General features: G+C 42.5%; 6 protein-coding genes across 8 annotated transcripts; 2 read left to right on the top strand and 4 right to left on the bottom strand.

Moving 5' to 3' along the window:
* Positions 1-20042: 20042 nt before the first annotated feature.
* Positions 20043-24351, bottom strand: LOC118784710 (tyrosyl-DNA phosphodiesterase 2). Its single transcript, XM_036539096.1, has 5 exons — positions 23769-24351; positions 23207-23298; positions 21986-22104; positions 21135-21305; positions 20043-20542 (listed from the first exon to the last, which is right to left on the bottom strand). The coding sequence occupies exons 1-5, from the start codon at positions 24014-24016 to the stop codon at positions 20231-20233; spliced, it is 942 nt and encodes a 313-aa protein (XP_036394989.1). The 5' UTR covers positions 24017-24351; the 3' UTR covers positions 20043-20230.
* A 12755-nt stretch (positions 24352-37106) lies between these two features.
* Positions 37107-50060, top strand: kiaa0319 (KIAA0319 ortholog). 2 transcript variants are annotated; one of them, XM_036539884.1, is made up of 22 exons: positions 37107-37326; positions 37887-38106; positions 38964-39089; positions 39817-40556; positions 41295-41463; positions 41806-41904; positions 42394-42491; positions 42626-42713; positions 42812-42904; positions 43480-43612; positions 44239-44467; positions 44888-45011; positions 46009-46141; positions 46525-46673; positions 46871-47022; positions 47118-47256; positions 47701-47860; positions 48132-48268; positions 48535-48657; positions 48762-48852; positions 49652-49743; positions 49872-50060. In XM_036539884.1, the coding sequence occupies exons 3-22, from the start codon at positions 39038-39040 to the stop codon at positions 50042-50044; spliced, it is 3174 nt and encodes a 1057-aa protein (XP_036395777.1). In that variant the 5' UTR covers positions 37107-37326; positions 37887-38106; positions 38964-39037; the 3' UTR covers positions 50045-50060. The 2 variants fall into 2 exon arrangements, with proteins under 2 accessions (XP_036395777.1, XP_036395778.1); XM_036539885.1 differs by lacking the exon at positions 37887-38106.
* A 3524-nt stretch (positions 50061-53584) lies between these two features.
* On the bottom strand, positions 53585-60114 carry aldh5a1 (aldehyde dehydrogenase 5 family, member A1 (succinate-semialdehyde dehydrogenase)). Of its 2 annotated transcripts, XM_036539158.1 has the most exons (11): positions 60076-60114; positions 59385-59627; positions 58199-58282; positions 57257-57427; positions 57045-57161; positions 56381-56524; positions 56128-56271; positions 55807-55965; positions 55356-55519; positions 54675-54733; positions 53585-54119 (listed from the first exon to the last, which is right to left on the bottom strand). In XM_036539158.1, the coding sequence occupies exons 1-11, from the start codon at positions 60094-60096 to the stop codon at positions 53908-53910; spliced, it is 1518 nt and encodes a 505-aa protein (XP_036395051.1). In that variant the 5' UTR covers positions 60097-60114; the 3' UTR covers positions 53585-53907. The 2 variants fall into 2 exon arrangements, with proteins under 2 accessions (XP_036395051.1, XP_036395050.1); XM_036539157.1 differs by having other exon boundaries at positions 59385-60113.
* Positions 60115-62702: 2588 nt separating this feature from the next.
* Positions 62703-72037, bottom strand: dek (DEK proto-oncogene). The gene is made up of 12 exons (XM_036539902.1): positions 71997-72037; positions 70526-70698; positions 70232-70330; positions 69684-69793; positions 69256-69350; positions 67214-67334; positions 66392-66658; positions 65921-66076; positions 64465-64579; positions 64163-64311; positions 63626-63694; positions 62703-62788 (listed from the first exon to the last, which is right to left on the bottom strand). The coding sequence occupies exons 2-12, from the start codon at positions 70665-70667 to the stop codon at positions 62777-62779; spliced, it is 1335 nt and encodes a 444-aa protein (XP_036395795.1). The 5' UTR covers positions 70668-70698; positions 71997-72037; the 3' UTR covers positions 62703-62776.
* A 4017-nt stretch (positions 72038-76054) lies between these two features.
* kcnv1 (potassium voltage-gated channel modifier subfamily V member 1) lies at positions 76055-86560 on the top strand. The gene is made up of 3 exons (XM_036539901.1): positions 76055-76276; positions 78864-79847; positions 85838-86560. The coding sequence occupies exons 2-3, from the start codon at positions 78902-78904 to the stop codon at positions 86347-86349; spliced, it is 1458 nt and encodes a 485-aa protein (XP_036395794.1). The 5' UTR covers positions 76055-76276; positions 78864-78901; the 3' UTR covers positions 86350-86560.
* A 22267-nt stretch (positions 86561-108827) lies between these two features.
* Positions 108828-110298, bottom strand: LOC118784938 (glycogen synthase kinase binding protein). The gene has a single exon (XM_036539431.1). It carries the CDS (start codon positions 110214-110216, stop codon positions 109728-109730), a length of 489 nt encoding a protein of 162 aa, XP_036395324.1. The 5' UTR covers positions 110217-110298; the 3' UTR covers positions 108828-109727.
* Positions 110299-122733: the final 12435 nt, after the last annotated feature.

Raw genomic sequence — 122733 nt, 5'->3', positions numbered from 1 at the left:
CCAGCAAGCACTAATTATTCAATGTTTGACTTCGAGAATCTGACTGTGATCCCTGATTGTCATCGGGGCGTGGGGCGAGCGTGTGATATTTAAGGTGTTCCTATGACAGCGTCTACACTGAATGAAAATGGTGTCACTGTGTGAATAAGCAACTTTTCAGAGATGATGTCTGTACAGGACAAAAAAGTTGCCTCTCTGTATAGTCTAAACAGACTCCCCCGCTTTGCTTAGGAATGTAGTTGATTAGCATCACTGCCAAGACATTTCTTATTTAAACTTTGAAGTGGTGCCTGATATCACACAATGGCTGTTAAATGCTAATACATACATTTAAAGTACAGTAGTTCAGAGCATAAATTCTGAGTGGAATAGAAAAGCAAAATTTGCATTACAGGTTACCTTTATAAATATGCATTAATGAATATATCTTTGTTAGATACAGTGTTAAATGGCACATTGAGATATATCGGGAAAACTTGTGAGTGCTTTCATTAAAATGTGGCATGTTGTTGCTCAGTAATCGCCTGTCATTTACACCTTAATGGTTCCTGTTTGAAAACAGAAAACACTAATTACAAGCCCTGAAATCAACAGCTTATATACTTGCTGTTGTCATTGTTTAGCGCAAATGACTGAGAATGTAAATAGGAGCTAGACTGGTAATTGTGGCCTTCTGCATCCCACGCCTAGTCACACATGGCATGGACACAATGGAAGTCAGTGCAGTCGATGGATCCAGACCTAATTTCTCATGTGTTGAAATGCCTCCTTAAATTGCTAAATAACTTGGCATGCATTCTGTTTTTCTCCTTTCAGCCAACCGACTTCCTCCCGCATTTCACAGCACCCGAAAAAATAGTGCCATCGGGAGGCATAAATCAGACTCCAAGACAATCTGTTGTTCCCGGCATCGGCCTCAATCTTCGCCGCCGCGTCCGTGGCTCGACTCACTCGGGGAGCGTGTCTCGCTGAATTCACAAACCCAGTGTGTGGGCCATGTGTTATTATTTTCCAAAGTGCAAGCCTACACAATGGCGTCCCTATCAGATGCCGCGATTGAAAGACGACTCTCGTTACAGCAAGAAAAAGATTGCGGTTCGAGGCAGAAACTTCACCGGCGGGGAAATGGTTTGTCAGTTTGTGTCTCAGAAATAAATATTATCGTGGAACCACCGCAGTTTCAGTGATTAGGATGGACTTTGAAAAAGCGGAGAATCAGTTCCAAATGCACTGAGAAAGTGTTACAAAATGCTTTTGTGGTAAATAATTAAGCATAATGACTATGCTACTCCATGTTAGTCAATTTTTTCATTTTTTTCAGCATTTTTCAGCATTTGACTTTGAAAATTGTTTTAATGTATTGTTATCATTTGGCAGATACACTTAACCAGAGTGATGCACACGGCTAATATGACACAACACACTAAATACATTTAGTACAGAGCAAAACAAACAAAAACACAAATCAGAACTCACGTTTGGATGGATGCTACGTGTAGGCCTTGTCCACATTCTGGGAACTGTGGTTAGGTCTGGACGGGTGAGCTGATGGGGAGTGATTGTGCGGTTCTGGCAGTCACAGGTAGTACAGAATGCCATGGCAGGCAGGGCCGTGTGGGCCGAATGGCTATGGAGGGGAAGAGCAACCAGATGACCAGAGGTTTCTCAGAGTGATTACATGCAAGGGTATAAGAACTGAAGACTGACCAAAGGAATCATCAACAGTATTACACTTTACACTCCAATTTACTTAATCCCATTAATTCCATTACTGCTATGCCAGAGAACATTCAGATTAGCAGTATGAGTGTAAGATATTATATCATGGATGTCTTTGAGAGGAGAAAACAGTAGCAAGCTGACAAGCTGACAACTCCTTACTCAAAGAATGTTCATAATTCATAATTCATGGGAGCAAGAAAAATAGTCTTGCCACATGGTGAAAAGTTCTTCTGTTTCAAAGCAGGTGCCCTGCACTTCAGAGCATCCAAAGCACTGACAAATCAAAGTACCAACCAGTGTTTTTGTCTGCCATGCTTACCTTGGATGACTCATGATTACAATACTATAGAATGCACAATTTTCGAGAAAGCATGGCAGGATTGATGGGATTTAATGTAGCACTGTTTTACTTTAAAAGAATATCTGTGTATGTATATATAAACAGCATGTAGTAAAAGCCTGTGGTAATATAATAGCCTATGGTAATATATTACATTTGATTAAGGAAATATTGATCAAGCATGCATAGCAGAAATGAAGAGCTTGGAATAGCAATACAAATGTGCTTTGTATGTATTTAACCAGCTTGATGTTGTTTTAAATTTACCTAATGACAGGTCATGTACATACAAGCAAAACCTTGATGAAAGATAAAAGTACTCAGTGGTACCTTACAAGCCATGAGAGAACCAACTCTCATTCTTCGTCCCAAGAATGTTTAATGTACAGTGTCCATGTTATTTCACCTCATCTGCAGCAATGAAAAGTTATATGGTGAAATAATGACTGACTGCTGCATTGCAGAGACACCATTATTTAAAATTCTGAAAGAAACTTTTGCATAATTCATCTAAATCAAGATTAATATGAGCAAAATTCAATCAATGCATTAGCTTGTGGAATCATAGGTAGGCCTAATGGTGTATCTCAATGGCATATTTGACAAAACATGTTGCCCCCTCTCTTGAACCATGACTTCAGAGGATACACGGACTCTCGCAGCTCAATGAATATAAGTTTGTCATCTTCCGCAAAGCATCATTTCGCTACATGTACAATTGTTGGGGGCAACAAGGTTTTCTGTTTCTTCCTCTCCGACATTGGTATTACTGTTTTTTTAGTCGGTCTGTTTTAACGCAGGTTCAGCAAGCTTTTCTGCCCGCAGCATTCAAATGTCACCAGGACCGATCGCAAGGAAAATCTATTACTTTGCTCTCAGCTTTTCCAGTGTCAAGATCTTTATTTAGAATATAAATTACCTAGAGAATTTAAGGCTAAAGGGCAGAAGAGATTTCTGTTCCGACATAAGCGCTGGAAATCAGAGATAGAGAGAGCAGCAGTCAAGGGCTCGGGAATTCATTGGGGCAGATGTACAAGATGGCTTTGAAAGAGAGAGACATGCTGTGACATAAAGCCTTTGGGCAAGAGCTTATAAAGATCTGATACTCTAAGAGTGAATTACACTAGTCAAATATCTCTAACAAAATGATAAATTGTGTGAAGAGCTGGAGAAAGCTGGAATATGAATTTTGGTTCTCAACAGAGGCTCAATATTTTGAAATGTTTAAAACAAGTCTATGAAGTTACTGAAAATACAGATTTTTTTTCTTCAGACATATTTGTGTTTTTGGAGTGGATTATGCACTATGTATTAACCGTTTTACATAAAAATACTAGATATTTATATTAATTCACTGAATTTTATGTAGAAGATAGCCACACTTCTGTGTATGTATTACCCCTCATTGCACATGTTTGTGATTGCACGGATTCAGGCGTGGTGCTTCCTAACGACCTCCTCAGGGATGATTTGCACCGCTTGCTAAACTGAGCATTTTACCGCTCAGTGCAGGTGATGTCATACCGAGGAAGCTAGTCATGTGACCGTTTTTTGAGATGCAAGAGGCAGCGCCTCTACAGTTGCAGGGATAAAGCTGTGTGATTTGCAAATACGAACGCATAGATCACTTTTTTTTCTTCCCTGAGCAGCTCTCGTGTTTATTACTTCTAAAGAAAGTGAAAACTTTGTGTGGATTTGTGGTCTCTGTAATAACTCAGAGGCACATTTTATGCCCGGACTGCCCCATAGGTCAGCTCACATAACAGACCCGTTTCTTGTGTGCTGCGGCATAAATTCCGCACCGCGTCATTAGGCCTGGGACGGAGAACGAGTGACGCATTGCATCACAATGTCATATCTCATTAATCGCATCTCCTCTTAATCCAGACGATATTCTGTATCTTTGACGTTGCACTTCTGTAGCGTGTTGACTTTTGTATTTCACAAACAATCTGCAGGTGTAAACATGAAGCGGGGAGACAGCGGGTGAAGGCAGCAGTAAGCAGCAGGCAAGGCGGTGACAGGTAGGTGTCACAGGAGCAGACATGACAGAGCTCGCTGCAGGAGGTGAGAGACCGGAAGAACCTCGGCCCTCGGACGCTGAGGGCGTCCTTTTGTCCAGCTGTTGACCCCATCTGCTGTTGTGAGGCTTCGCTCCTGCATTTGGCTGAAACTGGAGAGATTCTGGAATTTGTCCAGGTCCATATTGCATATTGCATGAAGAGGTCACCATAACAAGCATTATTGTGTCTGTTAGTTTGTCACATAGTAAGCACATGGGTTTCTTCATGTGTGGTTAACAGTGTGGAATAGTGGTTAAGGAAATGCACTGCTACAGATTTGAATCCAGAGTGGGTTGCTGTTGTACAACTCAGCTTGTACAAGGCATTTTGTACGGAAATGCATGTCAGCCCTTTTTGGGGACAAATGGGTGGGTGTGAGAGTGTTTTCTTGCGCTTGTGTGTTTCATACGGAGTTCTGATGAGCGAGTAGCTGCATTAAATTTTGCAGTGGCATCTCAATACCGGAGGCTGATATTCCTCTACTCTCTGATTTTTTAACAAAAGGGTCCAGCTTCTTCTTGTGTGTTGCCCACATGAGGCAGACACAATTGGTGCCAGTGCCAGCACCTCTTTTCAGCCCGTCACTGCACACTGACCCTGGTGACAGGGGCCTGCGGTTACCTGGGGGATGGAGATCGGGGGAGTGGGGGGGGCATCTCTGATGTCTGACGGGTCCGCGGGCAATGGCTGTCATCCCAAACACCTGCGATGAAGCTCTCCCTGCCTGGTATCACCAGGAGCCAAAGCTATCACCATTGGTAGCAAGCAGGGGGATCAATGGTCAGATTTGAAGCGCAATCGCCCTCCTCCTGGGAACCTAATGAAGGGAGCGCTCCATGTGCTTGTGCCAGGTCGCTCTCCAGAAAGCTTGCTGGAATTGTATCATCACTCAGGAGAGGCTGTTCCACAGAAAGACAGGTGTTCCTTTTTGTGTAGGTTGTTTATGCTCTGTACCTCTGACTGCGGCTCCTGTGTGATAGAGGTGACTACTCAGCTGACCCCTGAAAGCGCCATTGCTGGGTCTGTTGTGCCAGCAGTAGGGATCAGGAATTGTGTTCCATTCTGACTCACCTTTCGTGAGGTTGGGGAACTGGCCATCTCAGCTGCTTCCTTTGGGCCACCGTAGTTGTGCAGTTATACAGACATACAGGGATTCAGGGAAGTTTGTCCAGTAGACAAAATCTTCCTACATCTTTGAAGTAACTGCTTGGAAGATGTAGCTGTGAATGCTACTATTGCTTTGTTGTTATTTCTATGGCCATAACAAGAACAATAGTAGTACCAGCAACAGTAATACTGTACTAGCAGTAGTAATAGTGTCAGTATCAGCAGTTGTAGTAGTAGTAATAGGTGTTTAATATTTCAGATCCTGTGCAGTGATTGTATTTTCATAATAAAGGTGAATCAACTGCAGATATTTTCCAGGAAATAGTAAACAATAGGAGGTAACTTAAAAATCCAAATAATCAAATGAGCGTAATGTCCCACCGGGGGTGTAATCACAGACACAAATCATGTAAATGTAATTTTGTGCAGATTTGGGGGAATAGATTGGGGATAGATTGAGATAATGATGATAATAATAACGGGATGCATTCCACAGCTGGCCTCCCGAGCCGCAGCAATGCCTGCTCTAATCTAGCCTTCATGCCTGGTGTGTGGGTCATAAATCATGCCACACATTACCTTGGGGTAGAAAGACTTTGATTTCACCAGCAATGCTGCAGATGACTGGTGTGAAAACTAAGTGCGTGTAGGTGCGGGTTATGAATGTTCAAGATTCCTCAAATATTCCATTAACGAAATGAGAAAAGTCACACAGTCGAGCAGAAATTACGACCTATCAGCGCGTGGCCATTCCATTTTAGCAACACCGGCTTGAAATATATCTAATGGCTCTGTATTAGTACCATCGGCTGGTTAGTATGCAGTGGGTCTGGGAAAAAAAACCAGCTGACCTATTTATTGCATTTGTAACCTTCCAGGTTTGCATAAACACGCTGAACATGTTGCGGAGATTAATATCAGACGGCTCATGCGAAGCTCTGACACGGTGCTCCGTGGCGCACGCCGGGGAGAGGGCGTCTGGTGAGCGTTCCACGCCGTGCCGCTGGCAGCTGGCGAGAGCAGAGTCAACAGCCTACACAGGACCCCTGCCCGGAGGCCCAGGTATGTCAGACGCCATGGAGACAGTGCTCATGGCAACCGAGACCAAATGAGGCGCCTGGTGCCAAGCCGCACGCTGCGAGTTGGACCCGGGTGAGGAGGCAGTACCAGTTCTGTTTTCAACCTGCGTAGACGTCCTGTTATTTGAAAGAAAAGGCCCTTCCCAGGGGAAGCTCCATGTCTCTATGTTTTGAGACAGAGCCGGCGCAGCACATGAATAAAAACAGACAGCCAGAATGGAATTGATGAGGGACTGGCGGTAGAAAACATGAAATCGCAGCTAATTACAGACACCCAACCACGGGAAGGGTAAAATAACAAACACATTGAGTCAACAAGTTGCTCTAAAATCAGCGCTAAATATTTGCAAGTCAAGCCACTCCAAGAGGGGATTACTCTGCCCAATATACTGAATTGTTGCCATGCCAAACTTTACCCAAAGTCTTTTCGATCAACAGCCACTTTACCCGACAGTGTAACTAATGATACATAAGAAAGTGGGCTCCATTTTGTTGCCTCCTTGCAGTCTCCATCATGACTGAGTGGCTGAATAGCTGGTCTTGAAAAAGAGTGAATGAAAACCCATTCTCTTGCTGGTGTAATTAGAGAGGGACAAAACAATCTCGAAAGGCTCAATGAAAGAAAGTTCCACTGGTGCCTCCATGGCTGGCCTCTCTCCATTGTAGGCCGCCGCTTAACAAATACATCAGGCTAAATGTCCTGGCTTATAAACCTTGATGAACATTTCCTTTGCGTAAAGGGAACATTCTTTTTAAAGAGCCATGCAGCATCAATATAATAGCCAACTGATGTACACATGCTGAAGGATATGTTTATGTTATCAAGCCAGAGTGTATCCAGCAGGGCGTCACCATTCAGCATAAGCAAAGCGCACTCTTAGAGGTAGGACCCTGGCTGCATTGATGGAGGTGCTCATGTCATGGTGAAGTGTGCGGATGGGAGGTCTCCATGCCGTCGTTTATTTCCCTAACTCTGCATTACAGAGACGAATTGAGACCTTGCGATACACTGGCGTGCTAGTGGGGAGGGGGAGGGCATGGGGGAACTCAGCTGTGGTTCCAAGGGCTGTCTGTGGGGCTTGTGCTCCAGGCCTGTAGGGTGCTGTGAGACTCTGATTAGGAGGACAGGGTTTCTGTGAGCTCATTACTGCTTCATTTCATTTCTCTTCTCTGAGGTTCTAATCTGGCTCCACTCTCTGTCTCTTTAGTGATTCTATTTTGAATCACTTCCTTTATGCCTTCTCCACACCTGTCACTCCTGATGACCCAAATGTGGGAGGACTGAAGAGCCCCAGGGCACCCAGGCGGCCTCATCCTGTGCTGGTGATAGTGCGGGACTCAATCATTAGAGGGGGTGGATAGCATAGTGTGTTCACATGACAAGGAGTCTCGCATGGTCTGTTGCCTGCCTGGTGCCCAGGTTGGAGACCTCCTGGAGTGTGCGGACAAGCTCCTGGCCAGAGCGGGGGAGGATCCATTGGTCATGGTCCATGTTGGAGCCAATGACATAGGAAGGGGTAGGTTCGGGGTTCTGCAGGACAAATTTATTGCACTAGCGGGGAAGATTAAGAGCAGAACCTCCGCAGTAGTCTTCTTTGGAATTCTACTGGTACCACGTGCAAGCAAAGGGAAGCAAGCCTTTATATGGAGGTTTAACACATGGCTACAAACCTGGTGTAGGAAAGAGGGGTACAGGTTTACGGGACACTGGGACTCCCTTTGGAACAGGGGTGACCTGTACAAGTGGGACAGGTTACACCTGAACCAGAGGGGTGCAGCTGCACTGGGCCAGCATATGCTTAGGGTAGCAGAGGGTTATTTAAACTAGGGTCTGGGGGGGGGGGGGGGGGGGGGCAGGGAGGTTGTACAGTGAGATGGGTAGGGACAGACAGACTGCCAGAATAGAACACACCATGGCTAAGTATTTTATTAGTAGTGAGGGAACCATGATTGCAAATCAGTCAGAGCAGCATTGTAATAAAGGTGGTTTTGAACAGCTGGGAGTGGAGAGGAAAGACAGGAAATGCACACGCAGTACCCTTATCCTCTGTTTAAATGCTAGAAGCATAAAAAAATAAAATTTTGGAACTAGAAACTGTTATGAGTAATAGTAATTATGATGTTGTTGGGATCACAGAGACGTGGCTTGGTGCAGGGGATGGGGATGTGTATAATGTAGAGGGATACAAGCTGCTAAGAAAGGACCAATGTTATGGGCCACCAGCCTCAGACAGCAGTGTTAACAGTATGCTCTTTGATAATATTAAGCTTCAATTAAATATTAAGAATTCAATTAATTGGGAAGCTGTGTCAGGTCAAGGTAAATGTGAGGAAGAGTTTTTAGATGTTGTAAATGACTGCTTTTTGATACAGTCTGTTACTCAACCTACAAGAAAGAACACAATTCTAGATCTGGTTCTGTGTAATAATCCTGATAGAACTGGCAGTACTGAGGCAGGGGAACCACTCGGAACAAGTGACCATAGTGCAGTTACATTTGAAGTTTTTTGGCAAGTGAAGTCTGCATTCTCCAATGCTAGAGTTTTCAACTTTAGACGAGCTGACTTTATTAAGATGCGCGATTATACAAGGAGTATAAACTGGGTACCTCTTGGCAAAACTGTGAAAGAAATATGGTGCATATTTAAAACGATTATTCTGGATGTACAGCGTAAATTCATTCCGCAAATGAGAAAAGGGAAGCTGAAAAAGAAGCATCCACAGTGGATGAATAAGTGATTAAGGGACAGTTTGAAACAAAAAAGTTATTAGAAAATTAGAATTAGAATTAGAAAATTATTTATAAAATACAAGTTGGACAGCTCAGAGAGTAATAACATTGAATACAGTAATATGCGAGCTCAAGTTAAGAAAAAAATGAGGGAAGCTAAAAGGCGTTTTGAAAGACAGATTTCACTAGACACAAAGAGCAACTCTAAATGCTTTTTTCAATACTACAGTCGTAAAAGGATAGTTAAGGATGAGATAAGGATTAAAAATAAGGATGGAGTTATGGTTTATGATAACAAAGCTATTGCCGATACCCTAAATAGTTACTTTGTGGAGAGTTTCACTAGTGAAATGTTTTCACATATGCCTTCAGGTGCATTCAATTCTCAGAGTCTTATGGAGGAAATTGATTTAAATGATGCAGAAGTATTAGATAAACTTCAAAAACTTAAAACAAATATGGCAGCAGGCCCCAATGGAATATATCCAAGCGTTCTCAGGGATCTAGCGGAAGTGGTTTACAAGCCTCTGACAGTTTGTTTTAAACAATCTCTCAAAACTGGAGAAATACCAGATGACTGGAAACATGGCAGTGTAGTACCTATCTACAAAAAAGCTGACCGGGCTGATCCAAGAAATTATAAGCCCATCAATTTAACTTGTATCACAAGTAAATTACTGGAATCCATCATTAGGGACAATTTGGAATTATTCCTGGAACAAAATGGTATCTTAAATGATAGTCAGCATGGCTTTCACAAAGGGAGATCATGCTTAACAAACCTCCTGGACTTTTTTGAGGAAGCTACAGTTTGTTTAGACTCAAACCAAGCTTTTTATATAATCTATCTGGACTTTCAAAAGGCATTTGACAAAGTACCACATGAGAGGCTCATAGTGAAAATGAAATCTGCAGGAATTACAGGAGCTATCACTGAGTGGGTTCAAAGCTGGTTGTCTAATAGCAGACTGTAACTGTGGGAGGTATTGTATCAGAGCAGGGTCCTGTACGAAGTGGGGTCCCGCAGAGATCAGTGTTGGGGCCTTTGCTATTCCTTATATACATAAATGATCTTGATGCGGTTAGTAGTAAAATAGTAAAATTTGCAGATGATACAAAACTAGGGGGGTCTAACCAACAGTATAGAATCAACTCAGGTAATACAGGAAGACCTAAACAACATCCAAAAATGGGCAGATACCTGGCAGATGACATTCAATTTAGCTAAATGTAAAGTCTTGCATGTGGGAAATAAGAACCTTAGACAAGACTCTACTTCATGGGGGGAAAAAACTAGAATGTGCTCAATCTGAAAAAGACTTGGGAGTCATAGTTGACCCAAGCTTAACAGGATGTAGGCAGTGTGCTGTAGCAGTAAAAAAGGCTAACAGGATGTTGGGACATATAGCCAAAAGTATTGAAATCTAAAGAGGTTATATTGAAATTATACAATGCTTTAGTCAGACCTCAATTGACATATTGTGTGCAGTTCTGGGCACCACACTATAAGAAAAATATTGAGGCTCTTGAAAAAGTTCAAAGAAGGACAAAGAAGGTAACTAAATTAGTTCCTGGCATGAAATATAAAAGCTACGAGGAAAAACTCAAGTCACTTAACCTATTTAGACTTAACGAGAGGAGACTTAGGGGTGATCTAATAGAGGATTTTAAATGTATAAAAGGACTCAATAAGGTTAACTATAATACATTTTTAAGGTGAGCTCAGTCTGTAGAACAAGGGAACATAAATCAAAACTAGTGAAGAGTAAGTTCCGCACTGATATATGGAGGTAGTATTTTACACAAAGACATGGAATAGATTGCCAGGTTATGTAGTTGACGCAGAGACCCTTGCTGTGTTCAAGTCCAGACTTGATGCAGTTTTGGATTATCTTTAATTGTAATGGCGAGCTTAGTTGGGCCGAATATATACATATATATACACACACTTTTAAAGTGCCCTTGTGCTTCTTCTAGGACTTCTGTTTGAACATGTTGACCTTTGTCTTCTCTCAGGACCATCAAATATGGTGACAAACCCCAAACAAAAGAAAATATTCTGTATGTCATGCACAGTTAACATGTATTATTTTATATTGTATGTATTTGTAGCTATTCACTTCTATAGTTATAAAAGATGTGTATTAATATGTGAATTTAAACATAGGATCTCACAGTGAACCATTCACTTGCGGCGCTCAATCTGGGCCATTTGCATTTAATCTTAGGAACATTTGCATTTATTTCCACCATCAAGAGCAGAGAATTATTGCTTTGGAAACATGGTGAAGTAGTTACTAATGTCTCCTGTTCTTCAAATCAAGTGATTGCTTTTGAAACATTACCAGTTAAAGGCTTTCCATTACCATCATGTGATTGGTTATTCCTGGATGTAATTGCATGGTTTATGCATGGTTTGTCCTTTTGTTCTGATTCTATATATTGAAAGTCTGATTAATTCTGTTTCAGTGTGATCAGGAGAAAAGGTCAAGGACATGCGTCAAAGTGACCCAAGCCCATTCTCTGATGTGCGTTTGGTAAAATACAGTAAGCAACAGGCCATTGCACATCTCAGCACAACACTGAGATTAAAAAGGAAAATACATTACTATTATGCAAATATGTGAGATGACTGGGATGGCTATTTTTTCATATAACATCAGGTAAAAGATCGCCCAAGAGATGAATCACCCACTTGAAACGTTTGGTTCCTCTCTTCCCCCTGCACCGTACCCCCTCCTCTCCGCTGTGCTCCTGATTGTCTCTGTCCGTGGTGCTGAAGTTAGTTCTCCCTTCTTCTCATAACTGTCACTGCTGCTTTAAACCTGCAGGTGAAAACCTCCATCTTGTCTCCTGAAATGGCCACAGGGTCCCGTTTACCATTAGTTTTCATTGCCATTACCTTCGCTATGTGTGGATGTCATCTTTGCAGACTGGCCAACCCATCTTTTTGTCCTCTCATTAATTAATGTGCATATGGGAAAATACCAGTCAGACTGCCTCAGAGGAAAGGAAGTAAACCCCAGTATGTGCTCTCGGGTTACCCATCCCGTCAGTGTCTCTCCGCAGTGCGGTGCAGTGCTGTGGGGGTGAAGTCATGCTCTCCGCCCTGGTGCAGTCTGCAGTCTCCTTCCCTCCCTCCGAAGCCATGCATAACAGTGTGGCACAGTGTCTATGGAACTGGGCCTGTAACCAGAAGGTTGCAGTTCTGAATCATGTGGTTGTGTGTGTGTGTGTGGGAAGGGGGGGCTATTGCTTTTGTAACCTGACCAGCATCTGCAAATACACAGCTCTTTGTGAAATATGAAGAAATACTATGCAAGTTGCTCTGATTAAGGGCTGCTGGCACCTGGTATCTACATATGATAATGTACCACCTTTGAAGACAACACTTAACGGAAGGCCTGTGCTCCCACATTTCTCTGTCAATACAAGGGAAATATTCTATTCCCTGAAAAAAGAACAAGGCAAATTTAAATGTCAACACACACAACCTGTAGTGTACTCTTTTGAATAAGAAGCACCTTCAGTTAAGAGGTAAACATTTCAAGTGTAAATACATATCCTTAATTATATCTGTCAGCATCATTTTGATAATATTCAAAAAGCAAATGGAATGATAAGCAAATAACACATTATAATACTACTGGTTTGATGGACACCAAATCAAAACTGAAAGTCACCAAATCTGTCACCTCCTGACAGCACTTGACCTCAGCTGAAATCAATAAAAAAATCTTTTTCCAATCCATTCTTTTTGCGTGTTGCAGCATGTTATTTCACTCATGATTTAAGATAAGACCCACTTTCTGATAATTTCAGTGTTCATTTTTACCTTTGGTGGAAAACAGAAATACGGATCATAAACAGAAATTGTTGTAATGTAGACTGTATTGTAATTTTAATATACTGCATATTGTAACACATTTTTTAAAAGGGCTGAAACATGTAATTAGCCTGCCCCACTGATCTGTGTAAAGACAATTCATTCTGGAAAGGAAGCTGTTAACATTTGGCCCTCTACACTCCATGCTTATATTGTATGTGAGGTGTCTGATTCGTTATCTTCTCAGTCACACATGCCTCTGGGTAATGATGGGGAAAAACGGCATAGCTGCGACTGGTTGGAAACGTCTTCCTATCATGGGTAGGCAACACCCTAAGGCTGAACCATGAATATCTAATTCATGACATGGTAGACCGCAGCAAAAACATGACCCTTTCCAGACTGATAAGCAAGCATCCCATACAATGAATCTGTCTACTGGGCAGGCTAACATGTGAACATTGTATTAACCCTTCACTGAGTGGACACCCACCTTGGTCTGAGTTATGAACGCCTATTACCATGATTTAAAAAATAACCTACAGTATCCATTTTTCATCTCTTTAAGTCTCATCTCTAATAAAGGCTAAGTATAAAATTATTTCAATGGAGATTAATCTTGAGAAGCAGTCTTAAAATGATGGCAATTTAAAAATGGCAGGTGTTCCAACACTTGTCATGCCAAAACAATCATACTTTTCAAGTGATTTCCTTTCTGCATGTTATGTTTATGTTATGAAATATGGAAACCAATATTGTTTCTGTGTTTATCTATTGCTAAAAAGCCAGAGTCAACATTTCAAATATAAGCTTTTTATAGGCTTCTCTATTTCAGATATAGAGGCTTTGCTTTTGGAGTAAAGATGCTCATAATCCGTTGTGTAAACAAATCCACTCTGGTAGCCAAATAAAAAAAAGACCTTCAGGAAAACCCAAGTAGGGATGTATCGCATCCACAGCTGAATAAAAGCTAACTAGCTTTTCAGTACTTTTATCAGATTGGATGTGTGAGAGTAGAATTGTCTTAAAAAGGTCAAAGATGAATGTTTTCTCTCAGAAAGTGTGATTTGTATCTTAACCAAATGCTAAAAATACATTTAAAAAAATAATATCAGAGGCGCCTTCAATTTTCATGGCTCTAAAGCCGTTTCCCCATTCTGACTTTGACAAAAAGCTTCTCTGTGATTGATTGCGGCCTGGGAAAGAAGATCCGGCAGCTTCGGTGCAGCCACTCCGCCTGTGAAAAGGTCCCGGCTAATTGCTTCCCGTGTCTGCTGTGAGAGGCAGAATCACAGCATGGCCCATCTCCTTCCCCCCAGGGTTTCACTACGAACAATCTATGCCTGCCACTCATGGTGAAAAAGAAAATACTTTTACCAGAGGACATGCATGGCTGAACCCTGAAATTTTGGACATGTTGCTTGGGTCCTTTTTCACCCTGGTAGATAACCTTGAGAAGTGCTCATCCCTGAGTCTTTCCTCCAGCACTTTCCAATTTCACTCATTCTGGCAATTTTAACTTTTCCTCTCTTTCTTAATGCTCTCCATCTCTCAGTCTGCCCTCACCCATTTTTTTTCCATGTTATCTTGGTACCTCACACTCATCCGTATTGGCAGCTCTGTCTTATCAAATCCCAAATATGTCCACAGGAGGATAAAACCAGCTTTCGACAGCAGGGGTAATTATCTGCTGTGTTAATCTGCGTTCGCCCAGGTGGGCTGGGCAGTGCCGTGCCATCAGTTAATCGCCATGCCAACGGGATGGCGGGCAAGGCATGGGGTGCACAGCACGTTCCCTGTCTGCGATGACAACCGCCGTGCTTGGCCTTGCCTCCTCTTCGGCTCCTCGTCGACCTCGACGAAGCATCAGGGCTCCCATCCGGCACAGGATTAAGCAGTGAGGAACCCGAGTGGCGGGTGTCTTATCGGTCGGGGGGAGATTTCGAACAGCCCCTCCCCCAGCAGGAAACCCACCGAGGCCAAAAGCCAGCCTGACATTCGTGTGACACCCATAACCTGCAGATGGACATATTTTACATGATTACCCTCAGATCATCGACCAAAGGGTGCGTGAAGGGGGACATGTTTAAGACAAATGACATGAAAGCACATAAAGCAGGGCTCCTTGAAGATGGATACCCTTTTCCTCAGCATCAAGTAATGTATGTCTGTCAAGGTTTAAAGCCCTGAGAGATTCATCTTTCATTTCTATGAGGTCTGTGGATGGTTCTACAGCAGACCCCACACAGGCGGTCAGTCCATCTCAGCCTCAGCCTCTCTGAGCAGTCTGTCCAGCATTTGTGCTCTGCACTTCTGTAATGCTGTCAGTCATTGCAAATCAAACAGCCAACACACACATGGTTTTGATGGAACCACAACACAAACACATCATTTTTGTAACCAGACAAAGTCCAAACAACTTCTGATGTGGATCAGCTGCTGAACGGTGGGATAGAGCTTTGTGGAGGGTTAAGCTCTCTGCCATGTATCTGCTGACATTCTTGAAAAAAGGAGTTTTATCCTCTAGGCTCTGAGATGTACCTGCTTTTAAGTGTGTTGTATAAAATAACCAAGTACTCACGCTTCTCTGTGGAGTCCATATGATGACTTGGTTCAAGGGCCGATGGGCCCCTTGCACCGAGCATGCATGGCTGCCTAATTCTGCAGTTGTGAATTGGCTGCTGCACAGACAACATGCACCCTTAGCACATCCTCAAAAAGAAGACTGTGGGAGGGAGGAAGGAGGGAGAACATGGCAGGAACACAGAGCTAAATCAAGACCACAGAGAACAGGGAGTCTTCTAATTGTAGCTCCTAGCCAAGTCCCTCAATAGGAGACTTCATGTTCCTGTCCCTCTCTATTGGCCAAGCTCAAAGGGTTTCTCCATTCAGTGAGGGAGATGTTATCACTGCTCCCTTCTGGCAAATGAGAGAGATGACTGTCACCCCATCAGCATGACCAGAGGGGGCCCAGGGAGTCTGAGATGACCCCTATACCGGAGGCACATCACCGGTGGAATACTAAACAACTTTATATCGGTTTAACACAATCATGTAAGCTTTTGAATGTGCTATAGCGAGAAAAGCTCTTTGTTGTGTCAGCTTTGCAGCAGGATGTCAGATATAGCTTATGTCCCAATGGCTATTCAAGTTGTAACTGAAAGTAATGAATACTTATAGTGCAGTCCAGTCAGGTCTAGGTCTTGTACCTGAAAGTTACTGGTTTGATTCCAGTGCTGCCATACCATTTAGCAAACTACCTATTTGCTTCAGTAAAGAACCTGCTGTATAGCTCGATACCATGTGAGCTTTGAATATGCTAAGTTGCTCTGGATAATGCTATCAGGTAGGCAAAGGTAATGATAACGGATTACTAGATTGCTACTCTCTTATCAGCTCCTCCCAATGGTCTTGCATGATGTACAGGAAGAGCTGTCTTTTGTCATACAATTCTGTCTCAGAGACAGGTTTACTGAAAGCGCCCGTACGGAGTGGTAAGAAATGGTGGCCTATGATAGTGACATTACCAGAGAGTCAAAAGTGCCATCACTTCAAGAACTGAGAGCAGGCAAGGGTCTCACATACTGGATTCTGTGAAGCATGCTCTGAATAGCTCCAGAGAGTCTTTTGATTGTGTTATCACTGTCAAAGCCCTGGGGACAACATTTGCAGTTGATACACATCCCACTCCACATATATCAGAGCTCTGTTCACCTAATGTACTAACACCAATTGTCCATATATTGACCAGACAGTCAGCTGGTGTGCTTCATACTGAATTCTTTGTCTCTGCCTTTGTTTAAGCTGCACATTTTTTGATTTGTTGGATCCTTATGAACATTCTTGAAGGAGCTAAAAGAGCCTAAAACAGAGCATCCACAGCTAGCATAGCAAGGCAGAGAGCACCACAGCCTCTTGTTACCCTCTTATTAGACTGGAGGATGGAAGAAAGAAAGGAGCTGAATATCTGGTCGTGATGTAGAATATCTGTGGCAGTGCTGTGTGCTGCCAGTCCACCGTCCCAGGACAGAGAGCGCAACCTCTCCCTTGCCTCATTTCCCTAATTTCCAACAGCTAAGCTTTCTGGGACAAGCGGGGCCAAAGTGAAGAAACGCTTACACAGGCACAGAGAAACACCCTTCTGAAATATCCACCCTGACTTGGCTACCCCTCACCTTCTAGAGGTTGTGCCACAGTGAGAGCCAATAATCCAGAGCTGCTGATGCAGGAGCTTTTATAAATAAACCGAGTTTGACGTGAACATTTCGGAACCGCATTTACTGTTTGGCGGAGGATCGATTATGCAGATAAGGAGGCGGCCAAGGTGGAGAAAATAAGGCTTGAGTAGAAAGGACAGCCATTTGCTTTGGCTTTGGCCTCTATTCAGTCATACCGCAATGCGTTTTGTGCTTAAATGGGAATTTTTTTCCTCAAGGAATTTTTTTTCTCAAGAAGCGCACATTTTTCATTTATTCCAGTGATCGAGTTTCATAATGCTATGTAAATAATGAGAAAAGTAATGTATTCTGAATGCAAAGCTAAGGACGCAGTGCATTGTGGTTAGGCTGAATAGATCCTTTGGATGCTGAAGTGTGCTCTGACAATTTTGTAGCCCACCTGGCACAAAAATGCAAACCAAGCCCAAACCAAGACAGTACTTGTAAGTACTTCTACTGCTTCCATATATTTCCCTTAACTGAGAAGCTATGGCTTGTTTAACTTGATTGTGTTGATAGCAGTACCACAAAGCTTAATGCACTCAGCTCAACACCAGGTGAAAGATATCCTCTCATCACGTCAAGCTCTAGCTCCATTTTCAGTGTTTGAATTGTAACATATTCCATTAAAATTAGAGTGTGGTAATTGATCGATATTTTAATTAGGTTCACTGTTATCTTTGAAAAGCCGCCAAATGGATGAGACTGAACGCTGATCATCTTAATTGTTTAATAATGTATGATATAGTATGATGTATCGCAGTGTCATGACCATTTTATTCACTGATTATCAAACGTCTATTGTGTGTTGCTTTTTTTCAATGGTGCACACGTTTAACCTTGAAAAATGAATACGGCGACACCGTTGTCATCATTAGCTTTAATGACATTTGCTTGCAAGGTTGCGTCACAAGTCAGCTTGTGCCTAATCGCGACGTGAAAGAAATGACATCTCAGAGCATCTGAAAACATCTTCCGTAACACCTCCACCAGCGTTTGCATTAGTGAATTGCTGACAGGTCTCATCTTAGACCGTAATAGAGGGGTACACGTTTGCATTGCATACACTTGCTCTAACCCAAATTTGAAGACATGCCAATGACAAATAATTATTCTTGTCGACAGCACGCCATTTCTCCTAATTTCCAGCTGCCTGTACTGTCATATTTTCATTTTGTTTAAATTAAACAGTTGGGAACATGAGCCCTAAATCAATTTTCCAGATAAAAATGCCGGGCAAGGCTCGGATTCTTCCCAGGAGAAGGTATTCGCATCCATCTATTTAGACAAGATTGCTCACTGTTCCTTGCGGAGATAACTAAACCATCCTCTCCGTGAAGAAAAAAAGAACCATAAGAGAAAACATAAAGGGCTGTGTGGACTATGTGATCTGAAACATAAACAAACGTCATTTACGGCTGCATAGGCAGATTCGCTGTCTTGTGCTAGGAAAGAACAAGGCCAGAGTTAAGTTGGCCTTTCAGTCAACGTTAGCTTTGATGCGTCGACGCGCAGCCATGCGAAAACCCATTTCTGGTACGAGGCATCTTTTGATGTCGGTAAGGAAGGCCCGCCATGCTCTCGGACGCGTTTCCATCACCTTGTCGGTTTGTTTTAAACCCCCCCGCGAGAATTCCAGAGACAGAACAGTGAAAGCAGGAGCAACCTTAATGGAATAATTCACATTAAATAACATCTGGGACACCCTCTCAATCTCGCTGTCTACCGCAGTTAAGCTGGAGTGTACAACTACAGAAATAGGCAGAAACTGGGTATTCCAGCCATTTAAAACAATGTAAAAGGGGTTAAGCCTGTCTTTCAGAGTGTCCGTGCAGGTTTCCTGAAGAAAATACGTCTTGTCAGGGTCTGTCACAAAGATGCGGCACCTGAGCACCTGACTCCTGGGGCAGAGAGGCGCAAGAGAGACATTTCTCAGACGCGATTTTTTGTCTAAAAGTAAGTATGTGAGCAAATCACCACAAAAGCTACGGTCTCACTGTTGTCAGAAATTATGCACAGTGCTATCTTTATCTATCGACGGACGTGCACGCTTTTTAGAGGTCATCGTTTGCTCTTATGCTCATTGACTGCAACTAGCGTTGGAGCCAACACTAGGGTGTGCTCAGAGCTCCCTCTAGTGGATGAAATTGAATGGCAAAATACGCCAGTTAGAAACTGTACGCCTTAAATCGGAAGGGGCAGCATGTGTGTTGCTCATTCCTAAAGGAGTAATAGCCTACCTATTGCCAATGCTGCTATGTTTATTCCATGCTATATGCATTCACACTTTCCTTATTGCGTTTTATTTTCGAGGACAATGCTTCTGCTTTTTCAAAGTGTTTCACTGTACTTGAGATAAGGAGTGGGGAGAGTATGCCTTCTACCTGCGAATCAGTTGATGTAGGCTATTGTTCACATAAAATAAAATAATGTGCGATGTACAACATCCTCAGAGGGAAGCCCAGGTAACTGCTGTTGCTAAATGCAGCAGTGTTATTGCATTTCTGCCATTGTACTCACCTGTGAAGTTCAACCAAAATAGTGTTTTATACGGTGGCTCTGCAGTGCAAAACACAAAAACAAAAAATTTTGGCCCTGAGGTGCAGATGCAACATACAAAAACAAAAACGTGCAGCCCTGGAGTGCAAAAATGCACCTCATTCTATATACGCTTCGCTAACTCATCCTGACCACTAGGGGCAGTATGATGCCATCTCATCTGGTCTGAGGACTATGGGGGCTGGAGGGCTCCCAGGACAGACAAAACAGAATAACTTATGTCTGTATGTTATAGATGGAACAAAATGTACAGCCATTTTGCACCAAGATTGGTGAATTTATTGAATCTGTTATAGTATCTCTTAGTGAAACATAGTTTGATTTAAATCAATATCAACCTTAAGTATATGACAAAATATAGTGTATTGTCAGACTGAGCAAACCTGTCAATTAAATAAACATGCACAACAATACAACAATAAGTTGAGACAAAGAATGAGAGCCACTGCATCTCAAACTGAAGCTTTGCTTAAAATACTGTATCTGAAATTTAGGATTATAGTAGTGGTGTGTCCTCTAACTGTGCCATTGCAGGCCATTACATAGAGAAAAATCTACCAGGTGTTTTTTTAAAAATTTCTATCTGTTAAGAGCTGTTTTGGGGAGGCCCGTCGTGTCCCTCCGTGATGGAGAAGGTGCAGAGGATTGCCCAGTGATCGCTGGTGAATCTCCCGCAGCTCAGCCGCTCCTGCCCCACCAGCACCATGGTCTCGGGGACCACCTGCGCTCCCTCCTTGGCAGCCCGGATGAAAACGCGGTCGAACCGCAGCCGCGCAGGGAACGGCAGGTCCTTGTTGTTGTTGGTGGTGGTGTCCCAGGTGTACCTGCAGTCCTCCGGCTGGCCCAGAAGCTCCCAGACATCAGAGATGCCCTCAGGCAGACCTCCCAGCTTTTTCACCTGTCCATGGAGATACACACAAGCACACACACGCACACACGTACATGCGTGCATGCACAAACACACACGCACAAAAACACACAGGTATGATAAAACATGCACACAACACACACAGACATGCACACAGACAACCGCGCACATAAAGAGGAAACAATCAAACAATCAAGACAACTTGATTCAGATTTTCAGGAAAACTGAAAATTTCTTTCTTGATTTGGTTGAATCCTTGTACTGTAGATATAATTAAGAAATGAGGTTATTATATACAAACTATATATATCAACAATTTATGTTAACAGCAAATGAGCTGTATTTTCAAATATTGCAACAATGGTCCTTTATTTACATCACAAGCCTAAGACATTTCATCCCAAATAACCACCTGTACCCAATGACTAAAAGTTAGTTATTTCAAACAATAGGTACATTGTCTGTGACCAAAGGAGCTTAGTTAAATTTTAGGGGAAATTGATATGATTTTGTTTCATGATAAAGAAGTAGTTATTGTAGCTGGACCCTTTTCACTGCCAGTGTGACTTTTCACTGAAGTGTGACCCAGGAAGTGAAAAAAGTCAGGCTTTTATTCTCTGACCTCCCAGTCCCTCAGGTTGGTGTCCCCGCCGAATATGACAGTGAGGCTTTCGTCGGCCTCCCTCATCCTCTTCCACACCCTTCTCAGCTGGTTGAGGCGCTCCTGCGAGCTCTCCTTGCAGCTCTCCAGGTGCGACGTCATCACGCACAGATTGTGGTCGAAGAATTTGACCTTCCACACAGCAAAGAGCAATATTCAGGCAAAGCAGGCAGAACGGACATGGATCGTGCCCTCAGAGGCATCAGCAGCTCGATTTTGCATTTGTTGTGCTTTCTTTGGTAAATGGACTGCATTTATATAGCGCTTTTCTACTCATTTGAGTACTCAAAGCACTTTACAGTTATATGCCTCACATCTACCTACCAGTGGCAGAGGCTGCTATACAGGCTTACCAACTGGCCACTGGGAGCTGTTGGGGGTACAGTGTCTTGCTCAAAGACACTTCGACACTCTGCCAGGATGAGCCAGATTCAAACCAGGGACCTTCCAATCCCCAGTCGACTGCTCTACCTCCTGAGCCACTGTCGCCCCCAATGGTATGTTGGTATGTTTTTTTGAAAGACTGTGACAAAGGGCAAAACTCAAGAGCCCAAACTGAGTTTGCAAATTCTCTGCCTTTGATACTTTTTCTCAGCTATACATACAAAAAGCAAAGATCTTAATCCCATACCACTGTTCTACACAAGACCCTGCTTCAAAGGCAAATATATGAAAATATAAAATACATTTTAGCTAACACCTATAAAATAACACTTAACACTTAGAAAATAAGTGTGGATGTCTTTTACATTGGTCTTATGAGTCATCAGGTGTCAATAACTGCAGTCATGACAGGGCTGGTCTCATCTTACCTGTGCCATTAGCAGGTTCCTGCCCATTTCGGTGGTGGGATAATTCACTATGTCTTTCTGCAGGAGCTGCACCCGTGACTTTCTCAGCATTATGCCAGTGAAGTAACCACTTTCTTTCCCTGAAATGGGAATTTAAAGTTACGATACGGAATAGATGTAAACACCTAGGATGTAAGGTTTAACTGATCAACAGGTTCATTTTGTAGGATAACCAATTAAAGCTTTGAGTCATTGTCCTTTTAGAAATCAATCAAACTTTTCAAATGTAGTATTTTGAACGTTGTTTCATTCGAAAATGTACATACAGTTCATTTAATTGTCATACTAAGCAATTTTTAAAATTATCTAGATAGTCAAATCAAAAAGTGAATGGAGTCGTTATCAACCACTTCAACCAGTTTTTTTTTTTGATGATGCACAGTCTAGAATGTTTTCAAAACTCTTCATTCATATAATCACTCCAAAATCCAAGTTTTGCAAAACTCTTAAGAGTTTCAGTAGCTGACATCAGAAATATAATTTTTAAGACTCCCTTTCAATTTTGAAAATGACAGTCCTTAAGTTAAAAGAACATTCCACATTGTATTTTCCTTATGGCAAAGCTTCTGATTAGTATTTCTTTTAGAAATGTCTGTACTCTTCACTAAGATTTGCCTTATCTGTGTGTGTCAAATAGAGGACACCACTATGATATGGTCATATCAGCACTGTTTTAAAAGCTGAAAGTGCAAAACAGAAGTAGTGTGAAAATACGGAGCAGGTAGTTCGACAAACAAGGTTGTGGTTGAGGTTGTGTGTGTAGTAGTGCTTGTAATGGTGGTCACGGTTATGGTTGAAGCTGGAGTCAAGAACATGCGGTCAGACCTGGGCTGTCTGCTGATCCTAATGTAGTAAGGGAAATAATAGGTGACCACATCGTAAACAGAGGTTTGACCTATAGAAGATCAGGGTTACTGGTTCAACCACAACTGAAAGGGTAGACTGTGGAAAACCTCATTTAAGTGTTTGGCACAAATAACCAGTGCATAAGTGTATTATCCATTATACATGTACTATACAACATGTGTATTCAGTGTGTACTTACTGGTCAATGCTTTGTCATATGCTGTCCATTGAGCTACTGCATGTTCTGTTTTCAGATTTGAGAGGGAAAAAAAGCAGTAGTTTTAACTGCAGTAGTCTCAGCAGTTAAAACTAACAATGTTACTACACAGCCCATACCTCTGAGAAAGTCATATGTCTTCAAGCACTTCAGCAAGGTTGGTACAATCGGTGGGATAAGTTCTTGCAACAGTATGACATCTGGACAGTACCTTTTGAGGGAAAAGACAGATGGTGACAATGGCAGCGCATGCCATTTTAGGCAGTCCTCTACATAAACAGCATCAAAGTGTCACAATCGTATTTACAGCACAATTGATTTCAAGATACAAACTAGCAGATTTATAGTTCAAACTAAGTTTATTCATTGAGAGAAAACAGGTTTCTGAAGTATGGCTAGCCCAGAAAAATTACATTAGCATGTGATAATTCTGGCCGTAGAGCTTTGAGTAACAGTAGACCTCAACAGCAATGATCGATGTTCAACAACAGACCTCTGAGGCTAATGGGTAATGACAATTTCTGAAGAAATGTGAGTGTAACCCTGGTCAATCAGTTACATGTCATTGCCATGAGCCCCTGCAAAATGAATGTATCATCTAGCTTGAAAGCAGTGGTGAGATGAGCACCTGCTGCCCTGACGTGGCTAGCCTCAATGTGTGAAGGATAGTGCAACTCTTACTTTTGCAGGGTGGAGATAAGTTCCTTGAGACGCTCCAAGATATCCTCTGGGTCCAGCCCGTCGATGTTCCAAGTCAGAACCGTGAGCCTACCCTTGTCCTTCACGTCACCCTGGAAGGACTGAGCCTGGTCAGATTGATCCTGGCGAGGCTGTTCTTTTGGTGGCTGTTCCTGGTGAGGCTGTTGCTTTGACAGCTGTTCCTGTGGAGCTTCTTCCTTCAGTGGCTGTTCCTGTGGAGCCTGTTCCATTGCTGACTGTTCCTGGTGATGCTGTTCCTTTGGTGACTGTTCCTGGTGAGGCTGCTCCTTAGGTAGTTGTTTCCGGTGTGACTGTGTCAGGGTAGACTGATCCTGCTGAGGCTGATTGTAACAAAGGTGCTCCTGGGGAGACCGTTCCAGTGGTGACTGTTCCTGGAGAGACAGACCTTGGGAAAATGTACTCACATCTTTGCCCTGGTGAAATGTGTCCTCCACCACCTGGTGCTGCTTGTTCTCCACCCTCTTCCCCTTGGCATCTTGCTCCTCTTTCACCTCCACCCTCTTTGCCTCTCCTCCCTGGTTTTCCTCCACCTTCTCCTCCTTCTCCTCCACCTCATCTTTCCTCTTCTCTACTTTCTTTACTCCATCCTTCTGCTCATCCTTCTCCTTCTTTTTTACCTCTTTCTCCACATTTTCCACCTCCTCCTCCTGTTGGTTCTGGGGATGTGTGGTCCTTTCCATTGTCAGCCTCTTAGAGAGCTTGCTTCAGTCTCTGCCACCCCCTTCTGGTTCTCTGGTAATATCATAGTGTGATTCTGAAAATAGGTGCCAAACCCCTCCCCTCTCACAGAGAAGTACAAGCTAACACTGAGTTTGTTACACCGACACTCCTGCACGCTGAATATAAAAATGTAATTGCTAAATCAATACTACTCATTATATTGCATCATTTAGCTGACGTTCTTACCCTTACAAATAAGTGCATCACTATGCTAAGAGTAGACATCGTAAGGTTTTACAAGAGGTCAGTAAGATACAAGTTAAAATGCTACGCTAGTGTGGAGTTTATTTGTTTTGTTTTTGAATACACAGCAAACATAACAATCGATGGGATGACATACATTGGGGGAGTACTGAGGGTGCTGCTGTGGGCACAACACCGTACTCCTCTGAGAAAACTATTTGAAACTTTTATTTAACATTTTGACTCTTCACATCATTTTAATTTGAAGTTGTATCCTTGCTACCCGCGTATGCTAGTATTGCTTCTGTTTGTGTCAGTGCTCCGCCTCCTTAGCTGTTGTGTTTTTGTTTTTTCCTTTGCCCATGTGCTTTTGTTTTCCTTGTGTTTTAGTCCTGCCCCGCTCCCCGCCCGGTCTCCGCCCGCCTGATTGCCTGCACACCTGCTTCCCATTCCCTCGTCTGCCCTGCCCTATATCTTCCCTGCTTTTCCCTGTCCTGTTGCTAGTTCGTCACAGTGTTTTTCGCCTGTTTCGTCCCCGCCGTTTGCGTTTTGCTTCTGTCTGCCGGTTTCTCGTTTTTTGACCCTGCTTTTTCCCAGACCTCGTTTTTTGCCTGCCTCCTTGTCTCGTTCGCCTGATCGCCTGCCTGTCCGGTTCCCGACCTTGCCTGCTCCCGTTTCCCGATCCTCGCTCTGTCCACGGACTGCCTTCCGGTTTTCGACCCTGCCCGTTTTCTGATTAACGATTCTGCCTCACGATTCTATCAAAGACGCTTGGAACCCGAAGCTCCCGTGGTCCGCGCCTGAGTCCCTGCCTGAGCCCTGACAGCTTGTTTGACTTTCACTGTTTGTTTTCTGATCGCTGTATGTGAAGTGCCATGAAAATATTTTATTCTAGTTAGTTAATTATTACAGTACAGTATTACTACAGTGAGTGACAGTATTTATAATATCTGTATTTATAAGTATAAGTCATTCCTGAAACTTACCTTTTCACAGCGTCTAGCTTCTCCATCTGCCACTGTGCCGCTTGTGGGAAACAAAGTCTGTACTGTTGTTCACCTTATCAGAAATGGTTCCTGTTGTAAATTTGCACAACCTAGAGCTTCTGTTTCTCCAGAAATTAAACCCGGATATAATTTCCGGGGGGTGACTGCGTCATTATCAAAAAACACACAAGCACGATCAACCTGAACCTAAGCCTCAAACATCCACCCGCTCCTCGGGAAAAGATAAAAAAAAAACAGGCATTAGATCGTTAAAGACTAAGTATGGTAGATGATAGTGATAGGCGTGTGTGGATTTATTTAGCGACCAGTTTCACGTTAGTCATTTTTTGAATAATTTGACAACAGCGATTATAGCCTATAGGCTAGCTAGCTAGTTTCTGTACTGTTTAAACTACTGTGCGTTAAATAAAATTTGATTTCAGGATACGTTGAACTCATGTTAAAAGACGACCGCATGCACAGTAAACCCATTAAACAGGTAACTCAGGGCTCCCACTCGTTGACACAGTGGATTGACTGGGGCGACACGGCTAGCTACAACAGTCGTTTAAAGAGCACTGGGCTAAAACGACATTGAGTTCATGAGGAAACCGCCTTTGCAAATCAAGGACGTGCCCAGCTAACACACGACGTTGCAGCAACGTCGCCAGTAAGTGCTCATTTGGTCACCGCGACATTACCTTATGGCGACGTTCTTGTGACGTCGCAGCAATGTTTTTAAGAGAATGTAGCCATTTGGTCGCGTGGATAACGTTGTCGCGACGTAGTGCATTAGTCGGTTGCAGACGTTATTTCACGGTACCTGGATTACGTTGCCGCGACGTCGTCCCTTGGTCACTTGCAAACGTTATCATATAAGGTTGCCGCGACGTCGTACCCTGGTCGGAGATCGTATTTCCGGAAATGACCGCGGTCAGCTTTGTTTTTTAAACAACCCTATTGCAGGTGACATCTGTACATGTGAGCTACATGAATTTCAATCTATAGATGTTTGATTTTATAGCTCTTATATTAAATGTTGCATCCCAGCACTTATACACAGGAAATATGTCGTTCATTTGCAACTCAGGCACGTCATACGTGTCTAAATGGCTGTTTTATTGGAATTATGAACAGGTAGTGTACAACTCAACAAAAATCTTAACAGGAAAATGCAATGAATATCTGTAGTATTAGTATTTCAAAACTGGGCTACAGCTCATGCCTCCCAGTGTCTGCAGGCTTTTCAGATGTCACGGCTACATCTAGATAAAAGTAGTCTGCAGACAGCACTTTATTCCCAATCCCTTGTGTACTAATAAAAGTCAAAACTGCATTACACTGTAAAAATAGAAAATCATGAACTGCAATCTGCAGGACAATGCTTTAACAGAACAATTTATTTAAACCGCGAGACATTTTATTTAGGTTAACAACATTGCATTTCTCCTAGCCATACAATGCAATGAGATTGCTACAAACTATATAAACAACATATCAATTTAGAAATATAAATATATATCTGCTGATACCGTTACCATACTGATACGATACCAAATATGAGATCAGGACTTTTCAACCCCACCTCACTTAAGAGATGAGTGTGACCAAAAAGCTCTTGGTGGTAAAAGAGGGTGGAAAGCCAGTAGGCCGCTCAAAGTTGTCTCTGAGAAATAGTTTATTTACAGTGTTCAAAAGTGCAGTATACAAAAAATAGCAAACAAAAGACTTACAAAAAGAAAACAAAGCAAACAAATAGTATGCAATGCAAACTCACAACAGAACCCTCTAATTCAAGATCAGCCTCACAGCAAGCTCTCACCTCCTTCTCTCTCCCTTTCACCCTTAAAGCCATGAATTACTGGCTAATAAGGAGAGCCCACTTGGATAGGGAACAATGCCCACTGAATAACACATCAACAGTTACAGCCCCATATAGAACACATAATATAGTGCACAGAATTACACCAAAGTACATACAAATAACCATACACATTTTCTCCCATACAATCATGAAATTACATACAGCATATACAACAAATCAATAATACATACACAAACTCACCAACCCCATTCCAAACAATCCTCTTCCACTGTCCTGGGAGAGTGAATAAGGTACTAGCCCTAATGCAGCGCGTGCTTCCACACGGTACAAGAATGCTGATGGACCAGGAAGGGAGCTGGTAAACAGAATGTGTGAGTGCCGTGTATGTTTAACTAGTGATTCTATTGCTAACTGCGGCATTGGGATGTGAAGCTGAATCAACGGCCGGGTACCTCACTGTTCGCTAGGATGGTTGGTAAATAAATGAAGTTGACTGTAAGCTGTCATCTACTGTGGTTGTTAGAACTTAAATAAATAAATACATATACACATAATTTTACCTGAGTCTGATATCCGATGAGTGAATTATGTCAGTATCAGCACCTGATGCTGATATGGGATCAGACTGGTCCCAACTCTAATATATACAATGCATATTGGAAATAAAAACAAACAATACATATAGGAGGTGTAATGACATAAACAACGGTAAAAGAACACAAATATAAATAGAATCTTAACAGAAACAATGTGAACAATATTTAAAGAAACATGAAAACAAAAAATGAATGAAGACGAACTTGACGCAAAGCATCAATTGGTATGCCTCCACCTGCTGTAACCTCGTATGCCCTAGATGGAATTTACCTTGACCTTTGCCCCCATGACCTTGAGTACCTAATCCTGTCATGTACTGTTTATGATGGCTGAATTTGTGGATGTTGGTCAAAATCCCTCAACATGTGTAGGAGATATCGCACAAACAGGGGGATTCCGAGTACGTGGTTTAAGTGACAAACCTGGGTTAAGCTGAGTCAGAGAAAGTGGTGAACCTCCTAATAGAAGAGCTCAATGCGGTGACTATCAATACAGGTTATGCAAGCAACATTTCAAACACATTTTTGATCTCAGCACAATGGCTCGATTGACCAGGCATGAGAGCAACAGCTTTTCACTGTTTAACAAGGAACGCTAAGAATCAGACATTTACCAGAAACTAGATCAGTTGTATCCAAAGCACAATCAGGCAGACCAAAAGTGACCACAACATCAGAAGATCAATACATAAAGCTTTGTTCACAGAGATAGAAAAACAAATTCATCATAGATACAGAATTTATTAAATACAGAACGCAACACTCCAATCAGCAAAAGTACTATCAAAAGAAGGCTGTGTAATAGTGGTCTCATAGGATGCGTAGCAGTCCCAAACACTTCTTAGAAAGGGAAACTAGGCCAAATGCTTGGGGTGGGCCAAGACATACAGCATTTTGTAGTGGATAACTGGGAAAAAAAAGCCTCCTGGCCATGAATTTCTCCTGCCAGCTTTCCTCATCTTCCAGCAAGAGTGCTCTCCCCTTGCTGCTCAAAGAGAAGACCAGGTAAAAGTATGAGAGATACCAATGATCATTTGCAGCCAATTCTAAATATGGTGTTCATTCTTTGCATTCTAATTCAAGTTCATTTGCCATAGGTTTACTTTATGCAGCAATTACATCTGGTCCCTGTTTCAACAACTTGTCTAAAGGAGAGAGTATACGAACAAGTGAGTAATTCTAGTAGCTTGCTCCCTTAATACAATACCCAAACATGAAATACATAGGTAATCACTTTCCTCTTGGAGTGTTCACTGCCCCCTGACAGAGGCTGAAAGAAGCTGTGTGGCATTGAGAGTTGCAGCACCATCATGGGACAAGGTAACTCAGTGTGCTGGCCTAACATAAAGCAGCAATCACACACAGGTATCAACACAGAGCTTCACTCACTATGTTGTGCTACATGAACCTGAATCTCCCTTAAGAAGACTGCAGGTGTATGCACTGATACAAACAGAAGGATTCCTGAGGTCAAAGGTTACTTTGGCTTTATTAGTATAAATTATTTTCAGTGTCCAAGACAGTATAGCATTTTCAAATACCTTTGGTGAGGCGGGGAGGAACTGATTGAAATTGACTTGCCTGATGAACACCTGTCCTACAGAAGAGACATGATACATGAGGGCCATTACACACATGGCAATCCTTTAGAAAACATGAATGGACAATCATCCACATACATAGAATGAGGATGGGAAAAGGAGCAAAGCCATAAGAAACACAGTAGACTACAGAAAATCTATGTGATCATTTGAAAATGTATGCTAGTGATACCTACATCATACACAGAACAGCACTGAGAATAACTGGGGAGACCCAACAGGCTCAACAAGCTGGTGAAGAGGGCCAGCTCTGTTGTTGGACAAAAACTGGATAGCCTGGAGGCAGTGGTGGAGAGGAAGATGAGGGACAAGATCAGGACCATCCTGGGCAACCCCTCCCATCGCCTCTATGATGAGCTGTGGCAGATGGGGAGCACCTTCAGCCACAGGCTCATCTCCCCCAAGTGCAAGTCGGAGTGATTTAGGTGCTATTTTGTGCTGACAGCCATCAGGCTGAGCAACAGTGCCAGAGACCCCCCAACCAATGCCTCTTCCATAGTTGCCCTACCCCCCCCCCCCCCCCCCCCCAATCATGCCACTTTTGCACTACGTTAACACTTGAAACTGTTTCTGCTCATTTTACTGTTCACTATACTTTTTTTGCACTACATGTACAGTTGTTTGCTTAATTGTTGTTCTTTATTGTTTATTATTACTACATTACACATTATAGCTTATTTATTGTACTATATTTTTATTGTATTTTTTAATTGCATTGTATTTTTATTATAGTGTTTGTTCTCTATTATACTGTACTTCTTCGCCTGTCTTTTCTGCTGCTGTCAACACCAAAATTTCCCCGCCTGGGGATCAATAAAGTGCTCTTATCTTATCTTATCTAATACATGTGGACATTATACTACTTATATAAACAGTCCATGAGTGGAATTCAAATACTTGTACAAGTTTGTAACATATTCCCTGTACTTCTTATAAACACACAGCATGAGATTATACAACACTTATGGCACGAAACTACAGACCTACAATGTAGTTTGCCCTATGTAAAATACACAGCAATGCAATCATGTAAATAAAATCTTCTGAACAACGGTCACGTCATAGGCATCTTACAGTTACAATATATACAATGCAACTTTCTGTAGCGTCCTGAAGAGTTACTGTGACTAAATCCACTGGTTCACCCTACTCAGTGCTCTGTTCTCACTTCTCTGATAACGTTAGTTATGGTTATTATACATTAGACCACTCACTATATTTCATGGCTCCATTCACATTGGGAACAGAAGCGTAACTAATGTCTTAACACCACCACTGAACAATTAACACCAACCTTGCAGCGACTTGATTGGGCGAGACTGAGCGCACGGGCCGTCTCGTGGATGGTTTAGCCATTCATATTCCATAAATAAAAAACGTTATTCTTCGCAGTCGTTGGTGGTTTTCATTGAGACAGAGACAGAGAGATTAGCGGAAGCATTTGACATTTTATTAACATTAGTTTTATAGTAGTATTTAGTAGTTTAATATAATAGATAGTGTAGTAGTTTTTGATACAGTATTTCTTGTTAACTTTAGTGGTGTAGTATAGGGTTTTGTTTTTTTATAGCGTAGTTTAGCACAGTGTTTAACTTTATTACAGTGTTTAGGGTAGTTAGTATTATTACAGTAGTTTTATAGTAATAATAGTGTTTTATAGTGTAGTGTTACTGTAGGTTTTTGTATCATAGTGTCAAGTAATATCAAGTTAGTGGAGCGTCAGTAAGTTAGCTAGCTAATTAAGGCTGACCATCAACACAATTTCACCTAAAGTAGATTTAAGGTGAGTACTGGTGTATGCAGTCATACATACTGTTAACGTTAAGTATTTGCGCTTAACGCGGGTATGTACACTCTAACGTTAGCTATCTCGTTTCTCATAACTATTTTCTAACGTCAGCTTCCCACATGCTAGTAACCAGTTGAATTGTGAACCCTCAGAGCTAACGGCTAAAAACGGCGAGTGAACTAGCGAGCTGGCCGTAAATGTTAACGTACTCATCCATATCCTTACGTTACTGGCAGTGCAGTTAAGGTACACGACATTATGATAACTTATAAATAAATAAGAATGTTACATTATCAAACATTATAATTTGTTAGTAATGTAATGAATCTGAATCGCTGAGTATGTAAAACAATTCCAGTGATGGATTACCGTTGCCGCGTAGCCAGATAACTCTCTGTTCAGCATTAATATTAAGAGTATGATTGGCTAGCATTGGTAGCTTAGCATAGTGTGGTTAACTTCACATCGGTAGTAAAACCATAATTGTATAATGTTTAGTGGCTATCTACCTTTTACTGACCATCTGAATTGTGAACCCTCAGAGCTAACGGCTAAAAATCAAACGCGTTGCGCGAGCGGGTGAGATTGCTGTAACGTTACCTACCTAACGTTAATTTAGCTACCCACCCAATAGCCTACCTAATGACGGTGGACATGACATAAAGATAAATGTCGTGGATAAATGTAACTCAACCATTATAATATGACAATGATTTTATTCATTTGAATCGTCGAGTATTAAATAAATAAATAAATAAATCAGGACTGCCGTAGCCACGTAATTCCCTGTTCAGCATTAACGTTAACGCTAAGAATCTGGCTGGCTAGCATTGATCGTTAACTAACGTTAGCAGAGATTTTCTTAGCTAGCTAACGTTAGTAGTTCTGACCATAGTGCCATGCCTTCCACCGCATCGAGCGTCACAAATACAAGTTTGGTTAAAACAATAATTTAAGTGTATCAAATGGCCGATTATAGCACGGAAAGTCAGCCAAAGGACATGTCGGTCCATTCTAGCAACAGCTAGCTACAGTAATGTCTTACATTACCAAGAATTGCTGGATAATAATAGCTAACGCAAATGTTACATTAGCACGCTAATATTAGCCACCTATGCGCAACACACGTTCCTCAAGACAAATAGCATGCACTTCATAAACGCATTAAGTTGTTAAAAGTCTTTCTTGTTGCCTATTAAAAGTGACTGATGTATGTTGTACATCACCTCAAGCCCATCACTGTTTTCCCAACCACACTGACATGTGGAAACAAGCGGCCAGGCGACCTGCATTTTCTGGATGACATGGTGGCAGACCTCAACGATCTATTATCTAGTGGCCTGCAACACGGGGAGAAAACATTTAAAGTTAATATTCTTTGCATTGTGTGCGATGCTCCAGCAAAAGCCTCGGCCCGAAGCACAAAGCTGGGCTCAGGTTATTACGGCTGTGATAAATGCACTCAGAAAGTACAGTGGTTTAACGGAGTTACTTTTCAGGAAACACAAGAACTCACCCTGCGAACAGATGTCGCATTCAGACAACAAATCCAGGCAGAGCACCATCATGGCATCACTCCCCTGCTCAACTTGCCTATTGACATGGTCAGAGCCTTCCCCATTGACTACATGCATCAGGCATGCTTGGGTGTCATGCGAAAGCTTCTCCTCATCTGGAGCAGGGGAGAGAAAGGTAGAATATCTATGACACAAATACAAGAGGTGAGCAGCAGGCTTCTTCACCTTCAACCTCACATCCCCTCCATCTTCTCCCGCAAACCGCGAGGCCTTGAAGAGCTTTAAAGGTGGAAAGCCACAGAATTCCGGCAGTTCATGCTGTACACTGGTAAGGTGGTGCTGACGGGAATCCTGAGGGATGACCTCTACCTCCACTTCATGTCATTCAGTGTGGCAATGTGCATTTTAGTGTGCCCTTCAACTCTTAAGCAGTCAAGAACTACTGCAGTACTTTGTTGTGAGAGGAAGGGAGCTTTATGGCAACGAGTTTCTCCTGTACAATATACACGCAATGCTCCACATAACTGCAGATGCTGTTTTCTTTGATGGGTTGGACAACTGCAGTGCCTTTAAATTTGAAACTTTTTTACACACTATGAAGAGGATGGTGAGGAATGGAAGATACCCCCTTTCACAGGTTGTGAAGGGGATTGAGGAGAGAAAAGAAGAACCCCTGCAAGAGCAAAGACAAAATAACAAGGAGCCCAAAGGACAGAGCATTGACAGAGCGCTGGATAGTGAGGAAAGCTGTGATGTCATTGATGAGGCAGAGAAAGATGGGTGCTATCTGTGCCGTGTATATCATCATCTGCAACCACTGTTTTTGGAGCCTTGTGATTCATCCATCATTGGAGTGTTTCAATATAAGAACACAACCACAACAATGAGATGGACCCCCAGCAAAACAATAAAAAAGAGAGCGATAAGGATTCGAATGGGGGACAAAACAATCTTCATGAAAATCCTGCATGAACTATGAGTATGTATAAATATTTTGAGAGTAGTAATGGGTAATGTTCTAAGTAACTGTTTGACTTTTATTCTTCTTTTCAACTGAATGTTCTACATTGTGGAATTCATTGAAGAGAACTTGGTTGGAATAGTGGCCCAATGTTGGACCTTTGAAGAAAATGGGGTATTGGAAATCTGTCATAGTTTAACCCTTGCTAACAATTTGTACCACAGCGTTGTTGAATACTCGATTCTGATTGGTGGACATGCTTTCCAAGGGTATACATTATTTCTCGATAATTGTACAGAAGTAGATCTATCTTCAAGTCATGGTTTATTCCTTACATAACCATTTTTTTAAAGTTGTACATATAAACTTTAAAATGTATACAATACAATAACTACAATGGTGTTTTATGCATTTCAGCAACAATACAGCTACTGGCCACCATCCAACCAGACCAGAAGGGCTAAGCATCAAGAGATCCCGGATGAGGAGCTGTGGATCGGTAGAAAAATCCGGGTCTTTGCAACAACTGGTAGAGTTGAAATCTACTTTAGCTTTAAAGCAATTTTTTAAAATAAATTCTTTAACCCTAACTGTAGCTATTTGATTTTACTTCACTGTTACCATTTGATACTTAGATAATTTCGGGAGAGCACTCAGATGGAGCAAGACAGCTGAATACAAGTCTGCCGTCGAAACGGAGTAGGACCAACCAAAGAAAAGAAACAGTAAAAGGTCAAACAAATTTGGAGACAGCAGTGAAGGTATGAGATAACTTACCAAAAATATAGTTGGTGTGGTAAACACTCATTTGTGTGCTGCTGAAATGAAACAGAAAAAAAAATTAGAGGGAGATCATGGACAACTCTATCAAAGACTGCTTTGTGATATGCGACCTATTTAGATGAGGGGCCATCATGGACAATGGAACCACCCAAAAAGAGAAAACATCAAGGTATATTTGTACTTATATTACAGTGTATATTCACTAAAATAGACCACTGAAATGTGGCTAAATGCAATGATTTAATAATGTGTATGCTCTTTAGAAGGACCATTTCCACGAGCCAAAGCCACCGTGGACACCCCAAAACAAAAGACAGATACAGGTACTATATTATTCATTCAACTGTCATATTGATTATTTACTAGCCAATATCATAGCCTATCAGTTTAATAGAAGATTGCAGATGTAAAATTTTGCGAGGTGACACACCTTCAAATTTATATCTGATTCAAGCTATGTAATTGCGTGGCCTGAGAGTTGATGTGTGGCAGTGGTGGTTGTGTTCTGTTTGCGGATCCACAGTGTTTACATGGTTATATCACAATTATTAAACTGACTGCAATAACCTAAAATTAAGCAAAAATAGAATTAACTTAGTTAATAAAGTGCAAAACCATGGAGTTACTGTTTTCTGTGGCCCTAATGGCAGACCGTTTAATTGCAGGGACTGAGAGTGTTGCAGGAGTGGGTGTGTTCTGTTAGTGGAACCAACATCAAATCTATAATTTCGTGGGCCTCCGAGTGGCTGGAAGTGTCTATACGGGCATACCTTCTTTTTTCAAGGCATCCTGATATTGTTTTATTCTATAGTCAAGATATATGCTCCTTTAAGGACTGGGATTACGTATACAGACATAAAATTCATAGCAAGTTGTCCCCCCCCCAATATCAAACTCTCTCCTACGCCCTTGGGTGCGCCCTCTTTCTGATTTCTGCCATGTAGCCACAGGTAAAGTTGCAGTTACAATGAGCAATTTTGCGGTTAGTCTCAGATTTTCTGACCTTCATTTCATATGGATGGTTTGATAGCAGGTACAGGGAACAAGGTGAGCCTAGCCAAATGAGGTCAAGATTAGCTAATCTATGCAGGTCCTGCACAGACATGATCCTTGTGAACACACCATCCACTTGGCATCCACCTGGCAGCAGCAGAGACCAACTAATTATTCAGTTTATAGCAGGTGCTGTCAGGCCCTCTAATGTTTACATTATGTGAATGAATTAATCATTGTCCAGTTTCTACTTATCCAGATGATATAAAAAAAACAGCAAATAAACACCAGTAAAAAGTACCTTTAACTTGGAGTTCTATGGTTACATAATACATCTTTTGGAAATTTGACATGTTTTGGTGTTGGTGAATGTTCTTGTACTAAATTTTATTTTAATTTAGTTTGAATCACTGTGAGATCTGGCCTCCAATCACGTGCAACTCTAAGGTAAGTAGCTAAAATCAAAAGCCAAACCAAAGAGCCTCATACTACCCCCAGGGTTTGATATTTTTTTTACTGTTCTTATTGAAAAATACCTTTACGCTGAATTAGAATGTTCATATGTTTAATACATCCATTAGTTTTACCATAATAGACATCAACATTAAAAATGTATGCATTTGTTTTAATAGTTAAGAGTTAACTGGAAATCCTTTCCTGATTTCAAAATCTATTTTGGCCACACATGCTAATGAATTCTTCAAACAAGGGTAACACCTACCATATGTGCTGCAATAATCTTTAAAGTCGACTGTTTTATCAAGCCAGCTTTTCCTTTATATCATTGCACATTTATTGTGCCACAAAGTGACACAAAGTAAGCAACTGTACTTTCAGTTTTGACAGATACAACCCAACAAACTAAATTACTTTGCCACAGCACTGTGTCATATTTATGTTGGCACCGACCAAATCACAAATGTGTTGTTACAGTCTGTGTCAGCTGGGAATACACTTATTGCTATAGTAGGCCTACTGCTGCTGCTCCTGATACTACAAATACTACTACTACTACTACTAATAATAATAATAATAATAATAAAAATAAATATTTGGCAACATCTGTTTTGACGAACTACTATTTAGAGCAGTGTGGTAAATTGTTTTTAAATGGAAACAATAGCAAAATCACTTAGAGAAATTTGGACAGTCAATAACTTGATAAATACATTCATTAATAAATAAAGCTCAACATGGTATATGGCAAAATTTCAGATGTCTAACCGACACCGCACTCCAGTACGCACACACGTCGCCGTGTGCTCGATCCCGAGCTCCAGACGCTTCGCTCACCAGCATACTCCACCCTCTTGCTCGCGCATAGACGCAAGCGTAGCAACCGAGACCCAGCAGCCTCTCCCCGCATCACTGCGCACATCCCCTTAATATTCTCGCTCTCGCACCCAGACGCATCGACCTGCGACACACGTAGCTATATTCAACGCAAATATACGCCTAGAGCTCGAGTTCCGGAAAGAAAAATACAGTGAGATTATATAAATAAAAAATAACGAACGGAGAGAAGGATGCTGCCGTAGCTTTATGAGAGTACTGGCGCAACCAAGGTAGGTGTGTTTCAACGCCTCGTACGGATAACGTTTCAATATGTGTTGCTTCTCACTGTGTTTTGTTGCACTGATTGCCCCTGTCCAAGAAACATCTATGGGCCTATTTGCGTGTGCGCAACTTGCTAAAAAGCGGATAACTGTAAATGGGTCCTTTATAAAGCACACACGTTTTTAAGAGTGCAATTATTCGCTGATGAATTTTACACGTTAGCATAGTTTTAAGAAGTGTGACATGCTATGTGTTTTTTAACTGATACACACTGCGAGTCGATGTGCACAGCGCTTAGTCTCCCAATAAATAATTTCATTCCAAACGCCATGTACTGCAGTTTGTCACAGATAAAATGATATATCCGTGTATTATACCGTGTATTATAGTTTCACCCCAACCTGTAATAAAACTCTACAGCCTCCTACGGACAGTACTATCTAGACTATCCATTGCACTGTTCAAACAGATGCTTTACTTTGCTGTTTGTTTTTCATACACACAACAGTTATTGTGGGAGCTCCTATGACTAATTAGCCTTTCCCTTATATAACCTCTTTCCTCTCAGGCCCCCTCTCGAATGTGGGGGTGTGCTGGCTCTTCACATTTAACTGGCCAAACTAACATCTGAGCCACGTCAACAGGCTTGTCAGGCGGTGGTTACCCTGAAGGTCTTTGTGAGTTTTGGAATAGTGCCACAGACAAGATCACCTGCCTAAGAGTATCCTCAAGCACGATGTCAGAGCTTCCAAGCCTCCACTCATCCAAATGACTACTCGCCAAAGCAGGTGCATGTACAAAAACTGACCTGGATGCTTGTAATCAAGTATATGTTTTTTTTTTTTGTTCCCTCTCGAAAAAATGCTCTTTGAGGTGCTCTGTGACCATCAAATTGTAAAGGGTCCTATATGCCAAATGAAAGTTGATTCATAAATCATTTGATTGATACACCCCTGCTGGCTGCTTGGCATCAAGGATGTTCCACCCATCTCAGCCTCTGTGCCTGGCACTTTTATGCGCTAGATTTCTGTTTGTGTAAGTGAAAATGAGAGTGAAAACATGCTTGTTAATTTTCTTCTTGAAGGAATACGTTCTTCTCAATACGATGTGCCATTCTGGTGTATAAACTAAAAATGGAAACATATTTTCGTATATTGTTAGGTACATGGACTTTATAGCTTGGACAGCTGCTACAACGTAGCTAAAACGCCATAGCACCTTATCAGATAGGGAGGAAGTCTGTGTGACTACATATCTGGCAATATTGCTCTAAATTGGGTCATACATTACCAGGCATCAGACCTCGTGGTCATTTTTTCCTCTGGTGCTCTAATGTGAATTTTCAAGAGAACCAGCATGGATATGTGGGAAAAGAAGGTATACTTTCACTAAGTGTTATCAAAATATATCACTGTTGGTTACCTTAAGGCAGGCCTTAAGATATTGTCATTTAATGTCCTTTTCAAGTCATTTGTGAATATTGCTACAACAAACGTAACTTTACATTACATTAGTTTCCTTGTTGTTCATGTATTTACACAGATTGTCATTCTTTCATCTTTTCATGTTCAGCTGCATTCATCCACTCATCCAGTGACTCACTCATTCACTCATTCACTCATTCGTTCTTGTTGATGCTTTTCAGACTGAGGGCCTCTGAGGCAGCCAGCAGGAAAGGAAGACATCTGGGCCACACCTGAAACAGCAACCCCTGACATCATGAGAACTGCCCCTGCCCTTCTTCTCTGTCTTATTCTGCAAAGCACAAAAGGTGAGCTGCTTTTAAGGTATAAAGAGTCACTCAATTAACAATTGTGTATGTGTATGAAGGGTGTGTTTACTGTCATTTTAAATGTGAGGAAGTATCTGGAAAAAAAAAACAAACAGCTGTTGACAGGGTCTTTTGTTATTAATGTGCAAGGACAAACTGGCAGTGCTTGAAAACCTCACAGAACATTGCCATTGTCTATGAATAAGATTGAACTGAAAGTAACTGCACCAAACTGCTTCTGTCTAATATTGCTTCCTTTGTCCCAATTAAGCCACATTCCAGGTAAATGTCCAAATAGTGCAGATGCTGCATTTTACGAGATATTGACTAGCAGTTCAAAAGCCTGCAAAGGCACCTATGGTAAAGTGGTGTTGAATAATAGATGACATTTTTGTTCTTGCCTCTGAAAGACAATTGCAGCCATCTGGTTTGTGCATGACTCAGTGTGAAAACTGCTGAATTAGCAGATATCCATTATCCACTGTGCTGTATGCAGTGGTTTTGGCAGAATAATTTGTGAACATAATCATTTGTCAAACACTTTAAAAACTTGTTAAAGGGTTGAATCATTGAAATACGACCTCTGGTTGGTTGGTTTTTTGGGAGGCTGTGGTTGTTGACATGAGACTGGGGCCTGTAGGTGGAAAGCTTTAAGCCCCGTGTGAACCCCTCTGTGTCCGTTCCCTCTGTGGCCCTCTTCAGCCCTGTGTTCCTCTCCCCGCCGCAGGCGTGGTGGCGGAGCAGTGCTGGCAGGGACCGACGTTCTCCGAGACCCTCGTTGCCCCGAACCTGAAGAGCAGCAGCATCCTGCGGGTGCCGGAGGTGTCGTCCCTGGCGCGCTGTGCCGAGGCCTGCTGTGACCTGCTGGGCTGCGACCTGGCCTGGTTCTTCGAGCGCCGCTGCTACATCCTCAGCTGCCAGCGCAAGGAGAACTGCCAGCCCAAGCAGCGGCCCGGAACGGACTCGTACGTGGCCTTCCTGCAGCGCGGCCCCCCCCAGACACTCGTCCTGCAGTCGCTGGTGCGGGGGCAGCCCTACCCGGGCCGGTGGCGCCCCCTGCCGAAGCCCAAGGGGACGGACGCCCTCAAGGACCTGGGATTGTTTGACGGGGTCCAGGGTTTCGACGACCCCGCCCTGACGCCGTTCGACTACCCCGAGGCCTACAGGAGCACAGAGGATGCGGGCGAGGTCGGAGTTGGGGGTGGGGGCGGGATTAGGGGCAGCTTTAAGGCGGAGCAGAAGGAAAGCTCAGGGTACTTGGACTGGCCGGCGGTACCAGGGAGAGAGGCCTTCAACCTCTCAGAGGCTGGGGGTGGCCGGGAGGAGCAGGAGTCCCTGCAAGACCTGACCAAGAGCGGACTGCTCCTGCGTGGCCCCTCCCCCGGCAGCCTGGATTCCGTTGGGGTACCTACCACTGACTCTGGCCCCGCCCTTAGATCCTCAGCCTCTGTACCAGAGAGCCCCAGTGTAAGTGCTATTGTAAGCACCGGGGGAGGGGCAACATGTCAGCTGCCTATTTGTTATGCAACAAGCAGCAGTTACTGAGACAGAGTGGGTTAATGCTGGATTTCCATGCAGTATGTGTTTAAAGACTTCGTATTGTATGATCATCAGTGGGTCTTATAGCTTTGATTGCAATAGCATTAATTTGTTTGTGCCATTTGAACCAATTAATTTATGCGATTTGAATTCTGGCTAAAAATAAAAATCCTCAGGCAAGGGAAGGGACATGGGACAAATTGCAGTTAACCACCACATATGGAAACACATAATGAGAGAAAAAGAGAAATTAGGAAAAAACGACGCAGCCTTGTGTTCAGCACAGATTTGTTTCTGGCATTTCAAACATGGCCCTGGCAGAATGTTCCCGGGAGTTAGATGGATGCTTACTCACTGTGAGTGAAACAGCCCCATTTGTGCATGCCATGTGCCAGAGTGCTGACTCAGTCCTCCGCAGATACTGCCCACTCTTCATGTTGCCTTTGAGGAAATTAAATAATCAATACACTCCGTTCACGCTCCTGGTATAATGAAGGCCTGTCAGGCACACCAAATGGGTACATTTGCAGTGTCCGCTTTCAGATGAACCTAAATTTGTAACTATGGCTGTGTCAGGCTGAAAATAAGTGTTTGCAAAAAAGGTCTCCCTCAAGGAGAATGCTAATATCTTATGTCCTGTACATATGACGTATGTTGTCCTTTCAGGACAGTGACCTTTCGCAGAATGCATCTGCCAGCACTGTGGAGGCCACACCCCTGTTCCAGAACATCAGTGCAGACACAACCTCCCAAAGCCAAACAAGGACTTCCCCTCCCACAGAGTCTACACCTTCTGTCTCCAGCACTCCAACCCCAACCCCTGCCCTACAACCAGGTACTACAGAGTCTAAAAAGCAGCTGCCATTGATGACCAATTTACTGACAGGATGTCTAAATTTAGGCATGAAAACATAATACTGAGGATCTCTTCCATTTTCCCAGTATGTGTAACATGTGAAATGACTGCTCAGATATCCCAAAGCTGTCGTTAGACAGATTTCACACTCCATAAGGAAGCTTCATAGGGAAGTGGGCAAGGATAGTGCTTTTTGGAAAACAGAGCAGTTGTCAGACAAGCTGTCATCATTGCCCCGAGTGGATTGTGAGCATTGACTCCTCCCTCTTCCCTCCCTATCTTTTCTCTCTCTCTCTCTCCTGATGATGTGTGATCTGTCAGTGAAAACCCTGTTGGTGTCTGTGGGAGACCCTGTGGAGGTGACACAGCCCCAGAGCTCTGTGGAACTGGAAGCTTCTGTGATCCCCAAGCCCCAGACTGGTACAGACAAGGGTTCTGCCATATACAGTCAGATGGTCTCTGATCAGCTCATAGGTCTGTGGACTTGGCTGTGCTGAGCCTTGATCAGTGAACATCAGACTATAACTTTCACATGTCCTTTGCTGTCCTTTGCCTCAGGGCCAAAAAGCATAAATAGAAAGAGTGTGTGCCTGTGTGAAAGCAGAAGAACAATTTAACTGTTTTGTGTATTTGTATGTGTGTGTGCATTCTACTGGGTGTGTGTTTCTGCCCATGCATTTGTGCATGTTTGACTGTGTGTGTTTGCTTATGTTCTCTGGTGAAGATGGCTCACTCTTGGTTGTGTGGTTGGGCATGTGGCTTCCATACAGAAGCAAAATAGAAGTTGGTGCACTGCTGATTTTTTGTATCAGCTTAAATGCATGCTTGTCTTGTCATTGTGAAATATTCTCTGTCATTGAGTCTGAGTGTTTGAATAAAGGCCCTGTTCCTCTTCTGTTTTGTCCTCAGATGCCTCCTACAGTTATGAGTGGAGCTTGATCAGCTCCCCGACTGACCACCAGGGGGAGATGGAGGGCAAGCACAGCAAATCTGTCAGACTATCTGGGGTAAAGATGTATTTGTTTTTCAGTACTGAACTCCCTTTTGAAATTCCTCTATTCTGTTCTTTCTGAGTGTGTATATGTACTTGCGCAGTGTGGGATAACCTTTGACCCTCTCTCTGACTCGCTCTACCTGCCAGCTGTCCACAGGCCTGTATGCTGTGAAAGTCAGCGTGACCGGGGACAGCGCTTACGGAGAGGGCTTTGTAAATGTGACTGTCAATGCCGGTATGTATGTATGGCGCCGGCTCTGGCTGCGCTCGTGTTAGTAAATCAAATGCTGCCGCAACACCCGATAGAAGTCTGCCCTCTTTCTGTCCCCGCAGCACCACACGTGAACCACCCGCCTACGGCCGTCGCCCTCCCCGAGAGCCAGGACGTCACTCTCCCTGCCGGCTCCGCCTGCATCGATGGCAGCAGTACGTTTCCCCCTTCCTCCCTCCCGTTGAAACATCTGCGCTGCCTTTGTGCCCTCGGGTAGAGGCTGCACTGCAACTTACAGGGTCGCATAGAAACGGTCGCACAGTCAGTGTCTGCGCCCATACAATGTAAAAGAAAAAGGCATACATGGCTGTGATGGGAAGGTGGGGAAGCGAAGCCTCATGAATCTCAAAATGGCTGGAGCTATCCTGTGTCATCAGTGACTCACTGATTTGAACCAATCGCCGAGTTTTCCTGCGGGGTGTAATTTTTTGATTGTTCCCAAAAAAATCAGTGGCTTACACATGGCACAAGTTAGCTCCACCCATTATGGGGTTCAACCTGCCATCACTAATACACAGGAAAGGACTCAGTAAAGTAAAGGAGATGCTGGGTTAGGTTATGTATGACACGCAGGCCTTGCTGGGTACACTGAAACTGCTATGAGTGTTTACATCCCATAATGTCATTCTGCTGAGAAAATGGCCCAGTCATTAATCGTGACTGTGTGCCTGGTGCACGGTTGTCCATTGTGAGTTCATCATCTGCTTGGTGTTGGTGGTTCCTGCTGCAGAGAGCACTGACGATGACGGGATAGTGGGCTACCGCTGGGAGGAGGTAGCTGGCCCACCGCGGGAACTCACAGCCTTGGCAGACACTGCCATCCTCCGCTTGTCAGAGCTGGAAGCTGGCAACTACACCTTCAGGTACTGCGCGAGCCCCTGGCTACATCACAAGATATTCTACACTTCTCCCAGATGTTCAGCTCTGTAAATTTCCGAAATTCTGAAAGGAGTGTGTCATAAAACAGAACATACTGTGATTAGAACAGCAAAGGTAGTGCGGAGGACAGAAGGATCGTCTGAGTTGGATATCTGGTCATGGTATAGAATATCATTGGCTGCACTTTCAGGTGTGTCTCCCTGGGATCTGGCTAAGACAGCCCAGTGCAGGTCTATTCTGAGAGATAATTGCATAACATCCTGCATAGTGAGCTGTGGTCACTTTGTAGGTTTATAGTTTTACAGGCTTGTTTACAGGACCTCTGCTATTAATATTCTTCGTCATTTTAACCACAAGATTCAAAGTTACACTAGTGGTCTGTTGGTTCTTTTTTGCAGTCTTAATGATTATGTGAGAGAGCCAACAGTTTATTCTTCAGTTAATCTTTTACTCCTGCTCTCAGATTATTTTGACACCCTTCCCAGTTGTCAAGTTTGTGGCTCTCCAGAGTTGTGCTTCTTACTGCATGTGGGAAAATGCATTAACACTGCAAGTGGTAAACAACTGTAGTAGGAAGTGGAATAGTGCCCGTCTGCTGTGCTTTCGCCAGACTGACAGTGATTGATTCTGGTGGGTTGACTGACTCTGCCCTGGCCATGGTGAGGGTGACCGAGCCGGTGGACCTTCCCCCGGTGGCCAATGCTGGCCCGAACCAGACCGTCACCCTGCCCCTCGACCACATCACCCTGAGCAGCGGAGAGAGCAGCGATGACCACGGCATCACAAGCTACTTATGGACCCTGTGTCCCAGCAGCAGGAACCAGGAAGTGACCATGCAGGTGAGGGAGCCAAACGGACATCACAGCCTTAAACAGGAAGTGGAGATGATCTATGAGCTATGAGCAGATTCAGTGTGAGATGTCAACACTGAAATGCATGCTGTTCCTTCAGGGTGGGTTACACTGTTGGATTGATTAGACTGTTAGCCAGTGTAGAGCCTGTTCACCTGAACATAGTGGTGTCTTTGGATCCCAGGTGGGATGCCATTCTTCTAACTCTAAGGAAGCATTATTTGGAGAATAAATCAGCTTACCTGGTTTGGAAAGTATGAACTGGTTGCTGATTGGACCTTGGGGATCTGGCTCCCCTTGTTCAGGAGGCTAAATTGTAGGTTGCCCTGAAAAAGGGTGTGTGATAGCCCCATAAAACACTTTGTGTTATAAATAAATGGAGTGTCTCTGCTCTGTGTCTCTCCCCAGGGTGTGAGGACTCCCCTCCTCCAGCTGTCCTCTCTGCAGGAGGGAGAGTACACCTTCCAGCTGACTGTCACTGATACGGTGGGCCAGAGGTCCTCCACCACGGTCACGGTTGTTGTGCAGCCTGGTAAGTCAGAGAGAAGTTGACCTGCATTTTGTATCTATCATTTCTGATGTACCTTTGCCCTGTGCCCATTGGCCCCCTGCTCCGCCCTCTCATTTCCTCTTCAACTGCCCACTTGTGGTCCCTCATCTGCTTTGACCCTGAACCAAAACAAAAGTGTTCTCACTTGACCACCATCAAGGACTCTGGTTTAAACAGCCTCATGGTGCATGTTTATGTAACTACCTGTTTGGTAAATGAATAGAATAGTCTGGTTAACCTGTTCCAGGTCAACCACTCCAGAATGTTAAGGAGGAAGGTGAAAGTCTACACCACTGTTTGAGAGTGGAAATGTTCATTTCACAGCCAAATGGTTTGAACGTGCTCCTTCCCTAAGCAGTTTTTATGCGTGCTGCTTCTTGCTTTGGGAATGACTGGAGTCAAAGACCAATTGTCTTTGAGTAGTTCAGTCAAATGGAAACATTGAGATAACAGCAAATTGTGTTTTAGGTCTCCCTGCTGGAATTAATGATCCATGTAGCATATAATGTTCTCGTGGCACTGCCTTCGCAATATTATTACATTTCTGCAGTATCACATCATTGCTGAGAGTTCCCATCAGGTGTGACTGTGAGTAAGTGGTAAAGTCACATTATATGTCTGACTCCATTTCATGGGCCTGCGAAAAAGAGGGTCTAAAGGTCAAATATAAAGGTCAAATATATAGGACATATTTGTAGTTCACTAAACTTTGTGCATGTATCTAATTGTAACCTGATGAATAAGAGATGGGATGCCAGGGAACATACCAATCACAGGAATCCCAAAGAAACAGTCCTCACAAGGTTAATTTATAAATGTCGAGTACATCAGACATGCCCTTTCCCTGGGCTTCAGTGTTATTGTCAGTCTGGGAAATAAAATGACTTTTTAAATTTTTCTTCTCATTTTCATAAATGGTCAATCCGCCCAACCGTACACTTTCCCAGGGGTTAATCTGTGGTGTCCTGTTGTGCCCTAGAGAAGAATGACGCCCCCGTGGCGGTGGTAGGGCCGGACAGACAGCTGACGCTCCCAGTGAACAGCACCAGGCTAGACGGCAGTGGCAGCACCGATGACCACGGCATTGTCACCTTCCACTGGGACATCGTCAGGTACTCACCCTGGGGTCACAATCCCTCACCTGAGACCACAGGGGTCAGCCCTAAAGATATGAAGGAAGGATAGAGATTTTTAAACAGTCTTTTTTGGACCATACTCAGCTCCAGTATGCCAAAATCAATTGAAATGCTTGAGATTTTGAAAGGATATGACAAATATTCAACATTTTGAACGAGACATTGCCTGGCGTGGTGCAAAGCTAGGGCGTCCTGTTTATGAAACCTTACACATTTCATTTCAGTTCTTTCACATTTCAGTTGATTCAGTGTTTATGGGCTTGGAGGGGATGCTGAGATTTTGCGAGATTGATTTCACCGTGGCGTTGTGGGCTGTTTGTTGTGCTGTGACTCTGGTAATCCCTGACGTTGTTTTGAAGTGGTCCTCCTGGGCTGAAGGTGGAGGATGCTGACAAGGCGGTGGCCATGGCAACAGGCTTCAGGGCGGGTAGCTACGTCTTCAGACTGACGGTGACCGACCAGCAGGGGGCAGCAGACAGTGCTTCCTTCACTATCATTGTTAGGGAAGGTGAGACTCCATGCAGCAGGTGATATTAATTAACAGGCCAATATTAATCTTTGTAGCAGTGCTTTGACCAAGTTACCACAATGAGCAAGTCAATGAGGCCCCTTGTCCTTTATTTTTCTTTGCTAAGAAGTGCACTAAATGTTAAGCTTTCAACACTCCAGTGCCAATCTGAGTCAGCTGTGCCGATTCTCCTGCAGCCAGGAACCTCTCCCTTGTCGCCCACGCCAGCGGCAGCCACACTCTGATACTGCCCAACAACTCCCTGGTGCTCAGGGGCTCCGTGTCCAGCGCCGACCCATCCAACGTGTCCTACCTGTGGGTCAGAGACGGTCAGAGCCCCGCCGCCGGGGTGAGTGGAGGTGGCCAGCAGCCCTCTGCCCTCAGTCAGTCTGTGAGGAGGAAGCAGGCTGATGGGCTAACGGGGAGTCCTGTCGCTGTCCGCAGGACGTCCTGTACGGGTCGGAGCAGCAGGCCGCGCTGCACCTGGCCAACCTGGTGGAGGGCACCTATTTGTTCCAGCTGCACGTGACGGACGGCCGGGGACGCTCCAGCTCGGCCACCGCCACCGTGGAAGTGCGTCCTGGTAGGACCCCTCCCACCTCCTGTAGAGCCAGCCTCAGCTGCTGAGAGACGCAGAGCAAGAATGTCAGGCCAGGCAGGTTATGTCAGCAGTAGCAGCAAGCAATCTCAGACTAACAAAATACATGGAAGGCGTGTGTGTGTGGGATGGGGTTACTTTGTGTAGTAAGGTCTGCTGAGATGTGGGTGTGGCTCGATATGTATATACTTAATGTGGCTGTGATTTGATGTGTACCACTTGCGTGTGTCCATGACTGGAGGTGTAAACACAGTGAGGGCGTGGCCTAATGTGTATTAACTGAATATCAGAGTGACTTGCTGCTTACACACTGAGTATGGAAGTGGTCAGAAGTATTTGTGCGGAGCCTGGGAGAGGTTTGGAGCTTGCGGAGTGAGAATCTGAAAGCAGTTGCAGTTGGAATGTGTCCTCATGTGCCGTTTCTGCCAGACCCCTACAGGAGGGACGAGGTGGAGCTGGAGCTGCAGGTGGCCATGTCCCAGGTGAGCCAGCAGCAGAAGGACACAGTGGTCAGGCAGCTGGCCGCGCTGCTCCACGTGCTGGACTCCGACATCGCCGTGCGGGGGCTGCGCGCGGAGACGGACGAAAGGTACACCAGCGCGCACCATCACACCTGCTGCTAAACAATGTTCCCTTACGCAGCATTCTCAGAGAATGCCGTAACTCCCTCTCAATAGTCTGTGCTTTTAATTTTCTTTCAAAGCCATGTATTAAGAAATGTCCTTCCTTTTCATTCATAATTCAGTGCCTGTTGCCTGCTTGTAGCCTGAAATGTGGACCTGGCCATGGCTGTTTTTATTCATTTCTACCACTTTCCTAAGCGTGTGTTAATGTGTGTTTGTGTGCCTGTGTGAACGCAGCACAGTGTTGCGGTTCTGTGTCCGGGGGCGGGATGGGCCGATGCCGGGCCCTCAGCTGGCTCGCCTGCTGAGGAATCTGCTGCTGAGGGAGAAGACGGACTTTCTGCTCTTCAGGGTCCTCAGGGCGGACACCACCAGTAAGACCCACGGTGCATTGCAAAGAGAACAGCTGGCCGTTCACTTACCATTGGTTTAATCTGTATCCCATTTACCAAGAGCATCCACTTATAGACTCAATGTCAATATGTGTGAGATGTCTACAATGTGTAGCAGTCTAATTTTTGTTGAAATTGCCATGACTAAGATTCAAAAACGGATATGAACCAAATTGTTGTCCCAGTTTTTGATTGAGTAATCCCAAAGAGCAGAAACCAACCCTGCCTTCTCTCTCTCTCTCCTCCAGTGTGCCTGCTCCAATGTTCGAACCGCGGCCACTGTGATCCTTCCACCAAGCTCTGCGTCTGTGACCCCTTCTGGATGGAAAACCCCATCCGCCGCTTCCTGGATGATGGAGAGAGCAACTGCGGTGAGCGCTGATTGGTTCTCTAATCGCTGCGAAGCGCTGACACTGCTGTAGGGACGTGTCACAGGTACATCAGTGTGCGATCCTTACCCTCTGTCCTCCCGCAGAGTGGAGCGTGCTCTATGTCATCCTGTCGTCCTTCGTGGGGATCGTCCTCACCATGTCACTCATCTGGACCTGCGTGTGCTGTTGTAAGAGGTACCCGCACTCACACCGTACCGCCCACTCATTCTTCCCGTGATGCAGGAAGTGACATCACATCGGGAAGCCAGTGCAGAATGTGTGGCAGGACAATGAACAAGTATAAAGGAGAAAGATGTAAAAAAAAGTATTTTAGAGTGTAGTATTTAGTATATTTCAGAGTGTGCATCAAGTGCTTGCACCACTGAGAAGCTCTTTGAGCCATGTCCTTCACGTGTAAAAAAGCTCTCCTCCAGCCGATTATGCAGGCTGGCCTTTGGAGCCAGAGCTTTTCATAAGAGTGAATGGTAGAATTTCTCACCTACTTTCCTAATAGGTATTTTGGTTTGTGACTCAATTTCAGTGAGATCTTCATCGTGCATTGCAACTGCACATAGGCACACTTTACAAGACATTTTTTACATCGTTCTTGGTGTCTTTCAGTGATTAAACAGCCATCTTTTTATTTCTCTGTTTACTCTAATGACAAGCTCTGGCAGGTAGGAGTGGAGGAGGAGATTCAGATGGTATGCTTACTGGGAATTGTTCAGGACACTCAGTTACTCAGATCCTTGATTCATATCATAAAACCTTTCTACTTAAAAGATAACTTGAGAAATATTAGAGACACTTGCACAAAAACTGAGTTAACAATCAAAGTCTTGTCAGTTGATTAAAATGTTCTTCATTTAAACACAGCATGCTGTTTAGAATTAAAATTTTGATTTGCAAGTCTGAATCTCATTTCACTGCCCTGTGGTTAAGTGAAACAGTTGCGACACAACAGATTTTTAAGGCCCCATTGTTCAATTTGAAGGCGAAGACGGACAAAAGTGAGGAAGAAAACCAAGTACACCATTCTGGACAACATGGATGAGCAGGAGAGGATGGAGCTGAGGCCCAAATACAGTGAGTCTGCTGCTTACCGCGCCGAGTGCCTCCACACAGACACACTGCAGGCTTTCAGTAGCACACGATCTCGCCGCGTTCCTGCGCTCTTTGAGTCACGTGACCCGGCGTGCGCTTGTCTCCCGCAGACCTCAAGCACAGGAGCACGGAGCACAACTCGAGCCTGATGATGTCGGAGTCGGAGTTCGACAGCGAGCAGGACACCATCTTCACCCGGGAGAGGCAGGACAAGGGCAAGGGCCGCTCCAACGGCGCCGCCAAAAATGGGGACGCCTTCAGCTACCACCCCGTGGATGGGTAGGTTATTATGGGGAGGGGAGGGGGGGGTCCATTAGGGGTGAGACGTGCGCATCCTGGAGCTGTCCCAAAGAGACTTCTGACAGACGGGACGAACCGTACACAGAGTCCTGGTAACTGTGGAAATTTCAGACTGCCTGCAAGTACAGACTGATGAATGTAGACATAATTGTCTGAAAACTCACTGATTTTCCTTGAATGTTCCTATGCTTTAATGAAGACACACATGTATTATTTTTGGTTCAGATTTTTTTGAGGTCGCTTTCTATGACACTTTTTGCTCTCAGAGGTTTAAGATGAGGTTGGTATTGACAGTGCTGCAGTGACATTACCATGCAAAAAAATATATATGTGAGGATGGTCAAAGAGCGTCTACCCCTGCTCTGAAAAATTCAATCATCTCACTAAAACAATGGTTTACATTACAATTACCATTTGACACAGATATCCTCTTTGAATTTGAAATGATTTTTAAAATTTCACATGAAAACCAGTAAGTATTTCATAGAGGTCCACAGGGAAAATGTTTTGTGGGACATACTGTACCAAATGCACACCAAACAAATAGACATTTCTTTGCTGATCTGTGAATGGCTGGTATGTCCAACCAGACAATTTCCCTGGATTTTCTTTTATCATAGAACGATCTTAGGTATGTTGTGGAAATAAGTACTATAAAACTACAATATGAATGCAAAGCCTATTCTAAAAATGGCTCTGGTGGATACATGGCTGGCAGAGGGTCAGATGAGACCTCACTTTAAGGAGATTCAGACAGTAGCCACCACCGTACTGTTTCACATGACTTTCAGTTTAAGTTAACTCTTAATAGAATGCCACCCAATCATTGCATATCATAATTTACTGTATAATCCACCCTGGGAAGAATGGATCAAACTGTTATGGAAAATGAATATATACACAAATATATGCCAATATATGGTGAGAAATAAAGTTATATGAAAAATATTTTAATATTTGTCAAGTTGCATATATTACAGTACAACAGTCACTGCCACTTTCATGTACGCAGCTGTATACATTGTAAATCAATGTTGGAAATTTTACCTAATATTCCGCAATATATACTTAAAATCACATATTTGAGAATGGCAGTAACTGATACTGTATGATTCTTTGATCATTTTTGCCAAATATATAATTTACAGTTTGTTATTAATATATTACTTTTCTGAAAGGAACATGGACTTGTAGCTCAAAGATGTCCTGTATTGTGCATTGGAGGAAAGTATGCTGTGAGTGCATTTTGCAGAAGTCATTTGTATGGATGTCACAGACAGCCAAAGAGATGTACACCACAAATGCTGCTCATTGTAAGCACACTGTTAGGGCGTTGTGTGAAGTTCAACTTGGTCACAGGGTAAAGTCCTACTAACACAGCCACCAGCCAGTCTAAACTCACACCAGTAATGACCCTCTCTAGGAAAATATTTTCAACATGCCGGTATATGAAATCATGTGCGGAGCCAGTCATGAGTGAAGGTATACTACACAGGGACAGGAATAAATGGGTGTAACTGTTAAAGTGAATGTTTTACTGAAGTAAATGGCTCTTGATTTAAAGCCATGTCGGTTTGGACCAACATGATGCTGAATGTTTACTTTGAAACAGATTTGGTGAAACACCATTATTGATAATCGCTTTTGATGTTGTGTTAACTGGACCAATGAACTGACACCACTTGTGTCCTTGCATTGTATGATGGTTATTTTGGTTTCAGTCAGTGTGTGTTGGTCACATGGTCTGTGAACCTCATTCATGCATTTTTCTCTTTGTTTTTATGGGCGTGTTGATTTTCTCAGTGCCACAGCGTACGCTCTCCTGGGATTGGTCTGAACTCGAAGTCCTACAAAGCTGAACCAATCAATGAAGAGCGCACATTGTGTGCCATGAGAAAAACAACCACTAGCTATGCCTGTTGCTATTCTCTACAGTTACTGCCAAAAATTAAAACTGTCAAAATGCTTTCAACGAGCACAAGTGTACAGATGTCATTTTTTTCCTCCCTGCAAGTGAATTAATACTGTACTGCTTCTGAAACCATACAGTGCCATCTCTTTTGCCCAGATATGAATGACGAGAAAAATTTCAATTTCTATTTTATTTGTATTATTCCATTAATATTTACAATTGTTACAATTGTTAGAAATCCACCTGACAGCACAATGATAACTTCACAACTAAATAATGCAAATGGCGCTTACAGGACAACATTTGGCAACAGAAAACCTTACAGTTTTAAAGAACAACATTTAGACTCTGATATAGAGTTAATGCATCAGGATTGGACAGGCAGCAAACACATTATATGGGGTGAGTTCATGGATCAATCATGTCCATTTAAATAAATCTGGGTAAAACGCCAGGATTTCACAACACTGAAAAGACAGCATGATTGATAAAACTATACCAGATTTTAATTTTCAACATGCCAGAAAACTATTCTGCTGACTCATGGTTAATTTATTACCACAGGGACAAGGGACAGTATCTTATTTTACGAACTGAACAACTTTTACAACACATCGCTGAACACATGGTTGGGTATTTGCATACAGCCTAATTATGTGGTCAGAGGCAAGTCAGGCTTCACATACTGCTTAATGGGTGGTAAATCATTGGCCAGTTTAACCCAATCAGAACATTTCATTTGCCAGAACTGAATATGAATGTCATTGATGGAGCACCCACCCATGACTGAGTTTGTTCCTTTTTACATAAGTAAAGCATAAAGGGTGATAAAATACCTCTCTCACACATTAATCATTTCACTTTTACTTTGTGCTTTTACTATGATTGATTCTCAATCAATTAGTATTCTAAAATCTTTGCTTGACAAAGAAACTTTGTGTTACAGTCAGCTCTCCTTTTCTTAGGAGGCAGAGTCCTCCTTTCTGGGCCTTCTAATGCTCCTTTTGTTACTGCTAGACCCCCACTGCTCCTCTTGACATCGAGCATTAAGTACACAGGTATGGTTTCTCACAAAATGCATTTGCCTGTGATTGGTCTAATTCTGTCACATGATGTGTTCAGACCAATCACAGGAGATTGTACGTTGTGTATGAACTGAGAAGCATTACATTACATTACAGGCATTTAGCAGATGCTGTTATCCAGAGTGGCTTCCAGCACAATAGAACATAAGCGTATGGGAAGTGTGCTGGAAGTCACTCTGGATAAGAGCATCTGCTAAATCCACACAATGTAATGTAAAGTGTATCCATTCAATTTAAATGAGCAACAGTGTCAGACCAGGCTAACACTCCCACACCAGTAACAGTGAGAAGCAATATGCTCTACTATTCCCTCCACTTCCTTGACTGAACTCATGAACCCATGTGTAGCGAAGGGCGAGAGCAGTCACCCCACCCGGCCTCGAACCCGGGTCTACGGGGTACCGACCATGCGACTTTGGCGTCGCGGTTAAAGTCGCATGGTCGGTACCCCGTAGACCCGGGTTTGAGGCCGGGTGGGGTGACTGCTCTCGCCCTTTGCTACACCATGACTGAACACACAGTCCGTGTTGTCTTGCTGACTGTAACTGTTACCAGAAATTCTAAAACACACAGCCAAACAAGTCACTATGACTGCTGAGGTCAGTTAAGGTGACAGCAGGTTTAAACCCACGCAGGCTTGGCTTCCGCTGTACTTTTGTGCCATTTGCTAAACTGGGGACTATTGTAAACACTTGAATTAACACACCAATGAAAGGCTATGTAGTTGGAATCAGACCAAGAAATTGTATGAGAGGATTGTCTTTTTATAGGCAGCTGTGCTTGAGAAGTGTGACAAGCTGAGCGGATACAGAGGACCCCCTGAACCCCCAGTCTGGGGTGTGTGTGCGTTCAGGGGGTCAGCCCTCCTAAACACATGTACTTGACGTCCAGGTACTCCTCGATGCCGTACTTGGATCCCTCCCTGCCCAGGCCAGACTGCTTGACCCCCCCAAAGGAGGCCTCCGGTGTGGAAAGCAGGCCCTCGTTGACCCCGACCATGCCAACCTCCAGCTGCTCTGCCACCCGCCAGATTTGACTGATGTCGCGAGAGTAGAAATATCCTGTAGGGGGCGCCAATGCACAGATCAGGAAAAGTGTGGTACAGGCATACATTACAGAACGCAGACACAAAGATAAAGTGGAATGTATGCTGAAATTCTGCTTAAGTTGTAAGCTGTAGATATGGAAGGTTAAAGCTGCAGGGGTCAGAAAAGTAAAGTGGAGTATATGTACCCTTAAAACGTACAAAAAGGACTGGTAAGGTTAAAGTTGTAGCAGACATAAGGAAAACTTACCCATGTATGTACCCCAGTTATGAGTCACAGCCACATAAATTTGTAAGGTTATGGCTAAGTGGGGGCAAGATAAAGTTGTGGGGTATACACAGAAAGCAACAGTCCACTGCCACAGGAGGGCATGACAGGCACTGAACTAAATCCACTGAATAAAGCCAAGGGCTTGCACACCGCTGTCAGTGGGTCAGGGAGTAAGCAGGAGGAGAGAAAAAAAAAGGCTTGACCCGAGCTACACACACACACACACACACACACACACACACACACACACACACACAACAGGACACCATATGCACATATTCACACAGGTTTATAGCTTACCTGCCAAACCCACACGGGATGCGTTGGCAATCATTAGCGCCTCCTCCTCTGTGTTAAACCTGTTCAAAAACATGACAGCGCAACACCTGAGTGATGGACAGAACGAAGAGCCTCAATGGAATAATTGTATGCGTGCGTGCGTACATGTGTGCGTGTGCGTGCGAGAGAAATGTCTGCAAGTAGAAAGCCAGCTATTGCCTAACAAGTGAAACCTGTCCGTTTATCCTTATGTAAATACAGGTGTGAGACAGCTGAGGTAGGTAGACAGGTGATGGTACATAAACAGGTAGACAGTTAAGGATACCTATACAGGCAGATGGCTGAGGGTACACAGACTGGCAAAGGTACAAAGACAGGAGAGTACATGAACAGCTGACGAGACAGACAGGCAAGGGTACACAAACCGGTGAGGACACAGAAGTGACGCACAGACACAAGCAGGTAGAGAGGTGATGATGCATGCACAGGTTAGGTTACACAGACAGGTAGACATGTACAGATACCAAGACAGACAAGACAACAGATGGACAGGTGGTGGTACACAAACAGGTGACACAGACTCATGCATAAGCAGGTGGACAGGCTAGGGTACACAGACAGGTGACAGTTCATGGACAAGCGCATGCCAGGGCCAGCTGGCTATTCTGGGTTGGTCCCACAGTGTCTTCTCGTGGCTCTTACTTGAGCACAGGGACCAGGGGGCCGAAGGTCTCCTCCTTGGTGCACAGCATGTCGGTGGTGATGTTGGCCAGCAGGGTGGGCTCCATGAAGGACCCCTCCAGACGCTTCCCCCCCCTGAGCACCGTGGCCCCCTGGGAAACTGCGTCGGCGATCTGGTGCTCCACCTAACACCAGAACACCGTCCACATCAACAACACGGCTCTCCTCTGGTCAATGAAAGAGGACCTGCAAGTCTGTTAAATGCTAGCTCACAGATGAGCGATTCTGCTCCTACAGGGTTATCAGAATTTAGCTATTTGGCAGGTTTTAATTTTACATTTCGTTCTGTACGTGGGGCAGGCAGATCAGAGCCCTCCCTGCCACATTGCTTGCTTGGCTGCAGAACCACTGAGCGCAGCAGGGCAGTTCCACGTGCTGTGTAAACGACGGGCCCGCGCGAGGCCGGGGCTACCTTTTCGGCGGCGCGGACGTTGATGAGGGGTCCCTGCGTGGTGGTGGGCTCGGACCCGTGTCCCAGACGCAGCTCTGCGTCCATGGCCTTCCCCAGCTTCTCCACAAACTGGTCGTGGATCCCGCTCTGAATCAGGAAGCGGTTGGAGCACACGCAGGTCTTGGGTTTGGCAGGGGAGGCAAAGACACACGGTAGAGGAGGCCATGAACGCAAGGACTCACTTTACCCACTACAATGTGCTAAATACGAATTGGTTGCTGCGTGCCTGGTTGGGCCAAGCTCCACCGTGGGGCACAATCTCTCCCGGTCACAGTTCTTTACCTGGCCGGAGTTCCTGAACTTGGAGGCCATGGCTCCCTGCACGGCTTTGTCCACGTCGGCGCTGTCGAAGACGATGAAGGGCGCGTGTCCCCCGAGCTCCATGGACACTCTCTTGACCGTGCCCGCAGCATGCTTTAAGAGGATCTGCACAGACACATGCGGACCGTCAGGGCGCGTCACAGCAGAACTCGGGTCAAACTCACGCGGCCACAAGCCGGATGAGACTCCCGCCACCCTTTAACCCTTCCCTTACCTTTCCGGTGGCCGTGGAGCCGGTGAAAGAGACCTTTCCCACCAGGGGGTCGGTGCACAGGACCTCCCCGACAGCAGGGGTGCGCTCTCTGGAGCAGGGCACCACGTTAAACACGCCTGCAGGGATCCCAGCCTGGTCAGCCAGCTGCAGGGAAGAGGCCGAGTTAATCCTCCTTCCTCTTCAGTCGTCACACAACCGAATCCCAGAGGCATGCACTCAGCACAACATAATTTATATCATGGCTACTCAGTGCCAGTCCCAAAGGACCACAGCCTTACTCTTCATACCATTAGCACCCTCACAACTTGGGACAGAATTTAATTTTACTCAGTTAAGATGATGATTAGTTTAACTATGTGGTTAAGGGCCCCACTGGACAGAAAGCCTGAAGATACCATTCCCTTCAAGTTCCGAGCTGAATTAACCTTACTTAAAGTATAGACCTAACAATCAGAATGTGGAGTCAGTTTTACTCACCAGCATCAAATTCAACATAAAATCAACATAATATAATCAATATAATCAACATAAAATTAAATGACAAGGTGACTGATACATTCAAATTATTTTGGGCCCAGAATTTTTTTATTTGCTCCAGAAACCAAATTAACTTATGCATCATGTTCAACCAAAGCAGAGAGCGTCGTTATGGAAACTAACTAACCACGGCTAGCGCAAGGGCAGAGAGGGGAGTGTCCTCGGCCGGCTTCACCACAACCGTACAGCCGGCTGCCAGGGCTGCGCCCACTTTCCGGGTGATCATGGCGCTGGGGAAGTTCCACTGTGGGAGCGAGAGAGGGCAGGAACAGTGACAGGAGCTGGGGGGTAATGTCTGTGGAGTAGCGGACTCGTGCCCGTGTTCTAACGTCCGCTCACCGGGGTGATGATGGAGGCCACGCCCACAGGCTGCTTGAGCAGTAGGATCTTGCGGTCCTTGGCAGCTGGAGGCACGATGTCTCCGTAGACGCGGCGCGCCTCCTCAGAGAACCACTCCAGAAAGGAGGCGGAGTACGCGATCTCCCCTAGGGACTCCTTCATTGGCTTCCCCTGTGAACACACAGTATTCACATCAGAATAGTTCAAAATATTTCAGTAGTCTGCCATCATAAATGCAGAGAGCAATGATGTTCTACAGTATTTTACTGTATGAGATGAGAGCCTATGACATGTTTTGATGTGAGCCATTCTTTAAAAATACAGACCTGAAGGCTATATACCAGATATCTGACAATCTTTTGCCTTTTGTGTCATTAGTAACAAAGTGAAATATAAAGTGTAATTTTACAGTCTTTTTTAATGAGGCCTTATGTTGTCAGCGCAATCAAAATTGTACCGTAAGAAACTCAATGCTAAAATGCAATTCCCTCACAAAATCATATTTAGTGCCAAGACTACACAACAAAAACTCATTTGTCTGCCAGGATCATACAGAGTTAGACCTTTACCCTTGACTCCCTGAGTTCTGAGAAGTAACCTTTGAAGCCATTGGCATATTCATGGAAAAAAAAACTACCATATTACAGCACAGCCATGTGTGGTGCAATAGGTGCACAATATAATCATGGCGCCCTCTGCTGGTGTGCAATAGTGAACCATTCCATAGTGCAGAAAAATACAACTTCTCAATTCTCAGCACCACCAACTAGAGAGTTGAATCTAATACACCATCTCATCAAAATACATCCATTATTAAATTGGAATTTACAGCTTGACCCCCATGCACAGGACAAAAAAAATCTCTTAACTGGGTACAATAAAATATCTTTAATTCACAGAGCTTTAAAACATCAATGCTATTATATAAAAAACATCACTCACACACTCAGCAGTAATCAGCTTGGCAAGGTCCTCCTTGTGTTGTGTCAGTAAATCGAACCATTTCCGCAGAAGAATGCTTCTTTCCTAAGAAATGGACATAAGCATATGATACGTTTCCCATCTATATGAAGTCACTGTATGCCATGCTTTATGATATAAAAGTAGGTCACTAACGTCCGGGTTGTCCTCATTTCAGACCAATATGACAGATGACAAGGAGGATGAGGTACAAGGACCTGATGACTATTAGTGCCAAAAAGAGAGAAACAGGCCTCTGAGCACAAGCTGGCATTGGTCCTTTAGCAGCAGTACATTTGCATAATAAAAACAGGGAAACGACAGTCTGAATATGGGCACAGGGAGGAGGGGTGGCGTTGAAACGACAAACTCAAGTTGGTACATTCTAACACAATGAAGTGCTTTATGATTAGTAATGTATTACGAAGTCAATGCAGAGAGCAACTTAAATAGTCATCAAAGTGTTGGCAGCAGAAACAGTTCAGAATTCCTACCTTGAGAAATAGTAATACTGCACTGCGAGAGACAAATAAATCCCATTCACCACGTGTTGCACATACTGATGTCAGTATGAAAGTATTGTATTTGTTCAACTAACATTTTCAGTCATAATCCTTGATTTCCAGTGCAGACATTCCAATACGTTTGCATCTTTCAGAGAACCAAAGACCCATTATAAAGCCTTATGATACCTATATGTCATCACCACTTTTGCAAGAAGTCATAAATGTTCAAAACATAACACAGCGCATGATGTTCCATTTCATAAACTACCAGTGTGTTTATTATTTGCACATTTCAAACATAACGCAAGCGTCGTGAAGGTCAGCTACACAGCGAACACTTAAATAGCTCTCGACTTAAATGTCACTTAAACCTTAGTAGCCACACCATTCACAAGAGCGGAGCTGAAATCTAGTCTGTGTGTTAAAATGCAGATTAACGCTAACGTTAGCTAGTGTCAACTAAATGACAGCTAAGAACATATTTTCTCTCGTCATGTCTTATTTGTAATTATAAGACATGTAATTTGGCAGTATGGTAAATGCATAGCCCACAGGAGGGAGGTTATCTCCAACTGAGCTACAGCGGTTATGTGTGTATCTGTTGCGCAGATGCATGCACATGCACAGGGGTGAAAGAGGCAAGCCTAACGTAGCTGGTTCACCTTGGCTGTCTGCTGTTTCCACGAGTAGAAAGCCTTATACGCTGCGTTTACCGCGTCTCGGGCTTCTTGCGGACCGCAGTCCGACACACTCGCGATTTCCTTGCCAGTCGCAGGATCCAACACGGGGAAGGAGGAAGGAGCTGACACCCAGCGGCCGCCGATGAAGCCCTGAGTCCGTACCAAGTCTGCAGAAATGCTCAGGCTGTACTGCCGGCGCAGCACCGCAGACAGGCCGGGCGAAGCCTGGCGGAGGAAACAGCGACTCCGTAAGAGACAGAAACTGCCCATCGCAAGGAAAGGCTCTGGCGAGAGTACAGACTGGCTGTAATTTCGTTAGGCAAAACTGCCATACAAAGACTCCGTCAGCCCCAGGCTGCTATTATGTCCACGAAGGCGGTCGCTTTAGAGTAGACACGTGATCAGTTAAGATAATTTTTTTGCCTGGATCGTTGTTCCTTGTTTATCAACGCGGAACTGTAGGCTGTTCGCTTGCTTGCCTGCCTCACGATGTTTTGTCTTTCAAGAGTAAATCAGTATGCGAGATCAAATAAAAATATTCAAACACAGTTGCATCTGGTGTTGTATAGGACACTCAATGTAAGTCAAGTTGCTACCTCAGTTGACGCCATACTATAAGTCTACGCATTGCTAAAACGAATTAAATTGAAAACCACAATAAACGTTACATAACTGGATCTTTGTTCTCCATCATCACAGCCCCGACGCTCGACAGCGCGAACCAAACAGAACCAGAACAAGCTAGTATATGGTCGAATTGTGATTGGTCCACTCTTGTGTCAGGTGGGATTTGCGGTTCCCGCAATTGGTTTGGTTGATTAGAGGTGTTCAGTATCGGTTGAGTCCTATTCAGTTGTTATCGCTTATTAATGACCTGAAAGTTTCTGGGCAGTTGTCTGCTTTAAGTAATCCTATGAAATTAGGATGTTTATAAAAAATAACTAAAAACATGCAAGTAAAAAATATGTAACCCATTTGTTAACACGTGCACAATGTGATCGTTATGTCCAATTTTAATTTGAATTACTAAGAATTTAAAAGTGGTTAGTATTTTTATAGTCATTTCATTGAATTAAGGCAAACATTGGTGGTGCGTGAAGTTATCTTCAGTACTCTATTATAAGAAACAATTACTTAGATTTCTGGCTAGAAAAGACATTCTTCTATGTCGCTCTGCCATAAGTATGATTAGTTATTTCACTGTGAAAATTAAGCTCAATAGTAAGATGTTAAAGAAATAATTTTACTTTTACCTCTCCTCCGTGAAAGCACATTCAGCTGCCCTATTCTTTGGTTATGGCAAATAGTCAAAGAGATTTCTCAAATAAAAATCATCTTGCACAGTGGACTACAATAATCAGTGCTGAAGACCTTGGGTGTAAATTAATGGGACCACATCAGAGTGATTCAAGGATCATTGTTTACTCAGTGGACCATTGGTAGATGTACAATGTTGCCACCATCTCAGATTAAAAGAGAGACATGGCTCACCTTCTTTGGGCACTATGTATTGACAATTTCCAGATCAGATCACCGCTGTTCTAGAGCAGGCCTCACAGTGTATCAGCATTTAGTGCATGACCTCTGTCCATTATACTGCATGTATCTCAGTGGAAGGACACCAGGTTGAATGGAATCCAGCCAAAACAGCCAATCCATGACACCCAACAACATGATCTAGACCAGCGTTTCCCAACCCTGCTCCTGAAGGCACACCGTCCTGCATATCTTCTATCAATCCCTGCTCTACCTACCTGACTGAACTCATCAGTGGCACTTTTGATTAGCTGAGCACACCTGATTTAGTCAAGCAGGAAGGATACATAGAAGATATGCAGGACAGTGTGCCTCCAGGAGCAGGGTTGGGAAACACGGATCTAGACATCTTTTCCAAGAGAAATATTAATTTCTAAAGCTTGTTTCGCGCTGCTTCCAGTTTAAGAAATACATCAAGCTGTAAAAGAAATATCCCTACTGCTTACAATCCCATCATTTCCTGCAAGAGTAAAGAATTAAAAAATTGCATCTACCAATACAATTTCAAGGAGGATCAAATATACTGCAGCATACAGATATGGGTATGTCTACAAAAGAGAAATGACAAAGCCTTAAAAAAACTTTTAATAAAAAGCAAAGATTTGACAACTTGTTAACAAAAAAAGTCATATATAAAAAAAATCAAATCAACAGTAAATCATTTCCAACACATTTTTATCACCCTGGGTGAAAAACGGCTGAAAGTGATTGCATTTGATGTCCCAGGTTTACATCCTTTCTCCATCTGAGGGCGAGGCGTTCTAGGCATCACCTGCCCAGCTATTAATTCCTTGGAGTCAAGCCTCGCTTTGGACAATCTATCAATCTCCACACCATTAGCTAAAGTAAAACTGCGTTAAACTGCAGGTGACTATCCAAGTCATACAACGGAGAGGACAGAACACAGTCGTCCCAAATGAATCCTCTTTCACAAACTCAGCAGCCCTGTCTGCTCCACTGGGCCGTCTGTAAATGTACACATAGCTTAATGAACATAACTTGATGCAAAATCCATGTTAGGCTGTTTTTTTTTTAAACAGAATAAAAAAATCAGATAACATTACTCATTCCTGTGACAAAGTATTACAAAAAAATGAGAGATCTGATATGAGAACCAAGTAAAACATGCAACATGGCAAACAAAGGGAATGGCTTTCACCAGTGGTGTAAAATTTAATGTCAGACTGTTAATCCAACAGGGTCACTACCATGTTCTCCAAATCCACTAAATCTGAGCAGAAAGTATGCTATACCCAGGACATACATGTTTGGTAATCGTACATGCACATCGGGGGTGTATGGCAATGCATAATTCAATACTGTTCTTCAGTTCACAGGGAAGTCTTCGTTTGTTCTTCCTCATTACAATGCAGTAGTTTTCAATGAGGCTGTAGTGGAGGCATAGGAGCCCAGAATAACCTCAAGCTTACTGTATCCTAATCATTTCTCAAAATCAATAAAATGCCATTTAAAAAAATCATGAAGGGCAAATCTTAGTTTAAATGTAACAAAAGCCAGCAATTTATTCACAGCCAAAGTGATGTAAATGTACAACTTTTTCTGAAACTAATGTAAATCTTTAGTTACAAGAAGGCATGCCCTCATGAAAACACAAATCAAGAAATATAAAAGTTTTGCAATTATATATATTTAAAAAATGAAATCACAGAAAACAATTTACACAAGCACTTTAAGACGAGAAGTGAACTAAAATCTTACAATACACAAGCAATAAAGTCAATACATTCTTGTTTTTTCCTTCGTTGTTGTGACTCTTCGCTGACGCACCCCCTAGAAGGATCCCAAGGCCTTTGCTGCCATTGTTTTCAGTCTCTTCTTTAGGATATTAACTGCAAAATGCCAAACAAAACATTCAGTCACATCAAACCCCAGCCGTGTTTCATGCTACATACAGATCAGGTCTGTGTAAGGAGGCACTCAATATGAACATATGCTTCTACTAATGTCACAGCTGTGGCTGTGACAGACCAGAAGTATCTCCAGCCTTAACTCCAATTACATATGGTACAAAGTACATGAAATTGAGCTTTCCAGAATTAAAGCTGTTAACTTCATTCAAACTATCTATGCTCATGAAATGAAAAAAGCTTAAAGACATAACATGGGGTTCACTGCCAACAAAGTAAATTATTATGCATTTTCTGATTTCCTATGCTTAACATCACAGGGTGCCAACAAGCACTTCCGAATACTGCTACATTGGTAATTTCTGGCCTTGCCTGTAATAAAGGCAAGTTTGTGAAACTGACTTGCAATTCTATTTTGCAGTATAGCAGAGATATTTCCATTAAATGGTTCTTTTTGACAGTAGAGCTGACCCGATGCTGACGTAATTCAGCAATTCAGATTTTAAGCTCCAGAACAGCCAAACCCACCCACTTTCCATTGCAGTAGAAAAACTGCAAGGACTCCTCTAAGTTTCAGAAGTGCTTACTCTGAAGTTTAAAGCTACCCAAAGCCTCACTCAGGAAAGACCCACAGGGAAACGGGTCACAGTTTTAGTAAACAAATCAGACACAGGATGAATACATTAAAGCACAGAGCCTCCTACTAGACAAACGCCTGGATGGACCCCGTTATCTCATCCACAAAAAACGAACTTGATTCTTGTGTGGCTGTTGGGGATTACTACTCCTGGGCTGAGAGACACTTGAGGAGACGCTTACCTGCTTCACTGTCTGTTTGATGAAGTCCTTCCTATTGGACAGGTCATAGTCTGGGTATGTATCAAACACCTTGAAAGAACAGAAATATTTCACTGCAGACAGCAAAAAAATCCTGTAGGATTTTCACTGGGCACAACTCATATTTTCTGAATCCTTCTTGAACTATGAAGAATATTTCTTTTCACTGTATCGACATGGCAATGCTGAGCCATTAAAAAAATGGAAGGTATTAACCTTCTGTCCCACATACAACAACATATAGTGTATTTACCAATATGCGTACAAATGGATCAACCACTGATCAAGAACAAAAAGTTTCAAGTTCATGAAATTGGTGCATTGTGCCCTCTTTTGTATCCAGAAAATAATAATGCATCAATAACACCTGGACTCACTGAAATCGTATCATACTGAGTGTAGACATGTTCACTGTTTTTACAGTAATATCTACACATCCACTGATGATTATAGCTCTTGGCATGGACTGGAATGTTCTAGAAGAAAAGTGCTAACAGAATACTGCCAAGAGGAACATACTTGCTTGCAGATCTGCTTCATTGTAACCTCCTCCAAGTTGGCATCTTTCAGTAGCTTTGTCACGGTCTCTTTCAGCTGGTCGTCTGTCGGTGGCCTCTTCACCATCTTAATCAAAGGCTCGTCGTCCAAGCTGTCATCCATGTCTGACTCTGTGAGTGACAGCAATATGAGGAACAGTGGCATTCACCAAACCCCTTGGCTTCTTTGCACAGGATGCTAACATGTACACACGCTGAATACTGTGCACATACAGGTGTGTGCTTAAGGCAGTGCTGAAAGCAAGGGCCCAGGCCCAGTCTCACCTACACTGGTGTTGCTGGCCTTCTTGCTACGGCCGCTACTGCTGTCTGCTTTCTTTGTTTTGGCTGCCAGTTTTGCCGGGGCTGGCTTCTTCTTTGGAGCAGGTTTTTTCACAGGCTGCGTCACAAATGTGCGACAGGGTTAACCACAATGGCATTCACTTAACAATTAACAATTTTAAACACTGCACAGCACTTGACTGTACACCCATCAGTAACATTACTCGATTAAACCATGTGATTAGAAGATGCATCACTATGGTGTGTGCTTTAAGCCTATCCATGGTTCATCTTTGAAAGTGTCACTTTAATTTAGCACTATATATGTCATACATCAATGTACTGTATTAGACAGTGAACTTTGGCCTTCTCTGAAAAAATATAAATACAGTTTGAATTAAACTTGTCAGGATTCCCTTCTTCCTATCATTACCAAACTGAACACTCTTTACAGGCTTTCACATGAAACACAAAAATTTAAATCATACGCAAACACTGAAAAAACATGTAAACCCTGTGAAAAAGAAAACCATTTTCATCTTTTATAGTGAGAGAGGAATCAATTTATATTTGCCACACCAACAAATTAAACTGTACTATACTGAAATATCTTCCCTAGGGCCCACTTGCTATGTACGAGTTTACAGCAGGCTGTGTGGCTTCTTTCCTGGATATCTGTTCTGACAGCACACCATCTTGAAGTCTAATTTACACTTATGTGATGGAAAAACACTCAGGTTTTTCACTGCTCAGTCTTACTCCCATTGTTGTTCTAAATGCAGAGGTTGCAGTAACTGCTATGCTTAATACTGACAAGTGAAGTGAAGTGCATGTCCTTCAGCAAGTGCTCAGTAACTTAGCAACAGCACTACATGATGCCACAAGGCAGACGTTAACCAGATGCACGCACCTGGTAGCACACAGAAAATCAAATGATAAAGACACTCAGAAATAGGGCCCAGCAAATATCAGGGCAGATAAGTATCTCATATTTTTACGAATACAGAGACTTACTGTTCTGCAAATTTAGAAATGATTACATTTCCATCTTTAAAACTGCAGGATTTAATAAAAAAAGATGCAATAACGGACATTTTTACTACGAAAGCATGCATTTAAAGTGGCGAGACTGGAAATCAAGAAAATATGAAATTCAAAAATTGAAAATAATAAAATGGATTTCATTTTCCTGTATTCATGTCTTGCACAATGAAAGAGGATAACATTTTGCTCTCCCCAAATCAAAACTTTTCTACAAGCAGAAACACTGCTGTTTACCCTTACCTGGGTCTCCTTTTGCAAGTTCTTTGCTTGTAGCAAGGACCTTTAGTCTGATGGGACTTATCTGCAAATGCTTGGTGTCCAAGCACACTTTCCCTTGGTTTTATTTGAACACAAAACCGTCTTTAGCACCTCTGTAAGTTTCAAGTTCCTTGTAAGGGAGATCCCTCAGCCCTACCTCTTCCTCATAGTCACTGTCCTTGTCGGAGACTGACACGTCGCCTTTGACAGCCTTCTTGTCCTTAACCACCTTCTTCTTTGCTGGAGCTGCTGATTTCTTAGACTTCTGTACTGCAGAAATCTTCCGTTTGGCAGGGTTCTTCTTAACAGATTCCTTTTAGTACATAAAGACAGACATAGAAAGAGTCAGTTGGGTCTCGGGACACACACATAGCCTGCTTTGTAATGTTGAGTATAAAGGCAGGTTTACACTTATCCAGCTCATGTCCAATGTGATGGTTGCAGATGACCATTAAGCTGTGACCATGGCTACATCACCAGAACGCACTGGTGATGCACTTTGTAAGGATAGTGTCTATTAAACGACACTAAAGTAAAAGAGCATTATGTGACCACGTAAACCACTTGTGTCTTCAGACACCTCACACACGTGCAGCACAGCCGGGGCTGGCAGGATGGTCACTCTCACCTGTCCCTCTCCTTCATCACCATCTGTCTCTTTGTCAGCAGTGTCGTCATCAGAGGAGTCACCCTCGTCGTCGCTTATCGTCTCTCGGCTTTTAGGTGGCGGGGCTGACGTGTCCTTGTCTCCCTGGCTGTCCTGCTCGTCATCATCGTCGCTGCTCGAGTCAGTGACGATCGCCCTGAACTTGTCCTCCTGCACGCTCTTCCTGTAGTTGGCCCTCTGCGCTTTTCTCTTGGAGTCTTTGGCTTTCCGCTTCTTCTTTGGTAAGGTCTTTCAGCAGCGTGAATGGCAGAATATGGGGAGAACAACAAACGTTTGTCGGCCCATGAATATTCTGATAGGAAACAATAACAAGTGCCGGCACTACCCTGCAGTTCCACCAAGGCGCATACGGACAGGTTAAACAGGGTGACACCTCAATTACCCTGATGGAGGCTTCTAGCCTAAAATGCTGGTTTTAACAACAAAAATATTTCCTCTCCTCCACAGCAAAAATGTCTCGCTTTTTGTGAGGACTGATTTTCACAGCAGAGTTTAGATGTCACTGTTATCTCAGCTGGATTCCATTTATAAATCATTGTTCCCAAATCAGTCTTTTCATTATGTTACCCTGATCACTGCTTGTCTATTGGTCCCTGTTCTCATAATTTATTTGTGGTTCTTTTTAACTGTAAAATGTCTCTAAAGATTAATATAAATTCTAATTTAACTGACTGATTAAACGGCACCACAGTAGCAGCCACCCAAAGGTAATACATCGGACAGAATGTAATGAGTACGTAATGGGACGGATGGAACGTGACACGAGGTCAGTCTGCTGCTCACCTTTCCAGACGACTTGGGGTCTAAGAGGAAAGTCAGGATCCTCTCAACTTTCGCATCGTGGGTTCCACTCCTCTCCAGGTCCAGGACAGAGCAGATGTTTTTCAGCACAGAATTAGTAAACCTGAACAAGGGGCAAAAACACTGCGCTGAGGTTGACAACATCAACTTAAACCTGGGATACAGTCCACCAATACTGGTCCCATACAGCTTCATAAAGGCTTATACTTTTATATAAGTTTTGTTACACTGCCACGCTTCACAGCTGTCAACTAAATATTTTTGGTATGCAACATCTTTTACTTTTCAAATACTTCACATACTAAAGACCACTCTTCACAGCATATGAGTAATTAATGATTGCAAGCAAGTGTAACAGGAAGACCCACTCACAATGCTTCATCAAAGTTTCAATGTCAGGCAATTTCATGTGGTTACCACAACCATTTCCCCATTCCAGACAGATAACCCTGCACCTATAATCAAATCCTCTGCACTGGGATTGAGAGAGCAAAGGTGTAATACGCACAAACTTGCCCACACACTTGTTTGCTGTCAAAGTTGCATGCCTGTAGAGCCCTGTCTGTAGGGTTGAAGCACACCATCATTTAGCCAGAGTGCTGTGGGCACATCCTTTTCCCAGGCATATGGTTACACCTTGTACTAGGGGGTCGACCAATTATCGACATGGACGATTATCGGATCCGATATTCAGCATTTTTACGATTACCGGAATCACTATTTTTTTTATCCGATTGCCGATAAAATTAATTAATTTAAAAATGTGCTACTTTGACTCTGATGCAATCGCCGCTCTCTGCCTGTAGTTACCAGTCACGAGCAATGTCCTGCCCCCATCTGATTGGTTACACATCATGAGTAATGGCCTATGAGCACTGAAGACTACTGTGCCACAGACAGGCACAGAAGAACGCATTTGCAGACCGGAGCAGCTCCGGTGAGCGAGCAGAGCTGTGTTTCGAAGGTAAGGCAGAAGATACAGCCGAAGTTGCAATAAACATCGCAATCCTCTACGCGAAGTTGCAAAAACACCACAATCTTATGATCCATTTCTATGATGACAAGCATGCCCAGTTTCCCAGTTACACTGAAAATGCCCAACTAATGCACTTTATTGCAGTGATATACAGTTAACTATAATGAGATAAGAGTGTATTTATGTAGCAATAGCTATATCTTTGAATAACATTGCTGCCGGTGCAACTGGAACTTATATTAGCTACCATATTGTGAACGTAACATTACTCGCCCGTATAAGTTGGGGTTTTTACATGTTATGGGTAGCTGATGGTCATAATAACATAAGCTAATGTTGAGTCTCGCAGAGCTAACCTGAATGTCATAATGAACGCCAAAAAGTTCATGTGTTGATCCATAATTTAGCCAGCTGACTGGCTGAGCACGCTGAGCAACTCTGCTTCCTGCACCACAACCTGGTACTGCTGAATTGGGACTACTAATTGAGACTCAAATTTCAGTACAAATTTAAGTTTTACTAGTTTTATTTATTTTTACTTTGTTTACTTTATAAAACTTCAGGGAGCTACTTTGTTTTATTTATTAAAATTTGCAGTTAACTTTATAAGAAATTCTGCTGGGAGCTCCCTGTACTTTTTGTTTTAAGATAATGTTGAAAAGTCCTCTTTTAATTAAAGATATGCTTAAAGGCATTTCAACAAAGTTTTGTGTTGGAGTCTGTGCTATTCTGAATTTTGACAACAAGATTTTCATTTTTATTGCAAATTTTTATCTCTTCCAAATATCGGTTATCAGTCTCCTTGAATGCTAATAATCGGTATTGATATTGGCCCTGGGGGGGGGGGGGGGCATATCAGTCGACCCCTACCTTGTACCACTGGACTATCTGTGATAACACTTAAGCCATGTGACAGAAATACAGCCACTCTGAGGTGGAAATATTTTTTAAAAAATCACCTCACTGCAAATTTTAGATGTGCTACGCCTAAAAGGATTAGGCTATCTGCATTTCTGCAAAATGCAAATGAGTTGTTACGTGCAACTACCTTTTCATCCTCTCCATCTTTTTCATGTAGGCCTCGCTGTTTGCCTCAAAGGAAAAACCGCTGAACTGTCGGAGGTTTTTCTTCACAGAGGCTGCCTGTTCGGGGGTAAAGGCAGAGAGACAGAGATAGAAAGAAGAGGGGAAAAAAACACAGTGAAGAAGTCCCACTTCAACAAGATAGCTGGCTAACACAACATAACTATTTTTATCATTATTTAATTTCAGTTATTTGTTGATAACCTCCAGGCATTAAACACTACTCTATGTAATGGCTACCACAAGCAAAGTCACCACACTCTGTAACTCCAGTCTTGTTTTGCTTTTAGGCCATTATTTCACAAAGAACCAGACCTGCCACTGCCAACGTGCATCTGCACAAAATGCACGTTGAATGTGTGAAATAAACATCATAAAGCCCCAATTCCTTACAGCTCCTGGACGATCAAAAAGAATCTTGTGAAGAGGCTTCAAGTCATCGACTTTCATCTTTCCGATGAAATACGCCACCCGCACGATCTCTCCCAGCTTCTCTCCTTTTCCTGGGGGACATGAAACGAGAGCTTGAGGACAACACATGCCACAAGTACAACATTCTCTAGCTCCTGCACATCAACAAGACTTGCTTCATTATTTACCTGCACAACTACCTTACTGTGCACAAAGAAAGAACACACCACCACATTTACATCCACTCTCAATGATTAAACATTCTCACTTGAACTGTGATAGAATCAGTAAGTACATGCAGCGTATGGCGATCTCTTGGACATTGAGATCTTAATCTCAGTTTGTCATAGGTTTCAATCCACAAGGCTTTACCATAATTTCTCAGGAAGATTTAGCAGACATTCAGCCAACTATGTCCCTGAATTAAAACAATTAGCACTGTGGGTTCACTTGGATAGGCGTCTGTCAAGCAAGCAAAGAAAATCACGCGCAATATGTCTGGTGTATCACGAGCCAGCTGAATTCTCTACCTTGCTCAATCTTCAGTCGTTCTTTTGGTTTGCTGGCTTGGAAATCGAGTCTTTGTATAGTCTTTTTCTGCCTTTTCCCTTCAATGATTTCACCTGTGCCTGGAAGGCAAAGAATCAGTTCAATACTGTTAAACAACATCAAATAATACACAGCTCATTACTACCATTTTTTTTGTGTAACGTCAGTGCCTAAGGACATGCCAACAATTATGTGGAATAATCACCACTGCTAAATTTTTCAAGGTCTTGGTAAAAACATCAAGTTCACCAAGGGAATCTGTGTTATTAACTTACTTATGTGTGCCCCATATTTCAGACTGCCTCCTTTCTCTGGCTCTTCAACGTCATCATTTTCACCCATCTCTTCAGATAAAGTGCGTTTCTCGGGCTTGGTCTTCTTCGTGGGTTCTATGTCCCCCACCTCCTCCATATTCATGCTGATGGCAACCTCACCCGTTGGCTGTTAGCTAGCAAGAGACCAGTGAAGAGTGAAGTCTTAAAACCTAGGTATAGCTTAACTCTGCCATACTATGAATGGCAGCCAGCGTAACTAATAAAAGCTAAACAGAGTGGTGTTAACACACAAAAACGTTCTTTACTAGCTACTTGACAGATATATCGAATAGATAGAAACATTTTTTACACAAAAAATCATGCTTGGCTAGCAATATCTCACTTTGTGTTAGTTAAATTGTGTTAAATGTATACAAAAATTGGCATCTAGTAACTGATAAACATGTTAATTACATCTACAGTCGCGTGTTAAGACAACTGCCTGCTACACAGCTAAATTGATGTTGACTTTACCAGACTCAATTGACACCTAACGTTATGTGGGTATTGAAATAACCCAATTCAAGAACAATTTCAGGCAACTGACTTCAGTCGTCAAACTACCAATTTCGCTAGTCTGCGATATCTTGATTAGATGCAGTTAATTATAGAAACAGAGGAAGACATGGGACTAGACTAACTGGTTAGAGAGTAAACGATAAAGCTGGCTGCATAGCTAGCGGGGTAACCAACACTGTTAACTCAACTTGACTTGCCTGCCAATTTTCAGACAGCCGGCTGGATGTCGCCAACCAATCAACTGACAGGACCTCGCTAGGGTTACATCAACTGCCCTGACTCTAGCTAGCTAACGGTAGCTCCTGGCAAGCTTTGCTTTCTAGTTGTATTCCCCTAAAAGCTAAAACAGCCCGCTAGAGCGCTCCCTCAAATTGCAGAACTTATAAGAACACAATCCGCACCCTAATGTTTACGTTTAGCCTTGGCATCTAACTTCTGATGACGGCTGGCTGGCTGGCTAGCTAGCTAGGTCGCTAACCTTAAAAAAACGGCGCGGTTTTACTCTCACGTCACATGCATTCGAAAATGCGCACATCATGTACAATGCAAACTAGCTGGCTAAAGACCTGGTTATCAAGAGCACCGGAAAAGCTGAAACAGAAAGCCACCAAATACTAGCTTGGTAACGTTATCGAGATTAGGTGCAACTTTTTGGCGGTGTTGTTTGGCTAGTCCACTGGCTCGCTATTTTGGACTGCGTGCACTAGCATTAGCTTTGTAGCTAAGTCCCGCCCACAAACAGAATGTTTACAACGAATTAAATCTGACATTAGCGAACTAACCAACAGCAAAGACATAAAAATAAATAAAGAACACGCAAATTTTACCACATTATTTGTCACATTCAACTTGCAAGCAAATTTAAAAGCTATGCGAGACTGAACGAAATCAGAAAGATTGCACAGCACCTTACCATCCACGCAGACTGGAACTCAATAATTTCAGACAGTTTCAAAATGGCGGTTTGGAAAGTGGGCGGGAAGTCATCGACCTATTCGAGAGGGGGGAAAGTGACGGAGTCAAAAATTCAAGAAGATAACCAATCAAAATCTTTGAATCGCCTTCGTAAAGACGACTTCGGCGTTCTCATTGGTCAGGTACAGACGTTGGCTACATAAAGAAGGCTTTCTGTACTGCGTACCAGTAGGTAGTTCGTGACTGTTCACGTAGTTGATGGCTTTTGGAAATGCGACCAAGGCGCAAAACTAGTTAATTATAGCAAAAGTGGTCCTTATTTGCTTGTATGTTAGATAGCTATACTTTCACAAGACATCACATCCGACTGTTTTAGTTTTATTACTGGTTTCTACAGGTTGCTGTTTTCAGAGTGCTGACCAGAAATTTATCTAATGCCACTCGTTTTATAATAAATAAATAAATAGAATGCATATTTAACTTCCAAATATCATAAATGTGTCATTGATTTGTCATTTGAACTTGGCAATCTATGTTTATAAAGAGGGGAGAATCCATCTCGTGTGCAGACGGAGTTAGCTAACTATCTTTGGACAAATGTATTTTGTAAAGAGGATGACTGAAAGATGGAATATCTACTTAGGTAGCCGTTTTTCTCTGGGTATCAACAGTGTCCCAAATGCGCTTTACACACAATTAAAATAAAGATAATGGTTGGGGTAGCTTATCCTGAATCAGCAGGAGCAGGGCACTTTCACTGATGCCTTTAATTACTAAGAAAATATAATGAATAAATAGGAGGCAACAAATCAACTTTATTAACCACTGTTACACTGTAGGCTACTGTTAACACCCAGTGCCAGTGGGACATCGTTATACGTAAGGCAGACAAGTAATAATCATATATGTACAGACCATCTTGAGATTAGCTTGTTGGCTTTTATCTATAACACTGGTTCTCAAGCAATCATGATTGTGACCTATGTATGACTTCTGAATTTACGAGGAAGTCATTGATTGGTCCAATTAAAAACTGTGTTCTGGCAGGGGTACTTAGAATGTTGAAATCCACTGATACAGAAGAAACAGACGATAATATAGAGTGTTAGTTTAGATGTGACCACAGTGTGCATTATGCTGGATAGTTAAGTGCAGAAAGGAAAGCTATTATACGCTTCTCATGAGCCTCTAAATGCGCCTTTCAGAAAAGTAATGGAACATAGGGAAAGGGTAATCTTAAAACAGAGAACACCGGTTTAAGAACACCACCCCCTTAAGGCACAGCCTTTTGGGGCTTCTGATAAGTTAAGATGCCGATGACCAGTGCTGCCACTGTGGGTAATTTTCATCACGTCTGCACATGAACTTGCAAAACATAATTCTTACAGTATTCAGGGGGTTTCTTGATTAAATGCACTCTCTGTATCTGTTGTGTTTACATGTGTATGTTCATCTAGGGTGTGTAGTATTTTGAATTTGTATGCGTCACAGCTTGGTTCTATATTGATTGAACACTCTGAAGAGCAGAATCAGATAAACTCCTCACGTTATAATTTGCCAATAATAAAACAGTAAATAAAATAAACTACAGTATTATTTATTTAATCTTTATGCAATTTTAAATTGATATATACTAAAAAAAAGAACACTTACATTTGACAACGTAACTGATGAGACAAACTAGCCATGCATATTGGCGTGCATTTTTTTGTCTGAAACTGAGCCAGGAAGGTCTTGTCATTACATTACTGTGCGATAAAGACTATTTAATATGAACAGCAGGTGGCGATATACACCACATAAATAAAGGAGACGTAACACATCTGACTAGATGTTAGTTAATACAATGGAACATATTTAGCAGTACTAACAGAACTTATTTGTCGAAATCTGAAGCAAGGTAATTATTACAAAGTTCATATGTGTAATGGAAATGCGAGGATCATTTTGTTTTGACCAAGAACACTTAAATATAGTTTTATCTTTATATTTATATCAATAAACCATCTTGGCTTTACTGATGAGTTTCCCATTACAATTTTTGGTTAGTTTGTTAGCATTTAAATAACGTTTTTGTTTGTTTTTTAAACACTGGTTGCCAGCAGAAGTTACTCCAAGTATAACATCATTGCAAGAAGTGGCAGCTACTGGATTTCCATAGAGACTTACAAAAAAGTTCCCTCTGTCAAATCAATTATGTTATGTCTTATGAAAAAAAACAATTTTTTTACAAATAATATTTGCAAAAATCATAGTAAAATGCACTGCAATCTCTTTGAATTTTGTGAAACAATGACTGTCATAACAATATTGGTGGAGTCTGACAGTCTTTGTAGAGATAGGGAAAGAGATATAAACAATAACTAAACAACCCTACTTGGCAAAAAAAAAAAAAAAAAAAAAATCATCAAAAGTTATTTTGTAAGATGCTCTATAGTTGTCAATAGCAGAACTGTGTTTGTTTAGTTTTAGTTTTTTTTTTCCAGTGACCACATGACTATTTCTGACCACATCACCATCACCATCTTTATCATCATAATTTATTAATGTGACAAAAACATGAATAATTTATATGAATATGTCCAGTAGCTGTAGTCAAACGGCAAGTGATTTGTGGTACAGTAGATGTAGCCACATAGTGTGAAAGTGCTGAAATAATTACCTTAGGGAGTTAAGAAGGATTCACCAGCTGTCATTTGAGGAAAAAAAAAGAGCCAGGCTGTGACAAGGAAATGCCAAAATTCAGTCAAAGCCTCCCATACAGTGTGGCCTGGTTCGGTTTAAATATAGAGTGCTAAATTTAGTAGGGGGTTCTCCCAAGAGGTGTTTGCTTATAGTCTTTCCCTCTCAGGAGCTACAGGATAGAAAGCTTATTAAAATTCATCCCAGGAAACATTTCATACACTGCCACTGCCCATTAATCATGTCACATTTACAGAGGCCACAATTAGAAGTATTAACAAAAAAAATGGAAAGGCACTGCACATGGCCAACCTGTTTGCTACTGTGCCTAACCTCTCATTTAATATCTTCAAAATCCCCAATATCCAGAATTCATTGCAAATTACAGGAAGGGTGGAGTTTTTGAGGGCAGGCCTTCTGCAAAATATTCTACATTAGAAAAGTAGCTTTAGAGTCTTTCTTGTAGTGGTTATTCTGCTAACACCACTGCTTTCATGCTGAGTAATGTCTGTGTCCATTGCACAGATTGACTTCTGAGGAAAGATCTGGTGGTTTAGGTAAACAAGGAAAATGTGATTTGTTAATGTTGCCCACTCTATTAGATACCCCCTTGGTGAAGGAACTGAGAAGACATCCAGTTCAGCCACATTTCTGGCACCAGCAACCATTATTTCTGGTTAATGCTGCACCTAAACATATTACTGCTCAGGACTGGTGAGCATCACAGTGGTTCTCAAGGTAATAGTGCCTCAGTCCTAATCCCTCTGAGGCAAACAACTGTATGAAAGGCAAGGGCAAAGTGAATAAATTCGATTCATGTGGTTGAAGTAATGCAGGTGTTAGCCATTAAGCAGCCTGTTCTGTTGGTAAGTCATCACCGGGGTGATATTATACAATATCTACAGGGAAGCTATCCAGGAGACTTTTACTATTGATCGGGCTGGAACTGCAATCACAAACCCCATACATCAAGCAATCACAGTGTCATTAATTTAGTTATGCACGTCAATGAATCCAAATGAATTTATTCTGCTCTTCACAAATGTTACGGTCATAGAAAAACATTCGAAAGTAGCCTTTGCGTAAAAGCGCGCGTTAAGTTCATGCTGAAGAGGAAGTCCAAAAAAGTCACATTCAAAATGAAAATTTCGTGTTATGAATGAAAAGCGCACATAGAAAGGGCATATCTTCGAGACGAGAAGAGATTTTCAGAAAACTAGAACGTCCCTAATTTTCATGGAGTCGTATTCAGTAACAGGAGTTTGTTGCCTAGCAGCGGGAGTTGTCCTTTCATTCGCTCGTGGGTTTCGCTCGCTATGAAACATGTTTAAAACACCACTCTAAGTACCTGCGTGAGCAGAACTGCAAGGACATTGACACACAGCAGGTGAAGTTGGGACGTTCAAAATGTACTTGTACCTTGCCAAAATGGGCTTCGGATATGAATATCGACGATAACTCATTTACGGATTGCTATGGTGATGCTGTTTTGCCGTTTCATACACAGGTGAATCAACAGCAATTGTTTTAGGTGCTGGAAGATGGACATCCTTTATTCCTTTCAGATATAAAATGTCAGCAACACTTTACATATAGGTAAGTTTCTATTCTTGTGTGCATGTGATTCTTGTGCATTACTGTGGCAAAGCTGTTTTATTTGCGTAACACATAATGATGTCTGCAATGTTTTGAAATGAGTTGAACTGAAAGTCACCACTTTTAAAATACAACTTACTGATTTTCGTTATGTATTTAAGGTTTTCTTGCGCATTTGAAGCTATTGGTTGTGATCATGTGAAAATGTATTAACATGTGCACATTTCTTTTTTCCATTGACAATACAAATGTAGTTCAAAACCGATTGCTTTGAAGTAGCTAGTTTGATGTTAATGCAGTGAGACGCACAATATGTCAAACAAAAAGCAACAACATCTGATGTCGTTAAGCAAGAAATAATGTAACATATTACATGATGAAGTCATATAAAGGAAGACTTTGGCACAAAGGGAATCTTTTTTCAAAATAATGCATAGGTTTGAGAAGTGAAAATCTATATATGCTTCTTCATACTCATATCTATGAAAAATTTTCCAAATCATGTCTCATTAACTTCTCCCATTTTCCCATTATATCAGATCTGTAATACTAGTCCCATTACATTTGATGCATGTCACTTGATATTGTGAACATTGAAATGAAATAATTAAGAAGAATATAGTAGTTTTATTTTATATTAATGGTCAGTTTGTAGTAACTTTGAAATGCTGATTCAGATAGGATGCCATGTTATAGCTGGTGCCTAGACTCGAACCCTGCTTGCCTGACAGCCTATAGTTATCTTCTCAATGAGCCATCAAGCATTTCCATAGACGTTGCCAAGTACTCCTTGAATGGCCTTAGATTCATTACATTGATTGCCTTGGCATCAAGCCTTTGAATGATGGTGTTGATTTGATACGTAAGGATTCACGAGACACGCAATAGCATACGCAGCCCTTACTACCTTTTGATTAAAAACTTAAACAAGTCTTGACACATATTGCTACCTCCCATCAATGCACAGTCAGAGTGAAAACTCTTTTTCTGTAACATGGTAACATTATGTGATATGTTATGTTACTGTAATGTATTATCATCACCAACAGCAGGCCCTTGTGACTGTGGACAAGGATCTGTTGGATAATAAAACTCAGGGAAAGTGTTTGGTTGTAGGAACCAAGCATTTATAATAAGCCCTGTAAGGGCGACTGAGTTGGCGTGTGTTTGGCACATCCAAGTAAACACTTCCCTTGGGGTGCACTTTCTGAATGCTTTCCTAAAGAATACATTCATTGAATACATTAAAACAGCCTTTTCTTAAAACAGATATTAGTATCATTGATAGCCCTTAAAGAACAGTTCTGTGTGTCCTTTAAAGTGACTGAACGATCTCATAAAAATACAAAGGCAGATGATGTCACAGTGAGAACGACCAGAACCGCGCACCTGCATGTCAGATACTCATCAGCACAGCTCTGAAAGAGCTCTGAGATGATGCACTGATTGAGACGCTGAATATGAGTTCCCATCCAGCCTCAGTCACGATGCACAGCGACAGACAGCATAACTTATCTCTTGTACATAAAAAACATGCAGCTGGACCAGAAGAGTATTATTCTCTTTATCGAGAATGAAAATGATTTGTCATTTTTTCTCCGCTTATCTAGATTATACACTATGTATGGATGCAGGTGTTGCATCACACATAAATTGGAAAGTGGTTTGCAGCGGTCTCTTTTGGAGATCAAAGATAAGACAGAGACGCTGTAGTCTATATTGCATTAGACACTGAACAGAAAAATATCATGCAGGCATCAGATAGCAAGAGGAAAAAAAGAGAGGATGTAGACTATGGGTATTAAACCTTGTCCCAGATGTGACCTCTCCTTTATTCGTCTGCTTTCACTGTGAGACCCTCAGTATCAATCTTTTCCTGTGCTCACTCATTTTATTAAATATGCAGGCCTTAAAATTACCACCATGACAATGTTATATAGAGTAACTTACCAAAAGGAATTAATGATTACAAGAATAGCGCCATTAGTTCTATTAATTAGGTAGACCAGCTTAAATATTTAAATCTCGAGGAGGGGCTTTGAAGAACTAGGACACTGCCATGGGCTTTTCGCTTCCCTCAACATCTGATGAGCCATTGTAAGCAGGAGATGGCCGATTCATTCAGGGAGTGCTCACTCTGTTTTGGAAGGATTTACTCAAGAGGAGTGCGCTAATGCTAACTGCCCTTAGCGAAGCTGCATCTGCTATGTGTTTAACACATGCGGGATGCTACAGAACACACAGGCTCTTTCACAGACACGTTCAGGCTGAAATACCCTTGATGAAAATGATTCCATGGCAGTTATTGCATAGATGTGTGTTTTAGCAGAATACATTGCTTATCCTCTGTTTGCTTTGAAGACGGCAGTGGGCTCACTGATTCCTGAAACTGTCATCATCATCTTGAGGGTTCATGGTGAATTTATGGGACATTTTATGTAGCAATTTATACCCTCTGTGTGTTTTAAAGTGCTTATTTTTGCCTGAAATCTGTTGTAGTTGGTGGGTCATTGTGAATTCCTGGTGCTTTTACTGTGCTGAACCCCCCCCCCTAAAAAAAACCCATGACCCGTGTCAATCATTTCAGGTGCCTGGTCTCAGGGTCTCAGAGGACTCCTTCACATCATGGCCAGCTGCTCCTCCAACCACACAGAATTTTTTGGGGACAGCAGCTCCCTGTTGTCTCTGGAGTCCAGTGTCTTCTTCAGTGAGCCCCCACCACCAAATGAAGACTCGCTGGACTTCTTCATCATCAACGTGGGCGGCAGCCGCTACATCCTTTCCCAGGAGCTGCTCTCCTCCTACCCGGAGACCCGGCTGGGCAAGCTGGCCCTCTCCTCCACCCGCGACTCTGCCCTGGACCTCTGCGACGACGTCAACTTCCTGGAGAATGAGTTCTTCTTTGACCGCAACTCCCAGACCTTCCAGTACATCATGAACTACTATAAGACAGGCCACCTGCACGTGATGGAGGAGCTGTGCGCCATGTCCTTCCTGCAGGAGATCGAGTACTGGGGCATTGACGAGCTGAGCATCGATGCTTGCTGCCGGGAGAAGTACTACAGGAAGAAGGAGATGAAGGAGACGCTGGACATCCGCCGGGACACCGACGTGACGGCCGGCGAGGAGGAGGACTTCTCAGGCGTGGTCTGCGAGGGCCTGCGGCAGCGCCTGTGGGAGGTCATGGAGAAGCCGGACTCGTCGGCGGCGGCCAAGACCTTCGGCACGCTCTCCATGCTCTTCGTGGTGGTCTCCATCGTCAACATGGCGCTGATCTCGCTGGACTTTGGCGTGCTGGGGCCGCCGCTGCTGGACGCGCTGGAGTACGTGTGCATCGTGTGGTTCACGGCCGAGCTGGCGCTGCGCTTCGCCTGCGTCAAGGACAAGTGCAAGTTCAGCCGGAGCGTGGTCAACATCATCGACCTGCTGGCCATCCTGCCCTTCTACGTGACGCTGGCGGTGGAGAACCTGCACGGCGAGTCCACCGAGCTGGAGAACGTGGGCCGGGTGGTGCAGGTGCTCCGGCTGATGAGGTCGCTCCGCATGCTGAAGCTGGGGCGGCACTCCACAGGTAAACCCCGCCCCCACTGCAGCTATGCACCTGTTACACAAGCAGATGTCACTGCTGTACTATACCACTCTAATCCACTTTTAACCCCATTAACTGATGCCTTGGAGAGCACCGAGGGTTGTTTCCTGAAAAAAAGTTCACATTACATTACTGCTAATTTAAGATTATCCGGTTGTATTGAAAAAATATGTGCTCGAAAATACACTCCAGGCAAAGTGTTTGGTTGCACTGTCATTGGTCCATATGAAGCCCACTGCAAACGAAAGTGCCTCATACCAACAAAGATTGGTTTGTCCAGTCAGACCCTTTCCTTGGGTTTTATTTTCCCACAGCCACCACAAGTGTTTTTAAGAAGGGTTCTTAAAAGTTGGAGAACAGAAGACAGAAACTGTCCACATTTCATTGGTATAAAAATTTTGTTGACAGATAGAAAAAGTGTAAGCTGTTTAGATATATGTGCACAGCGGTATAGAAGCACTTGAAAAACCTTGAGAGAAATGGTTTTGCAGCCTTATTTGTCAGAGAGATGTGCACCAAACTAGAGAGTAACACTAGGGTCATGCCAAAAATAGGATAAGAATCACCAAAGACACAAGGGACATGACAGCAAAAAGCAAATTACATATTTTTTTAAATTATTTGAATGGGTATGAGAGATTCTTTGCTGGTGGATGTAATGCACAGTTAATGGTCCAACCATCAAAGGGAACCTACTTCAAAATTACAGTAAAGAGAGATGCATTTTGCTGGAGAAGTGGCAATCATGCAGAACACTGTTATCTGCAATGCACTGTGCAAAAAGCAACCTCTTTAAAGGGAAATTTGAATTTTTCTTTCTTCTGAAGTATCCTAGTGTTTCCTATAGAGGAGAGGCATTGGTCCCAGGAGAAACTGCCACGAATCATGGATACTTTTTAGCAGAGAGGGTAGATAGAATGCATTTCATCATTCACAATTTCCCATGGAGGTTCTCCACACGCCAGCCCACTGACAAAAAAGTTGCTGAGACTCGCGTGACTGACTTTGATCTCCCGAATTTTGGAGGGAAAAAAATCCCGCTTCAAGACGAAGGCGAAAAGTCATGAATAATTAAAGAGGAACGATGTTACAGAGCCAGTCGGGCCGTTTCACATTAAGTATCGTCTGGAAATAAAATATGTTCTGGAAATTTCTCTCTTTCAGAAACGAGTGTCAATGAGATACAGTGTTACACTTTGAACATTGAATCATGTTGTCTCATGAAAGGTGGGACAATAATAATATACAGATCGACTTTATTTGAATGGATTATTGTCAGGTTTATTATAGGTTCAGGTTTCAAATGACAATAAAGACAGGGTGGGACAATCTGATTAGAAAAAAATACCAGAGACACGTGATCGTCCAGTATTTTTAATGGATGAAAGTCATTTCATGATTCTGAGCATATCACATATTGTCTACCTCAAACCTACCTGCTTATATACATAGGGATAAATCATCTAAATTGCATGCATAATAGGGAATGAATGAAAATTTATTGTATTATGGTGTACTTTCAAAAATTCATAGCTTTGTGCTCTCAGTTAGCTTTTAAGGGCACCCTGTAATCCACACTGGTATTTATTAATCTTTCTTGAGTACTCATATCATTGGCTAGATGAAAGCAAAATTAAACAAACAAAATGAGTTTATGATTAACTGTGCTGCCCCAGAACACACAATCCCCTTTCTCATATTTCCAAACCATTGTGATGGTTGAAGCAGACCATATGAATCAATCTCAGCAGAGCCAAGTGGTCTGTATCAAGCTCAGATGTCATTAGAACTGAAACACCTCCTAAAGACTCTGATGAACATAATACCATAATACATTACCTCCATGAAAGACATTCCTTTTAAATTGCACTCTTGACCTGAATTTATGAATCATTTAAATCTTTTAGGTCACAAAAAAACACACACACACACACACACACAAAAGCCTCCTGGTAGCAAGTCTTTGACCCCTAGGTTATACTAAGACATTTGTTGGATGATGTAAGCTCACAGCCAAGCTCTTCTTTTCAAAGAAATGTTACGACAAAAGTGCTGGGTACAAAAGAAGTGAGATTGAGGAAAAAAAGCAAAAATACCAGCAAGCCCTTTAAGCTTGGAAGCCTTACTCACTGAGATGTTTGTTGGGCTTGTAAACCTTATCACTGTGATATTACTTGGCTTGGACACCTAATAACTGGGGTATCTCTAAGCATGGAAGCCAAATCACTGAGTCCAAAGTAAATGTATACAGGGGCTTCACGCATCGCATACTTGTCAGTGGTTGACCTAAAAGTGTCAAATGGTCAAATGGAGGTATGTAGAGCAATTACTGGAGGGAGAGTTTTTGTGTATAAAGACAAAAGGAACACAACTTACCTGAATGCGCTGGCACACCAAGTTTCATGACGTGTCTTGTCAATGAGTCAACTCATCCTGCAATGTTGCTTTGCAGGGCACCTTGATTGGTCAGTTGATAGCCACGGCTTCATCGTCGCTCCTCCCTGATTTTTAAGTCCTGTCCAGCCACTCTCTGCCTTGCCTGGAGATTTGCACTTGCATTTCGGCCTCGAAAATTGCATTTCTGCAAGGTTCCCACTCATGTGCGTCAGCGATAGACAGCCACGCATTGTGCTCGCCATTTGCATTACGAGCGTGAAAATGGGGACCTCTATATCCATAGCCTTTCATCTCTTTGTCTGATAAATTGCTTTTTTCCCCTCAACTTCTTTCATGAGTTTCACACATAATTTGAAAAAGATCAAAATGTGAGGGCTCTCTCTCTGCCTTCTCCTAATCGCCATTGTTACTGTGAGAGGATGCAGAGAGACAGATCTATTAGTGCTTTCCCACACAGGTGTAAAACTAGAGAGTGTCCCTCTCTGTGAAATTGTAGCACTTCAATATACTCGCCACATGTGTGTTCAAGTAGCTCGCTCAACAGTGGTTTAACACTCATAGGAAATAATTCCAGAATATTGATAACTCTGTGATCAGCCTCTCAGTAATGTATTTGTTTGTAAGTTTTTAAATCCACAGGATAGCTCTGGCATACACGTCTACTCCTATAATTTCTGTGCAATGCGATACGCATATGTTCTCTTTACAAGGAATTTTCAGAAAGGGGCCCTACTTACAAGAACATCAGGCCTGATCAGCTTAGCGAAATTTTCCATTGAGTTTCCTTCATTGTAATAGAATTAAGCTCTTTAGAATTGCAGTAAGTCTGCATTTGTGCAGTTCTGAATTAAACCCAATTGTAGGGGGCAATATGTGATTTATGCAGTATTCATATCCTCTTTGTCGTGATAGTCATTCTCACAAGGACCAACTGCACGTGGGAATGACAACTGATAATTTAGTTTCCTTGGAGCTCAATTATAACTTACGCCTAATTTAGTTAAGACATTGACAGAGACACACAGAGGTCCATGGGACAGACTGAGGAAAAAAAGGTAGCACACACAGTTACAAAGTATGTTTTCTGTAATCCTGTAAGACAATTAGATGTTGTGGAAGTGTATCTTTCATGTTTTCTCCAAACTGGATATTATGAGTCAGACAGAGCATTCCTTACCTTAGTCGAGATGCATCTTCAAAGATGGTGAAATGTGTGCTGAGAGACTCCTTAGCCAGGCTTTGACAACAGCATCTTACCCTGATAGAGTCTGCAAAGTTGACCAATGACCAATGTGAAGCCACTAATTCAGTGTGTTGCTGGTCTTGTATTTATTTTGAAAGGAGCATATAAATTGAATTGAAAGGTTCTTTATCATTGCTGCAGCATTTTATCTTTCAGCTACAATTTGCCCTTTTTATCTTTTTTTTTTTCACACAATACTGAGTCATTCAATATTTTTTCTAATCTTTTTGTTCCTAATCTTCCATATCTTTCTGAGTGGGTTTAAAAGCAAAAATAAATTGTCTTATTTCTGCTGTGATTTTATTTAACATAGATTATTTTTTCTTTTTCTTATTACTGTCTTGCCTTGGTTTTCTCTCACTGGCCCTTCCTGTCGGTGATTTTCCTTGGGCTGTTCTGTGTCATTGTATAATTTGCTGTTTTTTTTTGTATTGTATAATCTTTTAAAACCTGTGCTTACCAATGATCTCAAATCAATATTTATATCATAGCAACTGCTTGTCTGAGTCGCTCTCTCTGAGGCTGTTAATTGTATTGTGGAGGATGTTACACTCCATGAGCTCGTAGAGTGACTGCTGAGCCTTGTGGAATCTGCTGTGCTTTTCCAGCTGAATTCACAGACAGCTGTATTGATGAAACACATTTTGCACATACACTCCCTGAGGCCCACATAAATGTTGATTAAAGAAAAGCCACACTCCTGTGCTCAAAACCCATCCCCTTTCTCTCAGGAGATATGCAAGCACGACAAAACAAAACAATGACTGAAAATAATCATCTAGACTTGATTTCCCCCCCAAACTGTTAGAATCATTTAAGAGCGAGGGTGATTTAGGGATGACTGTGGCTAGGGGATGTATAGCGATGTCTGAACAATACTTTTGAACAATACTAAGTTTTAATGTCATGTAAGGGCAGATGCGTGAGTGTGACTGCGTGTGCGCACATCATGAGAGCACGGGCGTGGTCCCGAGTGGCTAAGCCGGCACGGCGTTCGCTGAGCCCTGTGACCTGGGTGTCAACCATCTGTGCCCATTGCTGACGGTGACTGGGATCCTAGAACAAGTGCACTAAGGATAGGGGTGGATAGGTTGGCCGTCAAGTTACGTGGATGACATCAGTGGTAGCACCTTTCCTCCAATGAGTGCCCACACTGCGCAATATGTGACTGTGAGGAGAAAAATATCTCTTGGCTCAGTGCAAGTCATTCAGAGGATAGTCATCTCACTTCAGCACTTCTGCACGAGCACAGAGCTTGTCATGGTAAGAGCTTCATGTACAATTGCTGATCCCAAACAGGTTTGCAGGAAGGGGAAGAAGTAGAGAGAGTTGGACTTATGTTCTTACCGGTATCGGAAGCTGTACACCTCTCCACTCAATTACCAGAACAGCTCAAGTAATTGATTATCAGGAACATCTGTTAAATTAAAATCAATAAAAAATCAATAAAAATCTTCTGATCCAATCACTCAGAATCAATCAAATCACACTGTTTATATTAAAATATGCAAATGTCAAATTACACAGATATTCTAGTCATTACATATATATGGAATTAATATAATGTTACATAATTTGTGATGACCTGGCACAGATTAACTATGGGTTGTGCTTGCACTATAATAACAGTTGAAATCTCTTCAAAGGCACATGGCCAGGTAAAATGCTCCATCATGTTCTTCCATTCCTACAATTTCTCAGCATCCATTAAGTGCAGTTGAGTTACCATGACGATTCTAAATCAAGCATGCACTCAAGATTCTAAATTAAGTAGAATGGCAAATGACAGAGCATAACTGTATTGCTCCACAATCAAATGTAGTAGTAGTAGACCTATGTAGATGTTGCATGTGGAAAACAATATTTTACTTTCTGGATCATTTTGTACAATTAACACAATTGGTGGTTATTAGCTATTACAATAGGTGCTCTGTTGTTCTTTGTGTCAGTTCTGGTGTTTGGTGTGGCACACTGTCAGTAGTCACTGTACTGGTAAGCTATAACCTACTGAGACTGCTTTCACCCATGTGACAGGGCATGTGGTAACAGCTCAGATGTTCTGTGTATGAAACAGATATTTGAATGTGTGCTTAACATTGAAAATGTTGTTTCTGCAATTGTGGGCGTTCTGATTTTCTGGCTTATTGCGAACATTCTTGGATTTGTGAAGCATCCATAGCTTGCATAGCAACGCAGGCCAGAACCTCCTATTACCAGCTGTAACCTTCTAGATGAGGAACTATGTAGGATGGAAGGAAAGCAGGAACCGTATCTGGCCATAATATAGACTGTCTGTGGTAAGGCTGTACTTGAGTGTGTCACCCTCTCCTAGGCCTCAAGTCCCTTGGCATGACGATCGCCCAGTGCTATGAGGAGGTGGGCCTCCTGATGCTCTTCCTGTCGGTGGGCATCTCCATCTTCGCCACGGTGGAGTACGCGGTGGAGCACGACTCGCCCGACACCACCTTCACCAACGTGCCCTGCGCCTGGTGGTGGGCCACCACCTCCATGACCACGGTGGGCTACGGCGACATCCGGCCCGACACCACGGTGGGCAAGGTGATCGCCTTCCTCTGCATCCTGTCGGGCATCCTCATCCTGGCGCTGCCCATCGCCATCATCAACGACCGCTTCTCCGCCTGCTACTTCACGCTCAAGATGAAGGAGGCGGCGCTGCGCCACAGCGAGGCCCTCAAGAGGCTCACCAGGAGCTCCGCCTCCGACGTGTCGCTCAGCGTCAACCTGCGCGACGTCTACGCCCGCAGCGTGATGGAGATGCTGCGGCTGCAGGGCAGAGAGAGGGCCAGCACGCGCAGCAGCGGCGGGGACGAGCTGTGGTGGTAGGGCAGGGGGCGGGGTCACGGTGATGAGGCGGGTAGGAGGTGTGGCCATGATGACTGGGCAGGTAGGAGGTTTGGTCATGATTATTAGGTGGATAGGGGGTGTGGTCATGATGACTTGGCAGTTAGGGGGCAGGGTCATGGTGATGAGACAGGGCTGGTGCAGGGGGTGGAGTCATTGCAGTTGGGTGGGACTTGGTGTAGAGGGCAGGGTTTGGGGTGCTGTTATGATACCCTGTGGCATCAAATTCGACTGAGACCCCTACTGGTCTAATCACATTCGTACTCCCTTCGTAAAGGGGCAGTCTGATTAATATTTGCTACGATTTGATATATGACATAAAATTGATACAATTTGATATGTTGTGTAATGTGAAATTTTACTATATGACTGAGAAGGATGCTATCAAAGTGCATTGTTTCCCAACAGATGGTGTATTTTGCACCCCCCGGTCTGTCTGAGAGTTTGTCGAACTGATATCTAAAAACATATATTTTTCTGCTTCTTCTAGTTTCGTAACTTTATTAACTGTATAATGGCGAGCATGTGGAAACTGAAGATTGTAGATTTTATCTTATAGCATTTCACCTTTTTAGGAGTTCATCATACAAAAGAATGACTATGTAAAGGAGAAGTGCAAAGACAATATCAACAGAAGCTATTCATCATCAGGCATCACTGTAATGGTGGCATTATTCTTTTAATGGGCAGTTGAAAACATGTTGGTGTAGGTAATGCTCTGTCTTTTGGAAGACAATGATCAAAGAGTAGTAAGTTTGAAATGAAACCCCCCCTCATCCCCACCCCCCTACCTCTACCCCCATTCTGCAATAGGGCAGTCTGAGGCCAGCTTGAGCCATTGCTGTAAGGCCTTGGGGGAGGGGGGGGGGGGGGGGAAGTTAACAGCAGAACTCTACATGCAGGTGTCTGCTTGCTCACAGGCTGCAGACATGCCTTGTCTCAGTGTATTAATTATGGCTCTGCACCATGACATAGTTATACCTCTCACTATCTGAACTGTTTTGGGCTCCATACACACTTTTAAAAAGGCAAATTGGCCCATTTCACCTCTCCACACCTTTGGAGATGTAAAAATCAATGCTGCTAAAGAAGCAGAGCACCACAATGATATGACACCTTTGAAATAACTTCCATTACGCTTTGAAACTTCCTATAAATACCCAAAATACCCAAAAGAGGGAGAGAGACAAATAACCATGCAGCTTGCCATTGAACCCCACTAGAGTGCCCTTAGCAATGACATCCAATGGAATTTTGACCTGGCAGACAATGAGATGAGAGCTCTTGCTTATCTACAGTCAGATTCTGGAGGAATGAGGCATCGCTTAAGACAAGTGGTGTATTCGATCCTGTAAATACATGCACATGGGGCCCAGCACAGAGTATTAGCCAGTGCAGTTTGTCAAAATTGTATTGGACCCAAAGGTTTTAAGCATGGCCGAAGCTGTAGGCCTGGATTCAGTCAATACCTGTCCTCAACACTGAATAACAAGTACATGAAACACTTGACTTTTGTTTTGGTGTTGGCTGAACTCAGTATACTGTGATTGTGAAAAAAAAATTATAAAAATTTGATTTAATTGTTAGTCAGAGGCAAGAATTCCTGTTGTCTGAACCCAGGGCAGTTTGGCAGGTGGGGGCCAAACTACCCGGGGGGTGGGGATGGGGTTGTTTCTGGGCCAAACTGAAATTGAGAAGAATCACTTTCAATCATTGAGATAATGTTTCACATGTATTATGCAACATATCAGATTATAAATTAAATATGTTTTGCAATATGTACCCCTGTAATATTTAGTAGTGTAACATTAAACGTTTGTAGTTTTTCTTGTTTTTGTCCCAGTGGAGTAGGGAGAATGTTTTATTCATCTGCCATTAGCTGTTTGTTCTTTCTAGCAACTATTCTCAGAGTGTGCTCCGTCAAATATTTTTGATACCATTGGAAGCCATGTTTTTTTTTCCTCATCTTTTCTCAGGATGGTTTATAATGTTCAAGAATATAAAGCATAATTTTTGCTCAATTAAGTAATAAAACAGTTCCTCTCCCCTGTCTCGTTGGTGCTGTTATCGAATGTACTTTCGTGGGATGCCATGGGAAGGAAGGCTCGCAGATCACCTGATGCTAAATGACTAGTCCAGCCCAAGGTGTGTGTTCATTTGTGTGTGAAACAGCCTCTCACAGGCCTCCACAGCAAAACCACGAGGGTGCAGGAAGGTGCTTCTTGGGTAATGATTTATCTCTACAGGGGTTCCTGTTTTCATCTCCCCTGAGCTCTGCTTTTAGTTCTCTCAGCTTGTCTGTGTGGAGAACAATTTGCTTTAATACGTCGATTTCACAGTACTTCTCCTGACTTTAACTCTTGGAACAAAAGTCTGGTGCTGTCTCGCAACCTCAGGTGATGACTTAAGGACCAGACGGCTAAATTTATGCATAATCTGCTTGTATATAAAAGCATGTGCATGTCAGTGTATGTGAAACATGTAAAGCATCAACAGCGTTTGGTGTGTGCCTGTTCCAGGACAGCACCTTGGCACCCAGTCCCCAAAAAGCTTAGTCCTTGTATGCGTTGAGTGAATGAGGTTTTAAACAGGCTGCTACAGCAGCGATGTTCATTGGAAAGGAATTTTCATTGACTTGTTGAAGTGTTGGAAGTGTAAAGTACTTTATATTTCCAAGAAGCTCTGTGTTCTGTCTTTCGAAAGAGTGTTTCTAAACCATTGTGTGTAGACACGACCCTGTGGACTGTGCAAACCCCCATTTTCACACACTGTGACCTGCATGTGTATAGTCACGTTTCGGAGATGTTAATGTCATTGCTGTGATGAGCAAGTGAACATTCCAGACGTTTCTATTTGTGGCAATACGATGGTGTCTTCGCAGAGGCATACAGTGTGTGACAGACCCTTTTTCTGCCATATGAATCAGACGCCATGTCTTTCTGAAGCCGCTGACACAAGTCTGTGGGCTGGTCACACAGACCCGGGCACTCACTAATGAGTTCAATGAGAAGGGATAAAGGCAATTTGCGTCAATATGATGAATCAGACAGCAGTCAAAGCCTGGCTGCTAGGTTGTGCTGTGTGCTTACCTCTGACTTTCATTCAGAAAGGGCCATGTCCCATCCCCCCCCCCCCCAAATTATAATACAGATAAATGCACAAATGGAGATAATGTTACACCAAAAACCTCACTGCAGTGATCACAAACAATTACAGTGTCTACAAGGCTGCCGTTGTGCATGGAAGCCTTAATTACACCAGCAGGGGTGATACATTTAATATGCGGATATATTGATTTTGAACCCATCAGTGCATACGTAACTGTTTTTTAGGAGATCCTCAAATCCTCTGACATGTGACATAAAGTCTGGATGAGAAGATTTCCCCCTTGCTGTTGCTAAACTGTCTTTTGTTGATTGTCACCCTCCACCCCCCCATCCCATCCCATCCAGACATTTTTTTTCCAGTGTCTCTCAAGAAAGCCTCTTATTTTTACTACTTACGGCAATTTATCCAGAACACCAAGTTACATGTCCTTAAATGGTCACTCAGCTGCGAGTTCAGCCACGTCTCTCTCAGTAGCCTCTGCCCCAGATTGTTTGACTTATTGCCTGGACATTTAAGAGAGGGAGAGTCTGCATGATTTCCAAGTCTGAACTGCAAGAGTGCCGGTGTCCAGGACTACCGGCGCCAGAGGTCTTTAACCCAGGGGTCAAGCTATGGGGACTATATAAATGCAAATTGGTATCCGGCTATGCCAACAATGACAAAACCAGGGAGAAAGGCAACGCTGTGTGTTTGGTTTCATCATAAAGTCTATGGATCTCACAGATAACAGCAATTATAGAGCAAGAATCATAAAGACAAGTAGGATATCAATAGGTTCGTCAATTCTCCCATCCACCTAACATTTTGAAATGCAATTCAAAAATTCTCTATAGGGAAATTCTGACATGGTGTTTCCTTTCTAGGATTCTCCATATGTGCATGATGTTTTACATTATGTTACATTTAATCATTTAGGAGACACTCTCATCCAGATTGACTTCAAAGAGGGTATACAAAAAGGGTAGGCTAGGAGCAGAGATGATACAGAACCATCAGCGGCATAACCAATATCAGGCGTTGTTACATAACATCAAAAAGATCATATTTTTCTTCAGAGGAAAATCACGCTCCTGAAAGATGGACTCTGCTGGCTGAGTGCTGATCATTGCACTGAGTCTGAAAGTGTGCGGGTCCGTGCTGAAACCAGGTCACTCAAAATGGTGGCCGTCACTCCTGGGCTTGGGAGGCCGTGCCAAGGGCTTGGGGCTGGGGTGGTTCCGGACAAAAATCCAGATCGCAGAAAAATGGGAGCAGCTCTGACCCAATTTGCAGCTTCAGCTCGGCCACCATATTGTCCCTGTCGAAAACTGACACATCAGAATGGAGATATTATTCTCAGTACCTCTGGATGAAAACTACCGGACAACTTGCCTTGGAATCCATTTTATGGCAGTAACAAAATACATTTCTTGTCACATAGATCAGGAAGTAGCATTGGAATGTTGATTTCCTAACATATTAGGAAGCTACAAAAATAGCGTGAGCCTCAGTTACGTGTTTTGCTGACGTAAGTAATTAGACATGCCGTTGAAAGAAGCCGCTTGTTCGTGCTTCAAAGAGTCCTGTTCTCACAGTCCCAGTGAGTCCCAACTTCACAGACAACGCACGTACAAAAAAAAACAACAGTCCATGTTCTCTATGCTGAGTTATAATTAGCAATTATTTGTGTGTATATGATACATGATAATGAATTCCTGGACTATCCCCCAGCTAGCCAACTTTTCCCAAAACTCCCCTCCTTGAGCCAGGAGAGTCAAAAACAAGTCCGGCCTAGCTAATTAGCCCGCCTGTGGGCACGCACTTTCTCTGCCTGGCTGCATGTTTGTTTGTGTGTGTGTGTGTTTACTTGGATCTCTCCAGGGTCTTTTGGCACATGGAGCTGAGCTCTGGTGGATCAGTATTGTCCCAGTTGCAGGTACTGTCCCAGAAATTCTGTTGTCTCCTGCTTAGTGCTTGTGTTCCCTGTCTAAGCAGCAGCTTAAGTGGAGGCCTGCAAACCGTTCAGACTTAACTCTTACAGGTCATCCCAGAATCCCTTGTTATTTTAAAAATAGTCTCGGTTTCATTTTTTTGAAATGTCAGTGCTGCTTGTGGGTTTAAACATCATTTAAAGGAGACATTATGCTTACATTGCAAACTTGGAAGTAACACAAAGAACACAGAAGTCAGGATCTTTTTAAATAGTTGAATTGTTTTGCTTCTTTCACTTTAGGATTATGTGGACTTCAATTTTCAGTCCCTTAAAAATGAGACATTAAATCCTGATCACGCTCACGGGACGTTATCAGTGAGAAATCCCTCCTCGTTTCACTCCCTCACCGGTAAACATGTAACATCGTTAACAGCACCATTAATATGTACTGCAAACAGAGGCACTATACAGTAATATACTGTATGATTGAGTTCTCGCCTCGTTAACCAGGGCGATGATGAGAAATTACTTAGATGTAGTGCCATTTTAAATTTTCTCTGTGACAATTTATGGCTGCGACCACTGTGTTTATTACTTCCATGTGACTTTTCCAAGACATTCTGTAAGCAACCTCGGCTCAATTTATGACTGTGTTTACTGAAAAAGCAGTTAAAAATCTGGGTCAAACTTTATTTGGGCTCTACTCATCAAGGGAGTTCAGTCGGGGATATTCACAGGCACAACCAGTTGATTATCCACATTTATTTTAAGTGACGCCAGTAGTCACATGAGTGATTGATACAGGTCAACACACCAAAAGAAGAAGTCAGTGAGGGAAGGCATTAATAAGTCTGACAAACATAATGTCTATATTTCTTATATAATGTTGTTGTTCCTGTGGATATTCAACAAAGAAAGTGACCAAAACATGATCTTTCAATGAATAGTATTTAAAGATTCACTTCTGTGAAAAGAATCAGCAAGCATTAAAAACCCTAAACCCAATTGTTGGTTTAGGGGCTGGACATACCAATCTCGATGACCATTACTGTGAAACATTATTTGTATGTAGGCTACACCCAAAGACATCTTCTGGGTTAATTTTTTAAAGAATGATTCCCTAGGCATCTTTTAAAGGTTGATCTGAGGTGAGTGCTCTCTGTCTCTGGAACCACATCACAATACATGTGTGAATATAGGTTAAGCGATGAGATTAAACAGCATTGCTGTTTTTGTGTGGGTCGTTTATCCAGAAATATCAGAACAGAGAGATACACAGTTCCATTCACCTGTATGAGTAATGATTTTGTAGAGGATTTACAAATGGGGAAATGGGGGAGGGTAACATGAATTTCCTCAGAGGATCGTTTTGCTTCCATTAAAGGAGGAATACCCTTCTTCTGTTTGGTGAAGGACGCTTGCAAGCCTACTCCGAATCACCCTCGGGAACGAAGTGAAAAATGACCACTGAAAAGGCGCGCCGTTTCGGCAGTGCTGCAAATAGGTTGGGTCAAGTTACAAGGGGGGAACAGGAAGGAAGGTTGTACATCAATGACGAACTGGCACACACAGGGAGTAGGAGGGCTGCAATGATGGAGAGGATGCTCAAGGACGTCCACGTGCTCCATGGTTACCCCACACAGTGGATCCCCCAGCGTGCCCGGCTCTCTCTGCTAACCTCGCCCTGACATCACGTCATGTGTTTCCGTGGAAACTCTTCATTTCGCCCACTTTGTTTGTTGTATTGTTAAATAAATTGTTTCTGGAGGTTTACCCCTTCCTTTTGTTTTTTTGTGAGAAGTGTCAGTCAGTTCCTCTACATTTGGTGTTAGCAGTGAGATTCATACTCTCTGCAACAAAGCAGTGACCCTCTATTTTTCATCTCTGATATTGATCAGTAAAGCAATATGAAGGAAAGTGAGCAAGATACAAAAACAAAAAGGAACTATTCAGGTGGCTCTGCTCTGTGGAATCCATGAGAGGGAGCAGCTAAGGGAGCCTGTGGAGACTGGCAAGGCTAGGAGGAAGAGCTGTGTGCAGGTGCAGCAGAAGAGGGAGCAGTTCCTGCAGAAATCGAGCAGAGGCCACTCTATAGGCCACCCTCAGTGGCAGATAGCTCAGAGGCCCCAGGAGGCTGGACAGAGCTGCAGGAGAGAGCTATGGCAACCCCAGGATGTACAGTGGGGGACTGGTTGTCTGCAGAGCTGTAGGAGAGATTTTCTAGCAGCCGGTGGTCCTGTGTTTTCAAGGGCCTCAGCGGCTTTGCCAGCACCTGTTCTTTATGACAATTTCAGGAAATTTGTGTCACAGTGGTATCTCACCTTCTGGGAGATTTAGAAGAAAGAGAAGGAAATGTGAAGGACAACCTTCACATGTCTTCCAGACCTATTATTGTCTTAATGTTTAATTGTGTAACTCAGGGTCCTTTGTCTAAATCACTAATTCATACCTACCAATAGCAGATCAAATTCAATCAAATTCATTTTCAACCAGGTTAATTGTTAATTTTCTCTCTGATTGTCATTGCCTTTGTGATTGCATGTGAACCAGCCATGTTAAGCCTCACATGCCCATTATAAAACAGGTGTGTTGCTGGAGAACTTTTTTGGTCACTTTTTCAGCTGTTGTTGGCTATATGCTGAGGATTCCTGCTTGGTGTGTTTTTAAAAGAAATTCTTTGCTTTTGTAAGTTTAATCCTGTTTGTTTCTTGTGAGAAGTGTTGGCCAGCTCTGCTGTGTAGCCTGGTGGCCCTTTTTTGGAGCCTGGGCTAAATAAATTAAGTCAGCTATTGGGTCTTGTCTCTGCCCTTCCCACCTTCCGTTATGGAAACCTATCTTCATTAACTTCTATAACCACTTCATCAGATACACGTACTTTAATCTCTACAACAACAGCCAGGAAGGTCATATTCCTGAAAAGGCTAGTCAAATGTAGCCTTTCCGTAAATCACTGGATCAGCCTTGTGTTTGGCCATGTATGCTTGGAGCACCTAACTAATCTTCCTGTCAGGTCCTCCTATTTTCACTCAAATATAACTGATACCACCATAATTCGGTCAAACCTTTGATGACAGTTTTTAAGATACCCCAGTCTACACATTGCAACTTTCTGAGTTTCTCAACACGTTTATCACCATGAGAAATGAAAGAACTAACTGATCTCTTTTTACAAACAATGAACCAGAACGCATTTATGGCCACAATGCTCTCTCTCCCTTGTCCTTTTCTATCTCTCTTCTGGTCCTTGTCCTCACACTCCTTTTGTCTTTGTGTGTCTGTCCTATAGGGTTGGGTCTGTTATTGGTTGGGTAAGATATGATGAGGTTGTGGGTGTATGCGATGGGATAAGGAACTGGGAGCAAAAGCAGTGGACCAGGAAAAAAAGATAATCTGATTTCATTTTCATTGTTTATTCCACTTTAAAAAATTGTATTCTTGTTGAACATTTATTCCATCTAACAGTATTTAATTTTCCTCATTTTTCGGTCCACATTAATTTGTTGTCATGAATCACTCAAAGTTGCCGGATGAGGGATCATTTCATCAACAAAGTGGCCCCCTGGAGAGGGGTACCAGGCACATCCTTTTAGATTAGTGACAAAATAAATTTGAGACCTATTTCAGTTGGACATGCCCTTTAAGAATTGCAGTGTTCTGAAATTTCCCTATGAGGTTTGTGAACATCAATACCACAGACTGTCACATTTCAAAGGATATTTTACCATTTTTATACATGGAAATAGTTCCTCAGACAACCATGGTGCAACTCCCCACATGTTTCTGTCATAATCTTAACTATGGAAGTTAGGTGCTATAACCTGGTCACCTTTATACCTGGTGACATTTTGTACTGCCTAGGAAATCCATCAACACCTTTCCTTTATACAGACAGAGCTCTCAGTAATTCCCCACAGTAGGGGTTTTCTTTTAACCTGAAAAGGATTTTTTCAGACTGCAAAGACAAGAGTAAATGACCCACATAAGACTCGAGCAAAATACTGGATCTTGATAAATATATTCTTTCCTATAAAGTAGCAAAAAATGAGGTTTTAATTTTAACCATGACAATTAATTTTGACAGTAGTAAGTAAGTACTTCAAATAAGTAAGTAAGTACTTCAAATAATATGAGCCAGTGCAGCATTTAGTTGGAATGTGTCTATGAGGAGGGGGTCTAACACGTGTCTTATGGCCAACTCAACCACTGTTAGGACTCACGTTTGAGTCCCGACCCACGATAAGTGAGCCACAAGTCCGGACTGAAAATGAATTCATTTAGGAATGGAAAAATTAATTAGCAAATTAGTTTTGAAAATTTGATAAAGAGAGAGAGAGAGAGAGAAAATGCCGAAATTGCTATTGGTATAACTGGCATTGTACTGTTGGTAGCTGACCCTGTTAGAGTAGTGTGCTTCTTAGGCGGGAACCAGGTGGAGGCCTGAAGGACAGAGGCAAGGAGACTTGCCTTGAGTCAGGACCATTGAGGCAGAAGCATACTGCAAGCAGCACAGCTGAGACAGACTGGAGATGCAGGCCAAACACTGTCTGCCCCCACCACCAACATGTTCATTGGGGATAAGGAAGTCTGCTTGTCTTATATCTACTGGCAGACCCAGGGGGCTAATTGCACATTGCCGTGTCCCCAGAAAAGGTAAACTTTTAAGCCTTAGGTTTTTTTTTCATTAGACTATCAGGTCACTGAACTCCATTAGAATTTTATTTGAACTGGAATGACCTAAAGCTGTAAATGGAACTGCTCAGAGCAGGTCCACTTATAATAGAGCTCAGTGGACTTTAATCTAACTTTAAGGCTTAAACTCCTGTGCATGTCAAACCAATTGGCCCATGGAGTTCTGATTGGAAGTCATATTCATACTTAAGTGTATGTGTTAGCATTGTGCTGGAATAGTACAGTCCTTCCGTCAGGTTTATTGTGTTGCAGTACCATGTTGAACTATGTATGCAATTCTAAACTAAGCCCTGTGTTTGGCACTGATGCTTTAAAATATGTGGTTAATAGGACATGTAGTACGTTGTGCTTACATGTTGTCGTAAGCTTGCTCTGTACAGTTCCGTTAGGGTTTTTATTATTCATCATCATTATCATCATCAGCAGCAACAGTGGCAGAATCAACATCATCATCTCCCAAACTCAACGCATGCTGCAAAATACATCAAACAATAACTTCCACTTTGTAGGGTACCACTGAGGATTTGCTCAAATAAATCTTTTTTTAACTGTTTGGATCTCATTTCAATTACAATCACAGGATCTTCCATCTCAGATTCCCTGCACTTAAATCTTTCATGCTAAGCTTCAAACATCCCCTCATTAAAATCTACAGAGAAGAATCTTTGAGGACAAGCGTTCCTCCTGTCTTCTCTTTCCAGAACCACACGTAATGGAATACCTCACCAGGTTTCTTTTGACAATAAAGTGATCACTGTAGGGGTGTACCCAACACAAAGCAATAATCTAGTGCTTTTTGATTCCCAAAACACTCACTAAGAAGATACGAGTATCCTATGATCAATTTTGGCATGGAACACATTGGTTGTGACATGAATTCCAATCATGATTTAAAGCAAATCCTGTTGGTTTAAACATAGACCATACAGCAATAAACTGGGCCTTATCCAGACTCCTAAGGAACCAGCTGGGCCTGTCCTTTCATCAGGGCAGCCATCAGGGCCAGTGCTGATCAGAGCCTTAAAAATGAAGCTGGAAATAAGAAATAAGTGCCATAAAGCTAACAGCGACTGACTACATGACCCATGCACAAAACACCAAAAGACTACAGTTGCATTATTTCCCCATGAATTGCACTGAATCTCAAGGGGGTTAAATGCTGATTTTTTCGTTCAGAAAACAGCTGTAAACCTTTAGCCATAGTAAGGGATATAGAGATATATAATATCTTAACATGGATATATACGTTGCAAGGTAATTATGTCTCTCAGTGGCTCAACACGCACGACATGTGCTGAACTGTCAGTACACCTCTTTCAGCAGAGGAAAACACATATCAGAGTGCCACTTATAGCTCAAGTGTATGGATTTTTTATTTTCTTTGTAAGTGGGTGGAATTCATAATGCGCTATTTTTTTAAACCATGTCAGAAGACATTTGACTGTGGGGAATGTTGAATGCGATCTATGGCTGAATGAGTCATACTGAACAGCAGCAGAGCCCTAAAAACAAACTAGAGCCATATTTTCCTCTGTAGAACTACGGAGAGGCTATTTTGGCATGACAGACACAAAAACATCTATTTGTGACACATCAAACATTCATTGTCAAATGGGGTTTTTCAGTGTTGATAAATGATAGGCATAGCATGAATTGTACCCCGCTAACTTCTTAAAAATGGCAAAGTTTGGTTTGGATCCATTTTAATAGGAAAGATGAGGTGTTTTGTCATGTTTTTCAACATGATGAGAAAGGAGCTCAATCTCACTCCACACCAGTAATTTTGACCCCATCTTCTGGACAAAAATTAATGCAAGAAAGTTTCCTTCAGACTGACTGAACCCCTCAGACCTTTAACACACAGTGCTGCAGCAGAGCATAATATTCAATTGAGGAGATGTCGGTCCCTTAAGAAAAAGTAGTAATTATCCAGATATAAAAATCCAACACTGAATGCTTAAACATTTATGCATTATAAATATGCTGCATGTATTATGTATTATCGGTTTTGCCACTTTCATCAAATCCATGCATATGATGTGGAATGCCCCGCAATCGAACTGCACATACACATACAAACGACTGCATGCATGACAGTGGAGGCAGCTAATATAATTTTTGATCCATGCTTGAGGACATACCTCATATCCTGGATTTCCTTTTCCCAATATGTTGATGTGCATTACTTTTTTGAAAGGGTTGACAGGGCAAGGAGAGTGGGTGAAAGAGTGACCTTTTGTCCAGGGCCAAAAATTCACCTTCTCTCTACCTGTCCTGCCGCCTCTCAGGGTGTCACCTGCCTTGCTCCGGATGGCCGAGGCGAAACTCTCTCCCCCTCATGGGTGCTGGATCATGCTAATCCGGGGCTGGTTTAAACTCCAAGGCCTGGTTATTCCCTGCTCAAAACCCAGCTTTGAACACGGGGCCCAATGGATAAGTGTCATCAGGCTTAATTTGCACAATGGAAACAGAACCACAGCACAAATTCCCTCGCAAAGAATTTGAATCTATTAGGTTATTTTAGTCATCAAAGCTGTGTTCAATCCAACCAGCCTGGCCTACATAAAACAACATTATGCAGGACTTTTTCTTACCTCAAATGCACTGTGTACTTTCCTAGGAGTAGTGAGACGAAATTTGTTTATGAGCGCAATCCCCTCAGCACCTTCATATTTGGCAATGCCATTACAGTGACTTTTTTATTTATTATGATTTATATAATTACAATTTATTTTTAACATGACATTTACATTACATCCATATATGTGCACATACCATAATACGTAACATAACAATAATATTCAGCAGAAATATAAGGCAAATCTATATCTTTATTCAAAACTCAATTTATTAGTGTAATATTATTCAAAGTCATTCATTATTCAAAACACTGTCCAACCTAATTTCTTCATGGCTACTCTTAAATTAAAATCATAACCAACGTTAAAATACATCATAATTTTACTTCAGGTGGTCTTATCACCATATTTCATTTGTAAGGACTTGAAAAGAATACCCTATGCATCTTATGCTGAAGTTATTACATTCTTTTTATTCCTGCAGAATCATTTATTATAAAACGAAAAGCTCTCAAATACTGAAGTAAAAACTCACTTTTTATTTAAACAATACTGCCAGATCATGCAGAGATGTAGATAAGTGGCAATTTATATTGCAAAATTGCATAAGCTGCCTCAATTTAATATAATTTCATTTCAATTTGTGTGTAAATTATGGCCATCTTTTGGGGAAAAAAAGCTATTTAAAATAGGAGACGTAATCAATTTGTTCGTATTTTCCGGTTCAGAACAATGCTTGGGGATGATGAGTAATGCAGTTCATGTTGTGTAAGATGCAAAAAAATAATAATAATTTTGTTATGTTTTTGATCTAACAAATGCTACTAGTGCTGGTCCCCTTGAGGTAAATAACCCAGGCATACCCAGCTCAGATTTAAAACATAAATCTGAATTTGTCTGTCTGACTGCAATTAATACTAATTGGTGATCCTTACAACAACAACAGAAAAACTTGGCAAAAAAAAGAACTGGATTATAAATATCTTGCCGAACTGTCACTGTGAGTCACCGAATCCCATGTATTCCAGAGGGATTTGCGAGACCCACTGGTGTTGGATCTCCGTGCCAATGAGACGAGGGAGAGAGGAGGCCCACATCGGAGCAAGGCGTCCTTAGATACTGCCTCCCCTGAAGTCAAAATCCGAGGGAGTGACACACAAAGGGCTCTAATCCGCACCACCGAATCAGTTTCTATACCTCAGAGATAAGTGAGGGATACTTATTTGAGTTGGGGGTGGGGGAGCTGATTTAGTTGGATTATAAGTCTATTTTTCACACCAAGACAAACCGTTTACCAAGTGTACTCTACTATGCATGTGCATTAATTCAATATGATCACAAGAAGCTTATGAAGTCAAACATCAATTCCAGTCTCTAACTCTACCATAATGGCACTGGGCAATCTGTAGCAATGGAAATTCTGACACACAGAGGTGTTTTTAGGTTTTGTTTTGACTGATGGTAAAACTAACCTGTAAAAGTGTAACTGGGAACACTGGAGGTCTGGTTTGAATGATTCCCGGACAAACCTGAAAATTCCAGTCGTGTTGATTCAGCAATCATTACGGGATTTGAGGGCAGAGTGTTATTGGTCGTGCTAGGGAATGGGGGAAGCAGGGGGAGTGACAGATTTGAAACTGGGTCACGGTGGAGGAGAACATCGCAGTACCAGCATGAGTGGTGAGGCACTGATGCAACTGATACACGAGACAAGATCCCAAACAAGCCTGCAGTGATTGAGCTGGAACTGTTCCATTATTCATCACCCCCTAAATAGAGGAAAATGTCTATTTTGCTCTGGTTATGAAGACAAACATTTACCTTTGCATCCAACAATCTGGGAAAAGGCAGCTTGACTTAGAAATATGCCATTATTCGTGTGTGTGTATGTGTGTGTATATATATTATATATATATATATATATATATATATATATATATAGCAGGTAATGGTAATTTATTTTCTACCTACAATCATCATTCATTCTATTAAAGCACAAGCCCTCTTGCAGAATCTGGGTGGGATTCTATGGTGAATGCGCCAGACAAGCACACCTACATTTGTATTAGTATACAACATTAAACTGCCCCTTTTGAACACATTCAGATTTATTTGATCTACAAAAACAGTCTGCCCATCTCTGACTTGTACTCAACAGGTACGGCCCATGCGGGGCTTTTGATCTTTGAAGATGGGCATAAAAACCAACGCCAATTTCTCCAACCACAAGTGAGGGTCTCTGATGAGACTGCATAATTAACTGGTGTATCTCCGCATTTTTTGGAGCGACGCCCGACGCGTCTGGAATATGGCCCAGGCGCAGTGATCGTCAGAATCAAATATTAATGGACTCCTTTCAGTCTGTTTGCGAGGCTGCTTTGTGTAGCGGGTTAGCGCTTTGTTCTTAGCTGTGGACGCAGCCTGGTCCCAGGTGGAGAACCGCAACAAGGTTAATTAGCTATCCATTTCAGTCTTTAGCCCATTGTCTTCTCCAGTTTGTTCCCGCTCCGAACAGGTGTGTCTGATGATGGCTGCACGGACCTGGGTGTTATCTGATCTGAGGACTGTGCCAGCTCCTCACAATGCTGCCTGATTATGAGTGACAGATCTTGAACACATGCACTCAAAAGGCCAGAGTGTGAAATACGACTTGCACGCGCCGTGCTGGTCAAAAGGAAACGTCCCTTTGTCGCGAGGTTTCCAGGCACACATCAAAGCCTCTGGTGATGAGAATAAAGCACCGCGAGTTAGGAAAATGACCAGGACCGGACAGAGCAAAAATGTGTAAGAGGCGAGTTTACTGTAAAATAGTAAATAAAAAAATTTAGGAAACTGGTAATCTAGCGTGACTGATTCCTGGAGAAAATTCCAGTTGTGTTGATTCTACTGTAAATACAGGACTTGAGGGTAGAGTGCAGCCACTCGTGCTGAAGAATTGGGAGGCAGCCATAGTAAGCCACAATAGTAAAGACTTCAAATCCTAGAGCAGATTAGGTTGTTCAACAGGATATCTCTGCCTTGGTTATTGTAAAACCTTGAAAGCCTTGTACGAAGGGTGTGATTCTTTATCTGAAAGCATGGTAGTAGACCGTGATGTGATATTGTGACTGTGTGAACTCACTCTAGAGGAGGTGTTGATGCACTTACACCTGACATGATGAGTGTTGGGCCCCTCTTGTACACTGCGTTTGTTTATTTGGTTTTGTAAACCGATATGGTTTGCAGCAACATGTTTTGCTGTTCTTGTGAAAGTGGAAGGTCTGGAAAATGACAGGAAGTGATATTAATTCACACTGCCTGTGGGGTGGAGTTTTGGGAAATGGTCCCCCAGGTCCCTCAGGCTGGGGGTGACTACGAGAGTTTCCTCGTTCCATTGTTCTCTGCATGACTGCAGCCATACAAACCAATTTTCCTTTTTTATAACGCACAGTCCCCCCACAACCAATTCTGCCTATGGGCTCCTGGCTCAGATTCAGTTAAAAGCATAACCCTCCCGCGAATGACAAATGAGTCAAACCCTGCCGGTAGAGGCCTTCCTCTTGTGGGGAGTGAAAGGCTCTGTCTGTGAGGAAGCCGGCACCAGGTCAGCTGCAAGGTGAACGGCCAGCGGGCAAACCTTCGCTTTTATACCCAACTCTCATTCTGCCACTCCAGAGCATAAACAGATAAGGCACACAGGTTGTCCTAGGATGTCTTTAATTTCCGAGGTCCATTGTGGTTCCTTTTTATATCTCCTGCATGTCACCTTGGAAACGTCCCTGACATGTTTTGGAGAGACGTCTGTGCCGGTTCAGCGACGAGGGGTTGGGCTAGAACACCTGCATCCTGCTCGATGTTCCTCTACACAGAGTCATGGCGTCCCCCAGGAGAAAGCTCATTTAAGGGAAACATTCTGTGCAGTCCACTGTCTTAACACCTATAAGCAAGTACAATCTGTCAAAATACAGCAAAATAGGAACACACACATTATTACATATCAGAATACAGAGCTGACGTTACAATGTGCGTCAGTGACTGCTGTTTAAATATATACAGGAGTATCCACGTTATGGAATATGTTTTGCAATCATAGTTTACACACATAATGTAGAATACCCATTAAGATGGAATCTACTATATATCTATAAAATCTGAAATATGCATTTGTAATGTGCAGTAAGTATACTACACCAATTATACAATTTATCCACCACTTCTTTTTCATTGGGGAAGGTCTTAGAGAAAATGTTTTAATTAACCGATGCTACTGAATTCACTTAAATATTCATCCTCCTTGGACTGAATGTAATATGCATGTCTCTGTTTAATACTACTCTCTTTGTCTTGTCAATAGCTAATTTATTGTAAAGTAAAAAACAGTTCTCTCTACTGAATTAAGAGGATAATGGCATTATCCTTCCTGCCTCCCTCCTCCCTCTATTGATTAAATTAGGCTGTCTGCAAAAACCACATCCCGGCTAAAAATAAAAATAATGGCTAAAAATAATTATTTCTTTGTTGAACTAGAAATAAAGTGTGCAAGTATTGGACACATGTGACCAGACCTAACTTAGAAAGTCATGTTGTTATTCAGTGAGATAGAACCCAACACGCCACCAAATTTCTTTTCATTGCTGACTCTGAATAAAGGGTTTGGTGCTGATGTTACAAAAAGCAGTGTTGTCTTCAAACGTGGTATCCAATGGGACGTCCCATGCAAAACCATCCCCCCCACCACCCCACACACACACACACACACACACACACACTGCCTTGGATGGCCAGTGGGTTTCAGCAGGTGAAGGAGGGGATGAACTGATTGGTGCAAAGTAAATTCGTTTCTGCCTTCATCCTTATTTTGGTCCTCAAAGCTGCATCCCTTTAATTTTGTGATTTAGGTCAGAATCTAGGACACGTTAAAAAAAAAGGGAAAGTGTTCTTATGTAAAACTCATTTTAGATTTCAAGGATGTGCTGTCTGTGACATGGAATACAACATCAACAGAAAACAGTTCTAGTAACTGTCAGTGCAGTAGGAAACTAATAAATAAAGTTTCCAGTACTCTTTAGCTTCAGGCAATATGATCTCGCTTAGTGAAAAAGATTTCAGCATTTTCAGCAAGTGGTTTTGTACTTACTACGATTTAGAGCATGGCAGAGCACAAACAACCTGAGCGATTAACAGGCACAAACACTGAAAAGGGCTAAACTTGCAATAATTACAGAGCATTAAGAGACTTAAAAAAGCAAATACTAAGCAACATTATAAACACTAATTACTCTTAAACTAGCAATTTCGTATTAGGACATAACTGGCATAGAGATTTGGCATAGGCTTTGAAATTAGACTTTTGGACTTGATTGAAGAAACTGTTTATTTTTAAGTGAACATAACAACAGATAATAACAGCAATGACTCATTTCATTACATGGACAGTCATTATTGGATCGTCTATTTTAGTGGGGAGATTTTTTGCATGCAAGAGGGCAGGCGAGCTGGTTGGCCTCCTGGATCCTGGTGACTTCGTGGTAGTGATGTGCAGCACAAACAGGTGGGTGTAATGCGTTTCCCTGAGTCGCTCTCTCCCACCTGTCACACTTGTGGCCATAATGAGTCCCTGCAGCTGGTTAACCCGACAAGGCCTGAGACTCCGTGCAGGTCTGCCGCGCAGCACGAGACTCACTGCTGACACACGCTGTCCAGCTCTGGCTCGCTACATCAGCTCCTCCTGGCTTGAGACTCATTGTTAATTGCTTCAGTGGGCATCACTACATCCTATATATGTAGCTCGCACAGCCAAAGAAAGGAGACTACTGGAACTGAGGCCATTGATCTGAGAGGCTGCACTGATGAAGACCAACCAACAATGACATAATTTCATTACATATTTATAAGTAATTTTAGTAGTGACTGAAGGGGCAGGAGCACAAGCAGCAGTGGCAAACATAGTTGTTTTATTTGTATTTAATTAGTTGAAATGAGTAAATCATGCAATCCAAAAGGATCCCCAGTCAGTTCAGATAAGGTCAGTGATACAGCAGCGTGGGCTTGGAGCCTAAACATACAGCTGTGGACAGAGGGACACTGGGATCCTTAAGTCTTCAGGGGGACATGAAAGGTGATTTTCTTTTTTTTTTTTTTGCCCAGAGAGTAGAGAGAGGGGGGCCAACGGGAGAACAGGGAGAGGTGAAACTCTGCACATATGTGGAGATGTAGTGACTAAGCGCATTCTGTGTCGGTACCTTCACTGCAGATGCCTTTAGGTTGAGCCACAATGAGTGGATGGAGATGCACAGAGGGGTGGTATGGGAGCTGGAGGGAGCTCAGACGAGTGGCTGACTGGCAGTGGCTGACCAACTGGGTGACATTTAGGGGTCTGTCTGGTGTACCACTGTGAAAAACGCTCGACTTTCCAACATGAGATTACAGGTCCAAACCCTGCCTGGGGACATTTGTCCCATCAATAATTTCTTGTGCTGTGGGTAGCAGTATGGTGTAGTAGTAAAGAGCAGGTATTGCAATCCAAAAACCTGTGAGTTCCATCAGTTCTAGTTGGGCCACTACTGCTGTACATTTCAGCGAGATGGTTAATTGTAACAGCTTTCTTAAATGGATGGCACGTATAAATAATGCCTCATTAATGGATGATGTGCCATATCAACAGATGATATGTAAACTGTGTTTATGTCTCTGGTTCAAGGTGTCTGCTATGCAGATTAATTATGCATTACACTGATGGCAAATAGACATGCTAGTACGCAGATTCACAGGGATTGGCCCAGGCCATATGCCATGAAAATGCTGCATGTATTATACACTCTTCTTCCCTCCAAATTTAAAGCACATAACAGTACTGTTCTGTCACTCCACTTACTTGTTTACGTCAGCTGATTGTGGAATCCGCAGTTGCTCTTTGACATCTGAATCATCTTGGTTTACCATTTGGTTACCTGTTTGGTTGGTTAGATATTTCGTCCAAAGCAGCTCCAGCTTTCTCAAAATTGTGTCGGTTTCCACAAAAGCGCAAAAGATCCACTTTTCTCTTTGCCAGTGAAATGACACAATCGCCTAAATCATCCCACAGAAATCCTCAGATGTTTGTCACTGTTGCGTTTGTCTGTGCACGAGGAATGTAAACATGGAACAGTTTTTCGCACTGGTGTGACCATTTTGTCATGTAAACACTATGCAGACGACTATGCTTAACCGACTTTTTTCTTCTTAGACAGACACAGCGATGGATTCCATCATTCATTTATTTAAACACTCACTAACTGGTTTACCTAAGCATTCCATCACATGCGCAAGAGAAAAACTAAACGATGACTGAGATATTACATTATATCCCTATAACTCTGCTGCCCACTGGTGTTCAAAATATAGGGCTGCACTGGCATGTGGCTTTCATTAACGTCTACTCAACGTGTTATCGTTGCTTGTATCCACAGCTGGTACAGATATTGCTGCTTCAACAGTTGATCTGATAATAGAGCAAGACGTGTGTAAGTCTTACCATAAATACTGCCCCTCTATTTTTTTTATACTGGTGAGAAGTACAGTACAAGAAAACTATGCAAAACATCACCCCTTTTTTAAATGGCCTTCTAGAATAAAACAACAGATGTTCATGTATGAATGATATTATTATGTACACACACAAACACTCTCACTACGTCAAGGCTGAGACCTTTGATACGATCCTTTTAAGGAATAAAAGTGAAAATGCAAAAATACATCTATCAATAATGTATACAAACTAATTACGTTTATGGGCAATCCACTGCAATTTGGAAGGAGTGTCTATTAGGCCAAATGTTTACATAAAGCGGCATATAATGATTCTTTTACATCACCAGTGATTTCACAAGGCCCTTCTTTTGGCCAATGACCTGTCACAAGAAGGACAATCAAACATTTTGCATAAAAAGTAGACAAATACATCTCAGGGGCTTATGATTCATGAAAGAACTGTAGATTACCTCTCTTGTGTTTTTACTCTAAATAGCACGATAGTGCACCTAGCTTCATCATTCTTATAAGACTACAATCACTTCTACAGGGCTACATAGACTGCATGTTACGCATATGTAGTGATCTGAATCCGACATGTATCATTCATTAATATTGTCCAAAATGCAGCGACGGTAATCGTCATTTAGAGGATATGAGGAATTTCCCACTTACAAAGCTACTCTGCGATCCTGTGTGTTTACGCATTGTGCTGTTTACGTTTGGCGATTGCACGCTTGCGTAACTGTTTAACAGTATAGATGTGCAATGTTTATCTCATGAGAATATGCTGTAGGGCGAATTGTTCCGAATCATTGTGCCAGAAAGGGAAGGGCAAGCCCTTTCTCGCTTTTAACCCGTGTGTCTGGCTTGCCTTGTTCAACCAGCATTACATGTCAGGCCTGACAAAACAGCGGTTAAACGAGGCCATGGTAACTGCTATTCATATTTAAATTGTTAGGATCGGAAGCCACACCTGGGGCTCCAGGTGTTTATCTGAAAACTTGACGGGAAAGTCTAAAACCAGCCCCTCAGAAAAGGAAGCAGTTAATCTTGCAGTTATTACAAGAGATGGTATTTGTGTGAAATATTCAATTATTTAATATTCTTGCCTCAACAAGACACTGATACACTGCAAAATAAATTCACGCTAAAGACACCAAATTCCAAATGATGTATCGGTATTTACTCCACAGTGCCAAACTGAACAAATAAGTTTACACAGGATCGTGTTTGATATACAAAAATGTGTAAGCATTTTTAAAATAAACATTTAGATACTTTCTGTAAAAAAAAAGGTGTCAAAACAGTGTTATCTGATTAACCCATCTCCCCTTGATCTTAACATTCAATGCCATTTTTTGTATGTTTTTTTTTTTAACTAGCCTACTTAGAACCCATTTTGACAAACGTGATATATTATTATCTTACGCTAAACATTTACGTCAAGTTACAGTGTGCGCTGGGATTCAGGTCGGATTCTTGTCATTCAAGTGCACTGTGTAAATTCCTGCTTGTTCAAATAAAATGTTTGTGCTGTGCCCTTTCCAGACTGCTGGCCAGAATGGGTCACCATGACCTTAGTCGCCACCATTCACAAATACAACCTGAAAGCTAGTCAAAATAAACACATCAGCGCCATTTTCATAAAATCAATTCCAAAGTTTACATTATAAAATGACACCCATTCACCTATGCAGCGAATGGTTACTGTTAAACATGTTCCTAACAGTATTTTTGTACTCAGTCTAACTGTTGTCCGTTTTAAAATCTGTAATATAAAAATACACCAATGAAAGAGTAATTACATACAGCCAGTACCCATGGAGAAAGCTCTCTTTCCATCTGCTCCCAGCTGTTTACAATACCCTATTTAAATAGGCTACGTGTCTATAAGTTAAATCGGATCACAGGCAAAAACAGGCTGAAAGGTTTTTGACGAGGATTTTGCACTGCAAATACAAAACAAGCTGACAAATATATCCCGCCGCTTCATAGGCCGACAAATAACAGTGACGTGGCTTGTGCAGTTCACTCCCTGCAGAGCCCCCCTCCCTCGGCAAAGGAATTCCGAATTACGGAACGTCTGTGCCTGTCTACACATTTGTCGGGCTGAATTCCAGAGAACAAAGAATCCGCTAAGTGTGGGATGCTCAGTGGGCCTCGGTATATATGCCATTACAATTGTAGTCTAATATGACATGTTAAATCATGTTCTGTTACTCCCTGTAGGCCTATTCCTGTTATTTCAACTGGCGGGTGGCATCTAAACATTATTTTTTCTGAATGGTCACCCTTCAGATTTGCTATTGCGATGTGGTTAAAAACTACTCCACGTTTTACTGAATTTCATAGTTAGGTGGTCGAACAAGGAGGTGGTAGAGACGTACAATATTGCAACAACAATGAAATTGAATGAAATATTTGTATATGACGCAAAACGTTTTATCTTACAATATAGGCTAATCATGTTGAAATTTCCCTAATTCACTTGTAGTAGCCCGAAGAGCAAGTCTAATAAGCAAAAATGGGTCAGTTACACCAATCCATCTCATTGGCTAGTAGCCTACCACTGAAAAAAGTTCTCACAAGTCGAAGCGTCTTGGAACCATGTGAGTTATTTCTGTAGTGAAATTTTAGAAATCAAAACAAATGTGAAACAGGAGGTTGCAAAACACCGTGTTTATTAATCTAAGACACCGAAGCCCTGAAAAAATCAGGAAACGTGTTTTTAAAAAAAATACTTCGTTGCGAAGTGTACAGTCAATTACCTTACAGAATGCAAAACAAAATCCACCGAACCCCACGTCGGAATTCGAAAAGTCAAGCACCAAAAATTGTTTCAGCTTCGTGGCTGCTAACCCCTTCCCCCCACAGCATAGTCCCACCCACCGTTGTTTTAGGCCACCGTTCTGAGAAACGTCAGTTCAATCTTGAGAATAGTACTCCCCCCCCCCCCATTCCCACACTGGAGGTCGACATGCCAATGGCGGAGAATAGTCACACGAGTCCAGATACAATGGGGAAAACACCGCCGTTGTATTATAACTCGAGGAGTAGCTAGTTAGTTAGGCTCAGAGGGACCTTGGGTTGGGCCATCTCAAATTTAACGAACCAAAACAAACACAGGTAGTAGGTGCCCTGATAGCTCAGATTGTAAACAAGGCCAGTGTTATTTTCAAAAGGTTGCCAGCGAGCTAACCAACACCAGAAAAAGGGTTGGCTGGTGAGCTAGCTTGCAAACGCCAACACATTGAGAAATAAGTCTAAACATAGCCAGACATTTCATATTAAAAGACCAGTTACAAAATGAGCAAATTGAAACAATTCGTAAAAAATGAAACAAAAAAAGACTAGCTACAGTATGAGCTAGCTAGCGAGCTAGCCATTAGCTAGTAGAATTCACATGTAGGGAGCTAGCTAGCTAGCATGCCATTGTTATCATTTTCAATATTTCAGTCTGATAGCTAAATAGAACAATTATCTCCGGTCCAGGTAACACGTTTCTTTCACCATTTCCATTCTGTCGTCCACAAAGTTGATTTCAATAAAGATTGCATTTCATGTAATATCCTCATGTCCCATTAGCATTGCAGATTGTCGGCAGAGTTTGAATGATCCGTACGCTCTGACGCAGAGAACTGCAGGCGCCTGACAGCTTCTTTGATCAAATTCCCAGACAAAATCAATTCCTGGAGCAATTGATGGGGGTCGTCCTCGTCGGTGGAGACGTCACCTGTCTTTCGGTTCCAGGATTTGAATCGATCCCATTCCTGATCACTGGATCCTGGGATGTTATAAGGGCTGGCCCGGCTCCGTAGCCCTCGATTCCGTAGTCTAATACAGCATCCATTCCGCCTATGCAATGCCGCACCGTTGTTGTTAGTCTGTTTGACGTTGCTGCTACCGTTGCTGTTGTGGCTGTGAAGACATGACATCGTCTTCTGATTAGCACCCGCATTGTTGTGGAGCTGCAAAGCTTCGCCGATCTTCGTTACTAGAGCGTCCACCTCTTTCGAATCAACGGTGACGGATTGCTCCAAAAGAATGTACTTCTCCTTTCGACAAGGCATTTCCTCGTAGTTTCAGTGGTTTTTTAGAGGTTATTTTCAAAATGAATGAGGTCGTTTGGTAAGCTCCGACCCTCTCCACGCTGCTCAACGGAAAGCGACTCCTTCGGCTTGATTTGTAAACAATGGGTGACGCATGATCCGGACTGTACCATTATTACAAGGGGTGTGATAAATCCGGATATAATGTATTTTTCAGTAAATGAGCACCCTTTACTGGCTACATATTTCTTAATATATATTGTGATATATTAAACAAGTTCAAGTACCTAGTTATTTGGTTTAACAATTTTATTTATTGTGTGTTTAGAAAATTATTCGAGATACCATATAGTTTTCCCCTATTACAGTTTCAGACTTGTCCTTAAAAATATAACGTCATTTGGCAGGGGGTTACATAATTCGCGAAACTGCGGCGTGTCTGCATGTGGAGATCAAATTAGGGTTATTGAATGGAGGCTATTATAAGACAGATATACATTTCGGTCACGTAGGAAGCACTACAGTTTACAGTTGCAACGTTCACTATCCTCATCGATACATATGGACAACTGCATCATACATAGGCCTACCCATGTAGACTGTACGTGCATTTTTGTGAACATAAAATATCTTAGTCTGACCGTTTGGTAGCTAGCTAACAGCTAAACTACATAAACTGATAAACAACGACGCGGTATATACTATTCTACAACAATTCATCAGTATTATTCACGGCCTAAACGCCTGCATCATTTAAATTGTATTGTAGCTAATCATCTCCAGATCTCTCTGACCTTCCCTTTCCGGCATGGAACAATAGAAGCATACTATAACGTATCTGACGAAAATAATTCCGAACATTAGTTTAACATTGAGTCACGTAGCTGGCTAGCTGCAGCGTATTTGTTTGGCCGGGAATACGTAGCTAATCACTGGCCAGAAAATTTATAGGAAATATAACAGTGGACGTTTCAATAAAACGAGTGTCCCTGTGATGTCAGTAATATTTCAACATCATATCTGTATATGAACCAGCCAGAAAATACATTATTTTCTTTTCTGTGAATCATCTTGTCAAACCGCAGTGTGTTTTCAAATCGAAAGGAGGGCACCGCACAATTAGTCACTGGTTCTCATACCCATATAAGGGATGGCCAACAGACCCACGTGGTAAGTGTGCTTGTCTGAACCGCCTTGTTTTTTATAGACCTTCACTCCGACAACGTTGACTTAATGTGCGGGCAACCGGCCTCGCTTGTTTATGATACTGCGCTGAGAAGCTAAAAATAAAGTGCTTCTAAATTGATTACAGTATTTGCAGAACATGAAGCCCGTGATTTCACAGAACAAAGCCAGTCCTTTTTTTCAACATATTTCCCTCTGCTTTCATTGCAGGTTCATTGTGATATAAACAAACTCGCCTAACAGATGTGCCTGGTCAACAAGACCTGTTTGTCCAGGCCAACAGCTGGTGGTGCAGACTTCTCAAGGGGACGTAACCGGAATGCCTCTACTCGCCAGTAACCTAGCCCTTACCAGAAGAGGGGGAGGGAGCTTAATGCAAAAGGGTGTGTTTGTTTTTTATCTGTGGAGCATAAACCTTGATAGGACTGAAAGATGAGTCGCAAAGGAGGAGGATATATTTACCCAACTGCTGGCTTTACAGTGTCTTCTCTCTCAAATTTTTTTCTGTAAATGTCCACAGAGAGAAAGTAACTCAAAGCCTAATTGATACAAAATATATGTATGAATGAATGTCAGTCAATAGATGGAAACATGAATCGTGATTTCCCTCGTTTCTCATATTCCGTTTTGACAACAGCTGAAAATAACTAGCTGGACACCATATTACAAGGTGTTTTTTTTAAAACCACAGTAAGGGATGTAATCATTTTAAATAATAATTGTAATAATTATAATATTTGGCAATGTAGAATATCATCTACATGTGTCTGAAAGACATGTTGTTGACATTCACAAAAGTTTGGAGTACAATGCCAGATATTTCCCTTAAATCGGTTGTAGGGGGAAAGCACTTCCTCTTTGTTTGTTTACAGTCAGGGGGGTGAAATTGAGCAGGAGATATGCTGACCAGTAGTGACTTAAGTCTAACTGTTGGTGTAGTTATTGATCAAAGGGCAGTTTCAGTGAATGAGATCACTGGTTACTCATCTAAACATTGGAATGTTTTTTTTACTCTGTGATAGTAATCTATGTAAAGTTTTTTTTTTTTTTTTTTTTTTTAAACTCACTAGAGATTTGTGTAGCATAGTTCTTCTCTGTTTTTTGGTGTGTGTGTGTGTGTGTGTGTGTGTGTGTGTGTGTGTGCGTGCGCGCACGCATGTGCAAGCTTGTGTTTTGTGTGTGTTGGGGCGGTGTTCATGGTTGTGGTTGTTGCTTATGATACCATTTCCAGGATGGCAGGAAGTCTGATTTGGTGTGTGCTTCAACTGAACAAGTTGTACTCAGGGTTTTCATTATTCTAAGAACATCTGTGGTCGGAAGAGGGTACTTTTGAGGCTTGCCGAATGTGCATCTGTAGCCATTTTTGCTGCACTACTAATGGCTTTGGCTTTCAAGGTCCTCTCTGTTGAAACAGCTGCATGTAAAGATACACCTTCTCAAATGACTCGTCAAAATAAGCAGCAGCACCGTCTTTCTCAGCCATTTACAGGCTACAGCACAGCCAACCTCCAGGTCTTGGGTAAAATGTGTCCTAATCAATCAGTCTCAAATAGAAAATTCAGAAGTCTTATGTTGGCATTTAGTTCCTTAATATGTTTTTCTTTTTATTTGATTTCCTTTTGTAAAATGTCAAAAAAATATATGTAAGTGGTTATTGTATTCAGTGTACATGAACTGGTGAGTAAATGTGAAATGTATAAGTTTGTTTTTTTGTCTGCTGGGAGAATGTGATGTTATTTAGTACTCATGGTGTGTGTACTCATATGGCGTATAGTGTTACATATGTCTAATTTATACAGCTGGATAAACACTGTATTCCAGGAAATAATTCTATAAATATCATTGGCAGCGCTGCTGGCAGTGAAACCTTGTAGGATGTTCACTCGCGGTATGCACAGACTGACAAGCTTGTGATTGCATTACAGCGTACTATAGCCTGGGCTGTAATGTAAAGTAATACAGCTGATTACAGTGATTTAAAGTGTCCTCCCCCCAAAGCAATAAACTACTTAAATCACGGCCACGCAAATCGTGTAAGATCAATATGTAAACATCAAAGTTGGCAGTCTGTAATCACTGTGTGAATGAAATGACCTAGTACATACCTGGCTAGCTATCAGTCCAGATCTGCTGTTAAGAATTACATAACAGCAGGTGATCAGAGCTAGGGGCTATGGGCATGCGTATCATCTGTAGTCCCATCAGATACAGCCTTCTCTGTTTTTCGTCCTCATTGAACTTGATTTAACATGCAGTCAGCCTTTCAGCACAATCATAAGAAGGGAACAACATACTCTGCATATCTAAATGTTGCAGATAACAGATGAGATATTAGAAGAGTTTTACCTTCTAATATCCCTAAGAGCTGAAGGTTCTGTGTCTCCACTGCAGATTAATCATAGCATCATAGATTTAATTACACTGTGACAGCAATTTGTGTTGGTAGGCTTTGAAAAGGATCCATTTTCACTATTTGTGCAAGTGACTACTTTGAAAGTACCTTTTCATTGCATGGTTTGTTTCATGGTTTAGTTTAGTGTCATAAAATGCTGAGCTACACGTTTGTATGCAATGTTTGTGAACACTGAACAGTCAAGTCATGATCTGCCATTCAATTTTTATGCACATCAGTACCACATAAAACATCCGAATCACAAGTAAACATTATTTATAAATGTCGAGCTTTATGTATTTATGGCTGTATGTATTGCAGTAACCTTAAAGAGTTGTGAAGAGAAGGGGTTAAAGATTAAAGTGACAGGCATGCAAAGCCTTATCATCATTTTTTTGCATACCACGATAATATTCTGACTCAGTAAAGCTTATTCATTTACCATTCTGGCCTGGAGTACTGAACAACCTGTGCTCAAGTTTCTTTCAGTTCCCTTTCCTGGATGTCACATGGCATCAACACAAGGGTAGTGACAGTTTCTCTGAAGCGTGGGGTGGAAGGTTATGAGCAGGCATGTGCACGGGCGGGTTGAGTGTCTGCAGGGGATAGGAAGGACACAAGTTCCCTGCAGGCATGAGGACGGCATTCCAGGAGCACACCTTTTTACAAGAACGTGCAGAATGACAACAGTCATTCTGCAGGAAGTAGAGGGCGGCCATTTTAAAACAGGGTGCCAGTCTCACAGGCATCATTGATTTCCATTTTTTATTTCAATTTTTCATCTTGGTCTGGCACTGTAGTTCCTTTTCAGATCATTTAGTTAATTATTCTTTAGGGTTATTTTTAAAAGTTCAGTTGCACTAGAGAGATCTGTTTGCTCCAGTTTTTGAAATATAGCAGGGTGATTTAATGTTGTGAATTTATTCAGGATATATATTTATGTAAATATATTTTTTGTGCTCCTTTCTGTAACATATATCAGGATAATTCTTGAAAGGAATTATTTAGCTATGTATCCTCTTAAAGTATGTTTCCATAGATATCTTAGCTGTGCGTAAAAAAATAAGCTGTTTTCGATTACTTTCCAAATGCAGTGCATGCTGCTGCCAAGTAACCAAGGAGATAATCCGTGTGCAACCGAGTTAGCAAACAGAAGGAGGACTGCAGGTCCCTGCAAATGTAGATTTGTTTCCATATCCTCTGTTAAGCAGGCTGGAGGATATTAATGTGTGTGTGTGTGTGTGTGTGTCTGTGTGTGTGCATATGTCTTGTTTTGTAAATACCGTACTTGCCGTGACTGCTTCGGGTGTGTTCATTTAAACCAAGCCAAAAGGGGGTTGAAGGGAGACAGAAAGCAGAAGAGACCTTGAAGTTGTTTTCCTTCATGAAAGATTATTTTGTAAACCCTTTGCACTGTAGTTTCAGGAAGTAAGATGTGGCTTTGTCATGGTTTATCAGTGAATACTCCAGTGGCTGTGTGACTCACCCAGGAAACTGCATGCCGGAACTGAATTTATTCAGTTTAATTTAATTCTTTTACGTTGGTTTGATATTTAAATATTGGATAATTTAAATAGCCTGTCTCAGGAAGTTCAAATTTATCTAACACATAAATTAAAGTATGCCTTCACAGTATGTCTGACAGAATATGCACTGAGTTAGATAAATGAAAGTAGCAGTAATGTATGCAGTTTCTAACATCTACTATATATTGAGAAATATTCAAGATTGCTTGAATGTTTGGACTGTATAATTTACTTTGTAATATTCCTTTACCAAGAGTGACCCCCCACACCAGGCCTGGGAACAGAGGAGTTTGGGCAGGCATTTGAATTTGACCTGCCTACCAACCGCTGCCTCATGCTCTCTTTCTCTCTCTCTCTCTCTCTCTCTCTCTCTCTCTCACACACACACACACACACACACACACACACACACTTGCAAAAAACTTTGACTAGTGGGTAAGATTAACAGAGCTCAAGGCAGAAGTCCTTGTATGAGTCCCAACTTCTCCAGTCAGTTTTTGTTTTCCTAAGAATCCCCCCCCCCCACCACCCCACCCCCTCCTGGCTGCCCTGGTAGAGGCGAGGCTTGTATCGTGGGCTGCGGGCGCACGTGTTGGAGGGCAGCCCTGTGAGGCCTGTGTGACTGAGCCAGGCACCGGCACATGAGCCAAGAGGCTATGTTTACTGTTGGACTCCCCTGCCCCCACCCCACCCCTGCACCCAGCTCTCACTATCTGGCCCAGCTCCAGTCCAAAGGCCAGCGGGTTTAATGCCTGGGCACACCTCTCCAAGAAATGCTCTTCTCAGCACAGACTGGGTGCACTGTGCTGTGCGCTGCCTTATGCAGGATAAACCAGGATAAAAATACACTTCATATCTATACAGGCAGTCCAAATCAATAGCAAGGTAAATATTTTTTGTTTAATTGAGGATGACAATGATCAATAATTATCAAGCTGTTAATATTTAAACGAGGTGCCTTGCAGCTACATTTTTTTTAATCAAACGTCCTCCTGTAGCATCTGCTGGGCAGATGCACAAATGACTAACGGACACTGATAAGACATCGTCAACACTGGCTGCTCAGAAGGTCAGGGTTAACCAGGGCTCAAAGAACGAAGTACATTCAATGTGTGTGGTGGGCTATCTGCAGGCCTGAGATGCACTTTGCATGCTGTTGTGCTTATAGCACTGCTCCTCAACCACATACCCGGCCAGTTATGTTCAGAACGTTCCTCGTTATAAATGACTTTGAAAACTGCAAAATACGAGGAGCCTCATGGCGATAGGCAGCCCAGACGTGCTCAGCACTCTTTTTACTACCTGCAGGGCAGCCAACAGCAGCCATAGCCAGATTGTCTAAAGTTTTAGATTACTTTTGTTTGTGGGACAGTCCCAAATGCATCTTGGAACCCTTTATTTTTGGAGCAGCTTCCTCGGGGAGGGGAAATTACCTTCTTGAGCTAGCCTCAATCTGGCAGTCACCATCTAAAACCTTCATGGAATCTGTGACTGTGGGCACTCATGATCTCTTCTCAGCATCAGTGGCCCACCGTTTTTCGCACGCATACACTACTTCCTCAGGTGTCTCCTGTCTGCCTGTCCAATGACCCTGTCCTGTGCGTGACTAGTGAGAGCAGCTTTGCTGAGGATTACTTCACCGGCATGGGGACAACGCGCACAGCTGGGGCGTGGCATCTTCCTAGAGGGAGACGCAGCCAATGAGGAGCGGAGCCTGCAAGTGGGGCAGACGCCTCAGGTCCTGCAACCATAGAATGAGGGGGGAGGAAGAACCAATGACCTTTGAGTTCCCAAAACTGGCCTTCATTAAATCAGTTTGCCCTTGGTTTAGAGTGGCAAGTCCAATGATTACCAAAATTGATTGATTACAAATTGCATATGCGTTGGGGAATTGGATTTAATTTTCGATCAGTCAGGACCTCTGTTTCTACTCAATGAAGGCTCTAAAATGTGTGGGTGATTTTAGATAAATTATATCCTTAGAAAGCCTGTGAATATATGGTGTATGAAATGCATTTTTACCTTTTCAGGTACGTTCTCATGGGCATTTCTTGAACATGTCGACATGCATTCTTAAACACTCACAAGACAAGAGTAGACAGAGATCTACTCATCTACACAGCACAGCGTAAAGGAATGTACTGTATGCTGTGAATGCGGCGTACTGTATACTAATGTGCGATTGTGACATAACAGTGACAGTTTCTGAGTTTTCACAGGCAAAGCTCCTCCCCTTCTCACAACCTCTCAATTCAGTGTGTGGTGTAAATTGTTTTTCTCCTATATAACAGCTGGTGAGATCAAAATGTGGCATAGTGCACCCTTTTACCTCCCCAGAGAGAAAGTTCTGGGTCTTTAGCAAACAGGTGAAAGGCTTCTTCTTTCACTTTCTGAAAATGGATGAGTTCATTCACTTCCATGTAGGAGCATTACTAACCCCCTCCTCTGATGTGTCCATTGCGTAACGTGTTAAAATGTGGGGTCCTGGTTCTTGACTTGGAATGTTAGTTGTCATGGCTGTAAGCTAGGAGTTTTTTTTTTCAAAGATTAGTTCTGTTCAGAAGGCAGCCAGTGGAAATCTACTCATAAGAACAGCAGCCAAACACAGATCTCTGTGAGGGGCATCTTGAGCGGCCACGTTTGTTTTTCGAGAAGCTGCCCCCTCGGGGTCGGGTTACATGCAGCGCGCCGAGACTCCGAGCTTCAGCGTGCGCTCGTGAAAATGGGGGGTGGGGGGTATCAGCAACACGCCGTATACAGTACAGCTTAGAAAAACATCTGCAGCACCCCACCCACCACCCAATAGTGTATCGAATAGAGCATTTGATTGACGCCTGAGTCCCGGGATATGTAAACAGCACGTATGTCACGGCAGACTAGAGAATATGTGGGGACAGGGGCTGCACCGCTGGGAGGGGCCACTCCTGCTGTTCTGAGCCTAGTGGAGCAGATCTGTTTCTGTTTGCTGCCAGTTTGTGTTCACTCACAGTCTTACTGCTGTTACTGCAAGCAGCACACAACCACTCCTGAACCATGGTTAAACTAGCAGAATACAGTTTGACACGTTGGAGCAAATCATTCATGACAACCAACCCACCTGCCCCCAGTCCAGGTTTCTTTGTAATCAGCAGCACTACCCATAATGGTTTTGTGATCCTCAATGAACTATTTTGTATGATGGTTATACTATTTAGTCATCACTGGTTGACTTGGTCAGAGAAGTTCTGAGACTGAGACTGTTCAGTGGGAGAGTTGACCAGTACACTACAGATCATTGCAAATATAACGGGATAAATCAACTACAACAAAAACGGCTGTGGTAGGAACTGAAAGCTCATTGGAGCTGTACTGGTGATTGGGGAAAAGCAGAGCCACATTGGGAATGCTGAACACAATCTGTGGTATTGTAATTCCTCTCCATGTACATATAAATATTATTATTATTTATGTGCCTAGCAGATGCCCTTGTCTCGGGTGGCTTACATTCTCATATTTTACGCATTATCTATTTATATTACTGGATATTTACTGACGCTATCTGGGTTAAGTGTCTTGCTCAAGGGTACAATGACAAATGCCAGATGCTACCCTGGAATCATGCCTGCAAACCCCACGCTACATGCTCAGCTTTTTAACCCCAACCTTTACCCCCATTCCACACTACCACCACAAATGAAACAAAGGGCCTGGACAAGGACAGTGCTGAAAGTATACTTCACAAGACACTTAACCCCAACCCACTCTCCCCTTTACAGTATATAATCGCTCCAATGGGTTGCCTCACGCCCTCAGTGAAGGTGACACTGTGGCAGTGATCTCTCCCCTGCCTCCTGCCCTGTGCTGTGGTGACTTAGGGCTGGGTGAATGGGATTGCCCTGCATGCAGTAGTCACAAGGCCGTCGCAGGTTTCACAAGAAGCGTGAAGTCGGCAATTGTGCATCTTCCTAGCTCTTGTTGAAAGAGACACTGTTGTGACTTTTGTTCCACACTTGGATGCAATGAAGGACCCTAAAATTGCTTTCTCTGCCGATGGTGTGGCAGGTGAAGTTTATCCAGAGAACTTGCTGACCCAGACTTGAGAGTACAGGTGCATATAGGATAGGATTGTGGTGCAGTGGTCAAGGGCTTATAACACAAGAGAAACAGGCAGGGAGCTGTACCATAGAGCAATTAATCTTACTTGCTTCAGGGTGCAGTGTAACTGGATAAACTGACAAACTATGAGCTCTGAGGTTGTCTGCTAAGCAAATAATGTATTGGAATAGAATGGAATGCAGTTGAGAGGAATTCCCTTCTTGTAAGTGGGTAAACCCACCCACTGGCTTTACAAGGGTCGGCCAGCACCAGGAGCCTGCCCCTCTCTCCTGTTCCACTGATGGCTGAACTGAATACTGCCATTTGCTCTATGCGTGCAGCTAGGGTCACGTGTATGTAATACATCCAGAGAGGGTGTGACCCTGTACCTTCTGTGACTTTCACAGTGCTTGAGCCAAAGAGTGTTTAAAAAAATCACATCAAGGTGCTGTTGATGTAAAAAAGACATCTTACAATAAAAAATGGCAGCCTCTTATCTTCCTCCAAAGGTGATGGCAGGCCTGTAAACTAGCTTAGCTCTGCATGTGGGGCTAGCCTCCCTCCCAGGTCTACAAATGGAGGGTCCTTACAAAGTGTACCTGAGTACTGCTTTCTTTGGCCACATGCTGCACTTCCACAGCCTCATTGCACTCAGCTGCTCTCGCCCTCTCTAAGCTAAGAGCAGGGCCTGGAGATCTTCAGTGCTCCTCTGGATATTTTTTTCAGTACCACATGAACATGCGCCCTCTTCTGGCCGCACAGGTGAAAAACCTGCCGTATTTGTGAAGAGGTCTTGGATAACCTGCGGCTGCACAGCTTATGGCAGAGAGGTTAATGCACTGGCCTGGCTAAGCTCTTGTTTTGGCCTCAGACAAACACCCCAAATAAATCACATTGCTATAATCTGATCAGGGCTATTAACATAATAGTCTCATTGCTTATGGTAAATAACCTAGCTTTCAGGGCCAAAATTACAAAAATAATAAAAATACTTTCTTGCTGGATAAAGCCAGAAATAATGAACTATGAAAATTGGACAAATATGGTTTGTTATTTGTCCTCTCCTCGTGGCTCAAGCCTTTAGCTGGCAGCATAAAAATAGAAACAAACATGCATCATGCCACCAAAGCCAAAAAACAAAACAAAACAAGAAACAACCTTCATAACCACTAGAGGGCAGTAGACACCCGAGTTAAAATAGTTGGAAATACTTATTGTTGGTCTATATCCTATAGACTCTATAGGATAACACACATAACAAAGACCACCTGTACTGGCATATTTCACACGGAAGAATTAACACTTTAATTGAGGCTGTACTTATATACTCACCAAGGTGAGCATTGATGTTTGTGTATTTATTTAGTAAATAATTGTATTCATAATGTTGGCTGAGGTAAGTCAATGAATGCCAGTTGTACAGAAGATGTTTTAATGCTGATTACAGCTACTATATAATTTGTTTAATTCAAAGCTGCTACTTTAAATATCTGCTCAAGCTCAAAAGACTATCTAACCTGTTCGATACACAACATGAAGACTTTCAGTGCAAGAAGTTAAGACATGACTTATTGAACTCACAGATGTAACTTATTTGTTGTGTGGGACCAGCATGAAACTTGACTCTTTCAGGTTGCTGAGTGCAGGACGCTGGGCTTCCAGTAAGTGGATTTCCTTGTATTGTGCTGTGGCCACTCCTGTGTCTTGAAGCAATTCAGTAAACTATTTGCCCATAAATCCCCTTTGACTTCCTATACCCATGCAGGCTCGGGCAAAGTGTTCTGTTTTTAATCTGAAAAAGGCGAAACAAGCCTTGTAGGAGTTGAGGATTAAAGTGGCTGCCCTTGTTTCTGGGAGCACAGCACGTAGGTGCACTTCTCTCTCCATCAGTGGGCTGGTGTACAGACTTGGAAAAGTTTTCAAACCTGAAAAGGAAACACTGTCTCCCTTATTGATCTGTGATTTCCTCATAAGATTTCCCCTCTTTGTTTCTCCTGGTGTGCACTGCCCTCTTTTGGAGGTGTGTTGTTCCTGCATCTTGTAAAGGTTTAATCACACCTATTGTGTTATTATCTTGAAATTCTTGCAGATTTTTCTCAGTTCTGGGCTTTGAAAACAGCTTTCTGGCAGCTTGTGAAGTTTTCACTTTGTCTTTAGAAGAGAAGCAGGTTGCTCAGGTGCCACCCAATTCCATTCTGATTTTACAGGGCACGACTGAGAGGGCAGACAGGCCAAGTTTGTCCTGAGTTCACAAATATTCACTGATGTTGGTAACAGATCTGTCTCGACTCTCCTGGGTTGATAGTTTATGCTTGTTTTCCACTGTTCGGGAGTACTCTAAATAGCTCAGAGCTAAATGGCAGACACAACGTCTTTCATAACGTGCAGAGTCAGAGAGGGGCACAGTGGGATCTCTCTGACCTGATTGCTAATGCAATGGCATGGAAACTGCACCAGAAAATGCCATCGCCCTCCGCCAATTCCACATCAAAAACAGTGGTGCAGTTTAAACCAGGACACCTAGCAACTTAAGTGAAAAATCCTTATTTTACCATATATTTATCATTTAAAAACAAGTCTAATCAGACCTCGGAAGTCAAAATCAATGTTTTTTGGAAAAGTATTTGAAAACAGTCTATTGGGAGGTGGTTTAGTTGGACAAACACAAACACAGCAAATAGCTTCTACTTGCTGCTATTTATCTGTGTTATTTCCATTTGTAATTCCCACAGAGTTATTGAACAAGGCAAAGATCTGAACAGGTTTCAAGACTGTGGTCAAAGCAGTGAACACTCTGCTTCTATTTGTCTGTTGCAGAACATGCCCTTTCCCAGCACGGGATGGGGAAAGATTTTACTGTCCCACATGCTCTCAGTAATTTTGATTCGGTGTAAAAAGGGAAGTAGTTTACTTTCTTTTAGTCTGATCACCTCATGAGAATTGCCATTCCTAATTCTGAGGGCCGGCGGAATCTTTGCCTGCCTGGACATTTTTATGAGTCTTTTGTGCCTTGCAGACAAGTGCTTTGTGTGGAGCTGCAAATGCTTTGATTGGCTGGATTCGCCTGTCTTCATGAGCAATTTGCTTGCTTACACGAAGTGTATACTTTTGCAACTGCATGGCCTATTTTTTTCAAACAAGGCATGCGAGGCAGGCTAACGAACAATGATTGTATAAGTATGACACATAAGTTCAAACACGGTTGTTTGTTCTTGATTGATCTCGGGAAAGGTCTGCTAGACCGAAATGTGGATGTTCTTCAAAACAGGAATAATTGGAGTGATGTTGTGCGTGGGAGTGTTTATTTATTTATTTATTTGTTTATTGTGGTGCCTTGTGATACTTTGCAAAAATGCTCATG

The sequence above is a fragment of the Megalops cyprinoides genome, chromosome 10 (genome assembly GCF_013368585.1).
Source record: "Megalops cyprinoides isolate fMegCyp1 chromosome 10, fMegCyp1.pri, whole genome shotgun sequence".
Classification (NCBI taxonomy): domain Eukaryota; kingdom Metazoa; phylum Chordata; class Actinopteri; order Elopiformes; family Megalopidae; genus Megalops; species Megalops cyprinoides.
The sequence above is the reverse complement of the archived record's forward strand: the minus strand, read 5'-3'. Positions and strand labels throughout refer to the sequence as shown.

Bases quoted from the DNA above. Each gene is read 5' to 3' on its own strand.
- aldh5a1 (XM_036539157.1), bottom strand. From the start codon at position 59,672: ATGGGCAGTTTCTGTCTCTTACGGAGTCGCTGTTTCCTCCGCCAGGCT. The intron at 55,520-55,806 runs GTAGCCCCGGCC...TTCTGGTGTTAG, and splicing joins ACGTCCGCGCCGCCGAAAAG to GTGGAGCACCAGATCGCCGA. The intron at 54,734-55,355 runs GTAAGAGCCACG...GTTTTTGAACAG, and splicing joins CCCCTGGTCCCTGTGCTCAA to GTTTAACACAGAGGAGGAGG.
- kcnv1 (XM_036539901.1), top strand. From the start codon at position 78,902: ATGGCCAGCTGCTCCTCCAACCACACAGAATTTTTTGGGGACAGCAGC. The intron at 79,848-85,837 runs GTAAACCCCGCC...ACCCTCTCCTAG, and splicing joins GCTGGGGCGGCACTCCACAG to GCCTCAAGTCCCTTGGCATG.
- kiaa0319 (XM_036539885.1), top strand. From the start codon at position 39,038: ATGAGAACTGCCCCTGCCCTTCTTCTCTGTCTTATTCTGCAAAGCACA. The intron at 45,012-46,008 runs GTAAGTCAGAGA...GTTGTGCCCTAG, and splicing joins CACGGTTGTTGTGCAGCCTG to AGAAGAATGACGCCCCCGTG. The intron at 47,257-47,700 runs GTAGGACCCCTC...CGTTTCTGCCAG, and splicing joins CACCGTGGAAGTGCGTCCTG to ACCCCTACAGGAGGGACGAG.
- LOC118784710 (XM_036539096.1), bottom strand. From the start codon at position 24,016: ATGGAACAGGCTCCACAGGAACAGCCACTGAAGGAAGAAGCTCCACAG. The intron at 23,299-23,768 runs GTAAGAGTTGCA...TTCCCTCAAAAG, and splicing joins CTTATCTCCACCCTGCAAAA to GTACTGTCCAGATGTCATAC. The intron at 20,543-21,134 runs GTCAGAGAATAA...CTCCATGGACAG, and splicing joins CCAACCTGAGGGACTGGGAG to GTGAAAAAGCTGGGAGGTCT.
- dek (XM_036539902.1), bottom strand. From the start codon at position 70,667: ATGAATATGGAGGAGGTGGGGGACATAGAACCCACGAAGAAGACCAAG. The intron at 66,659-67,213 runs GTGAGCAGCAGA...CGCTGCTGAAAG, and splicing joins ACCCCAAGTCGTCTGGAAAG to ACCTTACCAAAGAAGAAGCG. The intron at 64,580-65,920 runs GTAGGGCTGAGG...TTTGTGACGCAG, and splicing joins ACAGTGACTATGAGGAAGAG to CCTGTGAAAAAACCTGCTCC.
- LOC118784938 (XM_036539431.1), bottom strand. From the start codon at position 110,216: ATGCCTTGTCGAAAGGAGAAGTACATTCTTTTGGAGCAATCCGTCACC.